At 37.7% G+C, this 110,890-nt stretch overlaps 1 protein-coding gene across 4 annotated transcripts; it reads left to right on the plus strand.

Annotated features, from left to right (window-relative positions):
* The first annotated feature begins 23,688 nt into the window (after positions 1 to 23,688).
* On the plus strand, positions 23,689 to 102,448 carry Tmem161b (transmembrane protein 161B). 4 transcript variants are annotated; one of them, XM_050152379.1, is made up of 12 exons: positions 23,689 to 23,836; positions 50,870 to 50,973; positions 63,031 to 63,114; positions 65,314 to 65,411; positions 72,025 to 72,181; positions 90,117 to 90,268; positions 90,706 to 90,766; positions 91,344 to 91,484; positions 94,107 to 94,220; positions 99,173 to 99,347; positions 100,031 to 100,127; positions 101,219 to 102,448. In XM_050152379.1, the coding sequence occupies exons 1-12, from the start codon at positions 23,834 to 23,836 to the stop codon at positions 101,491 to 101,493; spliced, it is 1,461 nt and encodes a 486-aa protein (XP_050008336.1). In that variant the 5' UTR covers positions 23,689 to 23,833; the 3' UTR covers positions 101,494 to 102,448. The 4 variants fall into 4 exon arrangements, with proteins under 4 accessions (XP_050008336.1, XP_050008338.1, XP_050008337.1 ...); XM_050152381.1 differs by lacking the exon at positions 50,870 to 50,973 and having other exon boundaries at positions 23,707 to 23,836; XM_050152380.1 differs by lacking the exons at positions 23,689 to 23,836; positions 50,870 to 50,973; positions 63,031 to 63,114 and adding an exon at positions 65,631 to 65,648 and having other exon boundaries at positions 65,332 to 65,411.
* Positions 102,449 to 110,890: the final 8,442 nt, after the last annotated feature.

The following is a 110,890-nucleotide window of genomic DNA, read 5'->3' on the forward strand; positions in this document are numbered from 1 at the left end:
AAACATCTCCTCGCCATATAATAATCAAAACACAAAGCATACAGAATAAAGAAAGAATATTAAGAGCTGCAAAGGAAAAAGGCAAAGTTACTTATAAACGTAAACCTATCAGACTTACACCTGACTTATCTTTGGAAACCATGAAAGCCAGAAGGTCCTGGATAGATGTACTGCAGAAACTAAGAGACCATGGATGCAAGCCCAGACTACTATATCCGGCCAAGCTTTCATTCACTATAAATGGAGAAAACAAAATTTTACAGGATAAAAACAAATTTAAACAATATGTAACCACAAATCCAGCCTTACAGAAAGTAATAGAAGGAAAATCTCTAACCAAGGAGTCCAACAATGACCACAATAACTCAGACATCTAGAGACCCTCCACCAGCGCAACTCAAATAGGGAAACACACAAACTCTACTACTAAAAAAGTGATCGGAGTTAACAACCACAGGTCATTAATATCACTTAATGTCAATGGTCTCAACTCACCTATAAAAAGGCACAGGCTAAGAGACTGGATAAGAAAACAGGATCCAACATTCTGCTGTTTACAAGAAACGCACCTCAACCACAAAGACAGGCACCTACTCAGAGTAAAGGGCTGGGAAAAGGCTTATCAAGCAAATGGACCTAAGAAACAAGCAGATGTGGCGATACTAATTTCTAACAAAGTTGACTTCAAACTTAAATCAATCAGAAGAGATGGAGAGGGACATTTTATACTCATAACAGGAACAATTCATCAGGATGAAGTCTCAGTCCTGAATATCTATGCCCCTAATATAAAAGTACCCACGTATGTAAAAGAAACATTACTTATGTATGTTTTATACATATTCTCCTTCCATTAACAATCATTGACAGCTTATAGTTCTTTGACTCAGGTTGGACTTTGTGAGCCTTCGCCTCTCCAAGTTGGCATGTCAGCTGCTGTGGCAGGCATAGTACATTAGTGAGCTCACGGGTGAAACTGTCCTAAAGGAACCAGAAGATAGTATCTCACAGCAGTCCTCCCAGTCCTTGACCCTTACAGTCTTTCCTCTTCCTCAATGTTCCCTGAACCTTAGTTGTGTTGTAGATATCCCGTTTGGAGATAACCCCTCACTTATTATCTATAATAGTATTTGTCAACCACAAAAAGAAACTGCTTGACCAGGGGCAAAAGTTGCACTTATTTATGGTTACAAGGGTGAATATATAGCTGGCAGTTGGAAACTGTAGGTTCTGCAGCAGCTCTGCCCACACACAGGTTATTAGCTGGGTTCACAGTCCCGGGTATGAGTTTTCTCCTATTGAGTAGGCCTTAAGTCCAATAAATAGGTGTTGCTTTCCTCTATGATATTTGTGTCACTAGTCTACTAATAGAGATATCTTGCTGGCCTGGTCTTTATTGTAGTGTATAGGGTTTGCAGCTGGGTGAGACTATTGGCATCTCCTCTCCCTCAGTAACTTGTGTAGCACCTTCTTATATGAGTGCTAGCTTTCAGGGGGGGGAAACTTCCAGGTCAGTACTAGGTTGATTTCTCCAGATCCTGTGGCCAAAATTGTACTGTCTTTGGCATATTTTGTTTTATTTTTGACAAAGTTTTGCTATATGGTCCAGGATGATCTTAAACTCTTGATCCTCTGACCTCAGCTTCTTGAATATTGGGGTTATAGACATATATCTTCAAACTGAGCTCTGCAAATATATTTTATATATGAATACTTATTAACAATGAGGCATTTACCAGTTCATATAATCTCCTCTATAAGCAAATTTAAATTCCAGAACTTCGCACTTTTATTGTGTGGTAATAGTTAACTATTTTTCTGTAGCAAATTACTGTTGTAGGTGCCACTTGTTAGTTCCTAGTTGCTCAGCCCTGAAATAACAACACAGAAACTGTATTAATTAAATCACTGCTTTGCTCATTAGCTCTAGTTTCTTACTGGCTAACGCTTACATCTTAATTTAATCCATTTCTATTAATCTGTGTATAGCCTTGTGGATGTAGCTTACCAGCAAAGTTTTGGCCTGTCTGTTTCTAGTAGCCGCTACTTGGATTCTCTCTGACTCCCCCTTCCTTCTGCCAGCATTCAGTTTAGTTTTTCCTGCCTAGCTAAGCTCTCCCTTACTATAAGCCAAAGTAGTTTCTTTATTCATTAACCAATGAAAGTGATGCATAGACAGAAGGACCTCCCACACAGAAAAGAAGAAGTGATGTGGGATTCCCCTCTGTATGGTGTGAATACCATTGGTTAATAAAGCAACTAGCTTGGCCTGATAGAGATAGATAGATAGATAGATAGATAGATAGATAGATAGATAGATAGATAGATAGATAGATAAAACTAAACTGAATGCTGGGAGAAAGGAGGCAGAGTGAAGAAGAAGCCATGTAGCTACCAGCAGAGATAGACATGCCAAAACTTTGCCAGTAAGCCACAACCACATGGCAATATACAAATTAATAGAAATGGGTTAAATTAAGATGTAAGAGTTAGCCAATAAGAAGGTAGAGCTAATGGGCCAAGCAATGATTTAATTAATACAGTTTTTATGTGGTTATTTTGAGAGTCTGGGTGGATGGGTAATGAACAAGCAGCCTCCTACAACAAATGATCTTAAAACTTACTGATGTAAAACAATGTTAAGTGCTGTTTGCCCCAGTTTTTGTAGTTCAGAAATTTGAGAACAGCTTGGCTTCATAGATATGTATTAGGGATCCATCTTGATTTAAGATGGTGTTACCAAATGGCATAAGCATCTTCCATCTTGGCTCATTCCCATGGTTAGCCAAGTTAGCCTATAATGGTGTTAGATGTCATTAGCTCCTACCCATGTGAATCTCTTCACAGTTTCAACAATGTCACGGCTTGGAGCTATTTTCTTATAGAAGCGATCATCCACATCTGCAGTGTCTTTTAAGACTTATACTCAGAAGTAACGAAGCTTTATCCAATATCTTATTGATTACATAGGTCTGGTCTATTTGATCTGAGAGAATATTGTGTGAAGGGACACAAACTAAGGATTACCAGTGTTAGGTCACAAAGGATGTCCCTTAAAGGTCATGTATGGAAACATGGGTCAGTCCTAGGAAGTAATTGGATTAGGAGGACTCTGTTTTCTCAAGAGTATTAATTAATTCAAAAATTAATTTAAAAGTCAATTAAATTATTACAAGTGATTTTGATTTAAAAAAAACCTGAGCTCTCTCTGTAAAGTTTCTTGCCATGTGATCATGTGATGTTTCTGCCATGTCATAATGCAGTAAGAAGTCCCTCATTAAAAGCTGGCATCAGGCTTTGGGACTTTCTAGTGTACAGAACTATAGCCAGATACTTTGCTGTGTCTTGCTTAATACCACTGAAGCAGTTTCTCTTCCATCCACTGGTTCGTGCATCCTCTTACAAAATAATTATTCAAAGACTTAACATTAATTATAATTGCCAGGATGATGGCTCAGGCTATTACTGACTAACTATCTCTATATATTAAACCATTTCAAATAATCTGTATATCGCCATGTGCCCTGTGGCTTACCAGTAATGCCCTGGCATCTTAGTCCTCCAGAAACTGTTGGTATCTCCCTAACTCAGCCTTTTTTTTCTCCTTGTATCTCTGTTTGGATTCCCTACCTGGCACTATTCTGACTGGCTATTTGTCAAATCAGCTTTGTTTTGAACCAATAGTAATAAAACATATTCACAGCTTACAGAGGGCATCCCACATCACAGAACTATATGTGAAATAAGCCTCTATTTTTTAATGCCATATCTGGTCTCTAGTATACTGCTACAGCATCAGATAGCAACATAAGATAGCCATTTTGAAGGCTGGCCCTCACACTTGTGCACACTTGCTTTATTGATGTGGATGTATGCTTTGAAGTAGGCTTTTGGGAACCAGCACACTCTTGAATCAAGAGCTGGAAAGAAGATGTTTTAGTGTTCATATTTTGGGTTCTATTTTTCTCATCTTAGTTTTTATTATTTGACAGTTTCAAACATTTATGTAATGAATTTTAGTCATTTTCACAACCCCCCCTCCAATTCTCCTCTCTCATGCAGGTAGAAAGGATGTAAGAGACAAAAGATAGGGAGCTGTACAGGACAAAAGTATCTTTTGGACATGAAATAGCTGGTGGACTCCAGAATGCAGTGCAGCAGTAGCTATCTGTAAAGAGACCTACACATGATTCAGTCCTCAACATTCCATCAAGGATGAGGAGAAGTATCTTCCTGAGGGCCTATTGGGGAAAGCAAACATCATTCTCTTCAGTGGCAGAGTCACTGATAAGCTGTCCTAGGGTCCAGTAAATAAATACCCATCCATGCTAGGACAAGAAACTAATAAAACACAGATGATCATGCACAAAAAAGAAAAAAAATTGAAAGTAGGAATGGGACTTGTTGTGAAGAAAGGATCAGTTCTTAAGGATATAATTATGATGTGTGCTAGTCTTTTATACTTTGCAAAGAAATATGGAAAATAAATTAGTTATCTATTATACATAGAACAACATTAACTTTACCAACTAAACCTTTTGCTAACATTCACTATGTTAAATAGAAAATTGTGGTTTCTATGACCATGTACTTATCATAGCTTTCTTAAAGCCTGATCAATTAAAAACTCAGTGAGAGAAATTGGGGATCAACCTGAAGACCCAAAAGCAAAGCAGCCAACCACTGGCTCTTACCTCAACCTCAGTTCAAAATGCCAATCCTGCCTCCAGGAATCTCAGAAAAGACTGTGTCAGAGAGGTTTGCCCCCACAATCTTAGAATCTCTCTAGGGCTGGGATTAAAGGCATGCACCACCCGGTTTCTATGACAACTAGTGGGGCTATTGGTATTAAAGATGTGTGTAACCACTGCCTGGCTGTAAGGCTGACTGCCACGGACCGGCTCAGGGGAGCCACTCAGACCGTGGGAGAAGAAGGGTCTTGGTAACAGGAAGGCACAAGTTCGGCGAATAACAGACAGACACAACACACAAGAGAGTGGTTGGAATCTGCTGCGATTTTACTGAAGTCATGTTTTCATTATATAGTATTCAAACAAAGAACAAATCAGAAGGTCATGTATCATTAGCTGGCACAGTATGAAAGCTTCTTTTAGTCACATCAGCAATGATTAAGAAAAGTATATTATCAGGGACAGGTGTTAGACATAAAGCATCCTTAGAAGAGGAAATCTTGTCCTTGGGAATGTAAACCTCAGCAAGTGGTTTCATCTTATGAATAGAAAGTTTCTGTCTCATTATCGCTATCATGGCCTTTCCTCTTCCTAACCCTTTACTTCATCTAGTGACCAAATATACCTAATCAGTTCTCTGCACCTGTTGAACTATACTTTTTAGTACCTTCTTATGCAGCAGACATCATTGGGGTTGGGATATAGCAAGCCTATTCATAAAGTTGAAAGTATAATATAACAGTCTTTGTCCATCAACATTAACCCATCTACTCCCTTACTCATCATATACCCTGTGTATGACAAAGGTTCTGCTGTAGTCTTATACATTCCCATACTGTGCTTCCTTATCCCAGAGCTGTTTCTGAAGAGAATGATTTTTGTCTTGTATATATATAGAATATCATTATTATAAAAGAGATTGTGCAAAGCTCATATCCTGCATAGCCAGCTAATCGAGAAACCCATCTATGCCTCAGCTGTGGCTAATACCAGGCTGTCTGCCATGGACCTCCAGGAAGCCTAGTCCCATGGGACACGTAGCTCCTGTCCGGCATAATGACATATGTCATGTCACACAGACAACACTGGAGTTGGTGTGGCAGCTGACCAGTGTAGCTATTTTATTTTTCCAATCCCCAAGCAAGCTTTATTTATTAAAATACAATTGAAATGCCACTACATTTTCCCTTTTTGCCTAAAACAAAAAAGAAGGCTGTAACTAATATAAGAAAAACTATATACAACAAGTATAATAACTATATACACTATTTACAGGCAATAAATACATCAACAATGTCTAGTCCATTTGAATTTGAAAAATTCAAAGAAAATACTCCATATCTATCCCATCCTGGTGAGTTCAAAGTCTTGTACCTAGTTTACCTTTTATCATTAATTGCTTTCTGTAACAGGTAAACAAGGAAAACTTTAACTATGTAGTCTTCAACTCCCTCAGAGATCCAACAAGGAAATAATATTAACTAAGCAGGAAGTGCAAGCAAGTGACTTTCAGAAAATGTGAGTAATGACAGAAACAGCTAGCTGCCTGGACAGTCACCCAAAGTTTCTCCACGATTTTGGGATATCCATCTTTGGCCTACAGGCCTAGTATATTCAACAGACTTTTCTGTGAAGCAGGATATCTTATGTCCTGCTTGTCTAATTTAGGACATCATACTGTCAGCAGTTGAGGCAGTGGCATTTTCTTCCCCAGTGTCTTACTTTTTCCACAAAAAAATAAACTCCATGTTGTTGATTTAGGAGTGGCAGGGCTGCATCCCCGGCACCCGGCCGCCCGCATGGCTAGCTTATGCCTGAAATAATTACACAGAAACTGTATTCTTTCAAACACTGCCTGGCCCGGCTAGTTCCAGCTTCTTATTGGCTAGCTCTTACATATTGTTCTAACCCATTTCTAATATTCTGTGTAGCCCACGAGCTGGCTTACCAGGGAGGATCTTAACCTGCATCTGTCTGGAGCAGGAGAATCATGGCGACTTACTCACTAAGCTTCTTTCTCCCAGAATTCTCTTCTGTTTTCTCCACCCACCTAAGGGTGGGCCTATCAAGGGGCCTAGGCAGTTTCTTTATTAATAAGAAATCACTCCCACACCATGTGGTGTTTCTTCAATGCCCACTATCTTCTCTGAAGTAGATTGGTACTGCCAGTAGCAGACATGTCTCCTTGTCATAAAAAAAAAAACCCAGGTTATTAAAACTTCTTAAATGCCATATTTTGTAGATCTCTGAAGTCTTTGAAGATGAACTGTCTAACTAAAATATATCTTTGTTTGACCTTGAAAACTACCTAATGTGACTACAAGTTCAACTGTACTAAGTAATTACTATTAACCTATATTTCCTTATCATTCTAAACAGTTGGTAATAATAATTTTCAAGGACTAGAAAGTTACATTACATTGTTAAATCAGCTATATAGGTACAATTCCTTGAACAAGATTAGAAATGCACGTACAGTATATTTTAACAAAATTAATCTCAAATTTGTATCAATACACAAATTTTTTATACATTATATAAAAGTCCAATCCAATGTAAAACATTTAAAACTAGTAGTCACTTTTTAAAAGTAGATTCAGTAATCTACCTTTTTATCTTAAAATATATATATCTACCCTTTTTCTTTTCAGAGTAGATTCAATAATCTACCCTTTTATCCTATCATATCTCTATCTCCTTTTTTTTAATTTTCTTAAAAAGAACCTTGAATCTAATTTCCTTTGTTTAGCTTTTATACTGACCATTATCCATAACAACTTGTAACCAACATACTAAGCAAAGACAAACATCCCTAATCCATTTTTTTGGGGAATGTTGGCATAGTTTTTCAAGCTACATCCTGCTGTTTGGGGCACTGATAATCTTATGGGGACCTAAAGAAAATTTAAGATTATGGTCAAGTCCTGACTGGAGTATTCTGTGAAACTGAATCATCTCAGCCAGCAGTCTTGAAGCTGTCCTTGATGTAGAATTCAGAGGAAACTGCAACAGAGGTACTCTAAAATGTTAGATCATCTGGAGATTTTTCAGTGGGTCTTCCTTGATAAAACCTTATTTTTCTTAACCCAGAATGAATCCACAGCCTCTCACTTCTTGTGGTCATAAAAGCAAAACCTCTTCTCCAAAGTAAAATATTCTTTGACTTAAATTTTGAAGGCAAGGAATTTTCAAAAATATATAGAGAGCTAGGACCAGGGCCATCTTGGCCTTCTTCACTCATGTATATTTCCCTAGTGCTACAGTTGGTAAGGGAGGTTAGCTCCCTTACCCACCACAGTTGGCAGGGTCAAAGGGGGAGGGTATCTTTATCTCACCCTCAGCATATTATGCCTTTTGATATGTGTATAATAACAACTCACTAAGATATTATATTTTCTCAATGTCCAACTATATCAAAGTAGAGTGACACTTTATGATGGAGGTGGGTCTTGTATCTTATCTGTTGCTTTCATTGGTTAACTAATAAAGAAAACCGCTTGGCCTGATAGGACAGAAATTTAGGTAGGCGGAGTAGACAGAACACAATGCTGGGAGAAAGAAGCCGAGTCCGGGAGTCACCATGATTCTTTCACCCAACACAGATGCAGGTTAAGATACAGAATGCTGGGAGAAAGAAGCCGAGTCAGGCAGTCACCATGATTCTTTCACCCAACACAGATGCAGGTTAAGATCTTCCCTGGTAAGCCACCTCGTGGGCTACACAGATTATTAGAAATGGGTTAGATCAATATGTAAGAGCTAGCCAAAAGAAGCTGGAACTAATGGGTCAGACAGTGTTTAAAAGAATACAGTTCCTGTGTAATTATTTCGGGGCATAAGCTAGCCATGAGGGCGGCTGGGTGCCGGGGATACAGCCCTGCCACTCCTATTACTACAACTTTATATTTACATTATGTTTTATACTTTTACAAATAATATCTTGGTGTAGGAGGTCCTTCTGACTTTGTGTTGCTTTCATTGGTTAATAAAGTAACTGCTTTGGGCCCTTCATAGGGGAGCAAGAAAGCAAAGGAGAGAGCCACCATGGAACCGCCAGAGTCAGACATGCTGAATCTTTCCCGGTAAGCCACTGCCATGTGGCAATATACAGGTTAATAGAAATGGGTTAAATCAAGATGTGAGAGTTAGAGGCTAGAGCTAATGGGACAAACAGTGATTTAATTAATACAATTTCTATGTGGTTATTTTGGGTGTAAGCTAGACGGACAGCCAGGACAAACAAGCAGGCCCTCTCCCTTGCAACAGTATCTTAAACATTTGTATTAATTCTCACAAGTATAGTAGAATGTGCTTCAAGTGGTAGAGCTGGTATCATATATTGAATTTGTAAAAGGCAACCAGATATGTCTAATTGCACCAACAGGGGCTCAAAACAATGTAAAGTGGATAGGAAAGGTGAAGTGAATTTTCAAGGTTCTCTATTGCACAATTATGCAATTGTCATTTGTTCCAGAACATGGTATGGTTTTACACATGCTAGAAATCATAATGAATGCTCATGATGTTTGACTATCCTTGAGTATTTCCCATTTAATAGGTGGCAATTTCAGTCTGAATCTTTAAATTGGCTAGGAATCTATTCAGTTTTTTGCTCTGTACTTTTAGGAAGTATTTCTTGATACTGAATAAAATTGCCTATAAACAAGTGAACAGTGTAAGTATTTTGGCATTGAGCTAAAATAGCTTGCTATATAGGTCCTGTCAATAATCTCATGCAATCCTTTAAGATGATCTGGTAGAAATGTATTTCTTTTCACATGGCAGGAACTCAGACATTTGAAAACAGTCATCCTGACCCCTCAAATGTATCCCAAGCTAAACATTCATATTTCCCCTTCAACCATTCCTAAAGTAAACTTCTTCACCATGCTCCTTATTCTCATGTGAGGCAGTCCTAGATTTATTATTGGGCAAAATACTAAACAAAACATTTCTAGTAATATGGTCTATCCATATCTACACCAGAATAAATGAAGTGTGTTTTTCATTGAGAATATAGTTTATGTCACTCAGACATTTGGAAAAATAGTTTGTAATCTTTTCATTTTAATTTTTCTTTTCTTTTTGGTTTTCCAAAACAATGTTCTCTATGTCACCTTGGCTGTCCTGGACCCTGCTCTGTAGACTAGGCTGGCCTCAAACTCACAGAGATCCATCTGTCTCTGCCTCCTGAGTGTTGAGATTAAAAGCATGTGCCACTGCCCAGCTATATTCCAAAATCTTAAGCCAAAAATCTTATCATAAATTGTCATTATTTTTCAAGTATTACATGAATATTTTTGAAAATTTGCTACATTAAAGAAGATACATAATAAAATACCATGGCCCCCTATGTTCTAGTTGGATGGGCTTTGAAGTGTTCTGTTTGATTCTTTTAAAAAGTACATTTCTTTACATGAATATAGTATTTTTAGCATCGTTATACCATATCTTTTCTAAAAGTCATGTTAAATTATGTTTTAATTTTCATACATTTATACATATCACTTTGTTTATATTCTATATTAATTTTAGATTCAAAGAAGAATATTGCTTCATCAAATAGTATTGGTTTGCATAGAACAACTCTCCACACACACACCACCTTGTGTTTTCATGAGCAGCATGTAAGTGTTTATCTATGGCAAATTCTTCCAGCCTATCAAACTCTTAGTGGCATTTCATGTATGTTAATGCACATCTAGTCTGTATAATTGAACGTAGTTTTTAAAACTTTTACTAAACTTGATACCTTAGAATGTTGTGTTATATTTTACTTTTTACAAATCTGTTTCCATTACCAGATTTTAACATTTAGTCATTGTTCTAAATCCCAACAGAGATATACATGTGGACTATTCAGTAAATGTATGGCATTTAAATGAGTGAAAGAGTGTGGAAATCCCTGCCAGCTTGTCGGATTCTATTTATAATTTGAAATGTTAGTTCTGTCAGTTTTGGCAGCTTAAATTAGGACCATTTAAAAGTATACCCTTCCTGACTTTGAATCAGGTGTAATTTGGATAAGTATAGGTTCTATGTCTTCATTCATTAATGAAACACAATATTGTCCAAGAGAAAATGTAGGTCTGTAAGAATGCCCTCTAGAGAGGATGGCTCCATTCAAAAGTCACTGTCCTCTGCAGTTACCATTTTCTGACAGTACTATCATCTATCTTGTCCTCCTGCCCTTTGACCCAACTTTTACGTTGAAGAATACCAGATTCCTACTGGCCCCAGGGAAATACTGTGTACTTTTTACTGTTTTATTTTTCTATTTGCCTAGTAACCTTATCATGAGGAAAATTAGAATGCAGCCAGTTATTACAAGTAGTCATACTGTATTACATTGATTAATGCATTCTATTATTGTGCCGGCTGGTTTTATGTCAACTCGAGTCACCTCCACTGAGACAGTGCGTCCACACGATTGTCTGCTATGGGGAAGGCTGTTAGAGCATTTTCTTGTTTAGTGATTGATAGGAGAAGACTTAGACCACTGTGGGTGGTACTTCCCTGGGGTGGTGGTCCTGAGGTCTATATATAAAAAAAAACACATGAAAAGCAAACAAACAAAAAACCAGGTTGAGAAAGTCATGAGGAATAAGCCAGTAAGCAGCACCTTTCATGACCTCTGCATCACCTTCTGCCTCCAGGTTTCAACTTTGTATGAATGCCTGTCCTAACTTCTTTCAGTAATGGATTACAATGTGGAAAATATAACAAAATAAATTATTTCCTTTCAACATGTTTTTGCTCATGTTGTTTCATCACAGTAACCCTACCTAGGACAATCCCACATTAAGAGTCTTGCCAAAAATCAACATGGTCCTATCTTGACGTTACAGGTTATCAGGAAATCTTAGCTGAATGAACAAATTCCCAGTTAAACAAATTGAAGGCACAGTTTGCAAGTGATATAATTTCCACTTTATACCACTTTCAATACTTTGTCTATAACTGTATATTTGAGGCTTAAAAATATTTTTGAAGTATTTTATCCTATAAATACCTTGAATATGATTGATTTAAATATATATGCAGCCACAGATTTACTTCCTCTACAAACAAAAGAAACAGGCAGAAACATTTGTTAATCAAACACGCTTTCTCTGATTACCTGACTCTGGGGAACATTGGGCTTTGCCTTGCTGAAACATGTCTTTCTGCTGCTGTTTTTATTTTGCTCAGAGATTCTTCAAGCAATATTTTCATTTTAATTATTTGTCTCGCCACTCCTTCCTTCCTATCTTTCCTCCTTCCCTTTATTTTCTTTCCTTTATCTTTCCATTTTTTTTTGCCTCCTCTTCTCCCCACTTAAAACCAGGAAGATTGCCTCTCCTGGCATTCTAAGTCAAGACTCAAAAATCATGATCTTAGCTGTAAGAATTACACCTATAATGAATGGAAAGGTATCCTGGCACCCAGGAGCCAAGAAATATCACAATCACACCACACAGCAAATTTCACACAAGAAATACCACAACCACATCACACAGCAAACTTCACACAAGAAATACCACAATCACATCACACAGCAAATTTCACACAATATCACAACCACATAACACAGCAAACTTCACACAAGAAATACCACAATCACACTACACAGAAAACTTCAGACAAGAGGTTTATTGGGAGGGAAAAGTAGGAGGATGGCTGCTTCTGCTCAGGTGAGAAACAGCAGCAGACTGACCAGTATACAGTGCTTAGATAGAGTTTCTCAGGAAGTGGATGGAACTTTCCAGGATGGAGATTGGTGGGATTTCACGTCCAGAGATTGGGCTTTTTACTCTGTAGGATGGGGTCAGGGTCCAGCAGTTAAGGCAGTTAAGAGCACACAGTAGGTGGAACCTGGCAGTTAGAGGTCCTTGAGGGAGGGGCCTGGCACTCCTGTGACTTGAGGGGCTTACATTCCTAGGCGTGGACTTTCTCTTGAGAGTCTAGAAGAACATGTTAGTTTTCTCATTTCTGGCAAACATCACTCTCCTTTGATATGTGGCCATATTATCCCATTTCCTGTTTCTGTGGTTAAAATCCATCTTTTTGTCATGTAAAAATGTTATTGGATTTACAGCTCACCAAATGATCCAAGATAATGTCATCCCAAGATTCCTAATAACATCTCTTCCCAATGAAATAATGTTCACAAGGCATAAGATTAGGATATGGATTTTTATCTTATGAGGGTTGTAGAGAGGAGCAGCAAGCTGCATTCCCGCTGCCCCAGCTAGCTTTACCCGAAATAATTACACGGAAACTGTATTCTTTTAAACACTGCCTGGCCCATTAGTTCCAGCCTCTTATTGACTAGCTCTTACATATTAATCTAATGCATTCTAATAATCTGTGTATCCCACGAGGTGGCTTACCAGGGAAGATCTTAACTTGCGGCTGTGTCGGGTGGGAGAATCATGGCGACTCCTGACTCGGCTTCTTTCTTCCAGCATTCTGTTCTGTCTACTCTGCCTACCTAATTTTTTGTCCTATCAGGCCAAGCAGTTTTCTTTATTAGTTAACCAATGAAAGCAACAGAAAAGATACAAGACCCACCTCCATCAGAGGGTCATCATCAACCACTACTTCTTGTATAAGGCCTCATACTTTCTCTCCTTTTCAGACTGCCTCTTACTGCCTTAATGAAATTCCAGAGACCTGTTCTTTCCACACAACCTAGTTTCTAAGTATGACATTTCCACTTAAACCTTTATCCAGTAAATTTGTTCTTTTGTTTCTGTATATCTGAAAATCTCTGTCCCTTGGCAAATGGACACGATATCATTGTGGAAGAAATTCACTAGAAAAAGAAAACATAGGCTTGCATCACTTAAATAAAATGGGAGTGCATTCTGAGAAATGCATTGTGAGGTCCTTGTGCCAACATCCATCATAGGCTATACTTACACAGAGCTCAAAGACATAGGTCAGTCACTCAACTCTTCTTCTTGAAGAAATCAAGAGATACAGTAAACACTTATCAGAGATACTTCTGGCTCAGCACCGTACATTGTTTTACAGTAAAATTTTTATAATTATCTTAAATTTATTTATATTTGTATGTGAGGGTGTGGTGAATGCCACAGCCTGTGTATGGTCAGAGGACAACTTATGGGATTTGGTACTTTCCTCCCATCTGTGGGTCTCAGAGCCTGAACTCAGGTTGTTAGACTCAGTAGCAAGCACCTTTACCCACTGCACTATCTTTCTGGTCCAGTAAAGTTTTTAAATAAGTAGAACTGCACTCAAATGTGATAAAAGCCCATTGTAATGGTTGGTGTTATAACTTGGCAGGCCCTAGGGTCACCAATGAGTCAAGCCTCTGGCTATGTCAATGAGAAAGTATCTAGTTTGGGTTAAGTGAGGTGAAGATTTACAGTAACTGTGGGCTACGCCATTCTCCTGTGTAGGGTTCTGGACTGAATGAAGAGGAGAAAGCAAACTGAGCATAGGCACTCATCATCACTCTCTGCCTCCTGGCCATGGAGGTAATGTGACCAGCTGCCCCTTGCTTTCGTCCCATACCCTCCCTTCCATTGCAATCTAGACCCGGAACTATAACCTGAAATCATATCTTTCTTCCTTAAGTAGCTTCTGTCAGATCTGTTGTCAAAAGGATATAAGAAAATAGAACACATAGCAAATACATAAACCAGTGAGATAACTGTTATCAAGTGTGGACTTGCTACAGTAGAGTGTATTTTCTTACACCAAACTACCACAAACATGTAACAATTTTACAATTTTCCAAATGAGTTACAATTTTAGGATGGCTGACATCACACAGCTATGGGAATTTTTTCTCTATATAATAATCTGAAAGTACTATGATCATTTATATGACATGCTGATGACCAAAATATCATTATGTAGCACATGAGACTTCCATTTCTTGAGATGGAGAGATGGCTCAGCTGTTAAGACCATGTGCTCTTCTTGCAGAGGACCTGTGTGTGGTTCCCAGCACCCACATGGGGCAGCTCATACCTGCCTATAACGCCCGCTCCAGAGGATCGACCACTCAGGCACATGCAGAAGCACACACATAAACATTAATACATATTTTTAAAAATAGCTTCATCTCTTATCCTAAAGAGGCACATCTGCTTAGGTTTGGTTTAGTTTGCTCCATTTGTTTCCTGCAATTCCTTCAATAAGTGCGTGGCTGTTCTCAGACCCCTTTGTTTCCCTCCAATGCCTGGAATGGAAACCCCCATAGCTGATGATGCAATCTAACCTTGAATTGTTAGTAACTGTCAGGATGCCCCCTCCCACTATTTAGGAATAGAGTTACTTTTCACCACCATTTAACTTCTCTTTTGAGGAGAAACAGCTAGTTGGAGTTACTATTTTTTAGGTGCTATTTGTGTGGTTGTTTGAGTAGGTTTGGCCCCACAGACTCCTGTCTTTGAATGTTTGGCCCATAAGAAATGGCACTATTAGAAGATACGGCTTTGTTGTAGTGGGTGTGGCCTTATTGGAGTTAGTATACCACGGTGGGGGTGGGCTTTGAGGTCTTATATGCCTAAACTAGGCTTAGTGACACAGTCTCCTTCTGCTGCCTGTGGGTCAAGATGTGGGACTCTCATCTCCTTCCCCAACAGCATGTCTGCCTGCACTCCACCATGTTTCCCACCATAATGACAACGGACTAAACCTCTGAAACTGTAAGCCAGACAAACTTAAATGTTTTCCTTTATAAGCGTTGCCATGGTAATGGTGTCTCTTCACAGCTCTACAACTTTAACAAGACAACTTGTGAGCCTGATTCAGTGCTTTAAATGCATGATTTCCATTATTCAGGGAATTCCTAGGAGAAATGTTATCTCCATCTTATAGATGGGAGGATCGCCTACCTGGAATAAGAAAATTTTAATTGTTGCCAAGTATCAAAATCACAACACATTTATCTTGAAGACTAGATTGGCTTTTATAGATATTTTTAAAATTGGGTAGTGTCTCATTCTATAATATAGGTGATCCAACGAGCAGGGATGAGGGGTGGGCTCAATAAGCAGACCAAGGCTAAGGAAAGTACAAACAAGGAATACGAAGCCAACTGGTCACTTCCAAGTTACTTTGCTAACAGGGCTATGACAGACAAGCATATCCTTTATCACATGTGTCACACTAGCATGTTTGGGGACATGGATGCTTTCAGTTTGCCGATGGCCAGCTTTAGCGGCAGGGCTCTGTTTTTGCCTGGGTTGTTGGAGAAGCTCAGTACATTTTAATAGTGTGGACAGGAATTAAGCCCAGATTCTTGAGACAGCAAACAAGACTCTTTCACCATGTCATCGTGTGCTTCCTTTGTCACAAACGCAGCCACACAGGGAGCTCTGCTCTCTCTGTCAACACTAAAGCTGCACGAGAAGCTGCACATGGCTCACCCACGATTATCTGGTTCTGAGCAGAATTGTAAAAGGTCCATTATTTATCCTCTCTTAGATTTTTTTTTCAAGTCTAACATCATTTGGGAGCTTTAGATTCTTAACACTATTCTTTAGTGTTCATGCTACTTCTTATAATTATCCTTGGTATGCTATTGCTTTCTCCCAAGGTTTCTGCCACTTTCAATTAGCCGAGCAATTCCTCGTTGTTGGTCAGAGTCAGGTTCCCCAGGTGCTGTGCCAGGATGCTAAATCATAAGAAAAGCATGTGAAAAACTTCACTTTGCTTCTTAAAATTTTATCTCAAGGAAACTTTTAAGGGTGTCCAGTTTTTTGAATTTCCTTTTCTGAGTATGACACGGCTAGAGGTATTGAAAAATTGCATATGCTGTATGGTAATGTATAAACAATAAATTATTTTATGAGGCATAGGCTGTGGCAGTAAATGTCTGAGATAGGCATAAAACCTTCTGTATCAGCTGCACGCTTCCTCTTGTCTATATGTGATTTTGGTTACTCTAAGACTCGCTTCTCAGCCCACAAATTCATTCATAAACTCTAATGAACTGAAGGTATTTGCATATGACGTTTTGATATAATCTCAAGCCAGAAAGTAAGAGGTTTTGTTAATTGAGAAAAATATTAACTGCCTACTGTCTGCTGTTTTATTTACATCAGTGATTAAACACAGGATCTGATACACTCTAAGTGCTCTCTCTTTAAGCAAGTGTGAGTGTTACAGCTCTGGAGCTGCAAAGGTATCCTGACTTATCCGGATGCCAGACTATACCTAGAGCTGCAAGAGGACAGCTCTGGAAGCTGGGGCTGCAATAGGACAGCTCAGTACTGGAGGGAGCGGTATCTTGACTTGTGGGAAGCCAGGCTAACTGAAGCTGGGGTGTGGTGGGGAATGTTTTCCTGATGGGATATAGCAATCCTGCTCTTCGAGAGAGCCTCTACAGCAGAGCTGTGCTCTGTTCCCCTAAGGGAGAGCTCTTCTGAGGCCCAGTATGTTACTTCTTCTGATACACTCTTCTAAAGGGGAAGCCCCTGCAGAAATATATCAATCTCTGGCTATGGAGAAAAGTTGTTACTTTTTCTGCTCAGACTTACATCTCAGCAATTTTTTTCTTTGGACTTGGATTTTTACATGTAAAATGTGTATACTAAACATTTAGAGATCTTTCCATAAAGATGATGTAGTTTCTTTAAAAAGTGTAATACAATGCCAGGGACATGTTATTTATAACATCTACATAGATGATAAAGGTTCCATTTAGATCCAATTAACATTTATTATATATACAGATATTTTGCATTATATTGTCACTTGCTATGATCTAGAATTATATAATTTCATTGACTAGTTCCAAATGAATATTTGTAAATATATGTAAGATACACAGAAGAATAATTCAGTGAACAGCTGTATAGTCTATCTAATTTTAGGAGAAAGTGTTATGTTAAGAATAACCAGGTGCAGGAGAGAAAAGTCAGTGGGTAAGAGTGATGGTTGTGCAAACAAGATGGCCAGTATCCACATAAACAGCCAAGTTGAGCAGCTTGTACCTGCAACCTCACCACGAACCTGTGACTTCACCACTGGGGCTTGGTGATGGAAAACAGGCAAATCCTGGCAACTCAATGTCCAGCTATCCTAGTCCATCTAACAGCTTTGGGTTCAGGGAGGAACTTGTGTTAAAGATGAAGGAAGACGCACACTGTCCTCCTCTGGACCTCGCAATGCAAGGATGAGACTATACACACACACATACACTATACACATGAAGACAAAAGAAAAAGTAAGCCCAAATTTATTATCGTTTTTTACTTTGATTTGTTGTTGTTGATGTTAAATGTAAGTAGAATACTTACATTAATACTTTATTTTTTTTGACTAATTTCACTAATAAGGCTAATTCATGTCCATACATGTAAAATTAATTTTTATATTGCTATATTCTACTTTATAAATATTCTCAACATATTTATCTACTTTCCTATCAAATTTCAGTAGGATTATTCCCAATTTTTTTTCTGGTTTGTATGATACCATTAAGAATGTTCTTTTCCTCCTATGGTACATTTTTCCTGGGCCACAGTTACTGCTCGTCTTTAACTTTATCAGGAATGCCAAATTGTTTTCTGAATTGTACCAGAGTCAGCTCCTATTAGAAATGTATAAATGTTTCAGGGATATTGTCAATTTAAAATTCTTGCTTTTCTAGATGTATGAAATCATATATATATACATATATATTTCATTAACTCGTGTTTTGCTGTGTACTTATCTGAAGGATTTCAAGCTAGATTATGATTTCAGGCTTCATACTGTTGTCCATTCTGTTAATAAGTTTGCCAAGTTTTTGCAAAACTGGGTTCTCTTGTCATTTAAATGGCTTAAATAATACACGTTTAGTGTCCTTTAACCAAGAAATCTAAAATAGTGATCAATTTTAATTTTCAGACTAGTACTTACTTTTTATATTTTCTTTATTTATTCACTTACAGGCCATTTTTCCTATTAATTTTTTACTAATTCTTTGTGGATTTCATATCACACATCCTGATCCCATCCATCTCCTTGTTCCTTTATATCTACCCTATGACTGTTCAATCTACCCTGGAAATGAAAATAATTGAAATTTAAGAGAAAAACAATCTCACAATGGAAGCTGTAGTGTGTCACAGTGAGTCACACAGCACACCCTTTAGTCCATACACCTTTACTTGCAAGTGTTCATTGAAATGAGTCATTGGTCTGATTTGAGGCCTCTGGCTTCTACCACACTATTGAATCTGGGACTCCTCTTAGATAACCTGTTGCTGTCCTAGGTCATGGAGATCTTACAGCTTTGGACCTGCAGGACCAGCCCCTTCACGTGCTCCAGCAGTTCATAGATGAGGTGAATGGTGGGGTGGGCCAACTCACAGCCCTGGGTCTGGGCCTGGGTGGTAGCTGGATTGGCCAGCCAGCTAGCTCTCCCTCATCCTCCCATCACATTTTGCTCTCCAGATAGCTCACCCAATGCAACAGGCAGCAAGGAACAGGGCCAGTTCTCTTGCTCTCACCCTTGGGGGCAGCTCACCCACACCAGCAGGGTCAGCTCTACTGTGTTTCCCAGGATGGGCAGTGGCCGCTCTCTTGAATGCTATAGCTGGTGATCGGCAGGACCAGCTTTCTAGCTCTCCTACCTGTGAGGAGTGAGAAGTGGGGAGGGCACCTTTTCCTCTTCTTTTTCACCACCTGTTGTACAAGGGGGTGGCCTAGTTGAGCTCTCCCACTCTCATGCCCTAAAGGCTGGCTCATACCACCCTCCTACCTCCCCAACCCCCATCACAGGGTCAGTTCTATTACAAGGTTAATAGAAGTTACAGGCCATTTCTACTAAAAGGTTAATTTCTGATCATAGGAAACACATCTGTCTGCTCCCCTATTTCCTCAGTATGTAACAGTAAGTAATACAAAAACAAAAATAAATATTTAATGATAGAATAAAGCTAATTTAGATTTTAAAGAGGTACTTTAAAATATGGTTGTTTAAAGATGTGTGTGTGTGTGTGTGTGTGTGTGTGTTGTTTTACTGGGATTCAATCAAGGTAGAGTGTTTGAAGAAGACACCTGTTGGGGTAGGAAAATGACTCAGTGTCACAGTTAGCTTCAGTTGTTGTGAACCTCAGTTAACTACTTTCATCACACTGATCTGTGGAACATGTTCTTAAATGACAATTAATGTAGGGGTGGGTGCAGCCTGCTGTAGATGGTGCCTTCCCTGGACATGCAGACCTGGGAAGTTTAAGGGAAATGCTGGATGTTTTTAGTGTCCCAGCTTTTGAAAACTTTTAATTCTATACCTCAGTTTTTAATTAGTTGTCTCTTGATGTTAACTTTTTTTTGTATATTCTACATACTAAGGCACTGTAAAATGTATAACTGGCAAACCTTTTTCGTTCTAATGTAGGCTGCCACTTTGGGGCTACACAGAAGCTTTTTAGTTTTATGAAGTCCTGTTGTTTTCTTGTGGGCTTTTTGGCTGTTGCTGTGGTTTGGTGGCATTGTTTGTCCTTTTTGCATTTGCTTTCTTTTTCTCTTTCTTTTTTTCCTCTTAGCTTTTTTTTTATGTTGAAAACAAGAGAGAACGCTCTTAAAGATGGGCAGGTAGCTGATGGGGATGAACGGGAGGACCTGGAGGACCTGGAGGAGGAGGAAAGAAAAGGTTTCACACATGACATAAAGATCCCATTATGGGAAGGTATATTAGGCAGTAAAATGCTTGCTATTTAGGTGTGAAGGCAGAGTTTGATCCTAGAACCTATACTTAAGTCAAAAACAACCCCCCCCAAACAAAACAACAAAACCATACACACACACAAACAACTTGAAAACTCAAGGCAAAGTTGCTATTGGTTGAGGGCCAGCCAGCCTAACCAACCTAGCAAGTTCCTGACCAAAGAGAGAGACCACAACTCAAAGAACATGGTGGGCAGCTCTTGAGAAAGGATGCTCAGGTTTGTCTTTGCCCCGCCTACCCCAGATTCCATGAAAATACGCACTATACAACTTGTACAATTGTAAGTAATCATTCCACTCCTTAAGTTCTAAAAACAACTAGGGAAAGCAACACGGACATAAAGATTCACAGGAATGCTACTGAATTACGGAAGGACTGCAGTACATTTTTATTTTTGAGACTGTTTCATGAAGTCTAGGCTGGCCTTGGACCCCTGATTTTCCAGTCTACTCTCCAACTGCTGGTTTAACTTCTGAAGAACTTTTCTCCCAAATTAAGAAGGTAAGAGTAATATAGGTTTTTTTCTTTTCTCTTTTCGGTTTTTTGAGACAGGGTTTCTCAGTATAGCTTTGGTGTCTGTCCTGGAACTAGCTCTTGTAGGCCAGGCTGGCCTCAAACTCACTGAGATCCTCCTGCCTCTGCCTCTCCAGTGTTGGAATTAAAGGCGTGCGCCACCACCTTTTTTTCAAAAATTTCCTTAGTATAGAAAGGTTTACAAAATCCATGCTGAGAATTAATGAATAAGTGTAGGACCTTTTTTCAGGTCAAAGCAATTATACTGAACAAAATTTTTGCATTCTTTACTTTGGATGTTGTAACAAAACTATCATAAACAGGGTAATTTAAACCACAAAATCGGTTCTCATAGTGATCAAAGGTGAATTTGAAAGAGGCCCTCTTTATGGAGTAGATGAGTTCCTGCTCCATTCTCACATAGTGCTGCTGACTAAAAGGGAAACAGCTCTTTTGTCTCTGACAAAGGCACTAAACAGATCAGAGGTTCCACACTCATGAACCCTCCTCTAGCTTAAAGACAGCCATTTTCCACTATTGAGACTAGTGGCTTTTTAAAACAATTACATAATCTTCCATTAACTATACATGGCAGAATATGACCAATATTTTACTGTTACTGGAACACAATTGTGCCTACTATTGCCTATAAAGAATTTTAAGTACAATTTTACTACAGAATCAAAAGCCCAAAAAACAAGGACCACATAGCCACAAATCACAAAGGAATACAAATCTCAAAATAAAGCACATAATCACATTTAGTAATGAGAAAACAATGGAACTTTTTAAAGAGGTGAAACAAATCTATACATTTTGTAAAAGACGGGGATTGGACTTTGAAAAAGTGATAGATTTTAATAATTTGAAAAGTTTCAGATCAGAGTGGGCTTTCTGTTGATATTGACACATATTTGATATCAATTCTCAAAGAAGACATTTTTAAGTTTTCACAAATCCCAAGTGGTAAATCCAAGACTATTCTGAGATTGTACCCATGACTTCTTTGCCAAAAAGATCTTTAAATTGTTGTTATCACAACAGCTCCCCATTTCCTCTCATAATTCCCTGTATCTGAATCTTTATCAAAGATCTCTACTGATTTAAGAAATGGAAAGTGGTAAATTCATTTTTAAGAACAAAAATAGATAGGTGATAGATAGAAAATACTGTTTTATAGAATAAAAAGACTTTATGTAGCTATAATGTAAACATACACAAACTAATCTTTAAAATATTACTTGTTTAATAATTCTGTAATTCTGTAACAGAGATAATCATGTGACATTAAAGGATTTTAACCGAGGATTGGCAATCAATGTGCCATGCAGAAAAGAAAGAGTATAGGCTATGACAGTCTATTCAAAGTGATGATAGCAAAAAATGGATGATTTCTTTTCTTGTTTTTACTCTGGGAGGAATAGATTCTACCTTGTTAATAATTCCCATCTTACTGTCATATAGGAGGAGATGCTTTGTGAACTTTCATGAGGCTTCCAGGGTTTAGACAGATACAAGACCCACAGTGTCATAAATGAAACAGTAAGACTTCAGAGAATATGATGTCAATGACAGGCTGAGGGCCACTCTCCTCCACCTTTTCCTTCCTCAACTGCTTCCCCCAGATACCCCAGCAGACAGCCCAATCCCTCTTTGCCACACTCAACCATCTGCAGTTGGCCCGGGGCCTATTTACAACCTTTTCTCTGGAGATCAGAAACGGAACTTTTGGGGCAAAGTTCTGAACTGATCATCAACAGAAATCTATTTTACAAACTACTCCCCAAGGCCACTGGAGTTGCAGCAGCTTGTGACATTTCTTATCCTTTCTCTATCACCCCGACACGGACCCAACTGAAAACTAACAAGGTATAAACTTTGTCTCCTGTACCCTTTTCAAATAGCCCCATCTAACTTCTTTAGGTGGCTCAGAACTGATTCCTAGGCCCTTGGGCCATTTACAGGTTGAACAACATTACTTCTAGGTACTCTGTCAGGACGAAAACCACACTATGGTGATATTTCATGGATAAGGGTTAAGGAAGGCAAAGTTTCGATAAGGCTTCTCAAACTGTCGGATAATTTCTGCATCAAAGATGCTCTGTGTGGTTATTTCAAACTTGCCTCCAAGGTTAATTCTCATCACAATAGAGTTCGCCAGTACATATTGTTTTGCCCCCCATCACCCCCAAATATGTTTTGGGACACCGCCTCCATGTATGTATCAGAATGTCACTCTTTTCCGTGTTATCTTTCCTGTTTATATTGGATTTAAGTAGGTAGGACGTGTCCACATTGAATTTTCTTCTTGGCTCTGCTCTTGGTAGATATCCACTGGCTTCAGTCGGCCTCTGTGGAGAGCAAAGAACTTATAAAGGTCAAATTCCACTGCGTTACGAGAGCTCGGCAAGACTTGGCTTTTTAACCAAGACTCCAAGGTACCGCGTAAGAAAAACCTAAAGACAGAAAGGGCGCTGGCTGAGCTAGACGATTTCTGAGCTACCTAGGAACAAATACAGCAGCAGGTCACGCTTTATCCTCGCCCAACCGAGAGGTTGCGAGGTTTGCTCCGACCCAAAGTGATCCCCGGCTAGGGGAGAGCGCCCAGCCCACCTTGGAACCCGGCAGGCGCGGCACCCCGCCGCGCCCACCTACCTGTGCGCCTGCGCCCTTGCGCTCTCAAGGTCAGCCCCGCCCCCCGCCCCAGCCGGGCCCCCGCGGAAGTCGCTTTAGAGGACGCCTTGCGTCGCCTCCTCTCTGCGTGGCGTGGGGGTCGCTGGCGGTCAGAAGAGGGAGGAACTTCCTGTCCCGCGCGGGCAGGACTTCCGGCAGAGCCGGAAGACCTTTTCCCTCGCGGTTTGGAGAGGTCCGTTCTGCCGACCCTGGACGGGGAGATTCAGGACGCTGCCGGCGGCTCTCGAGTGTCGATCTCACGACCTCTCCCGGCGTTATGGTGAGTCCTCCCGTGAGGACCAGAGTGACGGCCGTCGGGAGGAAAGGGCGGGGAGGTCAGTCCGTGAAAGAGACGGTTGATGCCGCTTCGCTGAATGGAACCTGCGGGAGCGTTGGGGTGAACCGACGGGACCCCCACCTGCCCGGAGTGCGCGCGGCCACGGCTGGGACTCGTGGGGTCGCGGGAGGGGCGGGTCTGTCGGAGTGCCCTGTCTAGGTAGCCCCCATCGCTCGTGGCCTGTGGCACCAGGTGGCCCCCAGATGACCTTGCTCAGCTCTTCACCTGTCCCTGTCACCTTCGTCACCTTTCCCGCTGCGGGCTTGTGACCAAGATTTTAAGAATATAGAAGTACCTTTTGAACACTGACTGTATCTTTCTTGGAGACAAGCAACGCTAGGCACGTAAGATAAAATTGGCTTTTCTTAAAAGTCTACTATTTCAGAACTGGAAATAATGTCATTTCTAAAGAGAAAATATCCAAGTTGAGTATCAACAGATTTAATCGGAAGGAAAATTTGTAAAGGTATTGTTTTGAGAAAAGAGCAATTGCAGCAGAGAGAATAGCTTCAGCCATAATATTTGCAAGTGTCTTAAAGGTTCGGTGAAAAAGATTTCACGGAGAGCCTGGTGTGGGAAGATAGGATGGGAAGGAGTATGGTAGGCTGTAAGCAGAGGGTGTTTTGCTGTGAGGTCAGCCATCCTGAGAGTTCCTGAGCTGTTTTAGGCTGAAAGCAGGATAAAGTTTAGGGACCTAGAAAGGAAATTTTCATCAACTTTACTTAAGAAGCAGTGGGTGTTGACTGATCGCACAGTTCAGAAGTTAACTTAAGAAATGAACAATGGAATTTTGCCAGGCCTGGGTTTTGCTTTCTGGGAAAATGGGAGGAGGGCAAGTGGTTGTGTAGGGAACATGATCGCAGTAAACTATGTTCTGGAACATAATAGGATTTTAAAAGCAGACTCGATGTTTCCAAGATCACAGGGTTCTGGGAAAGTTGAACAGACAGCTGATATGAAAGATTTCAAACCCTCATCCGCAGACATTTCCATGTTTGATTCTTGCTTCATTGGGCCATGTCACTTTCTGTGTCCAACAGACTGTCCTCTAAATCAGAGATATCTCTGCCACTGCTTCCTGAGTGTTGGGATCAAAGGCAAGTGCCACCACTCCCAGTTTGGCCATGTCTGTTTTTCAGAGTCAAATATTGCTCGTTTTAGCTGTTGTGTGTGATGATTTTAGAAGGACTTTAGAACTTCGTTGAGAATAAAATCTCATCTGGTTCCTGTTGCACTCTACCAGGTGACTTACATTTCTTTTAGATTTTTTTTTAAAAAATGTTTAAAAAAATAAAAAATAAAAAATGTTTTATACCTCTGCATAATATGACTTAACTTCCTAAAGAGAGCTCTGTTTTCATTTGGCATGATGAAATTAGAAAGGGAACATTAGAACTGGAAGGAATCAAAATCTAGACAACCTTCCCACCACTTCAGATTTTTCAGAAGGAAGAATGCAGAGTGTAGAAACAGGCAATGATATACTTGAGGTGATGTCTAATGAACTTGGTCTCCCTTTCTTAAATGTAAAGTGAGTTTTTGACTTCTTAATCTAGAAAGTTCACGATAGAAATCAATAAAAATCTTCAATACGTTCTAGTCACAGAGAAGTTGGATCAGAATGTGTTCCCTGCATTCTGAGATCTGTAAAACTACTCTGCCAGCTCCAAAAAATAGGTATATTTCCAGCTAATCTCATGGTGATTTTCACAGTGTCAGGCTGGGTAGTTAACTGTCTCCATTGTGACATTGACCTTGTTTTTTTTTTGAGTTGTTTGGCTGAAGTTAGTTTTTCACAGCTATAGAATTGATCATGTTTGTGTATGTAATTGCAGTCAATGCTTGGAATCCTGAGAATTGAATTTAGTGAGGATGGGATGAATTTAGGATGTAGCTTAGTTGAATTAGCAGGTTTTTTTTTTTTTTTTAAATTGGTAACCATACAGTCAGCACCTTCCATGAACTTTGAAGACCCAGAGTCTTCCCATTTGTTATGTGATTTTGGTAAGATTCCTCAGCTTAGTAAGAAGTTCTAGATTCCTGGGGCTGGAGAGATAGATGGCTCAGCGATTAAGAGCACTGGCTGCCTTTCCAGAGGATCTGGGTACAATTCCTAGCACCCACATGGCAGCTCACAACTGTAATTTCTGTTCCAGGGTATCCAACACCCTCACACAGACATACATACAAGCAAAATGTCAAGATATATAAAATACAAGTAAAATACTTAAAAATTATTTTTAAAAAATTATAAGTTCTATATTCTTTACAAAAGAAGTAGAGTTAGTCTTTGAGTCATCTTCTGATTCTTACATTCAATGATTTACTACTTTGTTTCATAATATATAGATATTTCTGATTAAGATTTGTTTTCCTTGGCTCTTTAGCTCCATTTTTTTTTCTTTAGCCTCATTGTCTTTTTTTAAAAATATTTTTATACATGATGTGGGTGGTCTTAGAACCTTTGTCCTTTTATTTGGCTTTCAGTTTGTGAAAATAGTCTATAGAAAATTTATTAAAGGTATACTAATTCTTTTATACTCTTTGTCATGTTGGAAATTGTATTCATGCTGATTCGTGAGAGAACGGTAAAGTAGAGTTAGCATGTTGAGTTGTGCATGTTCCCTGGCTTGTTTATTCCATGTAGCAGTTTATAGTTATTAACCGCTGTTAGGGAGGGAAAGCTTTGCTATAGTCAGTTGGTGAGGACCTACTGGTGGGCAGAGATAATGTGCTGTGCTACATGTTAGGAGAGAAACACATACAGCACAGATCAATGAATTGAGTCTAAATGGGGGGAGTCATAGAATAAGTGGCTTCTCATGAAATTGGAAAGAGTGTTAGGATACTTTTACTTAATAATGTCTGGGCATGGTGGTGCATCCCTTTAATCCCAGCGTGGCACCTGTGAGTTCAAGGCCAGCCTAGTATACAGTGAATTCCATGCTACTCAGGTCTATGTGGTGAGATTCAACCTCAAAACAAACAAATAACAAAAAAACCCAAACCAATGATTCTTAGTAAAAACGTATATTTGGACCCCATTATCGTGTAGTGAAGTTTCAGAGTCTGTACTTGCTTGTTTGTTCTTTGAAACATGTTCTTACTCAATAGCTCAGGCTGACCTTCAACTCCCTATTATCCTACTTCAGTATCCCAAGTGCTGGGCTTATTGTATGAGCTATCACTCCCAACTCAGAATTTTATTTCTAATAAATTCTGTAATTAAGTCTTAAATAAGAAGTCTTCAAGCCATACATAGTGGAAAATGGGATGTATTCATTAGAAGTTCCTATGCTTTTGAATGAAAATCAGACATGCAATTTGAAAGACAGATTCTAAGGAGGTTTTAGCATTAAACATGCAGTGCCAGAGATTTAAGTTCCTTCTGAAGTTTTCTGACTTCCTTTTACTGAGATTCTTCTTTGCTCTTTTTGTCCTTCAAGAGGCCTAGTGGATGCTTGTATTGAGACTTGTTATTTCCCCAGTTAGTATTTGGTTAATTCAGCTTGTCCCATGAGCACCTAAAAGAACCCTAAAACGTAAACTACTTTTCTCTCTTCATATACCACTTGTTTTATTTTCTTCTCCATCGCTAATAGTATGGCACCACAGATTGTGTAAATTCTGAGAAACGGGTTTTTTGGTTCACAGCCTTGGGCCAAGGTTGATGGACCTCATCTAGTGATGATGACTTTGCTGAGCAGTAGTGAGGTGTTTCAGGTAATCATGTGGCAAGAGATGGGCGAGAGGGGTGTGTGTGTCTGTGTGTGTGTGTGTGGTTTGTGAATGCATGCATCCTCTCGTTTCCTTCTTTCCTTGATTTAATATAGGGATTCTGTTGTGATGACCTTAACTATTTGTAATCACATCTCAATGACAATACTCTGAAACATGAGTTCTATTAGGCTTCTACCCTCTTAATGCAATGGAAGCTAAGTTCTAGCATCAGTTTTAGAGAGGATAAACCATACTTTACCATCTGCTCTGGATTTATAGTAAAACAGCAGTTTTCAAGTCCTTGTGAAGTGAATCTTAATCCATATGTGAGTGTTCTGAACCAATCTCCATCCTCTGAAGAGCAACAAAGTGCTCTTAACTTCTGAGCCACCTCCAGCCCCTTGAAGCTTTTGTTTTTTAACCCAATTAATTTTTAATTAACTAAATATTTTTATGTATGTTGGTGTTTTTCCTGCATGTTTGTGTATGCAGTGCCTGCAGAGGCCTTAGGAGGAGGTCGGATTCCCTGGAACTGGAGTTACAAGTAGTTGTTAGTAGTCACAGCTTCCGAGAATTGAATGAGGGTCCTCTGAGAAAATAGCAATCTCCTTAACAACTAAGCCACCTCTTGTAACATGAAGGCCAGGCTTGTTTGGGGTTTCCATCCTACCCTGTTCCCACAGCCAGTAAGCCCCCCCAAGAATCACACAGAGTCTACATTAGATATAAAACTGATTGGCCCATTAGCCTATTCTAATCTGTGCTAGCCACAGGGCTTGGCACCATTCACAGCGGGGGGGGGGGCGTGTTTCCTCTTCGGTGGTCTGGGCTGGACTGGGGAATGCGCTTCCTCCTTCCCAGAATTCTCCTGTTCTCATTGCCCTGCCTCTACTTCCCAGGGTGATGGTTCCTGTAATGATTTTTAGGGGGGAAATGGCTCCTCACAATTATTCATATCTATGTTAGCCACATGGCTCAGTACCTTTCTCAGCAGGGCAGGTCACGTGTTGCTTCTTCGGTGGTCTGGGCTGGACTGCAAAAGAGTTCCTTCCCAGAATACTCCTGTTCTCATCGCCCCACCTCTACTTCCTGTCTGGTTGACCCGCCTAAACTTCCTGCCTGGCCAATCAGCGTTTATTTAAAACATGATTGACAGAATACAGACAATTCTCCCACACCAACCTCTCTGGCCCTGACAGGTATTTTTAAAAGAGGAGCTTCATATTAGCTTATTGTGCCTAAGTTTCAGTTGTTTTACATGTCCTTCCCATTATCTGTAGCTTTTAGCATTATGGTATATCTCCTCATTGTCTTAAAAATAATATATTTAAAAAAAGAAAAATAATATATTTTTACTCATGAAGAATTTCATACAGCAGATTTGATCATATTTACCCCTTCTCCCTTGCTCTTCTCCAGATCGGCCTCCACCTCCCTATCTGATAATTGCATGTTTTTGTCTCTTTTTTAAACCCACAAGTAGGGTCTTATTTTTGCTGTCCAGCTGCTTTCAGATATGGGTGCTGCCGTGTGGTGTAGCTGACCTATCCTTTTTTAAAAAATAAAATTATTGTAGGGTGGTGGTAGCCCACGCCTTTTATACTAGCACTTGGGAGCCAGAGGCAGGTGGATTTCTGTAAGTTCACAACCAGCCTGGTCTACAGAGTGAGTTCCAGGGCAGGCTCCAAAGCTACAGAGAAACCCTGTCTCAAAAAAACAAAACAAAACAAAACAAAAAAACATTTTACTTTTGGAGATAGGTTCTGGCTGTATAGACCACACTGGTTTTGAACTTGTGATCCTCCTGTCTCAGTTTCCACTGTGCTGTGATTATAGGCATGTGTCACTGTGCCCATCTCAGAATGGTATATTCCATACAATTGATATGTTATAATCACCCCGAGTCTATTTCTGTATTAGGAATCCTTTTTTAAAAAAGGATTTTTTTGCTGGTGTGCACTTCCACCTTAGCGTGCATATGGCAGTCAAAGGGCAGCTAGTGAGAGCTGATTTTCTTCTTCCACCACATGGATTCAGGAGATAGAACTCAGTTTATCACGTTTGATGGCAGTGGCAAGCACCTTTGTCTACTGAGTCATGTCACCAGCCCAGGAGTCGTTTTTAATATACTTTTTGTGGGTTTGGATGAATTGATCATTCTCTGTCTCTATTATTATTATGTAAGATTATTTTAACTCTCCTGGAAGTCCCAATGCTTTACTATTTTTTACTTTCCCTTTCTCTGGCAACCCCTGATATTTTTCACTGTAATCAAAACTTCCCAGAATGTTGTGTAATTGGAACCATAATCCTTGCAGACTGTCTTCTGCTCTGTAATAACTATTTAAGGTTATTTCCCCATGTCTTTGTGTCTTGATAGTTTTCTTTTTCCTTTCCTACTGTTTCTTCTATCCCTCTCTTTTCTTTATTCTAAGACAGACCCAGAGCTTGTACTTGCCAGTCAAACACTCGGCCATCATGGTACGTGAATTTCAGGAGTGTGTTATGTGTCAAAACTTTTCCTGGGGAAACACAAGTCTACTCATTCCAGATAGGAAGCCCATGACAGACCTAAATAGAGATAACACCAAAGTCCAACTTGGCGAGATCTCTTGGGGTTACTTATGGAATATGGGTGTGGGCTTGCTCACAGGAGCAGAAATGACCCTTCAGACAGTTGTATCACCAGGCCCCTCCCCCAGCATAGATGGCAGTCCACAAAGTTGGGAATTTGGAGCACTCTTCACAGCTTGCAGACAGCTCAGCAGGTTGGAGAGTGTCTGTTCTAGGTGCAGCAGTTGGTCTAAACCTCTTCCAGGCAGTGTGGCAGGCTTCTGTTTTTTCAGGCAGCTGTTGTGGGCTCAAGTCTTTGCAACTTGGCTAGTCTGAGTCTTCTTTCAAGCATGGCTTCCTTCTTCTGTCTGAAGGGGACGCTCAGTTTTATTGCCTACCCTGCCTGGGGGAGGCCTAGTGAATCTGGTCAGTTCCAGGGCTTTCTAAAGCTATTTTGAGTTGTTTACCTTTGTGTTTGAAAGCTTCTTCCCTAAAGAATGTAACCGTTCTGTATCTGAGGAAACTTTTACCCAACAGGGTGGACTACCTTATGACTGTGAAGGTTGGAAGAGGGCCTAAGATCCCCCGTACTGGGGTCACAGACAGCTGGGATCTGCGCTGTTGGTGCTGGGAATCAAACCATGGTCCTCTGGGGTGCAGTTTTTGCTCTTCACCCCCATGTCTCCAGCCCCCTCAACTAATTTTTTTCTCTAATGAATGGACTTGGCCTTATTGTTAGGTCTAGAAAATCTGTGCTATACCCAAGGTCAACAAGTTGTCTTCTGTGTTGTCTTTAGGGACTCTTTAAGTTTTGTCTTTTACACCTATGATGTTTCAAATAAATTTTTGTAAGAGAGTAAGCGTATGTCTAGTTTCATTTTCAATGTGAAATAGTTGTTCTAATCTTTTTTTTTTTTTTTTTTTTTTTTGGTTTTTCGAGACAGGGTTTCTCTGTGGTTTTGGAGCCTGTTCTGGAACTAGCTCTTGTAGACCAGGCTGGTCTCGAACTCACAGCGATCCTTCTGCCTCTGCCTCCCGAGTGCTGGGATTAAAGGCGTGCGCCACCACCGCCCGGCTCTAATATCATTTTTTGAAAAGACTGACTTTTCTTTTTTGTTTTTCTGATATTCTTTACTGTCAAAGTTTAGTCAAGCAAATTTTTGTAGGTCTATATCTGGCCTTCATATCCTTTTGTGTTAATTTGTCTTTTTGTCAGTCCTGCACTTTTTTTGAGTACTACAGCATTATAATAAGACTTGAAATCTACTAATGTCGTTCTTCTAACTTTTTCTTCAGTATTTTCTTTTTGTCCTATCTCTTTTGCCTGTCTTTATAAATTTTGGAATTTGTTTTTTTAATTTATTGAATAATTTTCCATAATTTTGGAGATTTATTATTTTCAATTATTTGTCTTTCTATATGTGTGCTTGAGTGCAGGTGCCCAAGGAGACTGGAGGCATTAGATCCCCTTATAGAAAGTTACAGGCCTGTGATCTGTCTGCAGTGAATACTAGAAACCACACTGTGGTTCTCTGCAAGAGCGGTGCATAGTCTTAGCTACAGAGCCATTTCTCCAGCCCTTCTTCCCATGACCTTGCTTGGTCATAAGTTGGTGTGGATCATGCTGAAGAGGATTCATGTCATGACAATGTTTAGTCTTGCCTGGCCGCGAACCTGGAATGTCTTTGATTTATTTTGCTCTCTGCTTTGGTCATCTATCTTTTAGTTTAGCTCATATTTTATCTTTCTGTTTTTAGGGCAGGGAGGGTCTCACACCATAGTCCTTGCTGGCTTGATGCTTCTTATGGAGACCAGGTTGATGTCCAGTTTGTGGTGATTCCTTTCCAATTTCTCTCAAATTGGGATTGGTGTGTGTCTGGCTTATTTTCTTAGACACATAAATCTTTTACTTTGTATGGAATACTGATATAAAAATGCTGTTGTTGTTTTGTTCGATGCTGAAGAATAAGCCTAAGACTTTAATAGTCTGCAGGTGCTCTACCACTGTGATGTGTCTTTAGCTAAACAGATAGTTTTAAAGGCAAGGTCTTGGTCTATGCTGGTGTGAGGTCCTGATTTTTGTATGTTAGATTTATTCTGCAACCTTGCTATTATTGTTGGGTCCACAGTGTGCCTGCCACAAAGTACTCTGCTTCAAGTTCTGAGAAAAATATACCTCAGGCGCCAATAATCTCAGTTGTACCTTCACAACACTTAAATTAAACTGAAAGAGTAATTCTATTATTAAAGTAGATGGGATATCATTTGTGGTTTTCTGGCATAAAGTGTAAGGTTTGGGGAAAAGGGAGAGCAATTTCAGTTTTTCCTAAGAAAATTAACCTTAATTGTGGTAGGAAGGCCCCCCTCTCTGTAGGTGAAGTGTTCCACAGGAAGGAGAAAACAAGGTGATCACTAGCCTGAGTGTGTTGGTGCCCTGCTGGGTGATCTTGACTTCACTTCCTGCCCCTTCCTTCTCTGCACAGCTAGACTGCAGCTAGAATTGCAGGCCAATAAGCCCTGGCTTCCCCAAGTTACCTTTGTCAGGTTATCACAGCAGCAGGAAGAAAACTGAGAGTCCATAAAGTCAAAGACTTTCAAAACACTGCAGGTGATCAAAATTGAGTTTTACTTTTCATCAGTAACTGTAATAGCTAAGTTTATTTAGCATTTGGAATTTATCAGGTATTCTAAAAGTGAACTTCACTGAAATCCTTATGAAGTATGTAAGTTCTGGGGTTTTGTGTTCTTTTAAATTCCATTTTATAGACTGAGGCACAACAAAATTAGAAGAAATTGTCCAAAGAAATAGATAGCAGTGACAGAATTTGACTTCTAAGCCTGTTTTCCTGTTCCACTGTGCTACTTAGCCAGGCTGGTTATTGTTTAATTTGATAACTTTTAGCTTATAAAAGAATTAGATTTCACAAGTTTAATCCAATGTTAAAGATTAAAAACCATTTTCTTATACAAATAATATTATAATTTGAAATAATCAGATTATTTTTGTTAGTCCTTTTGGTTCAAACTTAAAATCCTAGCTACTCTGGAGACTGAGGCAAGAGGATCACAGATTCAAGCTAGCCTGGATTATAGAGTGTAAGGCCAGCCTGGACAATGTACTCTACCCAATTTTCACGTAGGCTGGAGATAGATAACTCAGTGGCAGAGTACTTGCCTAGCGCAGCACGTGGAAGACCCTAAATTCAGGCCCTATTGTTATCATTCATGATGCACATGACCCCAGGCTGGTCCCACAAGGGGTGGCAGTGGGCTGGTCCCCTGGGCAGGTGGGATACAGATAGATGGGCCATGCAGAGAGAGCTTGGGTCTAAAGTTTATTTGGGTGTGGGGGGGAGAGAAAGAGAAGGAGAAGAAAGAAGGGGATAGGGGAGAAGGGAGAGAGGCAGAAGCTGCCTCTCTAGAAGAAGGATAGACAGAGTGTTGGGAGATCTGCTTGCCTGGCTTGAGCCGTCTCTTAAAGGGACAGGGTACCCAGGTGACAGGCCAGGCCAGCAGATTTACTTTTATAACTTCTATAACAACAACAACAAAAACATAGTAGTAATTTTTTATAGCTGTTATATACTTACTTTTGGAAAATCTTCCCAAGTCTAGTTGATAACATAACAAATAGTATTACAGGAATTAGTCATTACTGTTAGGCATAGTATGGTTGGCATTTCTAAGGCAAGTAAGTGCTCAATTTCTTTCAGTGCTACAGTGAGTCACAGTGTAGATTCCGTAGTGCCTCTTTTGCCTTAAATGTATCCAGGAAAGAGATTCCTTTATACCAGAGTATTAATCATTTAAGTCTGGGCATGGGCATTAAGTAAGGGTGATGAGTGAGAAGATGGAGATGTGGAGCCCTGAACTGGAATTCCTTCATTACTGTAGGCTTTCTTTATCACACTCGTCCCAAGCCTGTGGCACCCTGTTTTTTCCCCTTGGTCTCCAGAAGTTGTCTCCCTCCCCTCCCATGTGCTTGTAATGACTGTTGCTTCCAGCTGAAACTTTAGTTCCATGGGAGCTGTAAAATCTCTAGTCTTCCCTTCCATATGGTCAGCCAACCCAAAGACTATCTCTCCATGTCACTTCTTCGCCACCACTAATGTGTTAATCATCACAGACATCTTTTTTCAGAGGAAAAAGAGAACTTTTGATGAGATACTGTCTTTTTATGCTCAACAACTTTGTATTTGAGTTACAAGAGAAATCACATTTTAAAAACCTGTCCTATTTTATATAAGTTTACAACTGTTGGTTCATATTTATAGTTACTCTGCCGTACATGTCACAGGTTCGAACACCTGCTGAATGGCAGTGATAGTATCTTTGCAGCAAGTTCTTGGGTGCAGAGGTTTGGATGGTGAAGAGGTGGTTAATGTGGATGGGCACTGGGAAAGAAAGGAAAAGAAACCCTTACCAGTGCAGCCAGCAAGCATGTCACGAGGAACCTTTAGCAGATTCTGTTTTATGTATATTTCATTGTAGGTTGCCAACAGTTGATGCCTGCCGTGAATACTTAGCACCATAAGGTTTTAGTTGTACCATGTTTGAAATGCTAAGGGAAGGGTTTGACTACTAAGATACAACCCTGTGTTTACCTTTTAAAGCAAACTTCACGTTTTTATCTCTGTGATAAATAGTCTTTAATATTCCCAGTTATCTGAATTATCTGCTTGTCCTTCACACTGTGTCGCACTCAACTGGTGTTTGTAATCTTTATTTGATTATTGGCTCTAATGCCACGATCTACTTTTGAAAAGCAAGGTCACCTTCTGTTTTCTGCTTTCTTTCTTTTTTTTTTAAAGGAAAGTCACACTGGGAGATTTTTTTTTCCACCAAAGCCAAAACTCCATTAGCTTGTCATATTTAAATATTTTTATCATTACAAAGACTTGAACCATATTTATGATGATAAGTGATTAATTACAAATAGTTCATATTCTTCAGTCTTGTGGGAATGTCTGTGTAAGTGTTCTGTCACTAGAACTATTCCTTTCTGTTTAGCCTTGTTCAAAGAGAAAACTAATTTCTTATCTTAAAGAATTGCTTTATGCTTTTTGCCACCGTTTCTTGCTAATTACTAAACTAGTATGGGACTTATTACTCTGACCTTCCTGCTGCCTCGAGCTCTTGATCCCTCCACCACAGCCCTCCAGGAGCTGGGATTACATCTGTATGCTACCATGCCCAGCTAAGTTTTTAATTTATTGTGGTTAAAATTTATATTATGTTCTTTAAGACAAAAAATGTAGAAGACTTGGGAACTAAATTTTGCAAGTAATTGTCAGCATGTTTTTCTGATCATTAAAAACAGAAAAAAACCCGAGACACTGTAGATTATGACCTTAATTTTAAGACTTTTTTTTTTTAAGGATTGAAACTATTTTCTAGTATAATTTCAGCTAATTTTATTGGGTGCTTGCATTTTATTTTTATAGTTTATCTATTAATCATTTTTCTAGAAGTGTTTTTGGTCATCATAGTTCTTATGTTCTCTGTGTCTCTCCCTCCAGTGTGGACTTCAGGCCGTCCTGGAACTTAACTCTGTAGACCAAGATGGCCATGAACCCACCATCCTGATAAATATCTCCCAAGTGCCGAGATTACAAATGTGTGCAGCGTACCCTCAAATATGAAATTTTATTTTATTTTTTTCCCAGTGCTATGTGATATTGCCAACTACTTTCTCTTCATACCCACTGATTAGAGAAAAATCTTGTACCATTAAAACAAACAAAAAAGCCCAAGTCGTTTAAAGAGAGATTGACTAAGTTTCTGCAATGGATTTCAAAAATAAAATAAAACATTAGGCTTTCATAAGTCATAAGTCTCTTGTAGCTCAACTCTTGGTTTCCTTTTAAGCTTCTTATAAATTGTAGCTTATTCAGTCCTTTTAAGGAAAAGATAATTATGTATTACCACTAGCTGAAAACCTAACGTTTAACGCTTCTAAGTGCTAGATGTGAATTAAGTTAAAATTGCTACAGTTGCTTGGGATCTGAGAGATCATTTGCCCGTTATTTTAGAGATAAGAAATAAGTCTGGGAGAGAAAACATTTCTAATTATTGTGTAACTAGTGCCAGAACTACTTGTACAATGTGTTTTGTTACTTAATTTGTTAAAATATTGACCATATTTAATTTTGGGATATATGTTTAAATTTTCTTGGCTTCAAATTAGAACTGAATTTCTTAATTTAAGTTTGTTTTAGAAACTGTAAGTGCACTTAACATGGTTGTGATATACATGGTGTATAAATGAAAAACTATTACTCTATATTGAAGTGATCATCATACACCCTATCTTTATTTTGCGGTATGAAAACTATCAGGCTAACCTCCTGAGGTTGCAGTGGGGTGGAAGAAATGAGGGTAGTACAGTTTTAGTTGGGAAGCTCTTTCCATCAGTGGTCAGCAGACACACAGCTGAGCACGCCAGTGGCAGTTTGGAGGTATACTTACTAGTTTTAGTTAGAAAAGGGAAAATTATAGAAGGTTTCAGAGGAACTGAATGTTAAAGACTGAGTTGGAATTGTTTTGAACAAGATGGTTTCTAAAAATCAAATATCTTTTGTTTTTGCAAATAGCTTCATTAAGTTTAGACACAGAGACTTATTTTCTGCTGTGTCAGAAACCATTCTCACAGTTAAAGGAAGTGGGAGAATTTAGAATGTCTTCTTCCACTGGGCCATTTGTTGTTACTTTTAAGTACGATGATGGAACATTTGTTCATGTCTTGGCTAGAGATGAAGTGTCTTCAGTGACATCTTCTGAGATACTTGGTTCTTTATCACTTTTAATGTACTGGTGGTTTGGGGTGTCATCTTGATGTAGGCTAGAGTCATCAGAGGAAGGAGCCTCAGCTGAGGAAATGCCTCCTTGAAATCCATTTGTAAGACATTTTCTCATTTAGTGATCAATGGGGGAGGGCCCAGCCCATAGAAAGTGGTACCATCTGTGGGCTGGGTTCTATTAGAAGGTGGGTTGAGGAAGCAAGCCATGGGAAGCAAGCCAGTAAGCAGCTCCCCTCCATGGTTTCTGCATCAGCTCAGATCCTGCCCTCTTTCTGTCCTGACTTTGTTCAGTGATGAACAGCAATGATGACATGTAAGCCCTTTCCTCCCCAACTTGCTTTTTGACCATGGTGTTTTATTGCAGCAATAGAAACGCTAACCAAGGCAGTTGTATTGCTTTCTATGAGGTATTGCACAATTTATTCAACCACTATAACTGGACAAATATCCTTCAAAATAAATATTAATTTCACCACCAATATGCTAGAATGGTTTGTAAATTGTATTTACTTAGCTTACCGTCTATTCTTGTAAAACTGTATCTTTAACTTTGCTGTCTTTCTTACTCTGTTTTTTATCAGCTTACATTGAACAAATGTGTTCTGTTATTTCTTAATTTAGTCAGACTTACGGTCTCTAGGTATTGAATCATCCATTTAATACCCGTGTTTTTGTTTTTGACTCAAATTCTTATAACATGTAGATGTTCCACCCTTTTATAGTTTATATTCTCTGCCCATTCTGATTCGTAGGAGCTAATTTGAAACCTTCAAAAAAAAAAAAATCTGAGTTTTCAAAAATAACTACATGGTACCAGCAAAGTATCTAGAATCTTGACCTCATTTATTTTTAAGATGTGTTAGTTTTATTTACAGTGTAACCCACCAAGTTTAAAACAGGCATTAAAAAAGATGAATCAGGAAGTTACATATAAAAGATGTAACTTTGTTTTGTAGAGAATTTCCCTAGTTTACACAAGACCCTAGGTTTAATCCCCAGCACAACATGAAATAAGAGATCTTTTAAATTATGAGGGAAAGGATGTATAATGGAGAAAATGCGTCTTTTTAGGATTATTATAAAGGTTTTGGCCTATTTGAACTAATTTCTTTGCTTGTTGAAAATCGGTCTTTTTTCATATGATATAGCTTGTTTATTTTCCCTCTCTCTGCACCTCCCAATCCCTCCCCACCTCCCCTTCTTTCCCTATTAATTTCTTTTCTGTTTCTCATTACAAAACAAAGCAACAACAGAAACAGAAAAACAAACAAGACAAAAAAAAAAAAAAAAAAAAAAAAAAAAACCAAGAGTAGGCACAAGTATCAGAGACCAATTTCTTCTAACACCCATGAGTCCCATAAAAATACTAAGTGTAAACGGAGACTGTTTGTTTCCCGGCCTCTCAGACCCAAACAATCCCAGAGAAACTATTAATTACAACACTGCTTAGCCAATAGTTTAGGAATATTTCTGGCTAACTCTTATAATTAAATTAATTCATTTCTGTTATTTGTATGTTGTCATGATGGTGTGGCCTACCAGCAAGGTGAGCCTTTTTCTCCTTTGACAACTACATGGCATCTCCTTGACTCTACCTACTCTCTATACATCTCTGTTCAGATTTTCCCCTTGGCTTTATTCTGCCCTGTCATAGCCTGAAGCAGCTTCTTTACTAACCAATTCACAACATAGAGAGGAGAATCTCACATCAACTAAGCTTAAAACTATTATATATATACATACATACATACATACATACATACATACATACATAGGACCTGGTGTAGGCTCTGTTCTTGCTGCTTTACTCTGAGTTCATATGTGCTTTGCTTAGTTGTTTCAGAGGGCCTTGTTTTCCTGGTGTCCCCCGTTTGCTCTGGCTTTTAAATTCTTTCTACTTCCTCTTCTACAGGGTTTCCTGAGCTCTGAGGGGAGGGATCTGATAGACCTCCTCCCCTCCCCCCCATGTGTGTAATATCTGGCTATGGGTTTCTATATTTGTTGCCATTTGCTTCAGGAGGAAGCTTCTCTGATGATGGTTGAATAAGGCACTGATCTATGAGTTTAGTAGAATATCATTAAGAATTATTTTATTGTTACTTTTTAAAAAGTTTTTTTTTTCCAGATCCATAGTATTTGGTTTTACCTTAGATCTCTGAGGTATCTAGTGTCTGGTTCTTGGTCATTCAGTGTTGGCTATGGGTTCCATCTCGTGAAGGGACCTCAAGTCAAGTCAGACACTGGTTGGCTACTCCCTCAAGTTCTGTGCCACTGTTACCTTAACATACCTTGCGAACAGTACAAATTGTAGGTCAAAGGTTTTGTAGGTGGTTAGTATTTAGATTTTTCTTTTGGTAACCTGCAGAATACTTTCCTGCATCAAAGACACTAGAACAGAGATTAGGATATCATGTAAGCTCCAACCCGATTTCTCTATGTTCTGGCAATGGGGCCCCTCAGTCAGTTTGCAGAGAACAACCCTTTTTCTTAGCGCCTGGATTGTTTGAGGATTTCCATGGGACCCACTTGGCCAACAAGAAAATTGAATGCAACCAGTCCCAGTACTAGTAGTATTATGCCTGTGTTGTGCGACCCCCCAAACAAGACTACCACAAAGCCCGTATCTGATGCAAACACAAAGGAGTTTAATTGATTACAAGCCTGAGCTTGGTCCACTGTCCAACACTCTGGCTCAGTGGGTGGAGGAGACTGGTCCTGAGCATTTACAAATTAGGGTTTATATAGGGAAAACCACAAGTGGATCACAGCCCTGTCAGAGGGTTTTGGGGTAGCTGACATTTAACCTGATTGGTTATAGTGAGGGGAGGTACAGAATTGAAGAGTAAAGTAGTTAAAAATACATCAAGCGTGATTGAGGCGTGTAGTTAGTAGCTGCCATTAGTCATGTCGTTAGTGGCTATCATCAATCTTACCCTCATCAGTCATACCCAGGGTGGAGTTCCACTCTTTTCTGAAATTTGGGGGAACTTGGGATCATGGAGAGGGCATAAAATGGGTAGTTAATAGTTTTGTTCAAATTTGGCCATCACAGTAGACTTGCATGGTGACAAGGGATGGCCAGTAGGGACTCTATCACCATTATTAGGAAACCTCATTAGGATCCCCTTCATGTATTTTACGAAATTTCCATTATGTACCTCAAACATCCCTTAATTCTAGCTGTGTTGGAGACCAATTTGGACAAGGATACCACTTACCAGGGTAGGGGCGTGGGGATTAGAAAAATAAGTAAAGAAAATGAGGACACGAGTGAAAATAACAAGCAGAAGCATAGGATAGTATGGGAGGGAGTTCCAGTGAATACTGAAACCACCTGCCTTTAGTTTCCATTTGCTTAAAATACCCCCACCCAAAAGGTAGGAGTAAGATTTAAAAAAAAAAAAAAAAACTGTATTAGCATGATCCCAGGAAGTGAACCACAACCAGTTGAAGGTTGTGGGCTACATTCTTAGTTAAACATTCTGTTTCTAGAACAAGACAAGTACACTCACACCCTAGATCAAAACGTTCTGTAGGCAAACCACTCCTAGGATGGAATCTGTTGTTATCTCCCTAAAGGAGTAGGAACTTAGTTGGATCTTTAGACTTTTGTTTGAAGTAGAAACAGGTCTACTTTTTAATACCTGAAATCAAGGTCTAGATATAACCCACACCTGCTGACAATAACCTTGAGAAAGCAGAACTCTGACCTAAATCAAGGTTGGGCCTTTGTTTGTTGAGAAGCAGACTATAATCTTGAAGGGAACAGAAGTAAGTTCCAACTCTCTGACCTTTAGACGGGGTGGAAATAGGCTCACATTTTGGGGCCTCCACATAATAGTCTCTCCCCACATTCTCTTCCTCAACCTTATCTCCCTTCCCCATTCCCACCTGGTCCTCTTTTAGCATCTTGCAGTGCCCCCAGTCTACTCCTATTTCCTCCTTTCAGGGAGATCCACACATCCCCTGCCTCCATACTTAACCTCTCTGGGTCTAAATATTTTAGGTTGCTTATCATTTATTTAATGGCTAATATCCACATATAAGTGAATACATAACAAACATATTTACCTTTCTAGATCTGGGCTACCTCACTCAGAATGATTTATTTCTAGTTCCATTCATTTGCCTGCAAATTGTCTGCTGTAATTTTTTTAACAACTCCATTGTGTAAATATATCACATATTTAGGTTGCTTCCAATCTCTGGCTGTTATGACTAGAGCAGCAATGAGCATGGTTGAGCAATGTCCTTGTTATAGGATGGAGCATCTTTTGGGTATATGCCCAGAAGTGCTATAGCTAGGTCTTAAAGTAGATGGATTTCCATCTTTCTCAGGAACCACCATTCCCATTTCCATAGTGGCGGTACAAGTTTGCACTCCCAGCAGCAGTGGAGGATTGAAGTTTCCCCATTCCACATCTTTGCCTGTATGAGCTGTCATTTGTGTTATTGCGTTGATCATAGCTATTCTGACAAGTGTAAGATGCACTTGTATTCTGTTCATGAATCTTGCCTCTGTAGTTCCTGTTTCAGTTCCTAAACTTTTCATTCCCAGAATTCCCTTAGTGTGTGTTTTCTTTATTGATTCTCTGTCTGTCTTCAGGTCATTGATGTTATGTTATTCTTAAAAAACAATTCCCGGGTGGGCTGGTGGAGCCCGCCATGAGAAAGCGGCTACAGGAGGGCACGCGCCGTGCCCACGGTGGCGGCAGGTTGTTGAAATAAGAACGGCGGGGCTGCGTCCCCAACACCCCAGCTGCCCGCATGGCTAGCTTATGCCCGAAATAATTACATGGAAACTGTATTCTTTCAAACACTGCCTGGCCCGGCTAGTTCCAGCTTCTTATTGGCTAGCTCTTACATATTGTTCTAACCCATTTCTAATATTCTGTGTAGCCCACGAGCTGGCTTACCAGGGAGGATCTTAACCTGAGTCTGTCTGGAGCAGGAGAATCATGGCTACTCCTTACTCAGCTTCTTTTTCCCAGCATTCTCTTCTGTTTACTCCACCTACCTAATTTTCTGTCCTATGAGGGCCGAGGCAGTTTCTTTATTATTAACCAATGAAAGCAACAGATAAGATACAAGACCCACCTCCATCAGCAGGTAACAGACACGTAAACACAGGAAATAGCCATAAGTATTTATTAAGGAAGAGGGAGAAAGAAAGACAGAGAAAAGAGATAAAAGGAGAGAGGAGATATAAAAGAAGAGACAGAGAAAATGCGTGCGCAAGCCAAGGAAGCAGAAAGAGGAAGGGGGGGTCCCAAGATGGCGGCAGGCAGGTCAGAGGTTATGGGAGTGGGCGTGGCTAGGGCAGGGACCAAAAGAATAACAATTGACAGTTTTATTCATTTCCTTACACTGTTACTTTTCCTGTTGTCTTTTCCTGGATTTCTTTAAAGGATTTCTTAACTTCTTCCGGACCTCTATAATCTTACAGGTGGTTTTAAGGTTTGTTGTGCTTCAGCTATGTTGGAATATTCAGGGCCTGCTGTGGTAGAATAGCTGGGTTCTAGAAGGGGGGACGTATTGCTCTGGCTGTGTTTTTTTGATTGTGATTTTTAACACTGGTGTCTAGGCATCTGGGATTGGGTTGATTATAGGCATAGGTGCTGATTTCTGTATTTGGCTTTGTTGGGTGGGTGTTTTGTTCCTTGGTTTCTGTTTTTTCTCTGGATTTTTGGGGGAGTGTCATACCTATGTGTTTCCTGGTAGGAAATTTTCTATGGACTTGATAGTTGTGGCCACTGGGGGTTCCAGGTAAAACTTTTTTCTGGGTACTAGGAGCTGACACTTGGGAGTGGGCATAGGCTAGAGGTTGAGGAGAACAGTGGTCAGAGAGAAAAGGCAGACCTCAGCAAGTGTTCAGCTGCAGAGGTGGAGATGAGACTTGGGGGGAGGGGGAGGAGTCTAGGGAGAAGCGTAGGTGTGGATCTGCTGTAAGCCTGCTTGTTGCCCTGACTGGGGCAGCCCTTGAGTGGGGTCCATTTTTAACCTTGTCAGACTAGGTTAGATAGCATTCCTTGAACCAGGCTTTCCCAACCACATTTGGTAGGCTTAATTATTCCTTAGGGTTACTGAAATGCTATACAAGGATGTTTATCTTATAGTTTATCATCTTTTGCTTGTAGGTGGTGGTATGGGTTAACATTTGGATGAAATCAATATACCAGGAAAGAAATATGTCCTTTCAGATTGAACTTGGACATTGCTTGGCTCCTTGGCCTGCTGGCTCTAGAATAGCCATACCACACTTGTATTTACATGTCAAAAAGAGTAGTGTTTCATTAGTTTTTATCTAAAGAGCAGACAGGTTTGTGTTATCAGTTGGAAGTCTAAAGAAACAACAGTTTATGTAGCCAAGTAAAACATTCAGAACTATTTGGGGTTGAATATATTTTTTTCTTTATTTAACTTTATTTTATGTGCACTGGTGTGAAGGTGTCAGATCCCTTGCAACTGAATTTCAGACAGTTGTGAGCTGCCATGTGGGTGCTGGGAATCGAACCCTGGTCCTCCGGAAGAGCAATCGGTGCTCTTAACCACTGAGCCATCTCTCCAGCCCCCGGGTTGAATATATTTTACACACTACAAAGATCTACTGTATATGCTTTTTTTTTTTAATCAGTCTTAAGCATTGCATAAGTGAAATGTCCTTCAGTGTTACTTGCTGTGTTCTGTGCTAAATTCACCAAGGATCCTGGGCTTTTGGTTTCTTGTGAAACTCATACATTAAGACAGTAACAGAATGGGTCCTTGGTAAATTTAATGCTTACCAGCTTACGTTTTCCTGTAAATTAAGTCATAGCACTCTTCCAAACCTGATTTCTGCCAGTCTGCTTCAAGCAGATTGATTATCCATACCACACCAGTAAACATGTATTTTCTGAAAAGCTGTGCTGTAGCCAAGTGTTTTTTTGGGATGCCTCCCTGAGGCTTGTCAGCTGCTTCTTGGGATTCTTCCGTCTACCACTTCTTATATTCTACCATCCACCCAAATGGAATCAGCTTGCCGAACTGTTGAGCCTTCCTCCTCTGTACCCTTTACACTCAGTCATGTTCAGTTTGATTTTTGTCTGGAATGGTCTCTCTCTGTTCATTCCTCCTGGGTTCAACTGCCCTTTTGTCCTAGAGTTTCTCTTTAATTAAGCAGTTTACTAATGTGTCTAATTTTGTATATGCCATGTTCATAGCCTTATTTCTGATTACTTAGACTTCCAAAGTGATACTTTCATCAAACAGGAAATAAAAGTTATATATCTTCCAAGTTAGATGCTTTGTTGCCATGAAAAAAATACCTGACAAAATTGTTTTAAAGAAGAAAGGTTTATTTTGGTTTACAGTGTTAGAAGTGTCAGTTCATGTCAGCTGCTCCCTTGTTTCTGATGCTGTCATGGAGGAGACATTTCATTACAGAAGATGGAAAGGCAGATGGGAAGGGGCTAAGAAAGTTGTAGCCCAGGGTGAATAACAACTTTTTGTAGCCATGTCTAGCATCAAATTTGTAATCTTCCTGCTTCAGCTTGCTGAGATTATAGGCATGTGTTATAACTAGCAGGACAGTGTATTTTTGCTTTTTAGATTTATACTTACTTCTATGATGATATAATTTGATTCATAGTGCTTTATTATTGTTCAAAATTATTAATTTATCTGTTACACTATACGTACACAGTCACAGACTTACATAGTTCTTGTCACTAAAGTATGAAAATGGTGCTTCCCTGCTTACTTAAACATTAGGTCCACTTCTCAGGTTTGAGCCAGTTGTCCTAGTGCTGCTGGGCTTTCCTCATTTGTTCTTGGATCCAGAGGAATATTTCTGAACTACTCATCATATCATACCACTTTCCATGGTGTTATAGCCTTAATGTTAAATTTTAAATTCAATGGTCTACCTTTTAATATCTGGTTTTGCCTTCTAATCTTTCTCTTAAGGCAGTTAGCAGTGTTGATTGACCAAATTACTGCCTCTTGAATACTACTTGACCTCCCAAGGTAACCTTTCGTAGTTTGTTAGTAATTTCTCTTTCCTTTTGTTGTGTTATCATAGACTTCCTCTCTTACCGCTTTTGAGTATAATATGCATCTCTCATCTGCTCATTAACGTAAGAAACATGCACTAGTTGCTTCTAGTATTCTGAAGCACCATACAATAGCTTGCTCTTTAATAATGCATGTTAATTAAGTGAATTCAGTAGACTTTAGTAGAAAAATCATTACATTTGAAATTAGGTGCCAAGTCTATGAGCAGGTAGTTGTATGATTTTGATCATTTAAATTCTGTTTTCCTTTGCTAATTGTCTAGAGGCTTGTTTAAATGCTGAAAGTGTGAGTGCTTAAGTTTTTTATTCTAGGTTGAAATGGCAAGTCCTGTTTTTGGAGTAAAAATGATTTTTACATGTTTAAGAAATCTGCCTCCGCCTGTCTTGATCTCAGTCACTAAAGTGCTTTAAACAGTTGAGAAACAAAAAAGAAAAAAAAAATGGGGAGGTCAATGGGTAATAGCCTTTCCCTTTTTTTGTAAGGGAGATGATAATTGAAACCATTTGGGGTGATCCGAGTCCCAAGTTTATATGCAAATATACCCTCTAATAGTAAACAATGTGTGTTTCCTTTCAATTTGTTTGTCAGCAGGAGAGCTAGTTTAATGAAACATAACAAAATGTCAACTCCACCAAGGGTGACATAATTTTCAAAGTTTGAAATTTAAAATTGCAGCATGTTTGTATTTCACTATAGAAGTTTTGTTTCCATTGTTGACAAGCAGAAGAAACAGTTGGTGTTTGTTATATATTTTACTTATTGGAGAATTAGTTTTCATTCGTAAGATTTTTAACCTACTCAAACTATTAATGACAAAAATTGAATGATCATTCTTCTAGATACTAAAGATGTAACTTTTCCTTGCTGTCTATGGCCTAAGGTTAGTAGACCTGTAACCCCAAGGTACTGTAGGCTTTACCCAAGTCTTGGGTCCCTAAACTATTTCATAAATTAATTTTCCCAGTTTTAGTTGTCAAGGGAGTCTGAACTTAGAGGCAGTGGATCCAGATAGGAACTATCTGTTTGGCCAAGCTACTGTTTTGAAGCATTAATAAAACCATTAAGGCCCCTCTATCGTGGCATGCTGAGATTCAACTGTGATGGTCTTTGTAGCTTCAGTGTATCAGTTTATAAGTCTTTTGTTGTGAAATTTGTTTACTTCACAGTTATATTTATTTAAGTATCCCCTGTTAAAGAAACAAGGAAAAATATTCAGGACATTTAAGAGACTTTAAAATGTTCAATTCTGGGATGAATATTAAAATTGCTAATGTCTAAGTTAGTACTAGTAAAATAGCAAATTAATGAAACATTTCTCCAAAACTTATAATTTGATAATGTACTCTGGGTGGTTTTCCTGTATGTGTATGAAAAATAGTATCTGTGGTCAAATTTTTTTCACATAAATTTAAAATGAACTCTTGATGTAGGTTCCTATTTTAGGGTTAAAGTTAGATTTTCATTTAGTATGACGTTTGTAGTCATCTAACAGTGACACACATTCTAGGAAAGACTTCTCTTAGAAAGCTGAACGATTGCTGTTGTGTAAGAGTGTGTTTAGCACAGCAGGTAAATGGAGTTTTGAAAGCTATTTTCAGCTTCATTTCAGAAGAGGAAAGTGACATAGTAATTGAACAGATTAGAGTTATGCTTTTGCATTGATCAGTTTTTAGTCATACATGGACTAGAATACTGAGAATATACCAGCTTTCTTATAGCTAGTTCTAGGACAGGCCCCAAAGCTACAGAGAAACTCTGTCTGGAAAAACCAAACAAACAAATAAATAAATATAAATAAAAAGCATTTGCTTTTCTCAAGTTAAGTTCTTAGTTCTCTTTTGTCTCCATATTTGATCAGTTTCTGAATTTTTCAACATCATCCCTAGAATGTGCTGGGTACAAAGGGTACATTATTTTCAAATCTAGATCATTAAAACTGTTTCCCAGTTTTTTGTTGGATTATTTGTGTCTTACTTACATGGCCTACATCTTTAGCAGTAAAGCTTTTAGCAGTATCTCACTACAGTTTGTGATTTGAAGGAATAGGAACAATATCTTTCCCCTAGTTTATCACATTCTGTCATATACGTCTTCTACATCAATCTTCCTGGAGTAGCTTTTTATAGTAGCTACTTTTATTAAATGGAACTAAAATATGGTTTTACTATTGGACAGATGACTGAACTGTTACATTGTCTGTGTCTGTGAGAGCCAGTACCACTGACCTTGAAGACTCTGGGCTACTGTCAATTTTCAAGGCCAGGTTGAGGGAGGCTCACTTTGTTTATAGCACTTTACTAACTAAAAGTGGTTTGCTTTTTAAATTTATAATTTTGAGTAAGCCAATCTTCCGGCATACTGTTTGGGAGTTTTATGTGCTTATATACAGGGTTAAAAGATGCAGAACTTCTGTTATGAGCAGTAGGAGAAAGAGTGGAGGATGTGAAATAAAATAATGTAGCCTTGGATGTGAAGGGAATGAAAGATACCCTATCTGTAATCCAGTTGCCGGAATTTAAGACATTGAAAAGTCTAGTAATAGAGTTGAAATAGTAATCCAGTTCAAGAACCACCTCAACTCCTTTGAGATCCTGTTTTCTAATGGTATTAATCACTACAACAAAAAATAGTCATACAGACTTTTTGCCCTGTAAACAGTTCAGTGAACTAGATTGAATCATTATCTGTTTGTAGACAAGGAAACACAGGTACAGAGGAGAGGGTTTAGATGATGTGCCAAAGTCACACAGCTATTAGTTCAAGGACGTAAGAGAAAATCAAAGTTCTGCCATTACACTTCATGTCTACTGCTCTTTAGCTGTCCTTTGATCAGTTGTGTTGAACTAAAGAGCTGCTTTGTTTTTGTCTTTCTGTTTGTCCCTCTGTGTGTCTCTCTCTCTCTGTCTCTCGATAGGAATATTCAAGCTTGACTTCTGGCTCTCAACGTTTCTTCTTGTTTCCTTTAGCCTTCACCACCATGTTCACTATAGGTCCCACTGTGTAACCTCTTGCCTCTGTCTCCTGAGTAGTGGAGTTAAAGGTATTGCCACCTTGTCCAGCCTGCTAGTTTTAAAGTTTGATGATGTTTCCATTGTTAAGTAAATTAGAGAAAGTTGAAGAAATCAATACTTTCACCATATTTGATATCCTTATTTTATTGTTTTTCCTTTTCTTGAAAATAGGATGGTTTTTTTTACATAATATATCCTGATTACAGTTTCCCTTCCTTCTCCTCCCAGTTCCTTCTCACCTCTCCTTCGGTCTGGATCTACTCCTTTTCTATCTCTAATTGGGGGGAAAAAAAAGTCTTCTAAGTGACAATGATAAAGTAAAATGAAGTAAAATAAAATAAGAAAAGCACTAATAAAATTAAAAAATGCTAACACATTGGAATAGGAAAAAAACAAACAGAAGGAAAAGTCACAAGAAACAGGTATAGATACAGAGACTCACTTGTTACTTAGAAATTACATAAAAACCTGATAAATTGGAAGCCGTAAATACATACACAAAAGACATGTAGGGTAAAAGAAATATATATAATATATTTATATAATTTAAAAAATAAAGCCTTGACACAACATTATGAGACAAGGAACCTCCAAAGATGTTCTAGGAGTTTCCTTTGTATTGGCCATCTCTTGCTGGGCAAGTAGCAAGAATAGTTTCTTTCTTCTTGAGAATCCCCTAGAAAAACTTAAATTTTCATTTGCAAGTGGTTGTCACTTGGAGATTATTTCTGGGTAAAGGATAGGGCATGTGTCAGCTTCTCCTTTCAACTCTAGGACCTCATCTGGTGCAGACCTGTGCAGGCTCAGTGCATTCTTCCTCAGTCTCTGTGAGTTCATGTGTGCTTGGATCCTTTTGGTGTAGAAGGCTTGTTTCCTTGGTGTCCTTCATCCCCCTCTGGCTCTTGCACTCCTTATTATGCTTACATCTTCTGCAAGATCTCCTGAGCCTTGAGGGAAAGGACTTGATGGATGTGTCCCACTTAAGGCTGGTATTCCAAGGTCTCTCACTTTGCATAATGTCTACCTGTGGGTCTCTGTATTTGTTCTTGACTGTCTAAGAAAGAAGCTTCTTTGATGTTGGTTAAACAAGGGCACTGATCTGTGAGGATAGGAGAATGTTATTAGGAGTCATTTTAATGCTGTGTTCTTTTCCTAGATCAGTGTGTTTGATTTTTCCCTAGGTCCCTGGGCAATCTAGTCTCAGATTCTTGGTCACCCAAACAGTGTTGGGTAAGGGTTCCATCTCATGGAGTAGGCCTTAAATCAAATCAAATATTGGTTGTTTATTCCCCAGATTTGTGCTCCCATTGCCACTAGCATATTTTGTAGACAGGACACCTTTGCTGACCAAGGATTTGTAGCTGTGTTGGTATTTTCATTTCCGCCTTTACCAAAGATGCTAGCATGTAGAAAGCTCTATGTAGGTACAAGGTTGACTTCTCCATGTTTAATGAGTTTTGTAGGTGTTATCTTCAGTAATAGGGCTTTGTCATCAGTTTGTCAAGGACAACCTATAGTCTTGGCAACAGCCTGGGTTGTTTTCAATCTCAATAAATGGAGAAAATTAGACATTCTATGATAAAACTAAATTTAAGCACTGTCTATGAATCAAGTCCAACAAAAAGCGCTACACACGACAAAACACAAGAAATAGTAATCTCAGACCAGCAAATCAAGAGAACACACACACATATACACGGCACTACACACACAAATTAACAGGAATCAACAGTGTTCGTTGATATCTCTTAACCTCAGTCATCTCAATGTCCAAGTAAAAAGACATAGACTAATAGAATGAAAGCAAAAATAGAATTCACCTTTCTGCATCCAAGAAACACACCTTAACATCATGGATAGACATCATGTCAGGGTAAAATAATAGAAAAAGATATTCCAAGCAGACAGATCTAAGAAGCAAACTGTTATAGCCATTTTAATATTTGACAAAATAGACTTCAAACTAAAACCAATCAGAAGATAATAGGGCAGGACACTACATACTCTTCTAGGAAAAATCCACCAGGACATCATTTAAATTCATAGCATTTATGTAACAAACACAAGGCCACCCAAGTTAGTAAAAGAAACCCTACTATAGCTTAAATCACATATTGACCCTCACAATGTGACTGACTCCCACTGAGTGGAAGATTTTACTCCCTCACTCTCACCAGTTGGGTCATCCAAACGAACACTATGCAGAGAAATACTGGAGCTAACAGACATTAAAAAGCAAATGAGCCTAACATATTTACAAAACATTTCACGAAACACACACACAAAAAAAATACCTTCTCAGCACCTCAGAATTTTCACGAAAATTGACCAGATACCCTTAATTTATGTTGAGTATTTATTGGGTATAAATTTTGAGTGTTTAGTTTATTTCACTTGGATTTGCTTGCATGTGATACTTTGGGAGTCTGAAGAGGTCTATAGGCGTGACATCCCATACTGTGCTTTAAGTTTGTATGTGGTCTTGGAAGCTTAAATGCCAAAGGAAGAGATTTAAAAAAAAAAAAAAAGATTGATTTACTTTTCTATGTCTACATTGTTTTGTCTTCATGTGTGCCTACTCACCAGAAGAAGGCACCAAATCTCATTTTAGGTGCTCCACCATGTGTTTGCTGGGAATTGAACTCATGACCTTTGGAAGAGCAGCAGCAGCCAGTGCTCTTAACATCTAGCCATCTCTCCAGTCCATGCAAGAGATATTTTATTGTGAAAGTCCGTTTTTTTTTTTTTAAATATAGTTTTCAAAATGTATAGAGAGTTTTCCAGCAGGGTCCCCAAACATTAATTAATTTATTGTTAAATTTGTTTCCTTTTTCACACAGGGTGTGATAGGTATACAGCTGGTTGTTACCATGGTGATGGCCAGTGTCATGCAGAAGATTATACCTCACTATTCTCTTGCTCGCTGGCTACTCTGTAATGGCAGGTAAGTAGGGATAGGCTGTTTGTAATGGGCACTTTTCTGTTTGTTTTGAGAAAGACTTCATGTAACCCAGGCTAGTCTCGAGTTTATTATGTATTTTAGGTGTCTTCACCTCCCCGTCTTTCTCTTTCTGCCTCCCAATTACCAGTATTGTAAGCATATACCACTTCACCAGGATAACGCCTGGTACCTGTGGTCTTCATTCAGCTTACCAGGCTGAGTAACGTCCTCCATGTACTAACTCAAATCTGTTTCTAAAATTACAGTAAAGAATTTTGAGAGAGAATCTTGCTTTCTCTTTACATAGTAGTTTATATGTATTGCACAAAGGCAATAGCGCAAGCAATAAGAATTCAGTTCCTATTTCCAGTCTTCCTTTTTCTTCTTTCATCTATTCTCTGACCACTGAGAATAGGAAGTTTATTTTCTAGTTAAAAAAGCTGGTCAGCAAGAGGGTGAAAAGTTAGAAATCCAAGTGGTAAATTAAATGTTTGAATGAAATTAGAAAAACTTCCTACTTTTGGTGGCTTAATTAAAAAAATTAGTATAAGAACTAATGTTCTTTGTTTTATTGTTTTAATGTCCTTAATTTAGTACGGACAGAGTGGAATTATGTTGTATTCTTTAAATATACCTGTTGTACTGCAAACTTTATACTGTTTATCTCCACTGCTTCCAAAAAAGACCTAGGTTGATATGCTAGAATTTGTATAATATAATAAAATCAGAAGAAAAGAAATTAGATGATAGTATTACAGAAAATCTATATAAGCCATAAGTACTTCCTGTGCCCTAAACGAAAGGTCAGTGATGAATTTGGTGCCATGACTACTTCAGTAACTGACCAGATGCCAACCGTGTTACTTTGTTTAGACCTTTTGAGATTTGAACACACTGGGTGGCTCTCTTACTAATACTTTTAGGAAGCAAGACAAATAAGCCTTTAATTTAGAAGGCTATTCTCTTTAAAAATTTAATTTTCCTTTATCTAATTTATGTTTCATTTTATTCACGTTTGCTGTTTCATACTTTTTGTGACAGTCAAATATAGAAAAATATTCAGGCTTAAAAGTTTTTAATATTGCCCACTTATATATGTATATGTATACTGATAATGTGAAATAAACTGTTTAATGTGTTTTAAATAGTGATAAAATATTTTGATAAAATTGAGAAGCCCGTGTATCTATGCCTAAAATTTTGTTATGTAGGTTTACTATACCTTCCATGATCTTGTTTACTTACTTTGTATTCCATAGACTGTGAAAAAAATAAAATAACAGCTCCACAATGGATCATTAGTTCTAAGTGAATGACTTAGAATAAAACATGCAGACCTTAAACTGTATAAAATAAACTTGTTAACTGGAATAATGTGTTATAGAGTTTTTGTGCCGCTGGGAATTGTATCCAGGGTACTGTTTATGTGAAGGGTTCTCACTGAGCTATCCCATCACTTAGAGTTTGATCTTTTACAAGAATGTGTCATATTGACTGTTCTTGTTAACAGATTGTATTTTGTAATAATAAAGGTGTTTTTAATGCTAAGTGAAGTTCTATTAATAGACATATTTTAATAAGATTACTTTTCTTTCCTTTCATATCCTTACTGTTTTATGTTTTAGTGTTATCTACATTTGTAGAGTTTGATGCTAGCATTTTGGAGTCACAAAAGCCAACTCTCAGCACTGTCAATTAATTGAGTAGAATATGGTCATTGATTTTATAGCCTTCAGAATAATTACTGTTTTGTCAGCCTTCATTACTATGAAACAATACTGTATTAAAATTGAAAAAAAAACTCAAATATCTTCTTAGTGACTTATGTACTATTGATCATTTAAATGATAATTTTCATTGGAAGCCATTTTAGCAATCGAAAACTATTGTAGGATGACTTGGGAATGACTATGTTTAATAGAACTGTTTAGCAAGATCATTTATGTGAATGAACAAATGTATAAATACCACTAATCAACGGTATGCTAAAGAATTTGAGTGGATTCTTTTTTATTTTTGTGTTTATCAGACTATTCATTTATTCTATGATAATATAAATAAATGATAATTTTCTTAAAACTTAGGACTTGTGTTCGTGTTGACTTATGGCCTGTATCTCTGACCCTGTGCCTTTGAAGTGCCGAGGTTAAAGTGACACTTGAGTCAAGCGACTGACCTCATAGTTAAGACAGTTTTCCAAAGGTGTCAGTCAGTACCTTCAAGGAATAAGCAACTGTACCTAGCAAAATGAGCAGTTTTTAAAACCAATAAGACTTTTAATATAAAAAGTTCATTATTTTTCCAGTTTTCACTAAATAACATTTTCTATAATTTTTAACAGTACTTTTTTTTTAAAAAAAAAAAACAAACAGTATAAAGCCTTTAATCTGGCTTAATTCCATTGATACCACCTGACAGATCTTTTAAGATCTAGTGCCTCGTTTGGACATTCTGAGTGAAGTAGAAGAGACACAGTGGGACATGTTATCCCAGCGCATAGAAATTGATGTAGGTTTGTTTCACTTCTGCCAGACATGAATGGGGTCAAATGGGAATCAGCGTGACTGTGCAGTTCTTCAGGTGAACTCTTCACAAGATGTTGATTAAGGAATGTAGTTCTCTCTTAAGTGGTGAAAATTAGGGATCCTAGCTGTCTTGCTTGTGGCTTTTGTGTTCTTCTACGACCTTAGTGACCACTGTTAATGCTGTGCTGGTTGGCAAATGAGAAGAGGGTGGATTATGGATCAAGAGCTCCTGAGGTGTGAAGCTTGGAAATACTCATTCTTTTCATAAGCTGGGGCCTTTGGACTAGAGCTAGCTAAAGGCCACAGGGAAGTGTTTTCATTGTACCTCGGAAATAAAAACAAGATTATTGGATAACTATTTCATTTTTGGAATAGATGGCATTAGTTCCATTTTAACATGTGGGAAAACAAGTTGTAAGTAATGTATTCAGGTTCACATAATGAGAAATAAACAGCTCCAGACCTTCCTGTAGAAGCCCAAGTCACAGCCTAGTAGAACAATTTTCCCCCAAACCTGTGATTTTACTTTCCACTACAGTTCATCCCAGTCTGAAATACTGAATGGAAAAGCTTCAGAAATAGTTTATCTTTTAAATGGCAAACCATTCTGAGTAGCACAATGAAACTGCACTATGTTCCTAACTGACCAACTACATGCTACTACCTATTATTTACTTAAGACCCATGTCAGGGGATGAGGCTTACTTGTGTGGTATCAGAGTGGTGCATTCAAAGAATCTGTACATTGTAGATTAGGTTGTCTATACCATGTCTATACCTCACTTCATCTGATCACTCAGGCGTTATTTACCTCACCCCATCAAAAGAAGGCTTAGGATAGTACAGTGAGGTTATGAGAGGCAATATTAACTACTTTTATTACAGTTTCTTGATAAAGTTTTGCTGTAATTTGGTATAATTTTGCTGCTTGTTATTCATTGTTACTGCCTCTAATTTATAAATTAAACTTTACCAATAAGTATATATAAGGAAAAACATAGCATATATAGGGCTTGATAGTGTCTGTAGTTTAAAGAGTACCCATTAAGGGGTATTTTGATACATTCTACCAAGTATAAAGGGTGAACTCCTGTATTTGCTTCATTGATAGCTTCTCTTATACTTCTCATCTTGTCCTGGAGCTGTCATGTGTGAACAGTGTTTAAAATGTGACATGTTTCTCTAATCACACGTAGAACTGTGATTTCTGTTGGCAGTTGAGTAATTTCGGATTATTTCTTTGCCTTTTTTTCTTGCAGTGTTTTGTCTTTTAGTATGTCATGAATATGTAATATATACTCACATGTGCACACACAGGTAGTTACAGGTAGTATATGATTTCTTTTCACTTACTTGTGTTCTTTTTGTTATTCTTTGGCATCTAGCCTTGTTATATTCTAAATCAAAAAGCACATCAGCACTGACTGTTGATTACAGAATCGTACTAACTATGAAGTAGAGCCTAAATACTATCTATTACTCAGTCTATACCTCTTGTCATTTGAAATAAAAATTTTTCCATGTGTTTTATGTTCCATCTTTCCAATATTTAATAGGAGAATACATAGTGACCATTCAGAATTGAAAATTCCCAAATCTAAAATTATCTAAATTCTAAAATGTGTTTAACACCACAAGTAGTCAGTTTGACATATCATGTTCCAAGTAATAGTGAAAGTATATGTACATTGGAAACACTGTTTAAAATTGCCTTTGGACAGAATGTATATTAAAACAAATAAATTCCACAATTAGATTTGTATTCCAACCTCAGGATACCATATGTATGTAAATATTGCAAAATCTGAACCCTGAAACCCATTTGGTTCGGTTGCAGGTGTACTCAGCCACTATGAAAAGGTAGTTGTAGTTTTACTTTTTAAAGATTATCAGACCCGGTTAAAGGAATTTCTCCTCTCTGAGAAACTGAGTAGTTTAGTAAGGAGCATCTCGTAGGCCAGTAACTTATGAAGTGTATTTCTGACCTTAGAAAGCAAGTCTATAGAGCCTGGTCCTTTCAGTCTTCCAGTCCCTTACCTTCAGAAGAACAATCCTAAGAAGTTGCAGTTTTTGTAAAGTTAGAGTGAACAGCTGTCTATATAACCACTCACTTGAGCCAAAGAATTCTCTACTTTCTATTGTAACAAAAGTTACTTTTTGTTTTGAAGTTTGCTTGGCTCCTCTTTGCACAGAGGTAAGTGATAGGTTACTGTCTTCGTACATTTGAATAGTGGGTTTGCATGAACACAGTACTGCTGACTCATGATAGTTTCTTGGCCACCTTGCTTTTCATTTTCCTTGTTGCACAGCTTAAACCTCATGCATACATCTCTCTTTACACTTTGATTTTTCTAATCTCTCACTTTGGTTTGCTACCTTCCTTCCTGTGTCCCTCAGCAAAACTTTTTTTTTTGGGGGGGGGGGTCAGTAGTTGTGAGATGGCCCAGTGGGTAAAAGTGCTTGACACATAAACACAAAGACCTGAGTTCAATCACCAGAACTCATGGTAGGAGAAAACTGACTCCCACATTTGTGCGGGGCATGCATGATCTTGTACTATCTGTGCACTCTCTCCTGCTCTTTCTCTCATGCCTCTCACACATTAATAATAGCTTAAAATTAAATTATAATTTGGTCAAATGTACTCAAATATTGCCTCATTCCATATTGAGTAAGTAGGATGTCATAACTCCTTAGTGTTCAATTGTTGGAATTTTGTCTGTTGTTGTTTGCATGTTGCCTGAGTCAACAATCTGGAAGTTCCCTTTTGTGAGAGAAACCTACTATTCAAATGCACAGTAGGTAGGACCTAAGACCAAGGGAAAGATTTAAATTTTCAGCTACTGCCTTTATGGAATGCTTGAGTCCTTGTTCTCTTTGCCTTAATAACTTCCAGGTCCAAAATGTTCATGATATTCTTTGAAATCTTTTAACAAATAGGAGAGAATTATCTTATCTCCACCTAATATAATTATGAACATTTAGAATAAAAACTGAAATTGTGATTAGTTACTGCCTTTGTCAGTTTGGGCTGCTCTCACATAGTACCATCGATTGAGTGGCTTGTGCAATTAGAAACCTGTCTCATGATATCAGGATGCTGACCTGTAAAGATTTATCACTTATATTGGTTTAATAAAGCGCTGATTGGCCAATGGCTCAGGCGTATTCCTAGCTAGCTCTTACATCTTAAATTAACCCATTTTTATTTAGTTTATGTATTGCCACGTGGTTGTGGCATTACCTTATTTCCTATATGTCTTGTTTTCTTGGCGTCTGGCTGGCATCTGCAGACTGAGCCTTTCCTCTTCCCAGAATTCTCCTAGTCTGATCACCCCTCCTATATTTCCTCCTGCATACACTGCTACTTAAATTTTATAGTAAAGTTCAGACCAATAATTCTTTAGTTTTTGTTTTTTGGCTTTCAGTGTTGCTGAATTGTTATAATGGTCAGATAATTATTTAGTAGATAATATGAGAATGAACATTATAAACTTGATTCAATAATTTAGTTAAGTACAACAACAGCTTAACTTTATTATCTGAAATGTTGCTATTAATAGAAACTCAACATAAGTGAGAAAAAGCACAGAGTAGCCAACCAAATGCATGGAAATTAATATATTTAAATGTGAAAGGTTCAGTGAGAACCTTTTAAATTTACTTTTGTCTCTTATTGTTTTCCACTTCAGCATATACCTACTGTGCGAAAAACAAAAATGGCAAATTGATAAAAATGTTTTTTTTTTTTTAAAAAAAGGTAGGGGGCTGGAGAGATGGCTCAGTGGTTGAGAGCATTGCCTGCTCTTCCAAGGGTCCTGAGTTCAATTCCCAGCAACCACATGGTGGCTCACAGCCATCTGTGGTGAGGTCTGGTGCCCTCTTATGGCCTTCAGGCATGCACACAGAAAGAATATTGTATAGCAAATAAATAAATAAATAAATAAATAAATAAATAAATAAATAAATATAAATTAAATGCCCATGACCCAAAGGTAACAATAATGTAAATTTTGTTTTATTTCTTCCTAATCTTTTTATTTAATTTCCCCCATTCGTTATGCCATAATATTTCCCCCATTCGTTATGCCATAATATATATACAAATTACATTATGCTTTTTGCTTAACATAGTAAACAGTTTTCCTCTAAGTACATTCTTGTAGCTCTGTTAAGAAGGCATAGTGCAGCTCTTGCAAACATGCAGACATTTTTCTGAGACAAAATATAGAGAGTGGGAACCATGTGGTAGTGAATGAAACTGCAAAGTACTGACTATTATTATTAAGGGAAATTGGGCAAGCATCCATCTGAGTTTGCCTGGTGAATTGCTGTCCAGAATACATCTTCCTGCTATTGTTTCTGGCCTCCCACTGATATACAGAGCAACAAAATAAATCTTAAAGCATAAATGGAACGACTCCCTCCCAAGTTTGAGACTGTTATTTTAGCATAAAGTCTATACTCCGTACTATCACCTAGAAGGATTGGCACAATCTGGTCCTTTCTTACCTACCTCTTGAGTTTACTGCTTAGATTTTTTTTGTTGATGATACTGCCTTGTTGACTTTTTTGTTACTGCGTTGTTATGTTTCTTTAAGCTTCTGTGCTTTTTGGACATGCTATTATTTGCTTGAAATGCCTTCTCTCCATTTCCTAACCATTACGATGCTGGGTTTTTTATATATGGTCTAATTATATCTCTAATAAGTGAAATCTCATATTTTCACTATTTTATGTGCTATCACTACCTGCAATTTATTTTTTTATTAGAAAATGGTTAAATTCTACTCTGACTAGAATAGAAGCATCAAAAAGGCAGGGCTTTTGACTTTATTGGACTTAATTTTGAATCAATATATAACCAGGCCAAAATACCTCTAACATGATGGGCTCTTCATAAATGCCTGTGAATGACTGAGAGGTAGACTAGAAATAGATGTTCCTAAAGGGTTCTAGTATCATTGGAGTTTGAGATATAAAAATATTCTAATAAAATTAATTTTGAATTATCTAGTAAAAACCATACTATATACTCTATTTTAGAAAAATGGACTTATATTTTGGGGCTAGAGAGAAGGCTCAGTGATTGAAGCACTTGCTATGCAGCCATGCAGACCTGAATGTGGATCCTGTACACCCAGAACAAACAAAGGTGGTTCCCTGATGTCCTGTCACCTTGTTAGGGTGGTGGGCAGAGACAGCAGGAGCTGTGGCTTACTGCCTGCCTGACAGAATACAGACACACTCAGTTTGTAAGCTCCATCCAGGTTTCAGGAGAGACAATGGTGTAGGGCAGAAGTGATGGAGGGGATACCCAGTGCACTGCCCCACTAGTTCCTGTGTGCTTGTGAACATATACACATGCATACACCACATTCCACACACACTGGAGTCAGTATGTGGATAGAGCCTTCCTCGTGGATTTCTACAGGGTGGTACAGAGTTTGTGTGGGCCTACACATATCTTCCCAGTTGGGGCCTGTTTTTCCTGCTTCTTTTGACTCTCATAGTAGACATCCTGTTTGTCTTGTCGAGGCTGCTTTTATTTCACTTTGACTTTTTTTGGATAGTTTTGCTATTTAAAAATCTGACGTCTAGGCCAGGCCCAGCGTGCAAGCTTTAATCCAAGTGTTCAGGAAGTAGTTTGAGACCAGCCTGATCTACACAGTGATTTCCTGGTCAGCCAGGACTACATAGAGAAATCCTGTCACAAATAAAATAAAAATAAAATGACCTCCAAACATAAGGCTGAGTCGTTGTCTAATATTCATAAGCACACAAAAGCTGTAATGTAGCTCAAGATTATGTTGGAATGATTCACAGAACACGGGAAAATGCCATATTGATGATTATAGACATTAGAAAGGCTATATTCAGGCATGAGATAGTACTACTTGCTGTGAAGTCAATGTTAATGAATCAACAATCTTAAATAAAACCTTTTAAAGTAGGAACACGTATAACAAGATTTTGATGATCAGTTGATGAAAGCTGTTGTGACCAGAGGCTCGCAGGATCCTAACCCTGTATTTCCCCTAGGAGCAATGGTTCAGTGTTTCGCGGCGACTTAATAGACCATAACTACCGCGAATAACGAGAATCAACTGTAAGTTAAAGTTCTGGGCTTGATTAGAAATAGCAGGAAGTTCCTCCTCATTTGTTAATTGTAATTTAGAGACTTGATTGGTGTGTGTGTGTGTGTCCATTAAACTAAGAGGAAAACTGAATTATTTTGATTCAGTGATCCTTTTTGAGCACTTACTATATGCCAGTAACTATACTACCTTTGCAGGTACACACACACAAAGTAAAATAGTAAGTCAGCTTCAGAAAAGTTAGAGTACTGTTCTGTTTTTAACTGACCAACTGGCAGCTGGCTATGCTGTGATTCTGCTGAGTGACTCATAATTCGAGAAACTTCTATACTTTTCATTCTGTAAAAGATGCACATATGATAAGATCTGGGGAAAGGCATGTAGTTTCTGTGTCCTTCACATGCACAATCAGAATATTACCAGAAAATTTGGGGAGGACTAGAGTCCACAAGCAGACCCCACCCCCTCTTGGGTTCTTAACCTCATTAATAAAAGAGTTTAAGAACACACTCAAAAGAAACTTTAGGGTAATTTTATTGAGGGCAGGCAAGCTATAAATTTCAGCAATCACCTGGAGAACAGAAAGTGCCTCTTAAAGTTAGGCCTTGATTCAGAAGAATGAAGCCACTGCCAAAAACAGGGGCTGGAAAACTTTAGACAAAGAGTGAGAAAACTCAAAGCATCAGGTCCACATGTTTTCAAAAGAATGAAGAAAAAGGAAATGGAAAGAGAGCAACTGTCCAGAGGGTGGGAATTGTGGGCAAGGGAAGGTCTGTTATCTCACTAGAGGAGTAGATATTCCTCCCGTTTTTAAAGACGGCAGTAGGTGAAACTGCCTTTCTCAGGGGTGACCCTTTAACCCTTAACCAATTGACTTGCTCAACTGAATTAACTCCCAAAGGAGGAAACAATGGCTTGTTTCCACTGAAAGGTAGCTTTCACATCTATGATGTAAAGGACCTTTTCCTGCCACTTTAACAACTCTTCTCTAAAGAGGTAACCCTATAACTAGGAGATGGGTTGAAATTGGGGGAAATATGTAATACGCTTAAAAGTTTAGACATCCAGTTCCAAAGCTGCTCACTAGAAGGAATTAATGTAGCTTTAGTTCTCCACTTTACACCTTTGTGTTGAACATCAAGGCAGGAGTTTGTAGGAGTCAAGAAAGCAGAAGTCCCTGGTTTTCTTGGACAGAGAGCTGAGGTATGAGATCCAAGTTCCATGCCAGGGAAGAAGGTGGGTCATGGGAGGTCTGGAAGTTTAAGAAGTCAGTAGTCCCAAGCAGGTAAGAAAGACATAGGCTATTTACTCCAGCAAAGGCCTCAAGGCACACACAAGCCATGCCCAGGAAGACATAGACACATGCAGGCAGAGACCTTTCTCCTCAAGACCACATTTATATGAAGCTCATGTGAAAGTTGCATTTTGACCAAAATAGACATGTAACGGATAACATCACTGTACCCTTAGGGTTCCCCTGACCTGTGGTGTGCTTGCTTCATAGCCCCTTGAATGTCTAGCATTAGTTCTGCTGGAGACCCGTAATATCCATAGCAATGCCATATTATCAAAACATACATTGTTCTTTGTGGCTATCCCTCTGCTGCCAATACAGGGACATTTCAGGAACTGGTGCTTTGGGCTCCCTATCCCACCTGACCAGTTTTCACTTCTCACCTTGAAGGTTTCCCCTTCTGGGTCCATCCGTGTGATAACCAACCAGAAGATTACAGCAAGCTTTGACATACAGAGTTGAGGGAGTTTCATCCATAGATAGAATTTTATGAAGTAGATTTTATATCATTGATTTAAATAATTGAACTCAAACTCTGGTTCCTTTCCTGTAACTGAAGGTTTAGTGATTGAAAATTCCAATCCTTTAATCATGTTTTTGGCGTTTCCTATGACTAGATTCTATAACAAACTGTCACTTTGAGCTTTTGAAGCTTTGTCCAGAATGAGCAAAGAACAGATGATACATTCTGTATTATAGAACTGAAAGACTGCCTGGTGAAACAGGAAATATACTGCAGTATAGGTGTTTATAGCCAGAAAGAAGAGTGTGTGCAAAAGCACCATAAGATGAAAGAATTTCTGAGAAATAAAATGTCGTTTTAGTCAAGGTAGCCTGTCCTTTTGAAGTAGGAAATGATTGAAAAGTTGAGAAGTGAGCTCTGAGCTCATCATACAGGACTGTGGAGCAGGAAGTCACAAGTTCTGTACATGTTAAGGCCTTGGGGCATGTCTTATAGGAAGTTTCAAACAGTAGACAGATGAATATCATTAATTCCTGTGTCCTCAGACATGTTTCTTCTATTCTTGGGTTCATCTACCCTTACCCCAACATATTATATTGCAAATTTTAAACATTGTATTATTTTAGCCATAAATATTTCAGTATCCTTCTAAATGTAAACTTAAAAATTAACATAATCCCAATGACATCTCAGAATTTGTGTCAAATTCTTTTATATCAATATCAGTCATTGCCCAGATTGTCAGTTCTATAGGATTTTTAAAAGAGCAAGTTAGTTGTTGATATTTCTTTCCATTTAGACATGTCATATTATAATCTAGAGTTTTATGATTTAGAAAATAGTGCATAAGGTTTGTGTTTATCATTCTTTGTAACAATGTATGGCAAGGATCCTGATGAGAGTCCTGGCATAGCCTACTCATTGCACTGCCTTGAGTAGCCTTGAGAAAGATTGCACATGCTAATGTACTTTGACGAGATATCCATTATGGAAAAAGAGCCAAGTGGGCTCTGAGTGGGTGGATTGGAAGGCTGTCCAGGGGAGCACAGATCAGGGAGGGAGTTTTGTGATAGTCATACCACAGAAGACTGTTAAGTTACACTCAGGTTTGCAGTAGAGTGCAGAGAGTTTAAAACGTTGGATAAACTGATGGCAACATTTGATTACCCCAAGAGTAAGATAATGATTATTAAATTTAAGTGACTGGTAAATAGTGAGACCACTCAGTAAAACAGGAAAGTCTTAGTGAGGCGGTTGGTGCTTGGGACAATTAAATGATGTGGATATTTTGTGTGGTAGAAAGGAAAAATAGAAAGATGACTTATAAATTTGAGGGAGCATTCAGCCTGCTTTTTTAAAGATATCTATCACTTCATTTAAATGAGGGATAGTGGAGAATTAATGTGTCCAATCTCCTGCAGAGTTCTTATCACTTTGGTTTATGTCAAGACTCCATGCAGCCTGCCAGGGCCTGGCATCTAGTAAGTGCATCGAAGTGTTGCCTGGGTATGCATCTAAGCTTTGTAAGGCTTAAGAACAGTGTCTGCATTGCAGTTGTCACCTGGTTATTTCCCTACAGTGTCTTCACAAATTGGAAACTCAGTAAATATTTGTAGAATATATAAATAATCTGGTCAGTTTCAGTGATTTGTTTAAAAGGGCTTTTTTTCCCTCCCTTAGTTTGAGGTGGTATCAACATCCTTCCGAAGAAGAATTGAGAATCCTTGCAGGGAAGCAGCAGAAAGGAAGAAGTAAAAAAGACAGGTGAGTTAGCTTGATGTGCTTCTAACATGAAACATTTAACATCATTGTGCAGATATAGTTTATGCTTTGATTAAAGGGATGCTTATTAACTATGTTGTAAATAGTTGATAAATTCCAGATCGAACCCATGCAAATTCCAGTAAAATAGAAATTAGAATATAAGCACAAAATAACAATTATTTTACTCAAAGAGTAACTTTATTCTTGAATAGTTAATGTATTTGACATCGGAACCCATATAAATCTCACTAAGTGAAAACAGTATGTAAATGCAAGAAGATTGCTGTATTACTTAAAGGTAGCTAATTTGTTTCTTATTTAAATTATGAAAACATTATTTACAGATACTTACTTGGGTTGATTAAGAGAAGAGTTGCAATGATGTCTACAAATCTTTCAAAGATGTCATTTGTGAATCTTTGCTACTACTATTGCTAGATATCATGCCATTGCCTTACCTTGTGTTTCTGGGTAGATTGAACTATCGACTTAGTGTCCTTATATTCAGAGGAATAGAGGTAGCTATGACTTTGGAGGGTCCATTCATTGCTCTTCCTCTAGGTGTACTAAGCAGAAGCTCTAGCAGTGAGCTTTAACCCTCAGCCCAGCGCTTTCTATTTTGAGTATATACTAATAACATGCCTCATTGTTAGTAGTCATTGTTGAATCAACTTTGATTGGACATAGTCATATGGAAGAGCTTTTCGGGCTTTAAAATTGCATACCTGTAGTTAATTCTGAGAAAGTCAGCATTGATGTCCTCTCCACGTTAGCTTTTGTTTCCTTAACTGGGCTTCAACTAAGGCTTTTTCTTCTTCACTGATTATAATATACACTGAAGTTCATTGAATTATTAGTCCTGAACCTTACTTACTCTTTTTAAATTTCAGTAGTTCTTCAAAAACGTATCAACCAATGTTCTAGCTTCCAAAATACTTCATGTACAATTGCAAATTAATAGACATAACCACCGCAATAATTTAGTTGACATTTTTTCCAAGAGGACTGCGTGTATGTAGTACACACATTCTGACAAAAACTCAAACTAATTTAAAAAGTATGAAATGAATTTCCCAAGTTTATATACTTAAGGACCAGAAATTTAATTCTGTTAGTTAGTTTTTAGTTGTTTTTGTTTTTAAGCACTGAAACTCTGCTGATGGCCATTGTTACCATGTCAAACAGTTGTGGGAATTAATTATGCAGTATGTTATTCATTTGGTAAATATTTGGATTCTTTTTGCATGCCTTATAATCTGTTGTTTTCCTTTTTAGACTGGGTTTCATGTAGCCCAGACTGGGAGCAGAAGAAGACCTCAAACTTTTTGATCCTCCTGCTTCCAGTTCCCAGTAACAGCCATGTATCACCACTCTTGGTTTATGGCATCCTAGGATCAAATCCAGGGCAGGCAGGCAGTGTTGAGCTGCGCTGAATGCCCAGCCCTTACAGGATTTGCCGGTGTTGTAATTACAGAAAGGTGCAGTGGTGATGCCGTCATCTACTCACAGCAGTAGTCATGGTTGGGTTTGCCTACTGAAATTTAGCACTGAGATTCTCCCCATTTTTATTTATTCAATTAAATATAATATTAAAATAATAAAATCTTATTAAAACTCAGCTTATTGCTTTCTATATTCATTTGATTGTCCTTACAATGTAACTTTAAGAGTGACACAAGTAAACTTAAAAGATCTTTGCTGGTTTTCTGTCTGTAAGTCTTTGTAGTCACCACCAGTAGTTGCCTTTTATGTTTCTGAATGTCTTACGAACATTCATTTTAATATACTCATTCATCTCTGGCCTACCTACAATTACAGCTGTGTTTGTGTGTATAGGTGTGTACATCATTTCAAAGAGAATTTTATTTTCTCTTCCATTCCTTCAATCTTGTGCCTACGAAAGAGATACTAGGTTGTTTTTAAATCTTCAAAAGAGAGTAGGAAACATGGGTATGAAACACTATACTAGCCAGCAGGATTTGTTTCTCTTGCTAGTTTAGATAATTTTTTTCTGGCCAATTACATAGTAACATAATTTACTTGAGCATTTTGTAGCCTCCTTGGAATACTGTTTTTGAGTATCTGACCTCATCTAGGGTAACATTAGAATGAAACTTAAAATCTCTTTTGCATTTAGTGGGATGTAAGCACTTAGATAACTGAATAATTTGGTTTTGTGTGACTTGTCTAATTTTGCAGAAAATACAATGGTCATATTGAAAATAAACCACTAACCATTCCAAAAGATATTGACCTTCATCTAGAAACCAAGTCCGTTACAGAAGTGGATACTCTAGGTAAGGGAGTCCTGTACGTGTTCTGCTTACCGTCTATGGCAGCGAGTACACTTTGTTGTGACTATGGTTTTGTTTGTTTATGGGGTAAGATTTGTGTATTTTCCTAATCATGAGTTCATTCTACAGAGTGTGAAGTCTAACATATGAACTTAACAGCTCCAAATGACTTTACTCAAATAAAATTTTTCTTTTCTCTTTATATGGTATTATTTTCCCCAGTTCTGGAAAAATAAGTAGGTAAGTTGCTCAGCCTTTTTATAGCTTCTGGTTATTAGGCTGAAATTACAGTCTTGTAATCGTGACTTCTAAAACTTATTTTCTATAATCTACTTTAATAATGCAGTTTAAACTACATTTGCATATTGAGGCATCTGTGTTTTAATAATTCAACTATTGTAATAGTGTTAGATATTAAGTTGAAAAAATCACAAATCAATTTTATCCATTGAATATATCAAAATAAATAATTTACTTTTCCTCCTCAGTTTCTATAATAATATGACTATAATGATTTTAAGTTTACAATGAATTCTATATGAAGCTAATTGAATCCTAGATGGGGAAACTTCTGGCGTGATGTTCCTCACGCTAGGTTTCAAACCTTATATGTGCATATTACTGAAGAGATCTTTTAAGATTTCTTATTCTCTTTAAACATTCAATGACTCTAGAATAGGCTCTGGAAATTTGACTTCAAAAGTGAAACAAATGGTTTTGATATATAACTAGATGTGAGACTCACTGGTTTATATGAAAAATGAGAAAATAGTACATTCATTAATATTTTTATTGAAAAAAATGTCATACTGTAGTCTAATCAGGATTCCCCTCTAGGTCCTCTAGGCCCTCCCCACTTCTCCACCCTCTCAGCTCTGGCCTTCCCCTCTTTAGAGAGTAAAACAAAACACCACCAACAACAACAAAAACAAACCAGAATTTAAAAAAGTTACAAGAAACATACAGACACATCCCCACTACCAAACCACAAAAATTGGAAACCATAATAAATAAGCAAAAGATAATTAAGACAAAAATGGCCAAAACACTCTGAGACAAAAGTATAACAAACTGCCATTGAATTTGTTTTGTGTTAGCCATCTCTTGCTTGGCAGGAAGCTTGCCTTAATATATTGGTTAATATACCCAATGAGACGCTATTGGAGAAAACTAATTTTTTTTGCAAACCAATGTCAGTTGGAGATAGTCTTCTTCATTAGGGATGGATCCCCACGTCCATTACTTTCTCAACATTGGGACCCCATCTGACATAAACCTTTCCAGGAGCTCTGCATGTTACCATAGTCTTCATGAGTTCATATGTTTGTTTATCAGTGTCAGTGTTGTGTCTGAAAGACACTGTTTCCTTGCAGTCATCCATCATGTCTGGCACTTAAAATCTTTTCTCCTTCACCACATGGCTTCTTGAACCCTTTGGGGGGGGTATTTGATAGAAAGCAACCAATAGCCTGAGATGTTTGGGAGTTTCCAAGGGGCTCCTTTGAACAACAATGCATCTAGATATAACCCTGGCACTGAAGTTTTCACTTGGTGGTGAGAGCTATCTAGTTGGAGTATTGTTATTGGTGACACCAACTATATCTCATTCATATGTGAGTATAGATGTATGTATGCATGTATTAATACACACATATACATATGTACATACATGTTAGGAAGCTTCTATATTTGTAGGCATCCATATGAACCCTCAACTAGCCCTTAGTGCCACTTTAACTTAATGATGGTGTCCTTTACCATACAGAAACTTTTTAGTGTCATGAATTTCCACTTAGTAATTGTTCTTGGTGTATGCACTATCAGTGTTCTGTTCAGAAAGCCTTTTCCTTTGTCATGTAGTTTAAGACTATTCCCCCCTTTCCCTTCTATCAGATTCACTGCTTGGCCTTATGTTGAAGGCCTTGATGCATTTAAAGTTGTGTTTTTGTGCATGGTGATAAATCATAATCTATTTTAATTCTTCTATAAGCAGCCATCCAGATGACAAAGTATCATTTGTTGAAAATGCTGCCTTTTTTTACCATTGTATATTACTGACTTCTGTTTCCATAGGTGTGTGGACTTATGTGTGAGTCTTCAGTTTATTCCACTGATCAGTATGTCTATTTTAATAACAATATCTTGGTGTTTTTTTTATTATTATAGCTTTGTAGTACACCTTGGTATAGGATATGGTGATACTAAAATTGTTTCTCTCAATTTCCATGAAGAATTGCTTTGGAATTTTGATGGGGATTACATTGAATCTGTAGATTAATTTAGTAGGATGACCATTTTTTACTCTATTCCTACCAGTCACTGAGATATCTTTCCATCTTTTGATATCTTCAATTTCCTTTTTCAATGTCTTAAATTTTATTATACAAGTATTTCACTTACTTGGTTAGAGTTATCCTAAGTGTTTGTGTTTTGTTTTGTTGTTTTGAGGCTATTGTGAAAGGTATTGTTCCCTTAATTTTTTTCTCAGTTAGTTTGTGGTTTGTATACTAATTTCTGTTTGTTAGCTTTGTATCCTGCTACTTTGCTTAAAGTGTTATCAGCTATTAAAGTTTTCTGGTAGAGTTTTTAGAAATTTTTTATATATAAAAGTCTATCATCTGCCAATAAAGATACTTTGACTTCCTTTCTATTTGTATACTATTGATGGTCTTTAGTTGTCTGATTGCTCTAGGTAAGATTACAAGCACTATATATTGAATAAATATGAAGTGAATAGACCCTTTTTTTTTTCTTGGTTTTACTGGAAAGTCTTTGAGTTTTTCTCAGTTTAGGTTGGTTTCAGCTATGGATTTGCTGAAAATTGCCTTTTTTATGGTCGATCGCCAGTCTATCTAGGATTTTTATCATGAAGGAATGATTGAATTTTGTCAAAAGCCTTCTCTGCATCTAATGAGATGATCGTGTGGTTTTTGTACTTAAAAATGCATATTTGATGGATTACATTTATGCAGTTACATATGTTGAACCATTCCTGCATTTCTGGGATGAAGTCTACTTGATCATAGGGGCTGATCTTTTTGCTGTGTTCTTAGATTCAGTTTGCAGATATTTTATTGAGTATTTTTGCATCTATGTTTATTTCTTCAGTTTCTGTTTTAGGGAATAATTCGAGGAGCATTGGTGTTAATTCTTTGTTAGTATTCTGTGCTAACTTAGGTTTTCCTGTTGATAAAGTACAGATTTTTAAAGTCTCTCCTTACGATTCCCTGTATTTCCTAGTTGTCTGTTGTGGTGTCTCCCTTTTTATCTCTCATTTTAATAATTGGATATTCTCTCCCTTTTAGTTAATTTGACTAAGGGCTTAAACCGTCTTACTAATTTTCTCAAACAATCACCTCTTCATTTCATTGGTTTATTTTATTGATTTCAGTCCTGTGTTTGATTATTTCTTTCTGTACCCTTTTGGGATGTTATTCCTTCTTATTTTAGAACTCTCGGTGTTAAGTTGCTCATGTGATCTCCAGTTTTTTTATGTAGGCATTTGTGTTGTATGAATTTGCCTCTTAGAATTGCCCTGATGGTGTCTTATCATAGATTTGGGTGTATTGTGTTTTTATTTACATTCAGTTTTAAATTTTTTAAATTTCTTTGTGAATTTCTGTCTTGTAGCACATTTTTTCATTCCATACTGTATTGGTCATTTTCTATGAATTTGTAAGCTTTTTGATATTCCTGCCCTTGTTATCCATCTTTAATTCATGATGATCAGATAGAACATGGGCTGTTATTTCAGTTTTCTTATACCTGTTGAAACTTGTTTTATAACCAATATGTGCTCAGTTTTTGAGAAAGTTCCGTGAGGTGCTGAGGAGGTATTTTTTTGTGTGTTTGGGTGAAATGTTTTGGAAACATCTGTTAGGTCCATTTGGTTTATAATGTCAGTTAGCTTCAGCATTTCTCTGTTTTTTTTTTTGTCTGGGTGACCTATCTGTTGACTAGAGTAGGTATTGAAGTCGTCCACTATCATAGTTTGGGGTCAGGATGTGATTTTAGTTGCAGGAGTATTTTTTTCATGAACTTGGATTTGGTGCACAGATGTCAAGGATTTCAGTGTCCTCTGGGTGGGTTTTTGATGTGTTTGTAGTGTCATTCCTCATTCCATCTTTTGGTTTGAGATATATTATGCAACATATTTAAATGGCTGCATTAACTTAAACAATACTTCAGATAATATATAAAATATTATTTTGTAATTTAGTTTTTCCTAGGACTGAGTCATGCCAACTTTAACAAAAATGATAGCAGATTTATCTAGCATCTTATATAAAATTATTTTATGATATAAAGTAACATCAGAATCTTTACTAGTTGAAGACTGAGTATTAATCATATAAAACTTGCAAGTATTTGTAGGAGAAACCTATAACCCTCAAATGATAGTGAAGAACTTTGTAAATCAATTTCATGAGTTCATTTAAATATTGATAGCCATCCTTTTTCTTTTTACTTTCTCAATGTAATTTTCAAGACACCTTGTTATTTTGATCAGCCATGTCACATTTCGATGAGTTCTGTATGTGTGTGTACTTGTATAAAAGTGTTCACTGAGTTCTGTATATTGTTGCTGTTTTTATTACCAGCTAAAATTTACTGAAAATTTACAAGCTACTTAGCCAAACATTGTGTCAGTGTTGTTATATTCAGATGTCTTGGGTAGATATCAGTACCAAGCCTCCTTTTTTTCCCCTAAACTCATTTATATAAAATTTAATAACTTGGCAGTTATATTCTTTATGTTACATAACAAATCAATGAGACCGTGACTGCTAACTTAAACAATGCACTTAGGTGATATAGCTTTCACATGAAGCTTCTTAACATATGCTATCACAGTTTTTAGAAGTACTTACAAATGGTACTAGTTTAGCAACTGGCTATTTAACATCAGGAACATTCTTGTTAACTAGAGAAGCAGTGGCATGTTGCTTGGTGATTGTGTGTTTTTGCGAATGTACATGCATGTGTATGATTGTGCAGATAGGTTTTGTCTGAGCCTCTTTTCTTTTTTGTGGTACTCTTTTTGAACCAAGTGCCTCATATAAGTAACCACTTTACATCTGAGCTTTCTGCCCTCTGATATTATTTTGACTCCCAGTTTTCTAATGAAGGGACAGATATGCTTATATTATTAAATAGAGATAAAAGAATTTGATCATATGGGTTAATATATGGCTAAGAATATCAATTTTACTTTAGTTGCCTGTATACATACTTGATAACTATCACACTCTGGAGTATATAAAACACTATATTTTGTAAAAAGTTCAAATCAAATGAAATACACAGAGCAATAGAATTGCATGTATTATTAGAATTTTTTTCTTTTTTTCTTTTTTTAAATTGTTTTTATTGAGCTAAATGTTTTTCTCCCCTCCCTTACTTCCTTTTCTCCTTTTACCCTCTCCTGTAACCCCCCATGCTTCCAATTTACTCAAGAGATCTTGTCTATTTCACCTTTTATGTAGCTTCTTGTATGCCACTCTTAGGGTCCTCTTTGTTGTCTAGTTTCTCTGGTGTTGTGGCTTGTAGACTGGTTTTTCTTTGCTTTATGTCTAAAAACCACTTATGAGTGAGTACATACTATTTTTGTCTTTCTTGGTCTGGATTACCTCATTGTGGGTTTTTTTTTTTTTCTAGATCCAGGTTACTTCAATGTGTTTTTTTCTAGATCCATCCATTTGCCTGCAAATTTCAAGATGCAATTATTTGTTACTGGTGTGTAGTACTCCATTGTGTAAAAGTACCACATTTTCTTTATCCATTCTTCGAATAAGAGGCATCTGGGTTGTTTCCAGGTTCTGGCTAGTAAATGTGTGAGTTACTGCACATAAACAGTAAATAAACAAACACACTTCTTATTCTCTCTTAACGGAAAACTGGTAGTATGTTGATTTTACATAAAACAACAGCCCTTCAACAAATGATTCCATCATTCAAAATAAAATTTTCTGACAGACCATCCTCACTCATGAACATTGATGCAAAAATACTGAATAAAATACTGGCAAACCGAAACAAAAAAGACATCACAAAACTAATCTACCATGACCAAAAAGGCTTCATCCCAGAGATGCTGGGATAGTTCAGCATACAAAAACCTGCCAATGTATTCCACCATATAAACCAACTGAAAGAAAAGAAAACACATGAGCATCTCATTAGATGCTGAAAAAAGTTTCGACAAAATTCAACACTCCTTCACGATAAAAGTCTTGGAGAGAGAAGGGATACAAGGAAAATACTAGTCCTTCATCAGTGGTTTAAATCTGAAATGAATGTAAACCTTTTGTATTTTAAACCAAATTGAATTTATTGAAGTTAACATAGACCAAAGAAAAATTATTTACTTAATTTTTATATAAATAAGCTGATTGGTTAAGAAAACACCAGTATATTTGTATTTATTTTTAATAACAATTTAAATAATTTATAGTAATCAGTTCAACATTGTTTTTACTACTTAATTTATGAACTATCAAAATTAATGTTAAGTGTTGAAATTTTCGGTCTCCTGCAAGCATACTTAAGGTTATGTGGATTGATCCTCATAAGCTTTAAATTTAACTGAAACTTTTCTTGCCCTTTTATTTTTCAGCATTGCATTACTTTCCAGAATATCAGTGGCTGGTTGACTTCACAGTGGCTGCTACCATTGTGTATTTGGTAACTGAAGTCTACTACAGTTTCATGAAGCCAACACAGGAAATGAATATCAGCTTAGTCTGGTGCCTCCTGGTCTTGTCTTTTGCAATGTATCCTTCAAACCATCATTATAGTGTTATGAACTTACTGCTTTTTGAACTTAGACCATTCAGTGTAACATGAGGGCCAGCTTCTCTTCTTTCCTGTCTAGAATTACTTCCCAAGCTCTCTCAGGTTTTATGTGGATGCAGTTGTCCACGTGGGCGCCATTCTGTAACATGAGGGCCTGCTTGTTGGGGTTTCTGTCTGCCCAGCTCCCCAGCCATTTAGTCCCAGAGAAAATCACACAGAGGGTCTACATTATATATAAACTGATTGGCTCATTAGCTCAGGCTTTGTATTACCTCTTATAACGTATATTATTCTAGTATATGTTAGCAACATGGCTCAGTACCTTTTTTAGCGGGGCAGGCCACATCTTGCTTCTTCTGTGGTCTGCGCAGGACTCCGGAAGAGCGTCCTTCCCAGAATACTCCTGTTCTCCACCTCTACTTCCTGTCTGATTTTCCACCTATACTTCCTGCCTGGCTCTCGGCCGGTCAGCATTTATTTAAAATATAATTTACAGAATAATTGTCCCTCACCAATTCGACCTTGTGTTTAATTTAAAACAATTTTGTCAGTTGTTAGAGAATTTCCTTTGTTGAATACAGAATTTTTAGGATACACTAAATTTATTCTTCAACAGTTTCTTCCATATATAGTATAATTTGATCAGATTCAATGGAAATTCTTTATGTAACTTCTTAAAATTTCAAAGTAGTTGTGTAGTTTAAAAATTTAAATATAGAGATAGATGCCACATCTTTCCATTCCTTTTTCATCCAAATAGAATGTCAGAAAGGCCAGCAGACATTTTAACCTCTTAGAGGGGCTTTTTGTGCTGGCGGGTAGGAGGCTTTCCTTCTGAGTGCTTAATTACTCTTTGAAACTGGGACATTCGATATTACCCTTCTTCCTTTGCTCTTACATTCACCCCACTAGAGATAGCATTTTAATAAGTTCCAGTCAGTTTTACAGTGCTACTTATAAAAATATTGTTGTAGCAAAACATATTTTATTTACCTTCCTTGAATGGTTTATTTTACTCTATGGAGACTAAGCTTTGCTAGAGCAGTGTCCATGGAAATGATCAGCACATGGTTTGCATTTTGTTTCCTATAGAAGTGTCCTTCTGCAGCTCTCCTTTTTTATTGAAACTGTACAGTTGTGTTAGTGCATTACTTTGTGTGTGCACATGTGGAGAGCAGAGGACAGCTTGCAGGAGCCAGTTTTCTCCACCAAATTGCTCTCAGACTGAACTAGGGTCCTCGGTCTCAGTGTCTAGCACCTGCTTGGCCACCCCCAGTTCTGTCTTCATAAACTTTTACATAGCTCATGTCCTGGCACATTGTTCACTGCTGTGTTCCTGAAAAATTCCCTGATTCCTTTTTTAGCTGCCTTGGTCTCTTCTTCCTTGGCTCACTTTCTTTTTCAAGCTTTTGAAGTATTCTGCAATATCTTTAGAAAAGGTTTTGAAGTTTTGTGTGCCTTAAGATGTCTTTATTGATTGATAATTTGACTTGTTGGAAAATTCTAAAGTAGTTTTTCTGCAGAATTCTGAAGTGTTGGAGAACTGGATGCACTTTGACCTTCATGTTGTACATCCTCTATGAAAAGGTTAGGGAAGAAGAAGGAAGTAGAATTGTATGACTGAGTAAGTGAGTTTTATTTATTATTGCTGTGAGATAATAATCTACTGTAGTTATGTTCATTCAAGAGACCAGAATTAAATACCAAATATCTAGATTTGCAACAAAGAAGAGTCCTGACAGCCTGTGCGTGTTCTAGCTGTACCAGCTGTTTTCAGCTTTATCTCTGTAAACTGAGTCTACTAGAGTGACTTCTGTCTGGGGTTTCTTTATTTCATTATTGTATGCCCCTATTTATGAATCAAACTAGGTCTCCATTGACTTCATGGGACAAGAGTTCTGGTGAATTCCAAGCACATGTGCAATAATTGATTCAGAAAATCTCTGCAGTTGTTACTAATGAAATAGTCTTGGTTAAAGTAGTTCTCAAATTAGATACATGTAACTTAATCAACTCTGTTGATAGTCTTGAACCAATTGCGTTATTTCCATAATCATTTTGTTTTCTTTGTTCACTGTATTGACGTACTTACATAGGACAGCAGAAATGATTTCTGGAGTATCTTGGCAGTCCTAAAAGGATGAGAATGACATCTTGAATGCATGATGCTAAAGCTTGAGTGTTGGAAGCTGGAAGTGTGCCACCTCTTGTTCTTTCTCTTGCCCCCTCCCTGTCTCTCCTTTTTTTTTTCTATTTTTTTTTGCATGTGTTCTCTCTCTGTCTCTCTCTNCTCTCTCTCTCTCTCTCTCTCTCTCTCTCTCTCTCTCTCTCTCTTTCTCTCGACAGGGTTTCTCTCTGCAACATCCCTGGCTGTCCTGGAACTCACTCGATAGACTAAGCTGGCCTCAAACTCAGAGATCCACCTGCCTCTGCCTCTTAAGTGTTGGGATTAGAGGGGCTGCCACCACCTATCAGTACACTCTTACACTCATACTAATTCTTCACTCCTCCCTCTTTGATTTGTAGCTCTGAGAACTATCAATGACCCAGTCCTTTATGTTCAGTCCCGTTTTTGCCACCTGTTCCAATGTAATGAAGACAGGGAAGCAGCTGTAGTAACCGTCTTCACTTTGTATTGACATCTTAGAATTATGAGGAAATGTCTGTTGGTCTTATAAAGCATATTATTCTCATTTATGAATAAATGAAAAGTAAAAAGGTAAAATTGTCATAGAGAAAAGCCACTGATCCTATGATACAAATAAACGGTTTAAATGTTAAAGTAGTTTACACCATACAAGTAGGATTTTAAGAAACTTTCTTGAGAATAATCTGTAGCACTGTACAATATTGAGTGAATTACATGAATTTCAAGAAGAAAACTATGTTGCAAAGAATTTAAGGCTTCTCAGTTAGACCTATTTTGCTTGGCTAAAGATCAGTAGTTACATTTCCACAATGTTTGTATTATACAGTGTCAAAGGTGTAAGCTACAAAAGGCTGTTACACATATCTTTACACTTCATTTTTAATTTGCCATAATTATGGACATGCAAATTTTTATAAAACCAAAAGTTGTAAATAGTTTAAGTGAAAATAAGTTCTAAGGTTCTCCAGTTGAGTCAGTTTTATTTATAGATGTGCAAATGTATATAAATTAAATATTACCCTATTTGCTTGGGAAATATATAGCTTTAGCAAAGTAGTACAACTCAGTTGCCGTTTCTAAATCTCTTAAAAGGTTGCAAATTACTATATTCTTCCTCTGTACAAATGTTTCTTCTTTAAATTAATATGGAAATTGGAACTCTGAATTAGATTGCTTTATATGTCAAATCTAGTGAGAAAAGAGAATAACTGAATCTTAGTCAAGGTACTTACTTGAACGTAAGGACCCCATATAACAGACATGTTTAAGCTTGTTTTGTATGTATGTGCACATATGTACATGCACACATGTGAAGGTCAGGGGACATCACGAGGGAGTCATTTCTCCACCCCCCACATTGCCTCTTGGGAATCAAATTCAAGGTTGTCAGGCTTGGCAACAAATGCCCTTTAGACTGAGCCAGCTTGCTTGCTCCAGGCTTGTTTTTGAAACATTTACAGACTTTTTGTGACATTCGTCCTTTCAGGGTACTATGATTTCTGGCCAGAACCCCAGAATGAAATAGGGGAGCTGAATCTGAATAATAGGACCTTCCTTCTGTCTGTTGACTTATATTAATATGACTTTCTCCTTTTACCTAGGAAATGATAATTTTCTTTCTGAAACTAAAATTTCAAGGGTGGCCTTCTATGTTTTATTTTAATCTAGAACGCTGGTCACTTTTGTTTTTAAAATAAAGCTCATATTTATTTATTTATTTTAGATATATTTGGTTAGTATTTTCCTCTATAATCTGGTTAGATTGAGCCTGGCTAACTATAAGCTTATCTTGTAACATTGTTTAAAACATGCATGAAAATTTTACTAACATCTGGAAGAATTTTTGTTTCTTTTTCTCTAAGTAATAATTAAGTCTGCATATCAAAAAATAAGAATAACAAACTTTTTATACCACTGAATAGAAACAATTGTCTTTAAAATGATTTTATTAAATAAGTCATGAATGAGGGTGCTTATTGTTAGCTTTAAATAAAAATCTGTAATAGAGTTTTTGTATTGTTTCTCTAGCTTTGTTTGTCTATTTGTTTTGTGGCATAGAATGAAAAGTGTAATGTGTTTCCAGTATTTTAGTTGCCTTTCTAAAAAGAAAAATAGATGTGGGAAAATTAATCATTTGAATGGGAGTGGGGAGGACTAGCTTTTTTTATAATAGTCACAAAAAAGTATATATAACCTTGCTTTCCATAATTGAAAAAAATTTCAATTTATATGAAAATCACTTAAGTAGAACATATTTTTAAAAATAATTTCAAATTTGTGAAACATGATGGAGACTATTTTAGGCTTATTCATTAGACTTAATAACTTTTACATATTTACTAATATTTCTTCTTAGAATATAGTTTCCTTTTTTGTTCTATTTGAATGATTTTAGTGGTCACTTTATATTAGGTATTGCTACACGTGCCAGAATTAAGTATTTGATAATGACAACCATTCTTCCATTCAAAAAAAAAAAAACTGGTAAAATATATTTGATTTAAGTATAACAAAAGCCTTGTTTTCTTGATATGAGATTTGATCCTATTTGTCTCTCTGGATATATATTATAAAAGTGCAGATTCAGAAGTAGGTAGCTGGTCTCTTGGAGCTGGAGATGTAAGTGGTTTTGACCTGCTTGGTGTGGGTGCTGAGAGCTGAACTCAGGTCCTCTGCAAGAGCAGTGAGCACTCTTAACCACTGAGCCATCTCTTTGGCCTGGAGAACTGGATCTTTAAGACAGGGAATCATTTGAGCTGGCTCCTAGCAGTACCCCTGCGTGCTGAGACTAAAGATGACATAGGACTTAACTTGAGCTGGCTCCACACAGTATCCCAGGGTGCCGAGACTAAATATGACTTAGGACGTCTATAACTTGCATCTATCTCCATGCGTACTTTAAATCCGGCCTCTTCTCTTTTCTATTTTATCTCCCATTGTTGCTGTTTCCTCTCACTTTTAAAAAACAAGATATTTTAGAAGCCAGTGAGGTGACTTAGCAGGAAAAAATACTTGCTACTCAAGTCTGATATCCTATGTTTAACCCTTAAAACCCATGTAAAGTGGATGGAGAGAACCAGCTCCACAAAGTTGCCCTCTGGCCTTTACATATTCGTGGGTAGTGGCATACATATTGCATATGCTTTCTCCCCGCCCTGTGCCGTCTTCTCTCTCTCTGTCTCTCTCCCACACACATCATACATGTAATCATAAATCTTTGTATTTCTAAATAAAAGATTACAGTCCTATAATTTATCTGTTAGAGCATATGAAGACGTTCTTCCCCTGAACTGCGAGTTCAGTTTTGTGTTTTGGTTGTTGTTTTAAGGCAGGGTCTATTTGTTTGTCCCATGCTATCTTAGAACTGAAAATTCTTCTGTATCAGCCTCAGGCATGTGCTGCCCTGGCCAGAGAGGATTTCGTTTTCTTAGAGTATTCTATTCCCTCTACCTTTTTTTTTTTTATGTTGCTTACTAGCACACTTTGTAAACTTGGTGAAATCAGTAGTCATAGACTTTTTTATACCCAAGCATTCAAGTGTGAGCATTTTAAGGCACTGTATGTTTTTCATAAATTACTGCTCTCTGTAATGTTTTACTATCCTTTGCATTTCATGTTAATTCCATCAGCTTCTCCGTAGTGGCCTACCCACTCACTTGTACCTGCATTCTTTCTTACGCTTTGGCTCTAGTAGGGTTATTTGCCTCTCAGACCAGATGAGTAACTGTTATCTTGGAACTTAGTTTTATGGATTTTGTAAGAATTCCCTGTTCCCTTCTCCCGAACTTAACTTCTTATTTTTAGAAATAATTCCTTTTCTTGATTCGTTCGAATGGTTTGATGAAACTTTCAGTCATAGTGCAGACAGTAGCCAGGTTTTGGACTTTGGGAATTTTGAAGGTGCCTTACTTCTGTGCTGTCATTCGATTCCAATGCCGGAATATATTCCACCATCCATAGCTTTCAGATTAAGAATAGCATTCTTGCTGTGATATACATATGGTTTATTCCCCCGAACCCAGGAAACAGTGATTATCTGGTTTGTCCCACTTCTATAAGCTAGTTGCCACATACCTTGATTGAGATCTTAGGTCCTTGGACTAGGCTTCTTGAAGACTCCTCGACTCCCTCAACGTTGTAAACTTCAAGTTTAGAAACTTTCTTTTATTGTCTTTGAGGTCTTCAGGACTGCGCCCCGGCCCCACCCCCTACCCTCAAGTACACTTAATTCCTTTTGTCTTTTGTTTGACAGTGTACCTCCTGCATTGATACTCTTTGTTTTAAGCTTGATGAAACTTTCTTTAGTCTAATTTTTTTCTTTTGTTTATCATATCTTTTATTAGCTAACCAATTTTATTGCATTTTGTTCTTTGAAAGATGAATTTACCTTTATGTAGCTAATATGAAAAATATATGTGTATACAGAAACATACATAATTTACATATTTGAAATGTTTTATGTTGCTGCTTGCATCTTTTCACCAAGTTAATTTTTCCTCGGTGATAATTTTATCTTTGATTAAATATGATACAGTACTGTAGAAATAAACAGGGCCTATATTCACAGCTTTTTTTGTTTTTTGCTTTTTCGAGACAGGGTTTCTCTGTGGTTTTGGAGCTTGTCCTGGAACTAGCTCTTGTAGACCAGGCTGGTCTTGAACTCACAGAGACCCACCTGCCTCTGCCTCCCGAGTGCTGGGATTAAAGGCGTGCGCCACCACCACTGGCGACTTCACAGCTTGTTTTGTATAGCTCTGGGGCTAAGAATAGTTTATTAACAATTTTTTAAATATTCAGGGTAAGGAAAAGCATACAAAATTTATAAACAGAAATAGACTGCATATGTTTTTCACAAAGCCCCAAACATTTACTACTTGAAAATTATTGATCCCTACCTTAGTATATAAGGATTCCTTTTATATTTAAAACTGAGAGTCTAAACTTAAAGAGGAAAAATGGAAGTTCTGTATGTAAGAAGGGTTTGGTAGTTTCACTGCAGAATAATTTGGTAATATTGAAGTTCATTTTGTAAAAAGGCCATGATCTTTTGGAGTGATTTGGTTTATGTAGTTCTCAGTCTCCTACCTGCTGTGTGCCAACTGTTTCCACCGGTGATTCAGTGAATCCCTCAAGTCTTTTTTCCTTTCCGTTCCTTTCCTTTGAGGTGTGTGAACATACTGCATTCTGGGTAAACCACATTTGAACGTTTGGTCTTTGCTGGGGTTAGTAATATATGCTGCCTTATTTCCAGGGAGTCGGCCAGTTAGGCTACTAGTCATTGTGTGTTCACAATAACAAATAACCAGTCGTCCACAGTGCACTGTTTCTTAGCTGCAGTGGTCAGTAGATTAGGGGTAATTTGTGCATTTTTGAGCTTGAATATTTCAGCTTATTTGTGGGCTTATCAGTATGCACCTTTCACTGAAATTGAACTGAATATCTTTGGTGTCTTTGCATATATCATTTAACAATTCTGCTTTTAGTATCGTGACCTAATCTAAACTTTGCCTCAATTCACTTTTTCTGCAGAGGCAGTTTTTAGTTTTAGAGTCACAGTGGGTTAGTTCCCTACGTTCACTGCTCTCTGTCATGGAGGTCAGTTCACCTCTATTTTTAGCTCACAACGTGGCTATTTTACTTTGTGGAATCTTTTACCTCTTGAAATTTCATGGAAAAGCTTAAAAAGTTGAAGCATTATGTGATCTGTCAGTTCATATATACATTATCCTTTCCTTCCTCTTATCAGAGTTCAGTTGCCAATTTAGTTTTCTAGAAAACATTGATGTATTGCTGAGCTGAGGAAAAAAATCTGGTTTTCAAACTAGACCTCTGAGGTCTTGACTAGTGGCTGCACTTCACAGGGAAGAAAATAGGAACTCCGGGAGGTTAATGGAGACGGTCACTTGTAATGTTGGAGGTGGTGAGAGTAGAGTAGAAGCGCCATTCATCCAGGCCCTGTGGAGCAGTAGAGTGCTCTTTACAGCTTTGTTACGAAGCAGTCCTCATCGCACTGGCCACCTAGTGTGTGTGTTGTACACGTCAGCGCTGTCGTGACTGCGGAAGAGAGTGGTGGGGTGAGTCTAAGAGGACAGTCCAGATTGTAGATTATGGCCGAAGACAGTGTGTGGGCTACTTCCAGAAGATGGTGGATTTTAATTCAAGAGGAAGTTTGGGGATTGTTGAAGAAAACTTGAAGATGTAAATTCACCCAGATTGTAGCATTGCATTGCAGAAAATTTTTTTGTGTATTTTATAGTGAGTTATGAGGAAGGTTTATTCTAATCTGGTATAAATGAATACTTGGTGTTATGATTTATCTAGTATGCAGTGTGAATTGATTCAGGGATTATTATGTTTTAAGCATCTGTGGTATGGATTATATTTATTAATAGATAAATTGTGAAGGGAAGGCCATGCTTAATGCCTGGGTCATGTTTTGTCTAGTATTGTTTGCTTTCAGTGTGGATGTGTTTTGTGATTTATTCAGATCTATAGTTTGGCATTAGGTGTAGTCTTTGGAAATGTCATTTTGCTCATTTGACATCACTTTGGCCAAAAACTTTTTTCCTCTCATGTCAATAGAGGAGTTTCTAGTTTCTGTTTTCAATGAAATGAAACAGGCTTTTTTTTTTTTTTTTTTTTTTTTTTTCAAAATCAGGGGTTAGGCCCCTGAGTTATTGAATGATGGTAAAACTGTATCTTGGAAGTAGTTTGGGTATGGGTTTGGAGATTTTATATTCTCTGCTTTTTACCTTTATTCTCTTTTCTTGTACATTTCAATATAATGTCAAAGAGAAGGAATTGTAGTGTTTACTTCTATTAAAAGAAACCAATAAAATAAAATTTGCTTCTCTAATTTTGTTTTAGAAAAGATAAAGGAAATGTAGTTTAGACTCATGTGGAAAGAATAGGGAGCAGTTTGAGCATCTGTGTTCTAAAACCCACTGTTGCTCTCAAACAGAGCCTTAGCTGGGTGGATTCTAGCTAGTATGTTAATTAGGTAAAGAGTGTTTAATGTGTTAATTAAATAAAATTTCTTTTAAGACTTAAAATGTTTCCTAATTTGTTATTGTGGCTTTCTCTTTAATTCAGTACTCAAATTTTTAACTTTTTTTTTTTCCCCAGACAGGGTTTTGCTGTGGGACAGTGGTCTTGTACCCTGTAAAGATTTGTTACTCGTATTTTAATAAAATGTTGATTGGCCAGGCAGGAAGTATAGGTTAGGCAACCAGGCAGGAAGTAGAGGGAGGTAGGGTGACCAGAACAGGAGAATTCTGGGAAGAGGAAAGAGTCAATCTGCATTCGTCACCCAGATGCAGAAGAAGCAAGATGTGAACACCTCACTGATAAAGGTACCAAGCCACGTGCCTAACACAGGCAAGAATAATGGGCCAATTTAAGATGTAAGAAAGAGTTAATAAGAAGCCTGAGCTAATAGGCCAACCAGTTTATGACTAATGTAGTAGACCTCTGTGTTTTTTCTTTGGGACTGAAAAGTTGCATGACCAGACAAGACAGAAACCTCGGTCAATAGGGTTTTTCTCTGAAACAGTCCTGGCTGTCCTGAACCTCGTTTCATAGACCAGGCTGGCCTCAAACTCAAAGAGATCCACGTGCCTCTGCCTCCCAAAGGCTGGGCTTGCACCACCACCACCCAGCCAAATTCTTAACGTTTAAATGGCAAATTATGATTTGTGTGCATAAAAGTTTCAGTACTTTTCTGAAGTACCGAAAATGTTTCTGTTTTTGTCTGTTTGCTTCCACGTTTTCCACCACTTTCAGTTCTATTACTGAGCATTTAATAACAATGTCCTGAAACACATATTTTAAAGACTAATTGTGTATGAGACTTTCATATACACATTATACTTTGCTTTCTTTAGTGACAAGCTAGAAAGTCCAAACAGAGAAAAGCTTACTTTGCAGTTTTCTTCAATTATTTATGTAAATAAATAAGTTACAGTATATTTATGATTTATTAACTATTAAGTGGCTCTAAGATCTTAGACCATGTAAGATGCTTTAAAATTTAGATGAAAACATTTAACTTTTCTTCTGACACACAGCCAGTTGTTTCCAGTCCATATCATATTTTACTTCAAGCTATGTATTTTTTAGATTTGTATTTAGATTTTACAGTGTGAGGAACTGAGCCCAGAGTCCCTTATATGCTCCTCAGACTCTACCACTGAGCTGGAAAGTATGACTTTACAGTAATGTTAGGATAGGCACTGCCTGTAGCGTCACTGGCTGGCCATTCTCTGCTTCCTCCCTTCCTTCCTTCTAGAAGTTCATACATGTATACAATGGATTATGATCATATCCTTCCCCATGCAACTTCTGAACTGTCTTCCAACATATTTCCCCCCAAACTTCATATTCTCTCTCTCTCTCTTTAAACAACCTATAAGACCATTTAATGCTGTCCATATGTGTATAGGCATGGGGCCATTCATTAGAACATGGTACCAGAGGCTATTTCCTTGAGGTAGAATGATTCTTCCTTCTCCAGTAGTTGTAATTGCCAATAGCATTTCACTAAGGGGTGGATCTTTAAAAGACCTTTCCTTGGGTGTGCTAGAATTTTGACTGGCTTGTTCTGGTGCACTTTGTGTACAGATGTGGAAGTGTGTGATCGTGATAGCCATGCCAAATCTAGAAGATAGCAATTCCCAGCACTCCTCCCCATCCTCCAGGTCTTTCTACCTCCTATTCACTGGACCTCTGGAGGTGTGGGGAGGGCAGTCTATTGATGTCCCATTTGGCCTGAGCAGTGAGTCAGTTATGAGTTTCTGCTTCCTGCTCTAAAAAGAAGCTTCTCTCACCAAGGTTGAACGTAACATGAGTCTATAGGTATAAACATGCTTAGAAGGCCATTTGACAATATGGCAGTTTTGTAAAATAATATCAGGGTCCACCTTAGGATCTGTTACCTCTGCAGCCATGAGATTACAATACCATGAAGTTTTACTATAGAGCAAGCCTCAACTCCAATTAAAAGGCAGGTAGGTAGGCTATAATAGCCTTGCTGCTATTGCATCAGTGAGCACATGTAAATAACCTGCCAGGTTGGTGCAGCATGCAGGGTCCAACTCTGAAAAGAGCATTGCTGTCTTTTCTCCTGTAGTAGTCTACGTAGCACTATGACTAGCTAGTTTTCAGGGAGGAAATTTCCTATTTGGTCTGAGATTGATTTCTTTATGGCCTGTAGCCCAGTGTGTGGTGTCTTCCACAGCAGGATTTTACCTTCTGTCTATGAAAGGTAACAAGTGCAGTGGCAATAGCCTGTGTTGGGTTCCCTAACTAATAACTCATAGGGAAGCATCCTGTGCCTTGCACTATGATTTTCATTTAATAGCCAGTGTCTCCTGGGAGTGGCATTGTCCATCTATGCAGGGTTCTTCTGCTCACACTACTGTTTGTAAGTTAGCTTGCTAAACTAGTAGGTTCCTGTAATGCTATTTTATACGTTATTAGTTTTGGTTAACCCACCTATTTTCTTTCCTCTTGCCCATTTTCCCACCCACACCCCCCTTTTAACAATCCAAACTTCTTTCTTTCATTTCACATGTATTTTAATAAACTTAGATTTTGTTTTTTCATGCACACTTCCGTACATGCTCTTACCTGCTTAAACCTCCTCACCCACAGTCTTTCAGCTCTCTGCTCTTTTTACCTATAATCTACTTTTCCCTCACCTTTAAAATTTCCTGGCTTCAACTTGTGTTCCAAGTTTAATACACAAAAGAAAAGTTTGCACCTAGGATACAACTATGAGGGAATTTGGGGTTGAGATACCAGTTTTCCAGTTCTATTCTTCTACCTGCGGATCTATTTTGTAGTTCTTTGTACCCGAACAACATTCCACTGTGTGTATATACCACATTTTCCCTATTTCTTTACCTGTTGATGTATTCTGATATTCTACAATTTTCTTGCTATTGTGAATAGAGGAGCAAAGTGTAGCCAGCTTTCTTTTGGGCCACCAACCAGCTCCCAAGTCATGACACAGAGACTTATTAGTAGTTATGAAAGCTTATTTGTTTCCTACTGACTCTTATAATTTAGCCTGTTTTTCTTCATCTACATTTTGCCTTAGGACTTTTAACTTCTGTTTCATTCTCTAAGTCCTACTTTATGGCTGCTGGCTGGCTTCTGGCTGGCCATGGGCATTTCCCTCTTTTTTCTCCCTCATTTTCTTCTCCTACTCAAGACTAGATTCCTCCTCCTACTTAATCTCTTTGCCTGCCAGCCTCACCTCTCCTGCTACTGCCTAGCTACTGGCTGTTGAGCTTTTTATTAGACCAGTCAGATGCCATAGCAGGCAAAGCAATATTTCTTTACATTATTAAATAAATCGGCATAAACAAATGTCTTTACATATTTAAACAAATGTGGCATAAACAAATTTAACACATCTTTGCGTAGTTAACGTAATTCCACAACAGCAGGTAACATGGTTGTGAAAGTGTTTCTCTAATGTAGAGAGGAAGTGCTTCTAGTGTGTCCAGGAGTAGTATAGCTGGGGCATATGACAGATTTATATAGAACTTTCTGAAATGCCTTCAGACTGATTTCCAGTAGTTTATGCTTCCATCAACAGTATGTAAAAATTCCCCTTGCCACGTCCATGGCAGCGTTTGTTGTCATTTGTATTACTGGCGATGACTGTTTAGATTGGGGTGAGATTGAATTTTTTTAAATATGCATACTCTGAGTTCTTTTGAAATCTGACCTTTTCATTGCATGATTGTAATTTTTATTATTCTCTAGTAGTATTTAAGTATACTGTTACAACACTTTGAAATAGTACGTATATTTAATAATTTAAATATATTTGAGTTGTGCCAGTTTGTAGCCATATAGTTACCATTAATACTTACAGATGGATATTTATGTGAGCATGAGTTTTGTAATTTTTTCTTAAATAATAGAGTGAGATTTCCGTGCAGATTGAATGTCCAAACATATTCGAACCTGGAGAAGACTTCAAAGTGATTGTCCCCATTTTTGCACCTTAAAAGTACTGGAGAGGTCTTGTTTACAGCTCAACTATCGGATCACAATTCTCCCTCCTCCCCTACTCCCATCCACTCCTCAGAGAGGGTAAGGCCTCCCATGGGACGTCAACAAAGCCTGGCGTATCAGGTTGAGGCGAGACCAAGCCCCTTCCCCTATATCAAGGCTGAGGATGGTATCCCACCCAAAGGATGCACATTCATACCACAATGACACTTGCTCAGCTATGTTCATAGCAGCATTATTCTTAATGGCCAGAAAATGTGGTACATTTACACAGTAGAGTATTATTCAGCTGTAAAAAGCAATGACATCATGAAATTTGCAGGCAAATGGATGGATGTAGAAAAAAAAACTGACCTGAGTGAGGTAACCCAGACCCAGAAAGACAAACATGGTATGTACTCACTCATAAGACCACACCTATTCCAGCAAAGCCATACCTTCTGATAGTACCACTATGGGCGTTCTTTTATTTCCTTGCCTTGTTTATTCTTAGCATTTTGAGTTATTTTATTATGGCTATTGTAAAGGGAATTTTCTTTTTTCATGGTGTTTGTCGTTGCTATATAGGAGGGCTACTGTTTTTTCTGTTTTGTATTCTCCCATTTTGCTGATCATGACTTTATTTTTGGCTAAGTTTTAGGGTTTCTTATGTAATGTCATCTGCAGAAAGGGATGCTTTGTCCTTTTCCTATTTGTATCCCTTCTATTTTTTTGTTGTTGTTTGTTTGTCTAGCTAAGACTTCAAACTGTATTGAATAAAAGTAGAAGGGGTTGTTATTATTTTAGTGTGAATGAGTTTGAGTTTTTCTGCATATGATGGTAGTTATAGGTTTGTTGTATATAGCTTTTATTATTTTGATGTATGTTCCCTCCATCACTAGCTGTTTCATGACTTTTATCATGAAAGGATGCTGAATTTCATCAAAGATTTTCTATTGAGGTGATTATGTTATCTTCGTGCTTGAAACTACATGATTAATTACATTTATGTATGTATGTTGACCTATTCCTGCATTGCTAAAATTATTGGAGACTCTTTATTCTTGTCAGGGTCATAGTCTCTCAGTATATGTAATATTTTTTAAATATATTTTCAATTAACATATAATTACATTGCTTCCCCCTTTTTCTTCCTTCACCCCTTTCCATATCCTATCCTACTTCCTCTCAAATTGATTGCCTTTTCGTGTGTGTGTGTGTGTGTGTGTTTGTGTGTGTGTGTGTGTGTGTGTGTATGTGTGTAGAGATGCAGAAATGCATAAATATAAGCTTCTGAGTGTTTTTGGTTTCTTGTATGAATATAATTTCTGGGCTAACAACTTTGTAGTAGATGTTAGAGGGCCCATCCTTTGGAGAAGCTAATTCTCCCTTCCTCAGCCATCATTGACTGGCTGTAGTTCTGTGCCTAGGATTTAGACCCATGGGGTTTTTCCCTCTCCACATTAGCATGACTACTGACTGATACTGTCATTGTTCAGGTGTTACATAGGCAGTCATTTCTAGGGATTCAATAGACTTTGTGATCCTCTGGTTCTTACAGCCCTTCTACCCCATAAGTGTTCTCTGAGCCTTGGGTAACAGGAGTTGTACTGTAGGTGTATTAGATGGGTCTGAGTTTCCCATAGTCTCTGCATTGTGTCCTCTTATTGATTTCTGTGATGGTCTCTATTTTCTGTAAAGAGAAGCTTCTTGAATGAGGGATGAAAGCTGTATGTGCTGGTCTAGTAAAGTTTGTAGATCATCTTCTAAGATCCATGACATCACCAGCCCCAGACAGTTGGCTGGATTTCTAGTACCAGGCATGATTTCCCTGCTGATGGTTACTTCAAAAATAAAATGTCACTGTTGTACTGTAGGGATAGCTTGTAGTGTTGATCGTTGTTGTGGTTCATAAGCATCACAGCTATGAATATTGATCATCCAAGTCCTCTGTCTTTATTATTATTATTATTTTAAAAAGAAAACTATTTTTTCATTTTACATATTAATCCCAGACCCCACTCCCTCTCCTCCTTCCATCTCCTCCACCTTCCACCCTCCGTCCATTGGCTCAAAAGAATTGGGTTCCAAAAAACAGTACAGTCAGTAGAGATAAATCCTGGTCTCACTGCCAGTGGCCCCGCAGTCTGCCCCAGCCATACAACTGTCGCCCACATGCAAAGGGACTAGTTTGGTCCTATGCTGGTTCCTTCCCCTGTCTGGCTGGAGTTTTAGAGCTCCCATTAGCTCAGGTAGACTGTTTCAGTGGTGTACCCATCATGGTCTTGACCTCTTTGCTTATATTCTCACTCCTCCCACTCTCCAGCTAGACTTTGGGAGCTCAGCCCAGTGCTCCAGTCTCTGCCTCTGTTTCCATCAGTTGCTGGATGAAGGTTCTATGGTGATATTTAAGATATTTATCAATCTGACTACAGGCAAGGCCAGTTCGGATAGCCTTTCCTTTATTGCTTACAGTCTTAACTGGGGTCATCATTGTGGATTCCTGGGAATTTCTTTAGTCCCAGGTTTCTCGCTAGCCTCATAATGGTGCTCTCCATCTCTGTCCTTCCTCCACCTTGACTTTCCTGTTCCCTCAAGTTTTTCTCCCCCTCCCCTTCTTCCTTCTTCTTCTGCTTCTGCCCTCCTTTCTCCCCCGACCCCCATGCTCCCAATTTTGTCGGGTGATCTTGTCTATTTCTTCTTTCCAGGTGGATCTATATATGTTTTTCTTAGGATTCACCTTGTTACTTAGCTTCTCTAGAATCATGGCTTGTGTCTTAAGTGTGCAGTTTCTCACCTTCAGCCTCCAAGATACAACCAAGAACCGTATTGTTTTATGAGTCACTTAGAGAACCCAGACCAACAAGTCAAAATATGTTTCTCATCACTGGTACTGGGGTTTCTTTTAGTCTTTAGTTCTTGTGGGGAACATTATCTGTCTAACAGGTAGAATTCTGTTTATATACATACATGTGTGAATACACACACACTCATATATACACTTTAATTTTAAGGTAAATATAAAGTAATATGGTTCCTTGAGGTTTTATAAAAAAAAAAATTGGTATCTTAAGAGTCTTTTCTGTAGCTGTAGATAAGAGCATATTTGGTAAAATCTCCTTATGTATAAAATTTGAGAATAATATATGGTTATATGCAGTGGTTTTATGGAAGAGAAACTAAAACAATAAAAAAAAAACCATGAAACTCATGCTACTGATAAACCTCTATGAATCATTTTAATTGAAATGGGATAATTTGGTTAAACTTGATAGCACAGAATCATGCCAGATTAGAGTGCCATAGTATACTCTTAGCTGCTTATGAATGATTGAGTAGATGTTAGTCAGAGTAGGAAAGATTGACTACTGTGTTCAGGTAAGATTTAGTTAGCAATAGTAGGGATTTTAGAAGAAATGAAACAGAAGCAGCACAAAGTACTGCACCGCAAGATATGTGTGTCGGTATTGCTTTTTAAAGTCTTTTTGTACTTTAGATTGTCAGCTTTCCAGAGTCAGAAGACTTGAAGATTTATTCTGTGCTATAAAAATAATGTAGCAGGATGTGCATATGTCTCTGTGGCCCAGCACATGCCTAGAAAGCATAAGGCCCTAGGTTAGAACCCCTAAACCATTTATCCTTTAATTGATGGGTTAATTAAAATAAAATACAAAAAAAAATAACTTCAGCTTTCGCATAGGCCTTTGAAAAATATAACAAGAATGGTTAGCTAGTTTGAAATGATTCCATCTTTTATGTCTGAGCTGCAATACATAACTGTTAGGTGCTTTGTATAATTTATGGAGGCAGATAAGTGAGTGCTAAGTGCCCAGGCTCTGGATTATGATGGCCTAGGTTTAAATCTCAGTCATTTCAAATCTGTATAACATTTAGGTCTTTACTTAGCCCCCACCATAGGTTTGTTTAAATGTGTTTTGTTTTTTACGTGACTCATACTAAGTAACAGCTCCTTATTTCTAGTGCTTAGCATTCGTATTAAAGTTGCTGTGTCTAGATTTGTTTACTGGCTTCATTATTTCATGTGTTTGGTTCAGCCTTTCAAGAAGCATGACTTGTATGCATAAGGTTCAAGTTCTAGGTTTAGGTTATATTTGATTGGTCCTAATTAAATGGGTGTGTGTTATGTTAGGCTCAGGTAACATGTTATTTTAAGTTGATTTTCAAGGTGAACATACTGAAACTGACTGGTTTGGAATCTCAGGTGGAACTCATCTTTGTTTAACCCTCCTAGTTTTCATTTTACAGGCTACCAGAAGCTATTAGTAATTTTCAAATTTTATTTATTAAATGGTTACAAATTAGTCCTGTGGTGTTATATTAGATATCTAATTATAGATGTAACAATAAATATAAATGTGTGATAAATATGCCCAGTAAGATTAACTGGCTAAAATCTCTCTATGCCTTTTTATGCTACTGTAGTCATAAACCTGTTAGCATAAAATTCTGTAGTCACCCCATTATGTTTGAGTCATATACATAAGAAATACATTCTGTAATTGTAGCTAAATTCTAATGTACTTTTCCATAGTTTAAAATATAAGCTCATATTAGATTTTCTCTTTATATCTGTTCTATTTCCATTAAGGTTTTCACTTCCAAAGTACATCTGACAGACAAACCAATAGAATCAAAGTGAATCATGTCTGTCTGCTTTGGGGGCATTGACTTCATGTGAAGGTGTTGTGCAAAGCTCCCACAAGTTATTTGTGGTTTTTCCTGAACTTTTCCTTCTGCAGCAAAGTTCTATTTTCATTAACTACACACTATTTTAAAGTAGAAGACGGTGGTGAAAGGTCAGTTTGTGTCACCTTTGGATTTTTTTTCTTCGTTAAAGCAATGGCAGTTTTGATCGTAACAGAGAATTATCTGGAATTTGGGCTTGAAACAGGTAATAGTTTTACACAACCTTAAAAATAAATTTTATTTGTGTAGTATATTTTGATATCAGTATTTATCTTAATTTTATGTCTAATAAGTACTTAAAATTGAAGTTGGTTTTTGTTCTAGTTAACCTTTATTAATCTTCAATGAGACCTTGACTGTTGTTTAAGCTAAAGTTTTTATTTACCTTTTTCCCAAAATATTGCAACCTGAGCTTTTTTCTTAAAGTTAATTTATGTAATGCTAAAGAATTAATTCAAAATGTATGTACTTGTGGAATATACAAGTATCTAAGGGCTATTTTTAGAGACTGTTCTTGCTAATAACTGATTTTATTGCATTATAGCTTACTGGTTAACACACACAAAGCTAGTCATTAGCCTACAAGATGCTTTGCTGTAGGAGTCTGTATTCATCCTCATGATAATCTCTTTTTTCCTACAGGGTTTACAAATTTTTCAGACAGTGCGATGCAGTTTCTTGAAAAGCAGGGTTTAGAATCTCAGTAAGTTTTTGAAAAGTTGAACATTATTTAAATTTAACATTTTCCATTCTTAAATAGAGCAATTTTTACTGTAGTTTTTACTATATATATTTTAGTTATTTTAATTAGTAAAGATAATCCCTTGTAATACCCACTACTCTCCCTCCCTCACTGCAGTTTGGGGAACAAGCCCAGGGGCTAACATGCAGAAGAGCCAGCACTTACCCCAAGCCGCCTGTCCAGCCCTAGGAACAGCTAGCTGACTCGCACTTTTACAACTGTGAAGTTAGAGTCTTCCATCAGATTCTTACCTGTATTTGCTCTTATAATCCGACTATCTCCATAGATGAAAACAATTTATATTCAAGCCATATATCATTTGAAAATATGTTGCTTGGATTGGTGGCTTTGATTTAAGAAATACCTGGTTTAGTTTATCATTCACCAAGATCTATTATGAATAAGACCAGTGTTTGTGTTGATATATTCTTTGATGTTTTAATATTATTGTGATTTGTAAATTAACTGAATGGGGAAAATGGGTTCTTGGTAAGTTAAGTAAATATTTATCTGCTTTTTTTTAAAACTTCATTTTTAGGGGTCCTGTTTCAAAACTTACTTTCAAATTTTTCCTGGCTATTTTCTGTTCACTGATTGGGGCTTTTTTGACATTTCCTGGATTACGACTGGCTCAAATGCATCTGGATGCCCTGAATTTGGCAACAGAAAAAATTACACAGTAAGCGGAAAATGTACATAAGCACATGCAGATAAATATATGTTTTCCATCTTAATTAAGGTATATTATTGTGATAAATAATAAGTTATTTTATTAAAATTACTATTAGTAAATATTTGATGTCACACCACTTCCTCTCAGCTATAGGTAGTTTCTCTTTTAAAATTTCAAATGTGTTTAAAATGTATTTGTTGTTAAACATATTTCTACTTGAAATACCGAAGTTTATGTTCATTCTTTTTAATTCAGAGATTTATGATATCGGTCTCTACATTGGAACTGAAGAGCTGTGGAAATTTCCCTTTTAAAATTTAAAATACTTAAAGTTTATGTGTTATTCAAATATTTTACTTTTAAACCTCAGAGTTCCGTTTATAAGAAATGTTTTCTTTAAGTTGATGATCTGTAGGTTAGACTTAAAGTAACTCACTAGTTTGTTTTGAGATGGCAAGTAATGTGCAATGTCTTATAGCAGATGAGTTTTAACCACCAAATTCTGTTTTGATTCTGAAATGGAGATAACTTCTGCATATAGTTCCAAGCCCTTATTCACTGTTTTCTTTGTAGTTGGGTTTTGTTTTTTTTTTGGGGGGGGGTGTTTATTTGCTTGTTTGCTTATGAATGGAGACATCGTAACAGAAAGGTGGCCTTGTGTATACTTTCCTTTAGTTCCACGTTCTTATCTTACCTGCAACCCTGTTTGAGAATATTTCTCATATGCATGTGTATGGTCATTAAGCTTCTCCAGACAGAGTTCTAAAATTACTCTTCTGTAAAGCACTGCATTTAATGATACTGACTCTCCTGCCTTTGCATTCTTATTTCTTACCTGTGCTTTTTTGTTTTCACTCCTCCTCCTTGACTTCATTTTTCTGTTTCTTTAATATGTATTTACTTATCTTAACCCCACCCCCATTACACAGTACTTCATCTTTGTGTTTGTTTTTTAACTCAGCATGCTCTTTCGTATGCCCTGCCTTTTCCCACCACTCATCTCTCTAACAGCTTCTTTTAAGACAAAACCTGGTTTCCCTTCTCTCTGTACATACACTGCAGCCCACTAACCCCAGTGTTATGATTTCAATAAGCTGAAAAGGATGGGTGGAGGGGTGCCCTTCACAAGCTACCGAAACCACTGTGGGCTGCTCCTTGATACTGGTGTGTTCCCTAGCAACACTGCATACCGAATACTGCTCTTTCTTCCTGCCCTCGATGGTTTGCCAAGGCTGTGGGATGAAAGATTCCCTTTATAAAACATAAAGCGTTTAGTGGTGGTTAGAGAGAGGGGTAGCACATCTATCTTCAGTAAAATGTGGCTTCTTTGTAAGTGTTTCCCTTTGGGGATTTGGGATTTTGTTTATTTCCAGTTTATTACAGCCTGATGCTGTAGTACAGCACTCTGCTGTGCTGTACCAGTTGGGGCGTGCTTGCTCTGTTGTGGGTAACTTGGGTGGCAAGAGAGCAGCTTTGTCTCTTTGGCAAGGCACTGGGACTTACATAGTAATAGGGATTGTGGCCAGCTTTTCTTGGCACATCACTATCCCCGACTCAGCCCTGTGTCCTCACACACATCACTACCATTTCTAAGTAGTAAGTACTGTGTTAAAATCTGTAGGTTTGTGTGTATGTTAAAGCCTGTAGTTTAGCCGTGTCTAAGGTTTAACTTTATTTCTGGATCATGAAATTAATTAATAATAAAATTAAGCTATAAAATCTTGATAATGGAAACAGTATTTTGCAACAAAACAGTCTGTTGAGTTTCCCTTGTTTTTCTAAAACAAAATTTTTAGCAACCATGTGTGTATGTGTAGGATACAAATTTAGATTCTATTTAACAATGAGGTGTAGCTCGATCCTGAAATCACCTTTCTGCCTTAGGAGTGTAGCTGTGTCTTGAGTAAAGCAAAGCTGGGTGCCACTGGTGGCTCATGTCTGTAGTTCCAGCCCTTGTGACGCTGAGAGTATCATGGAGTGGAGGCCAAAATTAAAAATAGAAACAAAAAGTAAATTACCTTTATTTCAATATGATAAAGATTAATTTCAACTGTGTTTGTAACAGTCCAAGAAGAAATAAAAATTTTGAGTCACTTATAATTTTGGCAATATAATTTTAACATTATAAATGATCATGACATATTGCAAGGTTCCTCAGTCATAAGTTGTTGTGTTTCATTTGCCGTATGCCTTCTGGTATTATGACTTTGCTAATCACTGTCATTTATTTGTGGATTATTAGCAAGCATTTTGTTTAGCTGCGCTGACAACTATTAGATGACTTCTGTGTATCTGCCATTGGAGTTACTGACTCTAGGGAATTAGAGAATCATTACAATATCTGTTGAGTCATGGACTTAATAAGGAATTGCCAAATGCATCTAAAGTAAAGTGAGCAAATCTCAATTGTAATCTTATCTTTAATCTTTAGTCTAACCTACTAAATGGTCCTGAGCAAGCCACTCAACTTTCAATGTCTCCACGTTCTCAGCTGAAAAACTAAGATAATAGCCTTATTGTTTAAGGACTTGGATTAACAGTAAATGATTAAAAAATGTAATATACAAGTACACTATACTAGCACATTTTGTTTCTGGATCTTTGTGTTTATTTCCGGTATTCTTTCAGAACATTACTGCATATCAACTTCTTGGCACCTTTATTTATGGTTCTGCTCTGGGTTAAACCAATCACCAAAGACTACATCATGAACCCACCGCTGGGGAAAGAAAGTGTCCCTTTGTAAGTATGGAAACTTGAGAAACTTGAGCCCTGAGTTTTGTTTTGTTATAAATCAAAGCTGCTTTCCTAAATGCCACTTAACTGTATTTTTAGATAGGTTTGTTTGTTTGCTATTTCAGACAGGGTCTCGGTGTGCAGGCCTGGCTGAATTGGAACTCACTATGTGAACCAATCTGGTCTTGAACTCACAGAGATCTGATTGCCTTTGTCTCCTGAGTACTAGAATTAAAGACATGTGCCACTACCATGCCTGGTTTATATCTAAGTTTTTGTTAATTTTTTTTAATAAATTGAAGTTACTTGCTTGTTTTTTTGGTATTTTAATATTAAAGAAATGCTAAAAGTTTTTGAAGTTGAAGCTGCAGGCCATCATGTAACCCATGTTTGCTCTTTTTTGAATGAATACTAATGATTACTGCTCTACACTACTATTAGCCTGTACACACCTTGAGATTTATCTCCCAATAGCCAGTTGTCATCTGACATATTCTTGTTATTTTGTTTGTTTGGATCCTTGTACTTGTTATCTGCTTTTATTATTGTTCTGTTGTGGAATTTACGGAGGAAAGTGCTGTCAGTGAAAATGTAAGTGGTATTCATTTCTTTGCTCATGTAAATTTTTAACGTCTTTTGTTTCATGTCTGTTTTGAATAAAATGTTTTTCAAATAAATTAGAGACATATTTTTATACAGTAAGTACTGCAATTTGCATCTCTATCAAATGAGTTACATATTTAAGAAAATTAAAAATAATGTCTTAACATTATGATTAATACTTGTTCAGATAGATAACTGTTAGATAACTGTTTTAACAGTATAAGATGTCAAGAAAATATAGAAGCAGTTTATAGAAAGACATTAATGACTACTTTGTGTATTAGATGCAGTGTTGTGGAATTATGCTACAGCTGTACAAAGGTTTAGACAGCTGGTTTGAACTCTAGCTTTGCTCCTCCCCAAAATTATCACATGAGGTAGCTTATTGAACTGTACTGAGCCTCTGCATCCCAGTTTGGAAAATGAAGTGGTATGTACCTCACAGGGTGATTGCTGGAATTAGTGAAACAACACACATAACACAGTCTTTGAAAATGAGTGCTAAGTAATATTCTTTTCACTATTGTCTCATTAGAATTAAAATAGAAGCACCTGACTAGTCATTGACTCCAAAGTGTGCATTGTATAGTATGTAATTTTTTTCAGTTCTCTATATGTTTGTTTGTCTTGGAGAATAGAGCCAGTAAAACCATGACATCTCTTTTTACTTCATATTCTTGAACTAGGGATATATCCACTCTCAAAAAGTAATGTTTATCCTCCATATAACTAAACCAGCTAAATAATAGTTTTAACTAGACAGATTACAAACAAAATTACTGAAAACAAAGAAACTAGCATTTGGCATAAACCAGTTATGCCATTTATCAATGTTCTGGACATTTTCTCTTGGTCTTTTGCACAGTAATCATTTGTAGTTACTGTTCCTATTGTCTGTATTATCCTTATCTCTTTTACCCCTCACTCTGCTGTGTGGTAGCAGGACATTTAGTTGATGTGCAGCAGCCTGGGATCTTCTCACAGAAACCTTTTCCTCCTTTCCTTTTTTGTCTCATCTTTGCTTCTGCTCTAGGGTTTTTTTTTTTAGTCCTGGAACTACCTCTGTGGATCACCAAGATGGCCTTGAACTCACAAACATCTGCCTGTCTCTGCCTCCTGAATTAATTAAAGCTGGAATTAAAGGCGTGTACCACCACGGCCCAGCTATATTTTATAGTCAATCAGTAAGTATGCTTCACCTTATTCTTTAGTTGTGATTTAATAATTCAGTTTAAAATTTCTATTTAAATTCCATTGTCCATGTGGTAGAAGATGAAATAACTATCTACCAGTCAGAAAGGAAATGATGGGTATTTCTGTTTGATAACAAATTAATTTATGGAAAAGTATTTGTGATCAGAAGCAGAGATATGGTGCTGTTCAATTTCGAAATGTACATTAATTTATGCATATAGTCTCATACTGTACTGAAAGAGTAAAATGTGGCTATGTGTAGCCTTTGTGTGTTTATAGCCCAAGAAGAAAATCAGTAGTTATCATAAAACCCATCATTACTTTGGAATCTGGGAAGAACCTCTTCTTCGCATTCTCTCTGATTAACTGATTGAGACAGCCTCTCACTTCAAGCCTGACTGGGTTGAAACTCACAGAGATCACGTGCCTCTGCCTCCACGTCCACACACCTCATACCTGGGTTTCTATTTCACTTTTTGATAGTCTCAGACTTTCCAGGAACTACTATGTAAGGAGTGAGCTACCACACTTGGCTTCTGCCTATTCCTGACCTGTTGTTTTATTCTCCTTGAGACACCCCATCTGATCGAATTATCATATATTTGGATTACCTTAGTATGAGTTAGAAGATACTTAATAGCCATTATACCAAATCTAGAACTTGTAAAATGAGTCAGTCATTTTCTTCCTTCCTTCCTTCCTTCCTTCCTTCCTTCCTTCCTTCCTTCCTTCCTTCCTCCCTCCCTCCCTCCCTCCCTCCCTCCCTCCCTCCCTCCCTCCCTCTTTCTTTCTTTCTTTCTTTCTTTCTTTCTTTCTTTCTTTCTTTCTTTCTTTCTTTCTTTCTTTCTTTCTTTCTGTTTGTTTTGTCTTTTTGAGACAGGATTTCTCTGTAGCTTTGACCACTATCCTGAAACTTAGCTCTTGTAGATCAGGCTGGCCTCGAACTCACAGAGATCCTCCTGCCTCTGCCTCCTGAGTGCTGGGACTGCCTGGCTGAGTCAGCCATTTTCTATTTAGTCTAGTAACTTTATGTTTGTTCTCCTTGATGCCTATGAAATAGCCATCTTCGTTGTGCTACCAGTCAGTTCTTATTCCCACTCCAGGGAACAGATTTCTTTATGTCCCTTGGAAAGCTTCAAGGCTGCAGAAGCCCTTACATCCTGTATTTTGTTACTACTATGTGGCTGGCTCATTTGTTGCTTATTGTAGGGAAAATGTATTGTTAAAATATTATATGTTTTTGTTTTCTAGACAACAGTGCCTTCACACTAGAGTTTTATATCTATGTGCATTTATAACCTTGAAAAATGAAACAAAAGAGTATGGATTAGAGAGTTTCTGACAAACAACATCACACTTTGATATGTTCCGTGTCCTTTCCTGTTCCACAGAACCTCTATTGGGCTCTAGTTCATTGCCCAGGTGCTTGCTGTTGGCAGAGGGACGGTGTGGTGACACAGCATGTGTGCAGAACTATTGTGAATCACTATAGGCTATTATTATTATTTAACCTTTCCAGACTGGGGAGATGACTCAGTTGGTAACAGTGACAGCTGTGCATGCAGAAAGACCTTGTTGTGATCGGAGCGGCGAGGCTGCGTCCCTGGAACCCAGCCGCCCACATGACTAGCTTATGCCACGAAATAATTACACGGAAACTGTATTCTTTTGAACACTGCCTGGCTCATTAGTTATAACCTCTTATTGGCTAGCTCTTACATATTGATCTAGCCCATTTCTAATATTCTGTGTAGCACCACGAGGTGGCTTAACAGGGGAGATCTTAACCTGCGTCTGTGTCTGGTGGGAGAGTCATGGCGACTGCCTGACTCTGCTTCTTTCTCCCAGCATTCTGTTCTATCTACTCTGCCTACCTAATTTTCTGTCCTATCAGGCCAAGCAGTTTTCTTTATTAGTTAACCAATGAAAACAACAGATAAGATACAAGACCCACCTCCATCAAGACCTGAGTTCAAGTCCCTGGAACCCACATAAAAAGCCAGGCCTGACAACCATAATCTTAGGACATCTTGGCAGAAATTAGACTACTAGGAAAAGTTTAAAATATTTTAGTACTGAAGACAGACTTTCTGATCCAGGTTTAAAGGTTTCGATGTTTTGTATGAACTGTGATTTCTGCTTGAAAGGGACCACCATGTGAGTAATTTGACATAGTAACTGGATCCAACGTGTTCAGAATCTAATCTGTAGCACGGATCCCAGAGTACTTAATGTAACTGGTGACATGCACATACTGATTGCCCAAATAGGAGCTGGAACTAAGAAGATTCTTCCTGAAATAGATGGTAGGATGGATAGAAACACACACATGAAGGAAGTTGTGAGGGTGAGGGTATGTGAGTGTATGTATGCTGGGGGACAGGGTACATGTGTGTGAGATACGTATGTAAGCATGCATATGGAGTGCCAGTGTCAACATCAGGTGTCTTTCCTAATCACAATCTACTAGCATTTTTCTGGGGCAGAATTGTTGAAACTGATTGGTTTGACTGGACTGTGGCCTTTGAACTTCAAGAATGCACCTGTGCTCCCCCAAGCCCTCTCTAGTCTTGAGCCAATAGATGTGCTAAAATTGTAAACTCAGTGTTGAGGCATTGCTTACAGCATAATAGGTTAATTAAGTGACTTTTAGAGAAATCTGAGGTATCTAATACCTTTGTATTATGTAATTTATAATATGTGAGGATGGTTTTAGTTTTCAGTGGTCCTAATTAGAAACAGAATAAACTGAAATCCCCCCAACCAAATAAGTATATAAACAGACAAAACTGTAGCAAATTATAGATTAGTCATTGATTTGCTTAGTTCCTATGGTCTCCTTAGGAACTCTCATCTCTAAGAGCATTGAGACTCACTGCCTGTGTTAGAGCTTATATTTCTTCCATAAGTACAGGCAGATAGAAAGAGGAAAAAAGGGCTCTGTTGTGACTTGTACTTTCATTATACATTTATCTACTTAATTATTTTGCACAAGTGAAGCTATTAGATAAGTTATTGGCAGAATGGAACTCTTGCTCAAGTCTACCAGTTGACTCTGGGGAAGTATAGATTTCCTGTATTCTACATGGTAAACCGTAGCATGACTGCTATGTTAGTATAGATGGTCCCTGAGAGCACCATATCACCTTTTTGATCTATAGAATGACAGAAGCCACATTCGATACTCTGCGACTCTGGTTAATAATCCTGCTATGTGCTTTGCGGTTGGCCATGATGCGAAGTCACTTGCAAGCATATTTAAACTTGGCCCAGAAATGCGTGGATCAAATGAAGAAAGAAGCAGGCCGGATAAGTACAGTTGAGCTACAGAAAATGGTACGTTTTATAACGGTCAAAGTGAAACCAAAATAGCACAAGCTATTTCGTGTCCTTACAGTAGATTCTGGTGCTGAATCAGATCTGACTTACCTTCCTGTTCTCGGTGCTCAGTACAGGTGGGTACTGCAAGGCTGTGACAAGCCTGAGCCGAAACCCATCTCATGATCAGAAAGGCGTTGGAGAATGTTGTCCAGACCTCATGTCTAAAGGGGTAGGAAATTCAGGAAATTCAGTGCCTTGGAGTAATCCAGTCTTTTTTCTTTTTCGATTTACTATGATGTTGGCCCCTATTTTTGTCTTGTGTTTCACGTATTATCATGTTATTCAATACTCAACCTCAAATATGTTCATATGGAATGAAGATTTAATGTTTCTATTTATAAGGAGTTCCTGTTTGTACATGCCTGCTTGTCACAGTTATTTACTCTGATGTTTAAGTAGCACTCTGTACAAGTTTTAGTATTTTATTCTACCTCTGAAATGTTTCTTTGAAATTTTTTGTAAGATTTTTCAATTCTAAAAGCTTATCTTTGGGTTGAGCCTTTCTGAAGTACATGTATGATAAAATGTAAATGAATGATATTTATTTTTAAGCATTTCAGTTGGGTAATTTTATAAAAACTTAATTCACTCGTAACATGTCAGCGTTATTAGATACTTAAGCATGTTGTTGGTTGCAGGTGGCTCGAGTCTTTTACTACCTTTGTGTCATTGCCCTGCAGTATGTGGCACCTCTGGTAATGCTGCTTCACACAACTCTGCTTTTGAAAACACTAGGTAGGCATGCCATGCATCTGGTAAACAGCCCTTGCTTTCTACCTATAGTTAATTCTTTTTTCTGTTACTAGCACAGAAATACACCGCATGATGTTGCTGCTGTTGTTATTGTAGCTTTAGGAGGAATCGGGGAAAGTTTTATCTGTACAAGTTGATTTGTTGATTCTAGAAGCCCGGGTGTAATAGTTTTCTTATTTGCTGATTATAAGGGTTTTCATTTTAATGTTAATTTCCACATTTCCCAAGTAATGTGGGTAAGCACTTGTTTAGACATTGGGTAAAAACAGGTGAATTAAAGGTTTGCTAGTACCTAACCTTGAAATCATCACAAAGTCAATAAATTTGGCTAGACTGCAGGACTGTGTAGAGTTTGACTTTAGGTAACTTGTATAGAAAGGGTGAAGGGTTTTCAGGGAATAAGGAAGGTCTGGACTGTCAAGTCTCCTTCTGTGGTAGTATCCAGGAACTGCCCATTGTTGCCCTGTTTCTCTTTTCTCAGATTGGGCAGCGTGCCATTGTGCAGGCTTAGAAGCACCAAGAAACTCTTTTTTAAGTATGATTTGAGTAGCCTCACTCATGTCAGGGGACTGATGCTAAATGTATTTGTGCCTTAGAACCTGTGTCCATACTGGGCAGGGAGCTCAGTGAGCATGTGTGAGTCACATCCTGTGCAAGGTAGAAAAGCTATGATGAGACCAGTTAGAAAAACCACTAGTAGTTGCTCCCGTTGACATCCTACGTAGTTTCTCAGAAAGACATTTGTCGTGGTACTGTAAAGGTAGAAAGCATTTCTAGGAAGTTAATGAATCTGTTCTGTCAGTAAAAGCAGTCGATTCATAGCTTATGGATTTCCAGATTTTACTGCAGTGAATGAGAGTCTTATCGGGCTTGTTTTTTTTTAATACTTTTACTTTAAAACCATTCTGTGATATGGTTCAATTAATCGTGTTCTTTTAACAAATAGCAAAATTATTTTCAACATACAATGATTCACTATATCACTAACTTTTTAGTTCCTAATATGGATTGGGGATTTAAGGTTTTCTTCTGTTAGTTTGCTTTTATCAAGTTTTGTGTCTTAAATATTCTAGGTAATCATTCCTGGGGGATCTATTCAGAAGCTGTCTCTGTCTCCCCAGTGGATAACCTTCCTCCCAACTCCATCTACTCTGAACTGCCGTCAGCTGATGGGAAGATGAAGGTGACTGTCACACAGATCACGGTGGCACTGAGCAGCTTAAAAACCATCTTCACCCCTCTCCTTTTTCGAGGACTTCTGTCTTTTTTGACATGGTGGATTGCTGCTTGCCTCTTTTCTACAAGCCTTTTTGGGCTTTTCTATCATCAATATCTGACAGTAGCATGAATTTCAATCAAAAATGGATATCCAAGTCACACTTTAAATTCAAGTATTTGTGCCCTTGAAGGGTTGACAAAAGATGAATACAAATACAAAGGAGAAAGAAATTCTTGGAGTGTCTTGTTTGGAATGCTCCCTCTGTACTCTCAGGGTGAATCCTTGTTGTAATATTTAAAATCCCAGGATAGGTTGTTACACTGTTACACTGTGCCATTGGAATCGTAACTCACTGTAGTAACTAATGGGAGAGGGCTATTTGCAGGGGTGATCCTTGTGATTACCTTGGTTTACAGTGCAAATCTCCAGCTAGGACTCCAGTTACTGGTTACTCTTCCTGGTGTTGTGGTACTGTTATTACTCTAGTTGCTGCCTATAGAACAATCTTCAAACTGAGCCATGCTCTATGGGAGGGAAAGGAACTAAAATCACTTCTGTTGGTAATGTATTAGTCTTCAAACAAACAAAATCCAACAGAAAGGAAGAGAAAGCTACTGTATATTACAGTAAGAAGAGCTGCATAGTCATTTTAAATTGAATGGAGATATAAATACCTAATGTCTACAAGTACTGCTACTTGAAAGTAGCAAGAGTATTGTTTTAAAGTGTATGCCACCCAGGTTGAAAGTTTCGTTCAAATGATTGACCATTTGAACATTTGCAGTCCTTCTGTTAGTGTTGGGCCTGCTGTATTTTATTTCTGTGATTCTACATAGTTATGTTTAATCTAAATATATTTATCAATACTGATCAAATTTTAAAAATTACTTTGTAATCCTGCTGACTATGTGTATGTATTGTTTATATTATATATTAAATATATAATATATTGAGGCTATAAAAGATGAAAATATTGAATCCTTATAATATTTTAAGTTGCAGAATGTTAAAATGATTTTAATGTGATGTATTTGAATCGAGAAATTTTGTTTGGAATGAAATTAAAATATGTTTTTTAAAGCTCTACAGAGTACAATTTATTTGTTGTGTATATATGTATAGATTATGTGATTTCGTCCAAATTAAGTTTTTTCTTTGTTTTTGACTTTTTTAAACATAATTTCTTTTCTCATACAGTATGATCTGAATAGTTTCCCTTCCCTATGCTCCTCTCAGTTCCTCCCCACCTGCTCTCCTGTCCAGAGCCATTCCCCTCCTGTCCCTCATTAGAAAAGAACAGACTTCTGAGAAACAGCAACGAAACATAACAAAATAAAATATAAGATAAAATAAAAGCCATCACAGTGAAGTTGGACAGGCCAAGCAAACAGGAAAATAAAAGAGTACCAAGAGCAGCCCAGACTCAGAGGCCCACTCTTCATACGTTCAGGAGTCCCATACAGTGCTAAACTGAAGCTGTGGTATACATGCAGGGGACCTGGGGCAGACCCGTGTCGACCATGGGCTGCTGCTTCAGTGTGTGCGTGCATGTGTGCCTTCCTCAGGAAGGGGCTTGTTCTAGTATCCTCTGTCGCCTTTGTCTCCTCAACCAACACCTTCTGTCTTTTCTTCAGAGTTCCCTGAGCTCTGAGGAGAGGGATTTGATGGAGACATCTTGTTTTGAGCTATGTGTTTCAAGGTGTCCCTCCCATGACGTGCGGCTATAGGTCTCTGTATTTGTTCCCATTGCTGTAGGAGGAAGCCCCTGTGATGACTGCTGAATAAAGCACTGATGTCTAACAGCCGATATCCAGATTTAAGCAAATCATGCCATATTTCTCTTTCTGGGTCTGGATTACCTCACTCAGGACTACTTTTTTTTTTTTTTTCAAATTCCATCCATTTACCTGCAAATTGCATGATGTCATTTTTTTTTAAAGCCGAGTAATACTTAATTGTGTAAATGAACCATGTTTTCTTTATCCATTATCTGTTGATGGACATCTAGGCTGTTTCCAGTTTCTGAGTAGAGCAGCAATACTTGAGCAAATACATCTGTGGTAGGATAAAGCATCCTTGAGTATATATACTCAAGAATGGTATAGCTGGATCTTGATTTTCAGATTTTGAGGAATCACCATACTAATTTCCATGGTGGCTGTACAAGTTTGTACTCTCACCAGCAATGGAAGAGTGACCACCTTGCTCCATATCCTCACCAGCATAAGCTGTGATTGATCTTAGCCATTCTGAGAGTTGTAAGACAGAGTCTCTAAGTAGTTTTGATTTGCATTAACCTGATGTCTAAGGATTTAAACATTCTTTAAGTATTTCTCAGCCATTTGAGTTTCCTGTATTAAAAATTCTGTGTAGAGCTTTACCTTATTCGTTAATTGGTTTACTTGTTTTTTGGGGGGTCTTTGTGGTTTTTTTTGTTGTTGTTGTTTTTGGTTTTTTTTGTTGCTGTTGTTGTTTTGTTTGTTTGTTTGTTTGTTTTTGCTATCTAGTTTCTTGAGTTCTTTGTGTATTTTGAATACTGGTCCTCTATCAGATGTGGAGTTTGTGAAAATATTTTCCCATTCTGTAGGCTGCTGCTTTGTCCTGCTGACTGTCCTTCACCTTACACAAGCTTTTTCAGTTTCCATTTGCTAATTGTTGACCTTAGTGCTTGTGATAGTAGTGTTCTGTTTAGGAAGTTGTCTCCTCTGCCAACGAATTCAAGACTCTTCCTCACTTTTTCTTCTACCAGGCTCAGTGTATCTGGTTTTGATTTGATTGATGAGTGTGTATGTTTTTATGCCATTGCTGTGCTTTTTATAAATGTTACTATGGCTTTGTAATACATCTTGAGATCAGGAATGGTGAGACCTCGTACTAGGTCTTTTTGTTGTTGTTGTTCAAGACTTTCTGGTATGCAGGGCTTTTTGTGCTTCTATATGGAGTTGGGAATTATTCTTTCAAGATTTGTGACGAATTGTGTTGAAATTTTGATGAGGATTGTATTGAATATGTAGATTGCTTTTGGTAGGATGGCCAGTTTTACAATGTAAATCCTACCAATCCATGAACATGGGAGATTTTTCATCTTCTGATATCTTCTTCAGTTTCTTCGTACAAGTCTTTCATTTGCTTCATTAGAGTTACCAAGATAGTTTCTATTATTAGGCTATTTTAAAAGGTGTCATTTCCTGATTTCCTTCTCAGTCCATTTGTCATTTGTATATAGGAGGACTACCAATTTTGGTGAGTTAATCTTATATCCATCCACATCATGCTAAAAGCTGTGGGAGTTCCTGATGGGATTTGTAGGGTCATTTACTTTATATCATATGCAAATAAACATATTTTGACTTCTTCCTTTCCAATTTGTCTTAATTCCTTTAGCCAGAACTTCAAGAATAGATATGAAAAGAGTGGCCAGCCTTGTCTTGTTTGGCCGGCTTTGTCTTGTTCTTGATTTTAGTGGAATTGCTTTGAGTTTCTTTTCATTTAATTTGATGTTGGCTGGCTGCCGGCTTACTTTTATTATGTTCAGTTATGTTCCTTGTATTCCTAATTGCTCCAAGACTTTTATCATGAAGGTATTGGATTTTGGTAAAGGCCTTTTCAGCATCTAATGAGATTATCATGTGTTTTTTTTTTTTTTCCCAGTTTGTTCACATGGGAGATTATCCTTATTGATGTTCATATGTGGAACCATCTCTGTACCACTGTAATAAAGCCTTCCTGATCATGGCCTGGAACTCGGATCCACCTGCCGCTGCCTCCCAAGTGTTATAATTAAGGTTATATGCCACCATGCCTACCTACCAAATGATATTTTTGCATCCGCCAACTAGACCAGTACAGTTCTTTGTAATACTTACATTAGACTCTAATCATCAGCATATGTTTCAAAGGCCAAGTATTTTCATCTATTTGACACAATAAATAGGAAACTTTGTAACACTGCCTTGTACAGTTTGTAGAATTCAAGATGGGCAGTAGTGGCACACACCTTTAATCCCAGCACTCCTGAGGCAGAGGTAGGTGGATCTCCGTGAGTTCAAGGTCAGTCTGGTCTATAGAGCAAGTTCCAGGATGGGCACCAAAATTACAGAGAAATCCTGTCTCGAAAAACAAAACAATAAAAACACCCCACAATTTGTAGAATTCATTTCACAATTTGTAGAATTCATTTGACAGTTTTTGGTCCTGTTTCCTCTTCTTCCCACATTTCTGAAATGAAAAGCATTTAACTTTATCGTAATATTTGTATGTATTTTTATTATCTTCAAATCCCAGTTGTGCTTGGAGTGACCAATGCATGAAAGCATGGTCCCATTGTCTTATTGTTTCTCAAATAAATATCATTGGTAAAAATACCACCGTTTCTTCCTAGAGTCATGATTCAGAAGAGATAATCATCTATTGATGGAATTATTAGGTCCAGGAAGCAGTGAGTGAAATTCATTATAAAATAAATTAGAATATCACTAGATAGATTTTCTTCTTTTCAATGGAAACTTTAAATTCTCAGTATTCGAAAGCATAAAATGTCCATATTCTCTGAATTTGTACACATTTTCTGAGCCATCACATAATTGAAAATATTCTTGTGGTATATGACTGTATTCAGCAATAAGCAAAGTGATTTTTTTTAATGTGGTTCATTCTGCATCTTCACAGAACTTCAAGTAGCTTGGAGTATCGGGTTTTAAGACCTGCAGCTGATAAAATCTTGCTTTTTCTACTTTCCTCGCTGTGCGTTGTGCTGCTTACAAACAACACGGGCACGACTGATGCCTAGAAGGCTGCTGCCAGCCTTTCATTAGAGTAGTAGATATTGTCAGTCATCTGCGTTCTTCCTACAGAAAGGAAAACAAGGCAGAGCCTCTAAACTACCTTCTGTTTCTCTACTTGTAATAGCACAGATAGTTTTTACATTTTGTATTACTTCCATATAATTCCTATTTGCCAGAAGATGGTTTATTTTCTTGAATGAACTAACATGATTTTTCAGAAATACTAATCTAATACTAAAAATAGCTCATTCCATTTCTGTTTATAATTAGCTTTTTTGTCTTCTTGTTTTTACATGCACAGGGTCCTCAGTTCCTGCTAATTAAATACAGCATAATTGTCTCAGAGGGAATCTAGTGAGGGATGCAGAAAGTAAGCAGGTGCATAAGACTCTTACAGGGTATGTTCAATAGGTCTGAGATCTGGTGAGGTCAGGGTAGAAGGATAAACCATGAAAGGGAATGTGCAGTTGGAGATAAAGTTTAAATTTTCAGCAAGATAAGAACAGAAAGCATCACAGAGGGTGATTTACCAGGACTTGAAGGAGATGAGTGCATAGAGAAACAGATTGTTAGTATCATTATTGCAGTGGTTCACTACAGCTCAAACAACCTGATGGCTGGATCTTTGCTTGCTATGAGACTAAGGAAAGAAATACTTTCATGTCTTATTTTAATTTATACACAGAGTGTATTAAGTGTCACAAAAATGAAAGGCAGCACTAGTTGGGAGCATGAGCGAGTTGGAGCTCCACTGCTTGTTTAACGAGAAAGAAGTTTTACTGTTTTTCATGTTGTCTACCAAAATTAGCTTTAGCACATATTTTGTGTAATAGATTTTTTGTTCTTTAATTGTACACTGAAGTAATTCATACTTTTGAATAAAAATTTCCAAAATTAAATATATGAAACTATAAATTAGCAATGAAAAGATATAGGAATTGTTACAATTATTGTTATGTGAATATGATTATGCTTACTTTTGCCTTTGTAGTTTTAATAGTTTCTTCAAGCATGAAATATTTACCAAATGTTCAGATTTCTATCATGATAATAAGTTCTTATACCTATTTTGAATAAGTGATATATAAGTAAAGTTAATGTTCTGTTATGGATAGAAATCAGAGGGCTAGGTTACAAAAAAATAAAAATTATCTTAAAATTTTAATTATTAGTTTTAAAAGCTTACTCATAAAATTTGAAAAGTAATAGCATTGTGGAGGAAAAGGAAAAATAATTTAAATGTTAACTTTTTCTCTATTCATATACTTGAATTATTTGAATCCTCGAGGTGAAGATTCTGCCTTTTGCTAAACACATATACATGCGTACATACATACATATCTCAAGTATGTGTTCCTAAGGTGCAGGGGGGGGTGGGGGACTCACGTATACTCAGGGAGCCCCATTGAGCCCAGTGTATGACAGATCCAAGCTAAAATTCCATTGAAAAATATCTTCTTACATGGTAGCACTTTCCTGAAGTCCCAGCACGTAGGAGGTGGAATCAGAAGTTGATCATCATCCTCACTGAATTCGAGCCCAGCCTGGCCTATAGGAACACTGTCTCAGAAGAACTGGGGAAAGATGGTGGGACAGTGCTGCCTGAAGGAGTGTGAGTAAGGAAGCAAACCCAACACGCACAGTGCTTGCACAGACTGACCGACACTTGGAAGTCCATATATTAGACACAGTGTCTGCATCTCGAATTTTCCTCAAAAAGATCTTGCCTCTCCTAGAAACTGACTAGGGGGCTGTGTCTCTGTGTTAAAGTAAGTATGAGAGTTGTGTTATACATGCTTTGTAGTTTTACTCAAAACTTCAGAACTTCTGAAGTTTGATTTTTGTACTACTCACAAGGTAAGTGAATTTCAAAATAAGACTCACTTAAATTGGATCACATGATTAAAGGTTATTTTATTATGCTAGTGTGCCAAATGAGCTCAGGTATACTAGAAATGCATGCTAGTATATAAACCCCTCTTAACTATTATCAGTACTGCCCAGTGTAAAATTATAATGTTCTTAAATGTTATCTTCTAATATGACTTTTTAAATTTATTAGTTCTTTGAAAATTTCATACAATGTATTTTAATCATATTTACTTCATCTCCCCTATTTCTCAGATCACTTCATACAACTTGCATCCTCTTTTTTGTTTATCGGGTTCGATTAGTGCTACCCATACACTCTTGGATGTGTGGACTTCCACTAAAACATGGTTGGCCTTTCAGTTATTTCATCAATAACTGACTTCCTCTCCAGCATCTATAGTTGCCAGTAGTTCTTGGTTATGGGTGGGACTTCATGCCCAATTGTCCCCTCTCCATGCTGGAGTTTTGTCCTGCTTGCTGTCCCATAGCTTTGAGTTCATATGTGTAGCTGCTCTCCTGTGGTTGGGAAACATTGCTTTACTTGGAGTTATCTACCACCCCTGGCTTTTAGAATCTTGGTACTCCTTCCTCCTCAATGATCCCTGGGGAAAGAGTTTCAATGTGTACTAGATATCATTAGTACTTTGCCTATATTTGCGAAATTACTAGTTTTAACACTGGCACTTATAGTTTGTGGAATTTTAATATAGAAAGCACATGAGGAAAGAATTAGTCTGAAGTTACATGGAGGATATTTTCAAGAAAAAAGCCATCTAATGCCTATAAATCTGAAAGTGGTGCTTGTGTGTTTAATAATCAGTCACTTGATGGAGTATAAGTTTGAGGCATCTGGAGTCACTGAGGAGGTTTTCAGCAGTTTGTCCTCCAGGGGCACCACAGGCATATTCAGCTAGTGAAGTCCTTGGCAAACAGTGATGCATTCATTCCTCTTTCCGACTACATCTCAAAGATCAAGGGAAAAGATTTCACAAGGTATTTTTAGAATAGAATTTAAGTTGATTTATTTTTCAATTAAAAATGCAACAAATGTAATTCCTTAGGATCAGTAGTAATAAATGGGGATTTCCAAGGTCTGAGAAGAGTTTATGCACCTTGTTGGGAATAATATGGCTTTGTTCCTCAGGTAACATTGCTTTTTTTTTTTTTGGCGATTCCTCAATAAAATGCTATTTTGTACATTTTTACTATAAGATACTGTTAATAGAATGTGCATAAATTATGCTATATATTTGTTTTTATCCTTTTTTTGGTTTTTAGAAACAGCGTTTCTCTGTAGCTTCGGAGCCTTTCCTAGAACTAGCTTTTGTAGACCAGGCTGGCCTCAAACTAACAGAGATCCACCTACCTCTGCCTCCTGAGTGCTGGGATTATAGGCGTGTATCACCACCACCACCCAGCTGTTTTTATACTTTTCTTATAACTTTGGATAATTTTAAAATAAATATCTGGCCAGTTGTAGGTAGAATGAATGCAAATGTTTTTCTCAGTCAATAATTTGATGTGTCAAAGCTACTCATTTCATGACACTATATTAATCATAAGTAAATGAAACATTAAATTATTTGGTCAACTAAAAGGTTTTTGTTTTAATATACAGATTATCACAAGTCAGAATGGCAAAGTAACGTTATATCAGGTCTCTACAGTCAAACAGTGGGTAAGACTGTGTGCTTCAGTAGTTCATAAATACAGCTAAAACTTTTGATGGAGCAAGGAGAATCTTGAGAGCTGCTATTAATGACCATTTGTTCCAGTTATCTATTGCCCCAAAACTATGACAACAAACTTGTCACTTCAATCAGATATGTTATTACGTCGGGTAGGTGTATAGTAGGCTTGTTTATTTAGCGCTGTGGGAAAACATATATTCTCCCTGCACCCAGGCATTCTGATCCGTTGACAGTTGACATCACATGGTCACCCCTTATTGGCTAGGCACAGTCAGGAACTCTTGACAGCTCCTGCTGCTAGACCCTGAGGCAACATTGCTTGATATCCCTCATTGGCTAGGTGTGATCAAGAACAAACTCCAGGTTTATTCCTTTTGGCCTGGTAGGCTTTAACTTGCTACATATCCACCCTTTTTTATGTATTACATGGGTGCTCAGCAGGAGCCAGAGTTCTTTGCTCGTGCCTTGTTTTCTCTGCCTCAGGTGGGCTCAGCAACTAGACTGCTCCTGTCTTAGGTTGGCTGGCCAAACAAGCTCTTTCCTGTCTTGACTACCATCCCTCAAAGAGCATTCATTCCTGGAGAACTGCCATGGTAGTGGGGGTGATGACTAGCCAGCAGCCTTTTGAATTATAAATAACCTGGTATGCATAGCGTCCTGTGGGGGACTGCCAGGATGTCTAAGAGCCTTAAACATCTGAAGAGATGCTTTTAGTTGCTGTCTGCTGATGTTGGATCTGCTGCAAGAGACATTTTTTTTTCATAGTACCCAGTCTGATGACATCATTTTAATGATATTACAAACTATATTAACAGTTTTCTTAAATCCAGTCTACAGGGCATAGGAAAATGGGAATACATAGACAAAACTGCCCTAAGGGGCTGGAGAGATGGATCAGTTAAGAGCACTTGCTGTTCTTCCAGAGGACTCGGGTTCAGGTCCCAGCACCCACATGATGGTTCACAATTGCCTGTTAATTCCAGTCTAGGGATCCAATGCCCACAAGAGACATTTAAAGAGAATAAGGTTTAACAATGCCGCCCCACCAATAAATGCATATGTGAGCATCCAGGAGGGATCCAATAGCCTTTTTATATTATGCCAAACTTTTTCAAAAAATGCAGAGTCAAAGACCTCAGTTTGTTGGGGGCCAATGAGAGCAAGAAATGAATATATAGA

The sequence above is a fragment of the Alexandromys fortis genome, unplaced genomic scaffold (genome assembly GCF_014885135.2).
Source record: "Alexandromys fortis isolate MF-2015 unplaced genomic scaffold, M_Fortis_MF-2015_v1.1 scaffold_47, whole genome shotgun sequence".
NCBI classification, from domain to species: Eukaryota; Metazoa; Chordata; class Mammalia; order Rodentia; family Cricetidae; genus Alexandromys; species Alexandromys fortis.

Coding starts and splice junctions, on each gene's coding strand:
- Tmem161b (XM_050152379.1), top strand. Junction 72,182..90,116: donor CTGGTCTTGTCTTTTGCAAT/GTATCCTTCAAA, acceptor TTCCTTCTGCAG/CAAAGTTCTATTTTCATTAA. Junction 90,767..91,343: donor AAGCAGGGTTTAGAATCTCA/GTAAGTTTTTGA, acceptor CTTCATTTTTAG/GGGTCCTGTTTCAAAACTTA.